This window comes from Hemitrygon akajei, chromosome 3, assembly GCF_048418815.1.
Source record: "Hemitrygon akajei chromosome 3, sHemAka1.3, whole genome shotgun sequence".
In the NCBI taxonomy this organism is placed as follows: Eukaryota; Metazoa; Chordata; class Chondrichthyes; order Myliobatiformes; family Dasyatidae; genus Hemitrygon; species Hemitrygon akajei.
The window spans coordinates 1,937,718-2,081,896 of NC_133126.1; the positions used below are offsets into that span (position 1 = coordinate 1,937,718).

Consider the following 144,179-nt stretch of genomic DNA (forward strand, 5'->3'; position numbering starts at 1 on the left):
CCAACAACATTCTAATGTCACCGGACACAGAAAAGCCCCTAGCCCAACAACATTCTAATGTCACCGGACACAGAAAAGCCCCTAGCCCAACAACATTCTAATGTCACCGGACACAGAAAAGCCCCTAGCCCAACAACATTCTAATGTCACCGGACACAGAAAAGCCCCTAGCCCAACAACATTCTAATGTCACCGGACACAGAAAAGCCCCTAGCCCAACAACATTCTAATGTCACCGGACACAGAAAAGCCCCTAGCCCAACAACATTCTAATGTCACCGGACACAGAAAAGCCCCTAGCCCAACAACATTCTAATGTCACCGGACACAGAAAAGCCCCTAGCCCAACAACATTCTAATGTCACCGGACACAGAAAAGCCCCTAGCCCAACAACATTCTAATGTCACCGGACACAGAAAAGCCCCTAGCCCAACAACATTCTAATGCCATTGGACACAGAAAAGCCCCTAGCCCAACAACATTCTAATGTCACCGGACACAGAAAAGCCCCTAGCCCAACAACATTCTAATGTCACCGGACACAGAAAAGCCCCTAGCCCAACAACATTCTAATGTCACCGGACACAGAAAAGCCCCTAGCCCAACAACATTCTAATGTCACCGGACACAGAAAAGCCCCTAGCCCAACAACATTCTAATGTCACCGGACACAGAAAAGCCCCTAGCCCAACAACATTCTAATGCCATTGGACACAGAAAAGCCCCTAGCCCAACAACATTCTAATGCCATTGGACACAGAAAAGGCCCTAGCCCAACAACATTCTAATGCCATTGGACACAGAAAAGCCCCTAGCCCAACAACATTCTAATGTCACCGGACACAGAAAAGCCCCTAGCCCAACAACATTCTAATGTCACCGGACACAGAAAAGCCCCTAGCCCAACAACATTCTAATGCCATTGGACACAGAAAAGCCCCTAGCCCAACAACATTCTAATGCCATTGGACACAGAAAAGCCCCTAGCCCAACAACATTCTAATGCCATTGGACACAGAAAAGCCCCTAGCCCAACAACATTCTAATGTCACCGGACACAGAAAAGCCCCTAGCCCAACAACATTCTAATGTCATCGGACACAGAAAAGCCCCTAGCCCAACAACATTCTAATGTCACCGGACACAGAAAAGCCCCTAGCCCAACAACATTCTAATGTCACCGGACACGGTAAAGGCCCTAGCCCAACAACATTCTAATGTCACCGGACACGGTAAAGGCCCTAGCCCAACAACATTCTAATGTCACCGGACACGGTAAAGGCCCTAGCCCAACAACATTCTAATGTCACCGGACACGGTAAAGGCCCTAGCCCAACAACATTCTAATGTCACCGGACACGGTAAAGGCCCTAGCCCAACAACATTCTAATGTCATCAGTCAGGGCCAAGACCATGGTCCTAACAACATTGCAACTGATTTGTGCCCCTGTACTTGCCACACTATTTCTAAGCTTTTCTAGGGCAGGTGCAACCCTGGCGGTGTCTTGATGGTGTAGATCATTGTCCAGGTTTGTCCTGTCCACAAGATGCAGGGCAAATGCAATCCAGCCACTTACCTCCCACTCCATCACTGTGGTGATGCTGGAGAGCAACAGACAATAGACAGTAGGTGCAGGAGTAGGCCATTCGGCCCTTCTACCCAGCATCACCATTCACTGTGATCATGGCTGATCATACACAATCAGTACCCCGTTCCTGCCCTCTCCCCATATCCCTTGACCCCGCTATCTATAAGAGCTCTATCTAACTCTCTCTTGAATGCATCCAGAGACTTGGCCTCCACTGCCTTCTGGGGCAGAGCATTCCACATATCCACCACTCTCTGGGTGAAAAAGTTTTTCCGCATCTCTGTTCTAAATGGCCTACCCCTTATTCTTAAACTGTAGCCTCTAGTTCTGGACTCACCCATCAGCGGGAATATGCTTCCTGCCTCCAGTGTGTGTCCAATCCCTTAATAATCTTATATGTTTCAATCAGATCCCCTCTCATCCTTCTAAATTCCAGCGTATACAAGCCCAGTCACTCCAATCTTTCAACATATGACAGTCCCGCCATTTCAGGAATTAACCTTGTGAACCTACACTGCACTCGCTCAATAGCAAGAATGTCCTTCCTCAAATTTGGAGACCAAAACTGCACACAATACTCCAGGTGGGGTCTCACCAGGGCCCTGTACAGCTGCAGAAGGACCTCATTACTCCTATACTCAATTCCTCTTGTTATAAAAGCCAGTATGCCATTAGCTTTCTTCACTGCCTGCTGTACCTGCATGCTTGCTTTCATTGACTGATGTACAAGAACACCTAGATCTCGTTGTACTTCCCCTTTTCCTAATTTGACTCCATTTAGATAGTAATCTGCCTTCCTGTTCTTGCCACCAAAGTGGATAACCTCACATTTATCCACATTAAACTGCATCTGCCATACATTTGCCCACTCACCCAACCTGTCCAAGTCACCCTGCATTCTCATAACATCCTCCTGACATTTCACACTGCCACCCAGCTTTGTGTCATCGGCAGAGTGACAGAGTATCAATCTGCTCTCCACCATTAGCACAGTGATGGAAGGGATAACCAAAGGCACTGCCAGAAAGCTCTTGTTTATAACAAACTGCTCACGGAAGATCAGTCTGGGTTTGACAGTCACTTAGCTCCTGACCTCACCACTGCCTTGGTTCAAACATGGGCAATATTGCTGAAGTTCAGAGTTGAAATGCGAATCACTGTCCTCAACATCATGGCAGTGTTTGATCATCTGACCTCAGGAAGCGCTGCTTAAACTGGAGTCAATGAGGAATCAGGGCAAACCCTTCACTGACTGGAATCATACCCATTACAGAGGCTGTGGTGGCTGTAGCCACTGGACATTTCTGCAGCAGTCCCCCGACCAGTGTCTTCAGCCCAACCATCTTCGTCTATGACCTTCCTTCAGTTGTAAGGTCCGAGGTGGGGACAGTCTCTGGTGACTGCACCACGTACAGCATCTTTTACCACTCCTCAGATAATGAAGCAGTCCACAGCAGGACCTGGATAACATCCCGGCTGGTTGATGGGTGACAAGTATCATTCACACCTCACCAGCGGCAGGCAATGACAATATTGAACAACAGGAAGTCCCGCTCTCACCCCTGACTTTCAATGGCATTACCGTCACTGAATCTCCTACCATCAATAGCCTGGGAGTCACCACTAACCAGAAACTGATCTAGAGAGCCCATAGAACACTAAGCCAGGTACAAATCCTTCCACCCACTCCATGAGCTGTCTGACCCTTCCCCTACATAGCCACCCAGTTTTCTCTCATCCTTGTGCCTAAGTGTCCCTCATGTACCCAGAGGCTGGAAATCCTGTAGTGAATAACTCCCCAAAGCCTGTCCACTCTCTACAAGGGTTGAAACAGGAGTGTGAATGAACAATCTGCACTTGTCTGGACCAGCACAGCTTCAACAACAGTCAAGAAGCTCGATAACATGCAGGACGCAGCAGTTTGCTCAGTACTCACCCCGTCCACAACCACTCAGTCTCTCCACCGTGATAGGGTAGCAGCAGTTTTTACCACATACAGGACACATTGCAGCAATGCACCGCGATTCCTTAAATAGCATCTTCCATACCCACCACCTCTACCAGCTACATGGGCAAGGACACGGGCAACAAATACCACACCCTGGAAAGTTGCCTCCTACCCACACACCATCAGCTGTTGAAGTGTCAACTGTTTATTCCCCCAATAGATGCTGTCTGACCTGTTGTGTTCCTCCAGTATTTGTGTGTGCTTTAAATATATCACTTTCCCTTCGCCATTGCTGGGTCCAATCCTGGAGCTCTATCCCACACCTCAAGTTCAAGGAGGCTGCTCAAGAGCAGCTGAGGCTGGGCTCCATCTCTGTGGCCCATGTCCCTTGAATATTAAAATGTTTATACCTCCCTTCCCCACCCATACTCTGTACTAGTCCTATTTGCCCTATATCCCCTCGACTCTTCCTTTTCTCTGTCTGTCTACATTTCTACAAACAGTTATCATATCTGACTCCACCACCTCCTCTGGGAGCGAGATCCAGGTATCACCCCCTCTAAAAACTTTCCACTCACATACCCTTTAAACCTTCCACTTCTCACTTAAACTTCTGTCTGTCACCTAAACTTTCAAACTACCTTACAGGTTGTCTACCTGCATTTCACTTCCTCTGTAACCGTACCGATAGTCTGCATGGTTACTGTTGTCCCCTCTACACTTTGATGTCCCTATGTATACAGTGGTTTGTCTGGATGGCCCATGAAGAAAACTTTTCATTGTATCTTGGTACATGTGACAATAATCAATAGCCCTCTTCAAGTCCAAGCTTATTGTGAACTGACTGTACATTTCTACGTTCCTGTTTTTATGCTGGCATGATTGATGTCAGCAGCAACAATGAGGACACCATTGAGGTGAGTGGCTTTGAGGTTGAGACTGTGCCATTGAGCTCCCGCAGCACAGGGGAGGGGGATGATCACCATGACAATGAACTCCCCGCACTTCACCATTAAAACCTCTACCTGCAGTGAGCAGTGAGTCGAGGCGTTCATACGCCATTTCCTATTGATGTAGACACACAAGACCTCCTCCACAGGTCTTACCGGAGGTTGTAGTGTTTCTGTCCAGTTGAAAGGAGATTAGGCCTTCTAGCTGGCTGGCCGAGCCTCACTTCAGTCAGATCAAATGAGCAACAGTCCCTCATCTCCTACTGGCTCAGATGCAGGTAATCCATTTTAGTCTGTGGTGACTGGACATTAGCGAATAGAATCGATGGGAGTGTGAGCATGCAGGAATCGAGACTAACAGGTCAAGAAATTTCACCATTGGTTGGAGACAGTGATGGCTGCATTCATATGCATCACCATCTTCTAAGTCACACAAGATGCTGGAGGAACTCAGCAGGCCAGGCAGCATCTCTGGAAAACAGTACAGTCGACGTTTTGGACCGAGACCCTGCTGATACGTCGACTGTATTTATTGCATAGACGCTGCCTGGCCTGCTGAGTTCCTCCAGCATTTTGTGTGTGTTGCTTGGATCTCCGGTATCTGCAGATTCTCTCGTTTGTGAACATTTTCTAAATGTAGTTTTGTTACGGATACCGCAAACCTGGGGAAAAGATTTGACCATCTACCCTATCTATGTCTCTACTAATCTCCCTCACCTCTCAGCTCAGCCCTCCAGGGAGAAAAGTCCAGTTTATCAAAATTCTCCACATAGGAAAGGGGGGGGAAGGAGGGGCACCTTGGGGTGGAAAAGGGGAGGAGGGTAGATGAAGGGGTGGGGTAAGTGGGGATGGGACAATGGTGAGGGGGAGATGAGGGGAAAGGGTAGGGAGGGGGGAAGGGATGGGGAAAAGAGCGAGTGAGCATCAGGGTGAATAGGGAAGGGGTAAGGGGATGGTTGAAGGGGTACAGGGTAAGTAGCAGGAGAGTGTAGGGAGGGGAAGGTAAAGTAGGACAGCTAAAGGGCCTTCCCAGCCAACCCGGAGCCGGTCGCGGTGCACCGCCGGTGGAGGAAATGCGGCCAGCAGCAGCCAAGCCCGTGCGGGAGGCGATCCCCTTGCGTGGAGGTGAGATCCGCCGGGTTGAATCCTCCAGGCGGTAGGGGTCAGGTAAAGGGTACAGGCTGGAGTAGAGTGTCGGGTGTAGAGAGGGGAGTGGGTAGGCAAGGGGAAGGGTGAGGGGACAGGGAAAGGGGAGGGAGTAGGGAGGAAAAGAGGGGAGGAGGTGGGGAGAGGGGAGGAGGCAGGGAGAGGGGCGGTGGTAGGGAGTGGGAAGGGGCTAGTGTGAGAAGAGGGGAAGGGAAGGTTGGCAGAGGGGGAGGGGAAGAGGAGGAGGGTCAGGAGGGACACAAGCGAAATGGGAGCGGTTAATGAGTACAGGGATGGAAGAGAGGGTATGTAGTGTTGGGGAGAGGAGAGTAAAGGGGAGGGGGAGGGGAGATGAGAAGGGGAGGGAGAACAGGAGTGCGAAGGGGAGGGGTAAGGGGCGGGTGAAAGGGGAGTGGAAAGGGGGCTTAGAGGGGAGGAGGAGGAAGGGAGCGGAGATGGGATGGGGAATGGGGCGGCGTAGGGAAGGGGAGGGGGAAGGGTGAGGGAGTGAGTGAGGAAGGGGAACGATGGCAAAGGGTAGGGTGAGAGTGAAGGGAAAGGGGTGGGGGACGGGGATTGGGGATGGGGTGGGGTTGGGAGGGGATGGGAATGGGGACGGGTTGGGGTTGGGAGGGGATAGGGTTTGGGGATGAGGGTTAGGGACGGGGTGGGGTTGGGAGGGGATGGGGACGTGGTTGGGGGATGGGGACAGGTTTGAGATGGGGATGGGGGTTGGGGAGGGGACAGGGTTGGGGACAGGGATGGGGGTTGGAGTTGGGGACGGGGACAGGGTTGGGGACAGGGATGGGGGTTGGGGATGGGGACAGGGATGGGGGTTGGGGTTGGGATTGGGATGGGGACGGGGTTGGGGTTGGGATAGGGATGGGGACGGGGATGGGATGGGACGGGGATGGGGCTGGGGACAGTGATGGGGGTTGGGGTTGGGGACGGGGATGGGGTTGGGGAACGGGGACAGGGATGGGGACGGGGTTGGGGTTGGGGACGGGGATGGGGTTGGGGACAGTGATGGGGGACGGGGTTGGGGACGGGGATGGGGTTGGGGAGGAAGTTTGGGGACGGGGACGGGATTGGGACGGGGATGGGGGTTGGGGTGGGGACGGGGATGGGATGGGGTAGGGGGATGGGGACGGGATGGGGGTTGGGATGGGAATGGGGAACGGGGACGGGGTTGGGGACAGGGATGGGGGATGGGGTTGGGGACGGGGATGGGATGGGACGGGGATGGGGATGGGGTTGGGGACAGGGATGGGGGTTGGGGTTGGGATGGGGACGGGATTGGGACGGGGACGGGGTTGGTGTTGGGATGGGGACGGGGATGGGATGGGATGGGGTTGGGGGTTGGGGACAGTGATGTGGGTTGGGGTTGGGATGGGGACGGGGATGGGGTTGGGGTTGGGACGGGGATGGAACGGGGACGGGGAACGGTGACAGGGATGGGGATGGGATGGGACGGGGATGGGGCTGGGGACAGTGATGGGGGTTGGGGTTGGGGACGGGGTTGGTGTTGGGATGGGGATGGGGACGGGATTGGGACGGGGACAGTGATGGGGGACGGGGACGGGATTGGGACGGGGATGGGGGTTGGGGTGGGGACGGGGATGGGATGGGGTAGGGGATGGGGACGGGATGGGGGGTTGGGATGGGAATGGGGAACGGGGACGGGGTTGGGGACAGGGATGGGGGATGGGGTTGGGGACGGGGTTGGGATGGGGACGGGGATGGGATGGGACGGGGATGGGGATGGGGTTGGGGACAGGGATGGGGGTTGGGATGGGGACGGGATTGGGACGGGGACGGGGTTGGGGTTGGGATGGGGATGGGGACGGGGATGGGATGGGATGGGGTTGGGGTTGGGGACAGTGATGTGGGTTGGGGTTGGGATGGGGATGGGGTTGGGACGGGGACGGGGAACGGTGACAGGGATGGGGATGGGATGGGACGGGGATGGGGCTGGGGACAGTGATGGGGGTTGGGGTTGGGGACGGGGTTGGTGTTGGGATGGGGACGGGGTTGGTGTTGGGATGGGGATGGGGATGGGATTGGGACGGGGACGGGGTTGGGATGGGGACGGGGTTGGTGTTGGGGACAGTGATGTGGGTTGGGGTTGGGATGGGGATGGGGACGGGGATGGGGTTGGGACGGGGACGGGGATGGGATGGGGAACGGGGACAGGGATGGGGGTTGGGGTTGGGGACGGGGATGGGGTTGGGGAGGAAGTTTGAGGACGGGATTGGGACGGGGATGGGGGTTGGGGTTGGGATGGGGACGGGGGATGGGGAGCAGGTAGGGGGTAGGAAGAGGGGGAAGATGATGGGGATGGGGCAGGTGAAAGAGAGATGAAGGGGTGAAGAGGGAAGTGGGAGGTGGGGGAAGGGAGCAGAGAGGGGATGGGAAATGAGTTGTGGGTAGGGAGAGGAGGAAGGGTGAGAGGGAAGGGGGGGGTAGGATGAGGGAAGGGGAGGGTGAGCGTGAAGCTGATGGTGAGGGGAAGGGTTTGGGGATGGGGAGGCAGTCAGGTAGTGGGTATATTCGCAGAAGAGAGGGTGTGTGGGGTAGAGGGTGGGGAGTCAGTAAGCGGGGAAGGGCCTAGGGAGATGTGAGGGGGAAACAAGAGGGGAGGTGGTAGAGAGAGGGTAGGGGAGGGGGAGGGGTGAGGCAGGGGTGAAGGGAGGGGAGGCGAGGGGTAAGGGGAGGGGATGGAGGGGTAGGGGGAAGGTGAGGGAGGAGGGGAGTAGGAAGGGGAGGGAGTAGGTGTGGGGGAAGTGTAGGGAGGAGAGGGGAAGGGAGGAGGGAAGGATGAGGGCAAGTGGAGGGTAAGGGTGGGAGTAAGGGAGAGGGGAGGGGGAAGGGAAAAGGGAAGGTTAGGGAGGATAGGAGTGGAGGGAGGAGGCAGGGGAGGGGAATGGAGAGGGGAAGGGTGATGGCGATGGGGAAAGCGAGGAGGACGAAGTCTGATATCTTTCCAATAGGACAAAGTAGCAGCTGATGGTGAGGTTTTATCCCTGTTCCTCTCCCACCCAGACACGTCACGTTCCCTTCCCCAATTCCCACCGTTACTGCACACAGACTCAGAAACCTTTTGCCCTACTATCCGGAATTCCCAATCTTGGCTCCTGGCTCACCAGGTCACATTGCTCCCACCACCTCCGGGAGCAGATGTCATTCCCAGCCTGATCTGTTCCCACCTTCACCTACCCCCGCTCCCATTCACAGCCTCACCGGAGAACCTTGTTGCTGACAGCCAGCAGTTTACCAGCAGAGACAGAACTCCTCGCCCCCAGCACCCAGATTTAATGAGCTTCCTTTGTTCCCTCCTATGCATGAACAGTGTCCGACAGAACGCTGGCCGTTTGCATACTGCTCCACCTGCTGGCTGTTACAGTCATTACTGTTTATATTATCATTTAGTTATCATGATTCAGTTATTACCATTCACCCTTTTACCAGCTCTACAGCCACTCACTTCCCTGACCTGCATCCCTCTGTAGCCTCGTCATCAGCTGTCACAACTCCCCGGAAAATATTTAAAATATTGGGGTTTGACACAGAACATTACAGCACAATACACGATGTGCCGACCTTTAAACCTAGTCCAAGTTCAACATAAACCTTTCCCTCCCACATAACCCTTAATTTTTCTGTCATCCATGTGTTAATCAAAGAGTCACTTAAAAGTCCCTCATGTACCTGCCCTGGTATCGTGTTCCATACACCCACCACTCTCTGTGTAAAAAAACTTACCTCTGACATTCCCCCCCCCCCAATCACCGTAAAGTTCTACCCCATCGAATCTTAGCTGTTTCATGAAATGCAATTTTGAGGTTTGCTGTTTTCCAATCGATGGGACTTTCCGTGACTATGTGAGACAGCAGAGGAGGAGTCCGTGAGGGGTGGCGTGGTTGTATATCACCCTGATGTTGGGATCCATCTGCTCTGTTTGGAATAAGGTGCGCACGTCACAGACACACCATTTCAACCTTTACTGATATTAATGTCAGTTCAAGAGTATAATAAAGTGATAAATGCAGATGTTGTGCCAGCTTGCAGGCTGGCCAGATGTGTGTGGCGGTTCAGGGCTCAGTAGCTGCTCACACATCTGGTATATGTGGCTCATACAACAGCCTGTCACGTGTGAAGCTGCACACTGCTCTGTCCTCTCCCACCTCTCCATATCCAATCCCAACCAGTTCCTCCACCAGGGGACCAGCATCACATCCGGCCTCCACCGCCAGGGGACCAGCGTCACACCCGGGCTCCTCCGCCAGGGGACCAGCGTCACACCCGGCCTCCTCCGCCAGGGGACCAGCGTCACACCCCGGCCCTCCTCCGCCCAGGGGACCAGCGTCACACCCGGCCTCCTCCGCCAGGGGACCAGCGTCACACCCGGCCTCCTCCGCCAGGGGGACCCAGCGTCACACCCCCGGGCCTCCTCCGCCAGGGGACCAGCGTCACACCCCGGCCTCCTCCGCCAGGGGACCAGCGTCACACCCGGGCTCCTCCCGCCAGGGGGACCAGCGTCACACCCGGCCCTCCGCCTCCTCCGCCAGGGGACAAGCGTCACACCCCGGCCTCCTCCGCCAGGGGACCAGCGTCACACCCGGCCTCCTCCGCCAGGGGACCAGCGACACACCTGGCTGCCTCCGCCAGGGGACAAGCGTCACACCCGGCCTCCTCCGCCAGGGGACCAGCGTCACACCCGGGCTCCTCCGCCAGGGGGACCAGCGTCACACCCGGGCTCCTCCGTCAGGGGACCAGCGTCACACACCGGGCTCCTCCGTCAGGGGACCAGCGTCACACCCGGGCTCCTCCGTCAGGGGACCAGCGTCCACACCTGGCTGCCCTCCGCCAGGGGACCAGCGTCACACCAGGCCTCCTCCGCCAGGGGACCAGGTTCACAGCCCGGCTCCTCCACCAGGGGACCAGGGTTCGCAGCCCGGCTCCTCCACCAGGGGACCAGGTTCGCAGCCCGGCTCCTCCACCAGGGGACCAGGTTCGCAGCCCGACTCCTCCACCAGGGGACCAGGTTCACAACCCGGCTCCTCCACCAGGGGACCAGGTTCACAACCCGGCTCCTCCCCAGGGGGACCAGGTTCACACAACCCGGCTCCTTCACCAGGGGACCAGCGACACTACACGGCTCCTCCACCAGGGGACCAGGTTCACAACCCGGCTCCTCCACCAGGGGACCAGGTTCACAACCCGGCTCCTCCACCAGGGGACCAGGATCACAACCTGGCTCCTCCACCAGGGGGACCAGGTTCACAACCCGGCTCCTCCACCAGGGGACCAACGACACTACACGGCTCCTCCACCAGGGGACCAGCTACACAACCCAGCTCCTCCACCAGGGGACCAGCAACACAACCCGGCTCCTCCACCGGGGACCAGCGACACAACCCGGCCCCTCCACCAGGGGACCAGGTTGACTACCCGGCTCCTCCACCAGGGGACCAGTGACACTACCCCCGGCTCCTCCACCAGGGGACCAGTGACACTACCCGGCTCCTCCACCAGGGGACCAGGTTCACAAACCCGGCTCCTCCACCAGGGGGACCTGGTTCACAACCCGGCTCCTCCACCAGGGGACCAGGTTCACTACACGGCTCCTCCACCAGGGGACCAGCGACACTACCCCAGCTCCTCCGCCAGGGGGGCCAGCAACACAACCCGGCTCCTCCACCAGGGGACCAGCGACACTACCCAGCTCCTCCACCAGGGGACCAGCAACACAACCCGGCTCCTCCACCAGGGGACCAGGTTCACTACCCAGAGGGACAAGCATTTCTCACTGGATCCTCCGCCAGGGGTCACTACCCAGGCCTAGTATCTCTCTGTGGATCGGAGATGCTGTTGCGTTGAGTGTACGGCCTATCCTGGCCTCTGCAGTCGGGGTCTCAGGGAGCAGGGGTCAGCGTGGCCAGCATCTCTCACAGAGCAGCTCATTAACCCAGCGGCCAGCGCTAGGCAGCAGTAGGGAGCCGGTGGGTAGGCTGTTGCCACTACAGGTTAGTCACTGTGTGAGGAGTGTGTCGTGGCTCCGGACACTGTCCGTCCTGACGATACATGTGGGCCGGTGCAGGTTCAGCAGATGAATCAGTTCTTGTCGCTCCCCGTTTTAGCTCCTCAATCTGTGTTTTCAGCTGCCCATTCATCAGCTCGAGCCGCTCGGACTCCTGCGGACAACCAGACCAGAGGGGCAGTGAGTGACCGGTGGGGAGGGGTGGTGAGGGGAGAGGGGGAAAAGAAACCAGTGGGGGAGGGACGGTGACTGACTGGTGGGGGAGGGGGTAAGTGACCGGTGGGGGGGAGGGAGTTGAAGTGAGCGGTGAGGGGAGGGGCAGTGAGTGACTGGTGGGAGGAGGGGCAGTGAGTGACCGGTGGTGGGAGGCTCAGCACTGGACAGGGGATAGTGTGGTGAGTGACAGGGTAGCCTGTGGTGGGTGGGGGGCAGGGTTCTGAATGGGGGTGTCCCAGAGGGGCACCGAAGCCCTGGCGCAAGAGAACGTGTGGGTTCAGGAGAAGAGCCCAGTGTCAGTCACAGACCCCTCACCTTCTGCAGGAACTCGGTTCGCTCCCGCTTCTTGTTGCGACACCGAGCTGCCGCCACCTTGTTCTTCTCGCGCCGCCGTCTCCGTCGCTCGTCCTCCTCCCGGTCGTCCTGAGGGTTGGGGGTAGAAAGTGCCGTCGGTGAGATGGTCAGCCAGGTTAGAGGCCATTCACAGGGCAGGAAGGACCAGGCCAGCAGCACCACTTCCCCATCCCCAACAAAGTGCAGGGACAGCGTGCAAACCCAGGGACTGGCTCCGGGAGGCCACATCCACTCTATCATACACCCAGGGACTGGCTCAGGGAGGCCACATCCACTCTATCATACACCCAGGGACTGGCTCAGGGAAGCCACATCCGCTCTATCATACACCCAGGGATTGGCTCAGGGAGGCCACATCCACTCTATCATACACCCAGGGATTGGCGCCGGGAGGCCACATCCGCTCTATCATACACCCAGGGACTGGATCAGGGAGGCCACATCCACTCTATCATACACCCAGGGACTGGCTCCGGGAGGCCACATTCGCTCTATCATACACCCAGGGATTGGCTCAGGGAAGCCACATCCGCTCTATCATACACCCAGGGATTGGATCAGGGAGGCCACATCCACTCTATCATACACCCAGGGACTGGATCAGGGAGGCCACATCCACTCTATCATACACCCAGGGACTGGATCAGGGAGGCCACATCCACTCTATCATACACCCAGGGACTGGCTCCGGGAGGCCACATCCACTCTATCATACACCCAGGGATTGGCTCAGGGAAGCCACATCCACTCTATCATACACCCAGGGACTGGATCAGGGAGGCCACATCCACTCTATCATACACCCAGGAACTGGCTCAGGGAGGCCACATCCACTCTATCATACACCCAGGGATGGCTCAGGGAAGCCACATCCACTCTATCATACACCCAGGGGACTGGCTCAGGGAAGCCACATCCACTCTATCATACACCCAGGGATTGGCTCAGGGAGGCCACATCCACTCTATCATACACCCAGGGACTGGATCAGGGAGGCCACATCCACTCTATCATACACCCAGGGACTGGCTCCGGGAGGCCACATCCACTCTATCATACACCCAGGGACTGGCTCAGGGAGGCCACATCCACTCTATCATACACCCAGGGACTGGCTCAGGGAGGCCACATCCACTCTATCATACACCCAGGGACTGGCTCAGGAAGGCCACATCCACTCTATCATACACCCAGGGACTGGCTCAGGGAGGCCACATCCACTCTATCATACACCCAGAGACTGGCTCCGGGAGGCCACATCCACTCTATCATACACCCAGGGACTGGATCAGGGAGGCCACATCCGCTCTATCATACACCCAGGGACTGGCTCAGGGAGGGCCACATCCGCTCTATCATACATCCAGGGACTGGATCAGGGAGGCCACATCCGCTCTATCATACACCCAGGGATTCGCTCCGGGAGGCCACATCCACTCTATCATACACCCAGGGACCGGCTCAGGGAGGCCACATCCACTCTATCATACACCCAGGGACTGGATCAGGGAAGCCACATTCGCTCTATCATACACCCAGGGACTGGATCAGGGAAGCCACATCCGCTCTATCATACACCCAGGGATTGGCTCAGGGAAGCCACATCCGCTCTATCATACACCCAGGGATTGGCTCAGGGAAGCCACATCCGCTCTATCATACACCCAGGGATTCGTTCCGGGAGGCCACATCCACTCTATCATACACCCAGGGGACCGGCTCAGGGAGGCCACATCCACTCTATCATACACCCAGGGACTGCTCAGGGAGGCCACATCCACTCTATCATACACCCAGGGACTGGCTCAGGGAGGCCACATCCACTCTATCATACACCCAGAGACTGGATCAGGGAGGCCACATCCACTCTATCATACACCCAGGGACTGGATCAGGGAGGCCACATCCACTCTATCATACACCCAGGGACTGGATCAGGGAGGCCACATCCGCTCTATCATACACCCAGGGACTGGCTCAGGGAGGCCACATCCGCTCTATCATACACCCAGGGACTGGATCAGGGAGGCCACATCCACTCTATCATACACCCAGGGACTGGATCAGGGAGGGCCACATCCCCTCTATCATACACCCAGGGACTGGATCAGGGAGGGCCACATCCGCTCTATCATACACCCAGGGACTGGCTCCGGGAGGCCACATCCGCTCTATCATACACCCAGGGATTGGCTCAGGGAGGCCACATCCACTCTATCATACACCCAGGGGATTGGCTCCGGGAGGCCACATCCGCTCTATCATACACCCAGTGATTGGCTCCGGGAGGCCACATCCGCTCTATCATACACCCAGGGACTGGATCAGGGAGACCACATCCACTCTATCATACACCCAGGGACTGGCTCCGGGAGGCCACATCCACTCTATCATACACCCAGGGATTGGCTCAGGGAGGCCACATCCACTCTATCATACACCCAGAGACTGGCTCCGGGAGGCCACATCCAGTCTATCATACACCCAGGGACTGGCTCCGGGAGGCCACATCCACTCTATCATACACCCAGGGACTGGCTCAGGGCGGCCACATCCGCTCTATCATACACCCAGAGACTGGCTCCGGGAGGCCACATCCACTCTATCATACACCCAGGGACCGGATCAGGGAGGCCACATCCGCTCTATCATACACCCAGGGACTGGCTCAGGGAGGCCACATCCGCTCTATCATACATCCAGGGACTGGATCAGGGAGGCCACATCCGCTCTATCATACACCCAGGGATTCGCTCCGGGAGGCCACATCCACTCTATCATACACCCAGGGACTGGCTCAGGGAGGCCACATCCACTCTATCATACACCCAGGGACTGGATCAGGGAAGCCACATCCGCTCTATCATACACCCAGGGATTGGCTCAGGGAAGCCACATCCGCTCTATCATACACCCAGGGACTGGCTCCGGGAGGCCACATCCACTCTATCATACACCCAGGGACTGGCTCAGGGAGGCCACATCCACTCTATCATACACCCAGGGACTGGCTCAGGGAAGCCACATCCGCTCTATCATACACCCAGGGATTGGCTCAGGGAGGCCACATCCACTCTATCATACACCCAGGGATTGGCGCCGGGAGGCCACATCCGCTCTATCATACACCCAGGGACTGGATCAGGGAGGCCACATCCACTCTATCATACACCCAGGGACTGGCTCCGGGAGGCCACATTCGCTCTATCATACACCCAGGGATTGGCTCAGGGAAGCCACATCCACTCTATCATACACCCAGGGATTGGCTCAGGGAGGCCACATCCACTCTATCATACACCCAGGGACTGGATCAGGGAGGCCACATCCACTCTATCATACACCCAGGGACTGGCTCCGGGAGGCCACATCCACTCTATCATACACCCAGGGACTGGCTCAGGGAGGCCACATCCACTCTATCATACACCCAGGGACTGGCTCAGGGAGGCCACATCCACTCTATCATACACCCAGGGACTGGCTCAGGGAGGCCACATCCACTCTATCATACACCCAGGGACTGGCTCAGGGAGGCCACATCCCCTCTATCATACACCCAGAGACTGGCTCCGGGAGGCAAAAATCCACTCTATCATACACCCAGGGACTGGATCAGGGAGGCCACATCCGCTCTATCATACACCCAGGGACTGGCTCAGGGAGGCCACATCCGCTCTATCATACATCCAGGGACTGGATCAGGGAGGCCACATCCGCTCTATCATACACCCAGGGATTCGCTCCGGGAGGCCACATCCACTCTATCATACACCCAGGGACCGGCTCAGGGAGGCCACATCCACTCTATCATACACCCAGGGACTGGATCAGGGAAGCCCACATTCGCTCTATCATACACCAGGGACTGGATCAGGGAAGCCACATCCGCTCTATCATACACCCAGGGATTGGCTCAGGGAAGCCACATCCGCTCTATCATACACCCAGGGATTGGCTCAGGGAAGCCACATCCGCTCTATCATACACCCAGGGATTCGTTCCGGGAGGCCACATCCACTCTATCATACACCCAGGGACCGGCTCAGGGAGGCCACATCCACTCTATCATACACCCAGGGACTGGCTCAGGGAGGCCACATCCACTCTATCATACACCCAGGGACTGGCTCAGGGAGGCCACATCCACTCTATCATACACCCAGAGACTGGATCAGGGAGGCCACATCCACTCTATCATACACCCAGGGACTGGATCAGGGAGGCCACATCCACTCTATCATACACCCAGGGACTGGATCAGGGAGGCCACATCCGCTCTATCATACACCCAGGGACTGGCTCAGGGAGGCCACATCCGCTCTATCATACACCCAGGGACTGGATCAGGGAGGCCACATCCACTCTATCATACACCCAGGGGACTGGATCAGGGAGGCCACATCCCCTCTATCATACACCCAGGGACTGGATCAGGGGAGGCCACATCCGCTCTATCATACACCCAGGGACTGGCTCCGGGAGGCCACATCCGCTCTATCATACACCCAGGGATTGGCTCAGGGAGGCCACATCCACTCTATCATACACCCAGGGATTGGCTCCGGGAGGCCACATCCGCTCTATCATACACCCAGTGATTGGCTCCGGGAGGCCACATCCGCTCTATCATACACCCAGGGACTGGATCAGGGAGACCACATCCACTCTATCATACACCCAGGGACTGGCTCCGGGAGGCCACATCCACTCTATCATACACCCAGGGATTGGCTCAGGGAGGCCACATCCACTCTATCATACACCCAGAGACTGGCTCCGGGAGGCCACATCCAGTCTATCATACACCCAGGGACTGGCTCCGGGAGGCCACATCCACTCTATCATACACCCAGGGACTGGCTCAGGGCGGCCACATCCGCTCTATCATACACCCAGAGACTGGCTCCGGGAGGCCACATCCACTCTATCATACACCCAGGGACCGGATCAGGGAGGCCACATCCGCTCTATCATACACCCAGGGACTGGCTCAGGGAGGCCACATCCGCTCTATCATACATCCAGGGACTGGATCAGGGAGGCCACATCCGCTCTATCATACACCCAGGGATTCGCTCCGGGAGGCCACATCCACTCTATCATACACCCAGGGACTGGCTCAGGGAGGCCACATCCACTCTATCATACACCCAGGGACTGGATCAGGGAAGCCACATCCGCTCTATCATACACCCAGGGATTGGCTCAGGGAAGCCACATCCGCTCTATCATACACCCAGGGACTGGCTCCGGGAGGCCACATCCACTCTATCATACACCCAGGGACTGGCTCAGGGAGGCCACATCCACTCTATCATACACCCAGGGACTGGCTCAGGGAAGCCACATCCGCTCTATCATACACCCAGGGATTGGCTCAGGGAGGCCACATCCACTCTATCATACACCCAGGGATTGGCGCCGGGAGGCCACATCCGCTCTATCATACACCCAGGGACTGGATCAGGGAGGCCACATCCACTCTATCATACACCCAGGGACTGGCTCCGGGAGGCCACATTCGCTCTATCATACACCCAGGGATTGGCTCAGGGAAGCCACATCCACTCTATCATACACCCAGGGATTGGCTCAGGGAGGCCACATCCACTCTATCATACACCCAGGGACTGGATCAGGGAGGCCACATCCACTCTATCATACACCCAGGGACTGGCTCCGGGAGGCCACATCCACTCTATCATACACCCAGGGACTGGCTCAGGGAGGCCACATCCACTCTATCATACACCCAGGGACTGGCTCAGGGAGGCCACATCCACTCTATCATACACCCAGGGACTGGCTCAGGGAGGCCACATCCACTCTATCATACACCCAGGGACTGGCTCAGGGAGGCCACATCCCCTCTATCATACACCCAGAGACTGGCTCCGGGAGGCAAAAATCAACTCTATCATACACCCAGGGACTGGATCAGGGAGGCCACATCCGCTCTATCATACACCCAGGGACTGGCTCAGGGAGGCCACATCCGCTCTATCATACATCCAGGGACTGGATCAGGGAGGCCACATCCGCTCTATCATACACCCAGGGATTCGCTCCGGGAGGCCACATCCACTCTATCATACACCCAGGGACCGGCTCAGGGAGGCCACATCCACTCTATCATACACCCAGGGACTGGATCAGGGAAGCCACATCCGCTCTATCATACACCCAGGGACTGGATCAGGGAAGCCACATCCGCTCTATCATACACCCAGGGATTGGCTCAGGGAAGCCACATCCGCTCTATCATACACCCAGGGATTGGCTCAGGGAAGCCACATCCGCTCTATCATACACCCAGGGATTCGTTCCGGGAGGCCACATCCACTCTATCATACACCCAGGGACCGGCTCAGGGAGGCCACATCCACTCTATCATACACCCAGGGACTGGATCAGGGAGGCCACATCCACTCTATCATACACCCAGGGACTGGATCAGGGAGGCCACATCCACTCTATCATACACCCAGGGATTGGCTCAGGGAAGCCACATCCGCTCTATCATACACCCAGGGATTGGCTCAGGGAGGCCACATCCACTCTATCATACACCCAGGGACTGGATCAGGGAGGCCACATCCACTCTATCATACACCCAGGGACTGGCTCCGGGAGGCCACATCCACTCTATCATACACCCAGGGACTGGCTCAGGGAGGCCACATCCACTCTATCATACACCCAGGGACTGGCTCAGGGAGGCCACATCCACTCTATCATACACCCAGGGACTGGCTCAGGAAGGCCACATCCACTCTATCATACACCCAGGGACTGGCTCAGGGAGGCCACATCCACTCTATCATACACCCAGAGACTGGCTCCGGGAGGCCACATCCACTCTATCATACACCCAGGGACTGGATCAGGGAGGCCACATCCGCTCTATCATACACCCAGGGACTGGCTCAGGGAGGCCACATCCCCTCTATCATACATCCAGGGACTGGATCAGGGAGGCCACATCCGCTCTATCATACACCCAGGGATTCGCTCCGGGAGGCCACATCCACTCTATCATACACCCAGGGACCGGCTCAGGGAGGCCACATCCACTCTATCATACACCCAGGGACTGGATCAGGGAAGCCACATTCGCTCTATCATACACCCAGGGACTGGATCAGGGAAGCCACATCCGCTCTATCATACACCCAGGGATTGGCTCAGGGAAGCCACATCCGCTCTATCATACACCCAGGGATTGGCTCAGGGAAGCCACATCCGCTCTATCATACACCCAGGGATTCGTTCCGGGAGGCCACATCCACTCTATCATACACCCAGGGACCGGCTCAGGGAGGCCACATCCACTCTATCATACACCCAGGGACTGGATCAGGGAGGCCACATCCACTCTATCATACACCCAGGGACTGGATCAGGGAGGCCACATCCACTCTATCATACACCCAGGGATTGGCTCAGGGAAGCCACATCCGCTCTATCATACACCCAGGGACTGGATCAGGGAGGCCACATCCACTCTATCATACACCCAGGGACTGGATCAGGGAGGCCACATCCACTCTATCATACACCCAGGGACTGGCTCAGGGAGGCCACATCCACTCTATCATACACCCAGGGACTGGCTCAGGGAGGCCACATCCACTCTATCATACACCCAGGGACTGGCTCAGGGAGGCCACATCCACTCTATCATACACCCAGAGACTGGATCAGGGAGGCCACATCCACTCTATCATACACCCAGGGACTGGATCAGGGAGGCCACATCCACTCTATCATACACCCAGGGACTGGATCAGGGAGGCCACATCCGCTCTATCATACACCCAGGGACTGGCTCAGGGAGGCCACATCCGCTCTATCATACACCCAGGGACTGGATCAGGGAGGCCACATCCACTCTATCATACACCCAGGGACTGGATCAGGGAGGCCACATCCCCTCTATCATACACCCAGGGACTGGATCAGGGAGGCCACATCCGCTCTATCATACACCCAGGGACTGGCTCCGGGAGGCCACATCCGCTCTATCATACACCCAGGGATTGGCTCAGGGAGGCCACATCCACTCTATCATACACCCAGGGATTGGCTCCGGGAGGCCACATCCGCTCTATCATACACCCAGTGATTGGCTCCGGGAGGCCACATCCGCTCTATCATACACCCAGGGACTGGATCAGGGAGACCACATCCACTCTATCATACACCCAGGGACTGGCTCCGGGAGGCCACATCCACTCTATCATACACCCAGGGATTGGCTCAGGGAGGCCACATCCACTCTATCATACACCCAGAGACTGGCTCCGGGAGGCCACATTCAGTCTATCATACACCCAGGGACTGGCTCCGGGAGGCCACATCCACTCTATCATACACCCAGGGACTGGCTCAGGGCGGCCACATCCGCTCTATCATACACCCAGAGACTGGCTCCGGGAGGCCACATCCACTCTATCATACACCCAGGGACCGGATCAGGGAGGCCACATCCGCTCTATCATACACCCAGGGACTGGCTCAGGGAGGCCACATCCGCTCTATCATACATCCAGGGACTGGATCAGGGAGGCCACATCCGCTCTATCATACACCCAGGGATTCGCTCCGGGAGGCCACATCCACTCTATCATACACCCAGGGACTGGCTCAGGGAGGCCACATCCACTCTATCATACACCCAGGGACTGGATCAGGGAAGCCACATCCGCTCTATCATACACCCAGGGATTGGCTCAGGGAAGCCACATCCGCTCTATCATACACCCAGGGACTGGCTCCGGGAGGCCACATCCACTCTATCATACACCCAGGGACTGGCTCAGGGAGGCCACATCCACTCTATCATACACCCAGGGACTGGCTCAGGGAAGCCACATCCGCTCTATCATACACCCAGGGATTGGCTCAGGGAGGCCACATCCACTCTATCATACACCCAGGGATTGGCGCCGGGAGGCCACATCCGCTCTATCATACACCCAGGGACTGGATCAGGGAGGCCACATCCACTCTATCATACACCCAGGGACTGGCTCCGGGAGGCCACATTCGCTCTATCATACACCCAGGGATTGGCTCAGGGAAGCCACATCCACTCTATCATACACCCAGGGATTGGCTCAGGGAGGCCACATCCACTCTATCATACACCCAGGGACTGGATCAGGGAGGCCACATCCACTCTATCATACACCCAGGGACTGGCTCCGGGAGGCCACATCCACTCTATCATACACCCAGGGACTGGCTCAGGGAGGCCACATCCACTCTATCATACACCCAGGGACTGGCTCAGGGAGGCCACATCCACTCTATCATACACCCAGGGACTGGCTCAGGGAGGCCACATCCACTCTATCATACACCCAGGGACTGGCTCAGGGAGGCCACATCCACTCTATCATACACCCAGAGACTGGCTCCGGGAGGCCACATCCACTCTATCATACACCCAGGGACCGGCTCAGGGAGGCCACATCCACTCTATCATACACCCAGGGACTGGATCAGGGAAGCCACATCCGCTCTATCATACACCCAGGGACTGGATCAGGGAAGCCACATCCGCTCTATCATACACCCAGGGATTGGCTCAGGGAAGCCACATCCGCTCTATCATACACCCAGGGATTGGCTCAGGGAAGCCACATCCGCTCTATCATACACCCAGGGATTCGTTCCGGGAGGCCACATCCACTCTATCATACACCCAGGGACCGGCTCAGGGAGGCCACATCCACTCTATCATACACCCAGGGACTGGATCAGGGAGGCCACATCCACTCTATCATACACCCAGGGACTGGATCAGGGAGGCCACATCCACTCTATCATACACCCAGGGATTGGCTCAGGGAAGCCACATCCGCTCTATCATACACCCAGGGACTGGATCAGGGAGGCCACATCCACTCTATCATACACCCAGGGACTGGATCAGGGAGGCCACATCCACTCTATCATACACCCAGGGACTGGCTCAGGGAGGCCACATCCACTCTATCATACACCCAGGGATTGGCTCAGGGAAGCCACATCCACTCTATCATACACCCAGGGACTGGATCAGGGAGGCCACATCCACTCTATTATACACCCAAGGACTGGCTCAGGGAGGCAACATCCACTCTATCATACACCCAGGGATTGGCTCAGGGAGGCCACATCCACTCTATCATACACCCAGGGACTGGATCAGGGAGGCCACATCCACTCTATCATACACCCAGGGACTGGCTCAGGGAGGCCACATCCACTCTATCATACACCCAGGGACTGGCTCCGGGAGGCCACATCCCCTCTATCATACACCCAGGGACTGGCTCAGGGAGGCCACATCCACTCTATCATACACCCAGGGACTGGCTCAGGGAGGCCACATCCACTCTATCATACACCCAGGGACTGGCTCAGGGAGGCCACATCCACTCTATCATACACCCAGAGACTGGATCAGGGAGGCCACATCCACTCTATCATACACCCAGGGACTGGATCAGGGAGGCCACATCCACTCTATCATACACCCAGGGACTGGATCAGGGAGGCCACATCCGCTCTATCATACACCCAGGGACTGGCTCAGGGAGGCCACATCCGCTCTATCATACACCCAGGGACTGGATCAGGGAGGCCACATCCACTCTATCATACACCCAGGGACTGGATCAGGGAGGCCACATCCCCTCTATCATACACCCAGGGACTGGATCAGGGAGGCCACATCCGCTCTATCATACACCCAGGGACTGGCTCCGGGAGGCCACATCCGCTCTATCATACACCCAGGGATTGGCTCAGGGAGGCCACATCCACTCTATCATACACCCAGGGATTGGCTCCGGGAGGCCACATCCGCTCTATCATACACCCAGTGATTGGCTCCGGGTGGCCACATCCGCTCTATCATACACCCAGGGACTGGATCAGGGAGACCACATCCACTCTATCATACACCCAGGGACTGGCTCCGGGAGGCCACATCCACTCTATCATACACCCAGGGATTGGCTCAGGGAGGCCACATCCACTCTATCATACACCCAGAGACTGGCTCCGGGAGGCCACATCCAGTCTATCATACACCCAGGGACTGGCTCCGGGAGGCCACATCCACTCTATCATACACCCAGGGACTGGATCAGGGAGGCCACATCCGCTCTATCATACACCCAGGGACTGGCTCAGGGAGGCCACATCCGCTCTATCATACATCCAGGGACTGGATCAGGGAGGCCACATCCGCTCTATCATACACCCAGGGATTCGCTCCGGGAGGCCACATCCACTCTATCATACACCCAGGGACCGGCTCAGGGAGGCCACATCCACTCTATCATACACCCAGGGACTGGATCAGGGAAGCCACATCCGCTCTATCATACACCCAGGGACTGGATCAGGGAAGCCACATCCGCTCTATCATACACCCAGGGATTGGCTCAGGGAAGCCACATCCGCTCTATCATACACCCAGGGATTGGCTCAGGGAAGCCACATCCGCTCTATCATACACCCAGGGATTCGTTCCGGGAGGCCACATCCACTCTATCATACACCCAGGGACCGGCTCAGGGAGGTCACATCCACTCTATCATACACCCAGGGACTGGATCAGGGAGGCCACATCCACTCTATCATACACCCAGGGACTGGATCAGGGAGGCCACATCCACTCTATCATACAACCAGGGATTGGCTCAGGGAAGCCACATCCGCTCTATCATACACCCAGGGACTGGATCAGGGAGGCCACATCCACTCTATCATACACCCAGGGACTGGATCAGGGAGGCCACATCCACTCTATCATACACCCAGGGACTGGCTCAGGGAGGCCACATCCACTCTATCATACACCCAGGGATTGGCTCAGGGAGGCCACATCCACTCTATTATACACCCAAGGACTGGCTCAGGGAGGCCACATCCACTCTATCATACACCCAGGGATTGGCTCAGGGAGGCCACATCCACTCTATCATACACCCAGGGACTGGATCAGGGAGGCCACATCCACTCTATCATACACCCAGGGACTGGCTCAGGGAGGCCACATCCACTCTATCATACACCCAGGGACTGGCTCCGGGAGGCCACATCCCCTCTATCATACACCCAGGGACTGGCTCAGGGAGGCCACATCCACTCTATCATACACCCAGGGACTGGCTCAGGGAGGCCACATCCACTCTATCATACACCCAGGGACTGGCTCAGGGAGGCCACATCCACTCTATCATTCACCCAGAGACTGGATCAGGGAGGCCACATCCACTCTATCATACACCCAGGGACTGGATCAGGGAGGCCACATCCACTCTATCATACACCCAGGGACTGGATCAGGGAGGCCACATCCGCTCTATCATACACCCAGGGACTGGCTCAGGGAGGCCACATCCGCTCTATCATACACCCAGGGACTGGATCAGGGAGGCCACATCCACTCTATCATACACCCAGGGACTGGATCAGGGAGGCCACATCCCCTCTATCATACACCCAGGGACTGGATCAGGGAGGCCACATCCGCTCTATCATACACCCAGGGACTGGCTCCGGGAGGCCACATCCGCTCTATCATACACCCAGGGATTGGCTCAGGGAGGCCACATCCACTCTATCATACACCCAGGGATTGGCTCCGGGAGGCCACATCCGCTCTATCATACACCCAGTGATTGGCTCCGGGAGGCCACATCCGCTCTATCATACACCCAGGGACTGGATCAGGGAGACCACATCCACTCTATCATACACCCAGGGACTGGCTCCGGGAGGCCACATCCACTCTATCATACACCCAGGGATTGGCTCAGGGAGGCCACATCCACTCTATCATACACCCAGAGACTGGCTCCGGGAGGCCACATCCAGTCTATCATACACCCAGGGACTGGCTCCGGGAGGCCACATCCACTCTATCATACACCCAGGGACTGGCTCAGGGCGGCCACATCCGCTCTATCATACACCCAGAGACTGGCTCCGGGAGGCCACATCCACTCTATCATACACCCAGGGACCGGATCAGGGAGGCCACATCCGCTCTATCATACACCCAGGGACTGGCTCAGGGAGGCCACATCCGCTCTATCATACATCCAGGGACTGGATCAGGGAGGCCACATCCGCTCTATCATACACCCAGGGACTGGATCAGGGAGGCCACATCCACTCTATCATACACCCAGGGACTGGATCAGGGAGGCCACATCCACTCTATCATACACCCAGGGACTGGATCAGGGAGGCCACATCCGCTCTATCATACACCTAGGGACTGGCTCCGGGAGGCCACATCCGCTCTATCATACACCCAGGGACTGGATCAGGGAAGCCACATCCGCTCTATCATACACCCAGGGATTGGCTCAGGGAAGCCACATCCGCTCTATCATACACCCAGGGACTGGATCAGGGAGGCCACATCCACTCTATCATACACCCAGGGACTGGATCAGGGAGGCCACATCCACTCTATCATACACCCAGGGACTGGATCAGGGAGGCCACATCCACTCTATCATACACCCAGGGACTGGCTCAGGGAGGCCACATCCACTCTATCATACACCCAGGGACTGGATCAGGGAGGCCACATCCACTCTATCATACACCCAGGGACTGGCTCAGGGAGGCCACATCCACTCTATCATACACCCAGGGACTGGCTCCGGGAGGCCACATCCACTCTATCATACACCCAGGGATTGGCTCAGGGAGGCCACATCCACTCTATCATACACCCAGGGACTGGCTCAGGGAGGCCACATCCACTCTATCATACACCCAGGGACTGGCTCCGGGAGGCCACATCCACTCTATCATACACCCAGGGACTGGCTCAGGGAGGCCACATCCACTCTATCATACACCCAGAGACTGGATCAGGGAGGCCACATCCACTCTATCATACACCCAGGGACTGGATCAGGGAGGCCACATCCGCTCTATCATACACCCAGGGACTGTATTTGGGAGGCCACATCCGCTCTATCATACACCCAGGGACTGGATCAGGGAGGCCACATCCACTCTATCATACCCCCAGGGACTGGATCAGGGAGGCCACATCCACTCTATCATACACCCAGGGACTGGATCAGGGAGGCCACATCCGCTCTATCATACACCTAGGGACTGGCTCCGGGAGGCCACATCCGCTCTATCATACACCCAGGGATTGGCTCCGGGAGGCCACATCCACTCTATCATACACCCAGGGATTGGCTCCGGGAGGCCACATCCGCTCTATCATACACCCAGTGATTGGCTCCGGGAGGCCACATCCGCTCTATCATACACCCAGGGACTGGATCAGGGAGACCACATCTACTCTATCATACACCCAGGGACTGGCTCCGGGAGGCCACATCCACTCTATCATACACCCAGGGATTGGCTCAGGGAGGCCACATCCACTCTATCATACACCCAGAGACTGGCTCCAGGAGGCCACATCCAGTCTATCATACACCCAGGGACTGGATCAGGGTGGCCACATCCACTCTATCATACACCCAGGGACTGGATCAGGGAAGCCACATCCACTCTATCATACACCCAGGGACTGGCTCAGGGAGGCCACATCCACTCTATCATACACCCAGGGACTGGATCAGGGAGGCCACATCCACTCTATCATACACCCAGTGACTGGCTCAGGGAGGCCACATCCGCTCTATCATACACCCAGGGACTGGATCAGAGAGGCCACATCCACTCTATCATACACCCAGGGACTGGATCAGGGAGGCCACATCCACTCTATCATACACCCAGGGACTGGATCAGGGAGGCCACATCCACTCTATCATACACCCAGTGACTGGCTCAGGGAGGCCACATCCGCTCTATCATACACCCAGGGACTGGATCAGAGAGGCCACATCCACTCTATCATACACCCAGGGACTGGATCAGGGAGGCCACATCCACTCTATCATACACCCAGGGACTGGATCAGGGAGGCCACATCCACTCTATCATACACCCAGGGACTGGATCAGGGAGGCCACATCCACTCTATCATACACCCAGGGACTGGCTCCGGGAGGCCACATCCACTCTATCATACACCCAGGGACTGGCTCAGGGAAGCCACATCCACTCTATCATACACCCAGTGACTGGCTCAGGGAGGCCACATCCGCTCTATCATACACCCAGGAACTGGATCAGAGAGGCCACATCCACTCTATCATACACCCAGGGACTGGATCAGGGAGGCCACATCCACTCTATCATACACCCAGGGACTGGATCAGGGAGGCCACATCCACTCTATCATACACCCAGGGACTGGATCAGGGAGGCCACATCCACTCTATCATACACCCAGGGACTGGCTCCGGGAGGCCACATCCACTCTATCATACACCCAGGGATTGGCTCAGGGAAGCCACATCCACTCTATCATACACCCAGGGACTGGATCAGGGAGGCCACATCCACTCTATCATACACCCAGGGACTGGCTCAGGGAGGCCACATCCACTCTATCATACACCCAGGGATTGGCTCAGGGAGGCCACATCCACTCTATCATACACCCAGGGATTGGCTCAGGGAAGCCACATCCACTCTATCATACACCCAGGGACTGGCTCAGGGAAGCCACATCCACTCTATCATACACCCAGGGATTGGCTCAGGGAAGCCACATCCGCTCTATCATACACCCAGGGACTGGATCAGGGAGGCCACATCCACTCTATCATACACCCAGGGACTGGATCAGGGAGGCCACATCCACTCTATCATACACCCAGGGACTGGATCAGTGAGGCCACATCCACTCTATCATACACCCAGGGACTGGCTCAGGGAGGCCACATCCACTCTATCATACACCCAGAGACTGGATCAGGGAGGCCACATCCACTCTATCATACACCCAGGGACTGGATCAGGGAGGCCACATCCACTCTATCATACACCCAGGGACTGGATCAGGGAGGCCACATCCGCTCTATCATACACCCAGGGACTGTATCAGGGAGGCCACATCCGCTCTATCATACACCCAGGGACTGGATCAGGGAGGCCACATCCACTCTATCATACCCCCAGGGACTGGATCAGGGAGGGCACATCCACTCTATCATACACCCAGGGACTGGATCAGGGAGGCCACATCCGCTCTATCATACACCTAGGGACTGGCTCCGGGAGGCCACATCCGCTCTATCATACACCCAGGGATTGGCTCCGGGAGGCCACATCCACTGTATCATACACCCAGGGATTGGCTCAGGGAGGCCACATCCGGTCTATCATACACCCAGTGATTGGCTCCGGGAGGCCACATCCGCTCTATCATACACCCAGGGACTGGATCAGGAAGACCACATCAACTCTATCATACACCCAGGGACTGGCTCCGGGAGGCCACATCCACTCTATCATACACCCAGGGATTGGCTCAGGGAGGCCACATCCACTCTATCATACACCCAGAGACTGGATCAGGGAGGCCACATCCACTCTATCATACACCCAGGGACTGGATCAGGGAGGCCACATCCACTCTATCATACACCCAGTGACTGGCTCAGGGAGGCCACATCCGCTCTATCATACACCCAGGAACTGGATCAGAGAGGCCACATCCACTCTATCATACACCCAGGGACTGGATCAGGGAGGCCACATCCACTCTATCATACACCCAGGGACTGGATCAGGGAGGCCACATCCACTCTATCATACACCCAGGGACTGGATCAGGGAGGCCACATCCACTCTATCATACACCCAGGGACTGGCTCCGGGAGGCCACATCCACTCTATCATACACCCAGGGATTGGCTCAGGGAAGCCACATCCACTCTATCATACACCCAGGGACTGGATCAGGGAGGCCACATCCACTCTATCATACACCCAGGGACTGGCTCAGGGAGGCCACATCCACTCTATCATACACCCAGGGATTGGCTCAGGGAGGCCACATCCACTCTATCATACACCCAGGGATTGGCTCAGGGAAGCCACATCCACTCTATCATACACCCAGGGACTGGCTCAGGGAAGCCACATCCACTCTATCATACACCCAGGGATTGGCTCAGGGAAGCCACATCCGCTCTATCATACACCCAGGGACTGGATCAGGGAGGCCACATCCACTCTATCATACACCCAGGGACTGGATCAGGGAGGCCACATCCACTCTATCATACACCCAGGGACTGGCTCAGGGAGGCCACATCCACTCTATCATACACCCAGGGACTGGCTCAGGGAGGCCACATCCACTCTATCATACACCCAGAGACTGGATCAGGGAGGCCACATCCACTCTATCATACACCCAGGGACTGGATCAGGGAGGCCACATCCACTCTATCATACACCCAGGGACTGGATCAGGGAGGCCACATCCGCTCTATCATACACCCAGGGACTGTATCAGGGAGGCCACATCCGCTCTATCATACACCCAGGGACTGGTTCAGGGAGGCCACATCCACTCTATCATACCCCCAGGGACTGGATCAGGGAGGGCACATCCACTCTATCATACACCCAGGGACTGGATCAGGGAGGCCACATCCGCTCTATCATACACCTAGGGACTGGCTCCGGGAGGCCACATCCGCTCTATCATACACCCAGGGATTGGCTCCGGGAGGCCACATCCACTCTATCATACACCCAGGGATTGGCTCAGGGAGGCCACATCCGGTCTATCATACACCCAGTGATTGGCTCCGGGAGGCCACATCCGCTCTATCATACACCCAGGGACTGGATCAGGAAGACCACATCAACTCTATCATACACCCAGGGACTGGCTCCGGGAGGCCACATCCACTCTATCATACACCCAGGGATTGGCTCAGGGAGGCCACATCCACTCTATCATACACCCAGAGACTGGATCAGGGAGGCCACATCCACTCTATCATACACCCAGGGACTGGATCAGGGAGGCCACATCCACTCTATCATACACCCAGTGACTGGATCAGGGAGGCCACATCCGCTCTATCATACACCCAGGAACTGGATCAGAGAGGCCACATCCACTCTATCATACACCCAGGGACTGGATCAGGGAGGCCACATCCACTCTATCATACACCCAGGGACTGGATCAGGGAGGCCACATCCACTCTATCATACACCCAGGGACTGGATCAGGGAGGCCACATCCACTCTATCATACACCCAGGGACTGGCTCCGGGAGGCCACATCCACTCTATCATACACCCAGGGATTGGCTCAGGGAAGCCACATCCACTCTATCATACACCCAGGGACTGGATCAGGGAGGCCACATCCACTCTATCATACACCCAGGGACTGGCTCAGGGAGGCCACATCCACTCTATCATACACCCAGGGATTGGCTCAGGGAGGCCACATCCACTCTATCATACACCCAGGGATTGGCTCAGGGAAGCCACATCCACTCTATCATACACCCAGGGACTGGCTCAGGGAAGCCACATCCACTCTATCATACACCCAGGGATTGGCTCAGGGAGGCCACATCCACTCTATCATACACCCAGGGACTGGATCAGGGAGGCCACATCCACTCTATCATACACCCAGGGACTGGCTCCGGGAGGCCACATCCACTCTATCATACACCCAGGGACTGGCTCAGGGAGGCCACATCCACTCTATCATACACCCAGGGACTGGCTCAGGGAGGCCACATCCACTCTATCATACACCCAGGGACTGGCTCAGGGAGGCCACATCCACTCTATCATACACCCAGGGACTGGCTCAGGGAGGCCACATCTACTCTATCATACACCCAGAGACTGGCTCCGGGAGGCCACATCCACTCTATCATACACCCAGGGACTGGATCAGGGAGGCCACATCCGCTCTATCATACACCCAGGGACTGGCTCAGGGAGGCCACATCCGCTCTATCATACATCCAGGGACTGGATCAGGGAGGCCACATCCGCTCTATCATACACCCAGGGATTCGCTCCGGGAGGCCACATCCACTCTATCATACACCCAGGGACCGGCTCAGGGAGGCCACATCCACTCTATCATACACCCAGGGACTGGATCAGGGAAGCCACATCCGCTCTATCATACACCCAGGGATTGGCTCAGGGAAGCCACATCCGCTCTATCATACACCCAGGGACTGGATCAGGGAGGCCACATCCACTCTATCATACACCCAGGGACTGGATCAGGGAGGCCACATCCACTCTATCATACACCCAGGGACTGGATCAGGGAGGCCACATCCACTCTATCATACACCCAGGGACTGGCTCAGGGAGGCCACATCCACTCTATCATACACCCAGGGATTGGCTCAGGGAAGCCACATCCACTCTATCATACACCCAGGGACTGGATCAGGTAGGCCACATCCACTCTATTATACACCCAAGGACTGGCTCAGGGAGGCCACATCCACTCTATCATACACCCAGGGATTGGCTCAGGGAGGCCACATCCACTCTATCATACACCCAGGGACTGGATCAGGGAGGCCACATCCACTCTATCATACACCCAGGGACTGGCTCCGGGAGGCCACATCCACTCTATCATACACCCAGGGATTGGCTCAGGGAGGCCACATCCACTCTATCATACACCCAGGGACTGGCTCAGGGAGGCCACATCCACTCTATCATACACCCAGGGACTGGCTCCGGGAGGCCACATCCACTCTATCATACACCCAGGGACTGGCTCAGGGAGGCCACATCCACTCTATCATACACCCAGAGTCTGGATCAGGGAGGCCACATCCACTCTATCATATACCCAGGGACTGGATCAGGGAGGCCACATCCACTCTATCATACACCCAGGGACTGGCTCAGGGAGGCCACATCCGCTCTATCATACACCCAGGGACTGGATCAGGGAGGCCACATCCACTCTATCATACACCCAGGGACTGGATCAGGGAGGCCACATCCACTCTATCATACACCCAGGGACTGGATCAGGGAGGCCACATCCGCTCTATCATACACCCAGGGACTGGCTCCGGGAGGCCACATCCGCTCTATCATACACCCAGGGATTGGCTCAGGGAGGCCACATCCACTCTATCATACACCCAGGGATTGGCTCCGGGAGGCCACATCCGCTCTATCATACACCCAGTGATTGGCTCCGGGAGGCCACATCCGCTCTATCATACACCCAGGGACTGGATCAGGGAGACCACATCCGCTCTATCATACACCCAGGGACTGGCTCCGGGAGGCCACATCCACTCTATCATACACCCAGGGACTGGCTCAGGGAGGCCACATCCACTCTATCATACACCCAGGGACTGGCTCAGGGAGGCCACATCCACTCTATCATACACCCAGGGACTGGCTCAGGGAGGCCACATCCACTCTATCATACACCCAGGGACTGGCTCAGGGAGGCCACATCCATTCTATCATACACCCAGAGACTGGATCAGGGAGGCCACATCCACTCTATCATACACCCAGGGACTGGATCAGGGAGGCCACATCCACTCTATCATACACCCAGGGATTGGCTCAGGGAGGCCACATCCACTCTATCCTACACCCAGGGATTGGCTCAGGGAGGCCACATCCACTCTATCATACACCCAGAGACTGGCTCCGGGAGGCCACATCCACTCTATCATACACCCAGAGACTGGCTCCGGGAGGCCACATCCACTCTATCATACACCCAGCGACTGGATCAGGGAGGCCACATCCGCTCTATCATACACCCAGGGACTGGATCAGGGTGACCACATCCACTCTATCATACACCCAGAGACTGGATCAGGGAGGCCACATCCACTCTATCATACACCCAGGGACTGGATCAGGGAGGCCACATCCGCTCTATCATACACCCAGGGACTGGATCAGGGAGGCCACATCCACTCTATCATACACCCAGGGATTGGCTCCGGGAGGCCACATCCACTCTATCATACACCCAGGGATTGGCTCCGGGAGGCCACATCCACTCTATAATACACCCAGGGACTGGATCAGGGAGGCCACATCCACTCTATCATACACCCAGGGACTGGATCAGGGAGGCCACATCCACTCTATCATACACCCAGGGACTGGCTCCGGGAGGCCACATCCACTCTATCATACACCCAGGGATTGGCTCCCGGAGGCCACATCCACTCTATCATACACCCAGGGACTGGATCAGGGAGGCCACATCCACTCTATCATACACCCAGGGACTGGCTCAGGGAGGCCACATCCACTCTATCATACACCCAGGGACTGGCTCAGGGAGGCCACATCCACTCATTCATACACCCAGGGACTGGATCAGTGAGGCCACATCTGCTCTATCATACACCCAGGGACTGGCTCCGGGAGGCCACATCCACTCTATCATACACCCAGGGATTGGCTCAGGGTGGCCACATCCACTCTATCATACACCCAGGGACTGGATCAGGGAGGCCACATTCGCTCTATCATACACCCAGGGATTGGCTCAGGGAAGCCACATCCGCTCTATCATACACCAGGGGATTGGCTCAGGGAGGCCACATCCGCTCTATCATACACCCAGGGACTGGATCAGGGAGGCCACATCCGCTCTATCATACACCCAGGGATTGGATCAGGGAGGCCACATCCGCTCTATCATACACCCAGGGACTGGATCAGGGAGGCCACATCCACTCTATCATACACCCAGAGACTGGATCAGGGAGGCCACATCCACTCTATCATACACCCAGGGACTGGATTAGGGAGGCCACATCCACTCTATCATACACCCAGGGACTGGATCAGGGAGGCCACATCCACTCTATCATACACCCAGGGATTGGCTCAGGGTGGCCACATCCACTCTATCATACACCCAGGGACTGGATCAGGGAGGCCACATTCGCTCTATCATACACCCAGGGATTGGCTCAGGGAAGCCACATCCGCTCTATCATACACCCAGGGATTGGCTCAGGGAGGCCACATCCGCTCTATCATACACCCAGGGACTGGATCAGGGAGGCCACATCCGCTCTATCATACACCCAGGGATTGGATCAGGGAGGCCACATCCGCTCTATCATACACCCAGGGACTGGATCAGGGAGGCCACATCCGCTCTATCATACACCAAGAGACTGGATCAGGGAGGCCACATCCACTCTATCATACACCCAGGGACTGGATCAGGGAGGCCACATCCACTCTATCATACACCCAGGGACAGGATCAGGGAGGCCACATCCGCTCTATCATACACCCAGGGACTGGCTCCGGGAGGCCACATCCGCTCTATCATACACCCAGGGATTGGCTCCGGGAGGCCACATCCGCTCTATCATACACCCAGGGACTGGCTCCGGGAGGCCACATCCACTCTATCATACACCCAGGGACTGGATCTGGGAGGCCACATCCACTCTATCATACACCCAGGGATTGGCCTCCGGGAGGCCCCATCCACTCTATCATACACCCAGGGACTGGATCAGGGAGGCCACATCCACTCTATCATACACCCAGGGACTGGCTCAGGGAGGCCACATCCACTCTATCATACACCCAGGGATTGGATCAGGGAAGCCACATCCACTCTATCATACACCCAGGGATTGGCTCAGGGCGGCCACATCCGCTCTATCATACACCCAGAGACTGGCTCAGGGAGGCCACATCCGCTCTATCATACACCCAGGGACTGGATCAGGGAGGCCACATCCACTCTATCATACACCCAGGGATTGGCTCCGGGAGGCCACATCCATTCTATCATACACCCAGGGACTGGATCAGGGAGGCCACATCCACTCTATCATACACCCAGTGACTGGATCAGGGAGGCTACATCCACTCTATCATACACCCAGGGACTGGATCAGGGAGGCCACATCCGCTCTATCATACACCTAGGGATTGGCTCCGGGAGGCCACATCCGCTCTATCATACACCCAGGGATTGGCTCCGGAAGGCCACATCCACTCTATCATACACCCAGGGATTGGCTCCGGGAGGCCACATCCACTCTATCATACACCCAGGGACTGGCTCCTGGAGGCCACATCCACTCTATCATACACCCAGGGATTGGCTCCGGGAGGCCACATCCACTCTATCATACACCCAGGGATTGGCTCCGGGAGGCCACATCCATTCTATCATACACCCAGGGACTGGATCAGGGAGGCCACATCCACTCTATCATACACCCAGTGACTGGATCAGGGAGGCTACATCCACTCTATCATACACCCAGGGACTGGATCAGGGAGGCCACATCCGCTCTATCATACACCCAGGGATTGGCTCAGGGAAGCCACATCCGCTCTATCATACACCAAGGGATTGGCTCAGGGAGGCCACATCCGCTCTATCATACACCCAGGGACTGGATCAGGGAGGCCACATCCGCTCTATCATACACCCAGGGATTGGATCAGGGAGGCCACATCCGCTCTATCATACACCCAGGGACTGGATCAGGGAGGCCACATCCACTCTATCATACACCCAGAGACTGGATCAGGGAGGCCACATCCACTCTATCATACACCCAGGGACTGGATTAGGGAGGCCACATCCACTCTATCATACACCCAGGGACTGGATCAGGGAGGCCACATCCACTCTATCATACACCCAGGGATTGGCTCAGGGTGGCCACATCCACTCTATCATACACCCAGGGACTGGATCAGGGAGGCCACATTCGCTCTATCATACACCCAGGGATTGGCTCAGGGAAGCCACATCCGCTCTATCATACACCCAGGGATTGGCTCAGGGAGGCCACATCCGCTCTATCATACACCCAGGGACTGGATCAGGGAGGCCACATCCGCTCTATCATACACCCAGGGATTGGATCAGGGAGGCCACATCCGCTCTATCATACACCCAGGGACTGGATCAGGGAGGCCACATCCGCTCTATCATACACCAAGAGACTGGATCAGGGAGGCCACATCCACTCTATCATACACCCAGGGACTGGATCAGGGAGGCCACATCCACTCTATCATACACCCAGGGACAGGATCAGGGAGGCCACATCCGCTCTATCATACACCCAGGGACTGGCTCCGGGAGGCCACATCCGCTCTATCATACACCCAGGGATTGGCTCCGGGAGGCCACATCCGCTCTATCATACACCCAGGGACTGGCTCCGGGAGGCCACATCCACTCTATCATACACCCAGGGACTGGATCTGGGAGGCCACATCCACTCTATCATACACCCAGGGATTGGCCTCCGGGAGGCCCCATCCACTCTATCATACACCCAGGGACTGGATCAGGGAGGCCACATCCACTCTATCATACACCCAGGGACTGGCTCAGGGAGGCCACATCCACTCTATCATACACCCAGGGATTGGATCAGGGAAGCCACATCCACTCTATCATACACCCAGGGATTGGCTCAGGGCGGCCACATCCGCTCTATCATACACCCAGAGACTGGCTCAGGGAGGCCACATCCGCTCTATCATACACCCAGGGACTGGATCAGGGAGGCCACATCCACTCTATCATACACCCAGGGATTGGCTCCGGGAGGCCACATCCATTCTATCATACACCCAGGGACTGGATCAGGGAGGCCACATCCACTCTATCATACACCCAGTGACTGGATCAGGGAGGCTACATCCACTCTATCATACACCCAGGGACTGGATCAGGGAGGCCACATCCGCTCTATCATACACCTAGGGATTGGCTCCGGGAGGCCACATCCGCTCTATCATACACCCAGGGATTGGCTCCGGAAGGCCACATCCACTCTATCATACACCCAGGGATTGGCTCCGGGAGGCCACATCCACTCTATCATACACCCAGGGACTGGCTCCGGGAGGCCACATCCACTCTATCATACACCCAGGGATTGGCTCCGGGAGGCCACATCCACTCTATCATACACCCAGGGATTGGCTCCGGGAGGCCACATCCACTCTATAATACACCCAGGGACTGGATCAGGGAGGCCACATCCACTCTATCATACACCCAGGGACTGGATCAGGGAGGCCACATCCACTCTATCATACACCCAGGGACTGGCTCAGGGAGGCCACATCCGCTCTATCATACACCCAGGGACTGGATCAGGGAGGCCACATCCGCTCTATCATACACCCAGGGATTGGATCAGGGAGGCCACATCCGCTCTATCATACACCCAGGGACTGGATCAGGGAGGCCACATCCGCTCTATCATACACCAAGAGACTGGATCAGGGAGGCCACATCCACTCTATCATACACCCAGGGACTGGATCAGGGAGGCCACATCCACTCTATCATACACCCAGGGACAGGATCAGGGAGGCCACATCCGCTCTATCATACACCCAGGGACTGGCTCCGGGAGGCCACATCCGCTCTATCATACACCCAGGGATTGGCTCCGGGAGGCCACATCCGCTCTATCATACACCCAGGGACTGGCTCCGGGAGGCCACATCCACTCTATCATACACCCAGGGACTGGATCTGGGAGGCCACATCCACTCTATCATACACCCAGGGATTGGCCTCCGGGAGGCCCCATCCACTCTATCATACACCCAGGGACTGGATCAGGGAGGCCACATCCACTCTATCATACACCCAGGGACTGGCTCAGGGAGGCCACATCCACTCTATCATACACCCAGGGATTGGATCAGGGAAGCCACATCCACTCTATCATACACCCAGGGATTGGCTCAGGGCGGCCACATCCGCTCTATCATACACCCAGAGACTGGCTCAGGGAGGCCACATCCGCTCTATCATACACCCAGGGACTGGATCAGGGAGGCCACATCCACTCTATCATACACCCAGGGATTGGCTCCGGGAGGCCACATCCATTCTATCATACACCCAGGGACTGGATCAGGGAGGCCACATCCACTCTATCATACACCCAGTGACTGGATCAGGGAGGCTACATCCACTCTATCATACACCCAGGGACTGGATCAGGGAGGCCACATCCGCTCTATCATACACCTAGGGATTGGCTCCGGGAGGCCACATCCGCTCTATCATACACCCAGGGATTGGCTCCGGAAGGCCACATCCACTCTATCATACACCCAGGGATTGGCTCCGGGAGGCCACATCCACTCTATCATACACCCAGGGACTGGCTCCGGGAGGCCACATCCACTCTATCATACACCCAGGGATTGGCTCCGGGAGGCCACATCCACTCTATCATACACCCAGGGACTGGATCAGGGAGGCCACATCCACTCTATCATACACCCAGGGATTGGCTCCGGGAGGCCACATCCACTCTATCATACACCCAGGGACTGGATCAGGGAGGCCACATCCACTCTATCATACACCCAGGGACTGGATCAGGGAGGCCACATCCACTCTATCATACACCCAGGGATTGGCTCCGGGAGGCCACATCCGCTCTATCATACACCCAGTGATTGGCTCCGGGAGGCCACATCCGCTCTATCATACACCCAGGGACTGGCTCCGGGAGGCCACATCCACTCTATCATACACCCAGGGACTGGCTCAGGGAGGCCACATCCACTCTATCATACACCCAGGGACTGGCTCAGGGAGGCCACATCCACTCTATCATACACCCAGGGACTGGCTCAGGGAGGCCACATCCACTCTATCATACACCCAGGGACTGGCTCAGGGAGGCCACATCCATTCTATCATACACCCAGAGACTGGATCAGGGAGGCCACATCCACTCTATCATACACCCAGGGATTGGCTCAGGGAGGCCACATCCACTCTATCCTACACCCAGGGATTGGCTCAGGGAGGCCACATCCACTCTATCATACACCCAGAGACTGGCTCCGGGAGGCCACATCCACTCTATCATACACCCAGAGACTGGCTCCGGGAGGCCACATCCACTCTATCATACACCCAGCGACTGGATCAGGGAGGCCACATCCGCTCTATCATACACCCAGGGACTGGATCAGGGTGACCACATCCACTCTATCATACACCCAGAGACTGGATCAGGGAGGCCACATCCACTCTATCATACACCCAGGGACTGGATCAGGGAGGCCACATCCGCTCTATCATACACCCAGGGACTGGATCAGGGAGGCCACATCCACTCTATCATACACCCAGGGATTGGCTCCGGGAGGCCACATCCACTCTATCATACACCCAGGGATTGGCTCCGGGAGGCCACATCCACTCTATAATACACCCAGGGACTGGATCAGGGAGGCCACATCCACTCTATCATACACCCAGGGACTGGATCAGGGAGGCCACATCCACTCTATCATACACCCAGGGACTGGCTCCGGGAGGCCACATCCACTCTATCATACACCCAGGGATTGGCTCCCGGAGGCCACATCCACTCTATCATACACCCAGGGACTGGATCAGGGAGGCCACATCCACTCTATCATACACCCAGGGACTGGCTCAGGGAGGCCACATCCACTCTATCATACACCCAGGGACTGGCTCAGGGAGGCCACATCCACTCATTCATACACCCAGGGACTGGATCAGTGAGGCCACATCTGCTCTATCATACACCCAGGGACTGGCTCCGGGAGGCCACATCCACTCTATCATACACCCAGGGATTGGCTCAGGGTGGCCACATCCACTCTATCATACACCCAGGGACTGGATCAGGGAGGCCACATTCGCTCTATCATACACCCAGGGATTGGCTCAGGGAAGCCACATCCGCTCTATCATACACCCAGGGATTGGCTCAGGGAGGCCACATCCGCTCTATCATACACCCAGGGACTGGATCAGGGAGGCCACATCCGCTCTATCATACACCCAGGGATTGGATCAGGGAGGCCACATCCGCTCTATCATACACCCAGGGACTGGATCAGGGAGGCCACATCCACTCTATCATACACCCAGAGACTGGATCAGGGAGGCCACATCCACTCTATCATACACCCAGGGACTGGATTAGGGAGGCCACATCCACTCTATCATACACCCAGGGACTGGATCAGGGAGGCCACATCCACTCTATCATACACCCAGGGATTGGCTCAGGGTGGCCACATCCACTCTATCATACACCCAGGGACTGGATCAGGGAGGCCACATTCGCTCTATCATACACCCAGGGATTGGCTCAGGGAAGCCACATCCGCTCTATCATACACCCAGGGATTGGCTCAGGGAGGCCACATCCGCTCTATCATACACCCAGGGACTGGATCAGGGAGGCCACATCCGCTCTATCATACACCCAGGGATTGGATCAGGGAGGCCACATCCGCTCTATCATACACCCAGGGACTGGATCAGGGAGGCCACATCCGCTCTATCATACACCAAGAGACTGGATCAGGGAGGCCACATCCACTCTATCATACACCCAGGGACTGGATCAGGGAGGCCACATCCACTCTATCATACACCCAGGGACAGGATCAGGGAGGCCACATCCGCTCTATCATACACCCAGGGACTGGCTCCGGGAGGCCACATCCGCTCTATCATACACCCAGGGATTGGCTCCGGGAGGCCACATCCGCTCTATCATACACCCAGGGACTGGCTCCGGGAGGCCACATCCACTCTATCATACACCCAGGGACTGGATCTGGGAGGCCACATCCACTCTATCATACACCCAGGGATTGGCCTCCGGGAGGCCCCATCCACTCTATCATACACCCAGGGACTGGATCAGGGAGGCCACATCCACTCTATCATACACCCAGGGACTGGCTCAGGGAGGCCACATCCACTCTATCATACACCCAGGGATTGGATCAGGGAAGCCACATCCACTCTATCATACACCCAGGGATTGGCTCAGGGCGGCCACATCCGCTCTATCATACACCCAGAGACTGGCTCAGGGAGGCCACATCCGCTCTATCATACACCCAGGGACTGGATCAGGGAGGCCACATCCACTCTATCATACACCCAGGGATTGGCTCCGGGAGGCCACATCCATTCTATCATACACCCAGGGACTGGATCAGGGAGGCCACATCCACTCTATCATACACCCAGTGACTGGATCAGGGAGGCTACATCCACTCTATCATACACCCAGGGACTGGATCAGGGAGGCCACATCCGCTCTATCATACACCTAGGGATTGGCTCCGGGAGGCCACATCCGCTCTATCATACACCCAGGGATTGGCTCCGGAAGGCCACATCCACTCTATCATACACCCAGGGATTGGCTCCGGGAGGCCACATCCACTCTATCATACACCCAGGGACTGGATCAGGGAGGCCACATCCACTCTATCATACACCCAGGGATTGGCTCCGGGAGGCCACATCCACTCTATCATACACCCAGGGACTGGATCAGGGAGGCCACATCCACTCTATCATACACCCAGGGACTGGATCAGGGAGGCCACATCCACTCTATCATACACCCAGGGATTGGCTCCGGGAGGCCACATCCACTCTATCATACACCCAGGGAGTGGATCAGGGAGGCCACATCCACTCTATCATACACCCAGGGACTGGCTCCGGGAGGCCACATCCACTCTATCATACACCCAGAGACTGGATCAGGGAGGCCACATCCACTCTATCATACACCCAGGGACTGGATCAGGGAGGCCACATCCACTCTATCATACACCCAGGGATTGACTCCGGGAGGCCACATCCGCTCTATCATACACCCAGGGATTGGCTCAGGGAGGCCACATCCACTCTATCATACACCCAGGGACTGGATCAGGGAGACAACATCCACTCTATCATACACCCAGAGACTGGCTCAGGAAGGCCACATCCACTCTATCATACACCCAGGGATTGGCTCAGGGAGGCCACATCGGCTCTATCATGGACTTGGGTCTTCTGGCCTCTGGCCCTTCCCTTCCAGTCCTGATGAAGGGTCTTGGCCCAAAACATCTGCTCTTTATTCTCCTCCATAGATGCTGCCTGATCTGCTGTCCCTGCAGCGTGATACTTTGGATTTCCAGCAGCTTGTGTCTGAGCTGTTCACTCCGTATGAAGCAGCTCAGCTCTTTGGTCAGTCCAATCTGCAGTGAGGCCCTTTTACAGAGCAACTGTGTGCGGGGTGACTGTGCAGGGGCAGTGCAAGGGGCAACTGCGCGCGTGTACAACTGTACGTGAACTGCACTCACCTCTGACTTGAGCACGTGCGGCTGCCTGTTGTAGTGGAGGGCGAGGCATTGCAGGGGCGAGATCACCGCTGGGACCTGACACAGGTCACCCAACTTCAGCCCCTTACTGCCCGGCGTGTCTATGGGTAAGCCAGTTAACGTGCCCAGCGTGTCGATGGGTAAGCCAGTTAACGTGCCCAGCGTGTCGATGGGTAAGCCAGTTAACGTGCCCAGCGTGGGAAGTGTTCCAGTCACCAGCGAACGTCCTGATTCCACGGGCAGCATCTGCAGTAAACAACAGGTTTCGGGTAGGGTCGGGGAGGCTGGGGCAGGGGCAGGGGCAGGGCAGGAGAAAACGATAGAGGAAAAAATGTCCAAACAGAGAGATTGGAGAGAGTGGGGAGAGTAGGAGAGAGAATGGAGAAGGTGGAGGGGAGAGAGGGGAGTGGGGAAGGGGAGGGGTGGAGGGGTTAGAGGGGTAGAAGGTAGTGGAGGGGTTAGTGGGGTAGAAGATAGTGGAGGAGAGTGGAGGGTAGAGGAGGGATATTGGTGGAAGGAGAGAGAGAGAGAAGACAGCTTGAGAGGACAGAGGAGGATGGATGTAAGGTTGAGGGAGACACGAGTGAGTGAGGAGGGAAAGAGGAGGGAAGGAGAGAGAAGAGAGAGAGGAGGGTGGGGGAGGGAGAGAGGAGGAAGGTTGGAGGGAGAGATTTGGGTGAAAGAGAGAAAATTACAGACTCAGGAAGACAGGCCCCGATCCACTCCACTGGTACCGATCAGACCCAAAGGAAAGAGCTCCCTCCCCAACTGTGACCGAGGGAGCTCCCTCACTGGCAGTGACCTTGTGACTTCACATAACCAGCATTACCCAAGTGACCTGACTAACGAGCATTAACCAAGAAATCTGCCATTGCGATCCTTAACAATTAACAAGGGAGAATGACAACACAAACTAGTGATGTGTGAATGATCTTTGAGCCCTAACTAGTGAGACATAGTGTACCACCTGAAACAGAAGGAGCTAGCTGAGGTGAGTGAAGGGACCACACGAGTGAAGTTTGCTACACAGTGGCCCCTTACATCTGTGCGTTTAGAAAGTTTCCCTCAAACCCAGCATTTAACAAGGTGCCTCCTGAATCTGATGAACTGTGGATGTAGTCGATATGGATTTTAGGAAGGCCTTTGACAAGGTCCCTCTCTAACTTGATTGAGTTTTTTGGTGAGGTGACAAGGGTGATTGATGAAGGTAGACCTGTAGATGTTGTCTACAAGGATTTTCATAAGCAGTTTGATGTTCCCTCTTGAGAGGCTCATCCAGATTAAGGTGCATGGGAGTCATGGTGGATTCATAGAATCATAGAAATCTATAGCACATTACAGGCCCTTCGGCCCACAATGTTGTGCCAACCATGTAACCTATTCTAGAACTGCTCTACTGCACAGCCCTCTATTTTTCTAAGCTCCATGTACCTTTCTCAGTCTCTTAAAACACCCTATTCTATCCACCTCAACCACCATTGGTGGCAGCCCATTCCACACACCCACCACTCTGTGTGAAAAACTTACATCTGACATCCCTCTTGAACCTGCTTCCAAGCACTGTGCCCTCTGGTGTTAGTCATTTCAGCCCTGGGAAAACACCATGAACACCAGCAATGCCTCTCATCATCTTATACACCTCTATCAAGTCAGCTCTCATCCTCCGTCACTCCAAGGAGGAAAACCTATTCTCATGTGGTATACTCTCCAATCCTTGTAAATCTCCTCTGCACCCTCTCTATAGTATCCACATCCTTCCTGTAGTGAGGTGACCAGAACTGAACACAGTACTCCAAGTGGGGTCTGACCAAGGTTTTATATAGCTATAACATTACCTCACAGCTCTTGAACTCAATCCCACGGGTGAAAAAGGCCATCACGCCATAGGCCTTCTTAACAACACTGTCAACCTGCACAGCAGGTTTCAGTGTCCCATCGACATGGACCCCAAGATCCCTCTGATCCTCCATACTGCCAAGAGTCTTACCATTAATACTATATTCTGACTTCATATTTGACCTACCAAAATGAACCACTTCACACTTATCTGGGTTGAACTCCATCTGCCACTTCTCAGCCCAGTTTTGCATCCTATCAATGTCCTGCTGTAACCTCTGACAGCCCTCCACACTATCCACAACACCTCCAACCTTTGTGTCATCAGCAAACTTACTAACCCATCCCTCCACTTCCTCATCCAGGTCATTTATAAAACTCACAAAGAGGAGGGGTCTCAAAACAGATCCCTGAGGCACAGCACTGGTCACCGACCTTCATGCGGAATATGACCCATCTACAACCACCCTTTGCCTTCTGTGGGCAAGCCAGTTCTGGATCCATAAAGCTAGGTGCTCTTGGATCCCAAGCCTCACTACTTTCTGAATGAGCCTTGCAAGGGGAACCTTATCAAATGCCTTACTGAAATCCATATACACTACATCCATTGCTCTACCTTCATGTGTCTTGTTACCTCCTCAAAGAATTGAATTAAGCTCGTAAGACATGACCTGTCCTTGACAAAGCCATGCTGACTATCCCTAATCAGATTGTTTTTCTCCAAATGCTCATAAATCCTGCCTCTCAGGATCTTCTCCAACCACTTGCCCACCACTGAAGTAAGACTCACTGGTCTATAATTTTCTGGGCTATCTCTACTCCCTTTCTTGAAAAAGGGAACAACATTTGCAACCCTCCAATCATCCAGTACATCTCCCGTCCCGGTTGATGATGCAAAGATCATCACCAGGGGCTCAACAATCCCCCCCCTCACTTCCCACAGCTGCCTGGAGTATATCTCATCTGGTCCTGGTTAACTAACTTAATACCTTTGAAGAGCTCCAGCACATCCTCTTTCTTAATGTCTGAACACTCAAGCGTTTCAGTCTGCTGTAAGTCGTCCCCACAATTGTCAAAGTCCTTTTCACTGGTGAATTCTGAAGCAAAGTATTAATTAAGAAACCTCCACTACCTCCTCCAGGTCCATGCACATTTCCACTATCACACCTGGTTGGTCCCATTCCCACACAGCTTATCCTCTTGTTCTTCACATACTTGTAGAATGCTTTGGTGTTTTCCTTAATTCTGCTTGCCAAGGCTTTCTCATGGCCCCTCCTAGCTCTCCTAATTTCATTCTTAAGAACCTTCCTGACAACCTTGTAATTTTCTAGAGCTCTAACCGTATTTGATTTCTTGAACCTTTCATAAGCTTTTCTTAACTAGATTTTCTACATCCTTGGCTGGCGGTTCTTTAATCCTACCACATTTCCCTGCCTCGATGGAACATACCCATGCTGAAAACTCCATGCCACACTTCTGCCATGCATTTCCCTGAGAACATCTGCTCCCAATTTATGTTCCCAAGTTCCTGCCCAATAGCATCATATTTCCCCATACCTCAGTTGAATGTTTTCTCAAATTGACATAGTATTAATGGTAAGCCTCTTGACAGTGTGGAGGATCAGAGGGATCTTGGGGTCCGAGTCCATAGGACACTCAAAGCAGCTGCTCAGGTTGACTCTGTGGTTAAGAAGGCGTACGGTGTATTAGCCTTCATCAACCGTGGAATTGAGTTTAGGAGCCAAGAGGTAATGTTGCAGCTATATAGGACCCTGGTCAGACCCCACTTGGAGTACTGTGCTCAGTTCTGGTCACCTCACGATAGGAAGGATGTGGAAGCCATAGAAAGGGTGCAGAGATTTACAAGGATGTTGCCTGGATTGGGGAGCATGCCTTATGAAAACAGGTTGAGTGAACTCGGCCTTTTCTCCTTGGAGCGAAGGAGGATGAGATGTGACTTGATAGAGGTGTACAAGATAATGAGAGACTTTGATCGTATGGTTAGCCAGAGGCTTTTTTTCAGGGCTGAAATGGTTGCCACAAGAGGACACAGGTTTAAGGTGCTGGAGAGTAGGTACAGAGGAGATGTCAGGGGTAAGTTTTTTACGATAGGGTCTTTTAAGAGACTTTTGGATAGGTACATGGAGCTTAGTAAGATAGAGGGCTATAGGTAAGCCTAGTAATTTCTAAGGTAGGGACATGCTCAGCACAACTTTGTGGGCCGAAGGACCTGTATTGGGCTGTAGGTTTTCTATGTTTCTATTAACCAGGCCACTCTGAAAAAATCACTAAGCAATTACCATCAACAGGTCACTTGCAATACCAAAGGTAACAACACACTGGACCATTGCTACACCACCATCAAGAATACCTACCGTGCTATCCACACACTCACTTTGGGAAGCCTGATCACCTGGCTGTACTTCTACTCCCTGAGTATAGGCAGAGGCTGAAGTCTAATCACCTAGCTGTACTCTACTCCCTGAGTATAGGCAGAGATTGAAGTCTAATCACCTAGCTGTACTCTACTCCCTGAGTATAGGCAGAGGCTGAAGTCTAATCACCTAGCTGTACTCTACTCCCTGAGTATAGGCAGAGACTGAAGTCTAATCACCTAGCTGTACTTCTACTCCCTGAGTATAGGCAGAGGCTGAAGTCTAATCACCTAGCTGTACTCTACTCCCTGAGTATAGGCAGAGGCTGAAGTCTAATCACCTAGCTGTACTCTACTCCCTGAGTATAGGCAGAGACTGAAGTCTAATCACCTAGCTGTACTTCTACTCCCTGAGTATAGGCAGAGACTGAAGTCTAATCACCTAGCTGTACTCTACTCCCTGAGTATAGGCAGAGACTGAAGTCTAATCACCTAGCTGTACTCTACTCCCTGAGTATAGGCAGAGGCTGAAGTCTAATCACCTAGCTGTACTCTACTCCCTGAGTATAGGCAGAGGCTGAAGTCTAATCACCTAGCTGTACTCTACTCCCTGAGTATAGGCAGAGGCTGAAGTCTAATCACCTAGCTGTACTCTACTCCCTGAGTATAGGCAGAGACTGAAGTCTAATCACCTAGCTGTACTCTACTCCCTGAGTATAGGCAGAGGCTGAAGTCTAATCACCTAGCTGTACTCTACTCCCTGAGTATAGGAAGAGACTGAAGTCTAATCACCTAGCTGTACTCTACTCCCTGAGTATAGGCAGAGACTGAAGTCTAATCACCTAGCTGTACTCTACTCCCTGAGTATAGGCAGAGGCTGAAGTCTAATCACCTAGCTGTACTCTACTCCCTGAGTATAGGCAGAGACTGAAGTCTAATCACCTAGCTGTACTCTACTCCCTGAGTATAGGCAGAGGCTGAAGTCTAATCACCTAGCTGTACTCTACTCCCTGAGTATAGGCAGAGACTGAAGTCTAATCACCTAGCTGTACTCTACTCCCTGAGTATAGGCAGAGACTGAAGTCTAATCACCTGGCTGTACTCTACTCCCTGAGTATAGGCAGAGACTGAAGTCTAATCACCTAGCTGTACTCTACTCCCTGAGTATAGGCAGAGACTGAAGTCTAATCACCTGGCTGTACTCTACTCCCTGAGTATAGGCAGAGACTGAAGTCTAATCACCTAGCTGTACTCTACTCCCTGAGTATAGGCAGAGACTGAAGTCTAATCACCTAGCTGTACTCTACTCCCTGAGTATAGGCAGAGACTGAAGTCTAATCACCTAGCTGTACTCTACTCCCTGAGTATAGGCAGAGACTGAAGTCTAATCACCTAGCTGTACTCTACTCCCTGAGTATAGGCAGAGACTGAAGTCTAATCACCTAGCTGTACTCTACTCCCTGAGTATAGGCAGAGACTGAAGTCTAATCACCTAGCTGTACTCTACTCCCTGAGTATAGGCAGAGACTGAAGTCTAATCACCTAGCTGTACTCTACTCCCTGAGTATAGGCAGAGACTGAAGTCTAATCACCTAGCTGTACTCTACTCCCTGAGTATAGGCAGAGACTGAAGTCTAATCACCTGGCTGTACTCTACTCCCTGAGTATAGGCAGAGGCTGAAGTCTAATCACCTAGCTGTACTCTACTCCCTGAGTATAGGCAGAGACTGAAGTCTAATCACCTGGCTGTACTCTACTCCCTGAGTATAGGCAGAGACTGAAGTCTAATCACCTGGCTGTACTCTACTCCCTGAGTATAGGCAGAGACTGAAGTCTAATCACCTAGCTGTACTTCTACTCCCTGAGTATAGGCAGAGACTGAAGTCTAATCACCTGGCTGTACTCTACTCCCTGAGTATAGGCAGAGACTGAAGTCTAATCACCTAGCTGTACTTCTACTCCCTGAGTATAGGCAGAGACTGAAGTCTAATCACCTAGCTGTACTTCTACTCCCTGAGTATAGGCAGAGACTGAAGTCTAATCACCTGGCTGTACTCTACTCCCTGAGTATAGGCAGAGGCTGAAGTCTAATCACCTAGCTGTACTCTACTCCCTGAGTATAGGCAGAGGCTGAAGTCTAATCACCTAGCTGTACTCTACTCCCTGAGTATAGGCAGAGACTGAAGTCTAATCACCTAGCTGTACTCTACTCCCTGAGTATAGGCAGAGATTGAAGTCTAATCACCTAGCTGTACTCTACTCCCTGAGTATAGGCAGAGACTGAAGTCTAATCACCTAGCTGTACTCTACTCCCTGAGTATAGGCAGAGACTGAAGTCTAATCACCTAGCTGTACTCTACTCCCTGAGTATAGGCAGAGACTGAAGTCTAATCACCTAGCTGTACTCTACTCCCTGAGTATAGGCAGAGACTGAAGTCTAATCACCTAGCTGTACTCTACTCCCTGAGTATAGGCAGAGACTGAAGTCTAATCACCTAGCTGTACTCTACTCCCTGAGTATAGGCAGAGACTGAAGTCTAATCACCTAGCTGTACTCTACTCCCTGAGCATAGGGAGAGACTGAAGACTGCAGCACCAGTAGTGAGGATGAAGAAGGTCTGGACAAGTGAAGCACTGGAGTGCTTACAGGACTGCTTTGAATCGGTGGACTGGACTGTATTCAGGGACTCATCTTCAAATCTGGATGAGTATGCTGCGGTTGTTACCGACTTCATTACAATCTGTGTGAATGAGTGTGTGCCTACAAAGACTCACTGTACATTCCCAAACCAAAAGCTGTGGATGAACCATGTCGTCTGTTGAAGGCTAGATCTGTGGCATTCAAGTCTGGTGACCCAGGTCTGTACCAGAAAATCAGGCATGATTTGTGAAGGGCTATTTGAAGGGCGAAGAGACAATTTCAAATGAGGTTGGACGCGACATTGGATGTACGACAACACAGGCAGGGTTTACAAGACATTACTTCCTACAAAATGAAACCCAATAACATGAATGTTTCACTACCTGATGAACTCAATGTCTTCTATGCCCGTTTTGAAAGGGAGAACACAACTACAGCTGTAAAGATCCCTGCTGCACCTGATGACCTTGTGATTTTCGTCTCAGAGGCCAATGTTAGATTGTTTTTAAAGAAAGTAAACCCTCACAAGGCAAAAGGTCCCAAAGGAGTACCTGGTAAGGCTCTGAAAACTTGTGCCAACCAACTGGTGGGAGTATTGAAGGACATTTTCAACCTCTCACTGCTAGGGGCGGAAGTTCCCACTTGCTTCAAAAAGGCAACAATTTTACCAGTTCCTCTGTGGGTTAGGAATAGGAAAGGGTCAATAACTCTACTGGGTGTTGTTTTTAGACCACCCAACAGTAACAGGAACATCGAGGAGCAGATAGGGAGACAGATTCTGGAAAGGATAATAATTACAGGGTTGTTGTGGTGGGAGGTTTTAATTTCCCAAATATTGATTGGCATCTCCCTAGAGTGAGGGGTTTAGATGGGGTAGAGTTTGTTAGGTGTGTTCAGGAAGGTTTCTTGACACAATATGTAGATAAGCCTACAAGAGGAGAGGCTGTACTTGATCTGGTATTGGAAAATGAACCTGGTCAGGTGTCAGGTCTCTCAGTGGAAGAGCATTTTGGAGATAGTGATCACAATTCTAGCTCCTTTACCATAGCATTGGAGAGTGATAGGAACAGACAAGTTTGGGAAACGTTTAATTGCAATAAGGGGAACCATGAGGCTATCAGGCAGGAACTTGGAAGCATAAATTGGAAACATGTTCTCAGGGAAACATACCAAAGAAATGTGGCAAATATTCAGGGGCTATTTGCATGGGGTTCTGAGTAGGTATGTTCCAATGAGACAGGGAAAGGATGGTAGGGTACAAAACCCGTGGTGCACAAAGGCTGTTGTAAATCTAGTCAAGAAGAAAAGAAGAGCTTATGAAAGGTTCAAAAAAACTAGGTAATGGTGTGAATCTAGAAGATTATAAGGCTAGCAGGAAGGAGTATTTAAGAATGAAATTAGGAGAGCCAGAAGGGGCCATGAGAAAGCCTTGGTGGGCAGGATTAAGGAAAACCCCAAGGCATTCTACAAGTATGTGAAGAGCAAGAGGATAAGATGTGAGAGAATAGGATCAATCAAGTGAGACAATGGAAAAGGGTGTATGGAACCGGAGGAAATAGCAGAGGTATTTAATGAATACTTTGCTTCAGTATTCACTACGGAAAAGGATCTTGACGATTGTAGTGATGTCTTGCAGCGGACTGAAAAGCTTCAGAATGTAGATATTAAGAAAGGATGTGCTGGAGCTTTTGGAAAGCATCAAGTTGGATAAGTCACCAGGACCGGATGAAATGTATCCCAGGTTATTGTGGGAGGTGAGGGGGGAGATTGCTGAGCCTCTGGCAATGATCTTTGCATCATTAATGAGGACAGGAGAGGTTCTGGAGGATTGGAGGGTTGCAGATGTTGTTCCCTTATTCAAGAAAGGGAGTAGAGATAGCCCAGGAAATTATAGACCAGTGAGTCTTACTTCAGTGGTTGGTAAGTTGATGGAGAAGATCCTGAGAGGCAGGGTTTATGAACATTTGGAGAGGCATAATATGATTAGGAATAGTCAGCACGGCTTTGTCAAAGACAGGTCGTGCCTTAAGAAACATGATTGAATTTTTTGAGGATGTGACTAAACACATTGATGAAGGTAGAGCAATAGATGTAGTGTATATGGATTTCAGCAAGGCATTTGATAAGGTACCCCATGCAAGACATTGAGAAAGTAAGGAGGCATGGGATCCAAGGGGACCTTGCTTTGTGGATCCAGAACTGGCTTGCCCACAGAAGACAAAGAGTGGTTGTAGACGGGTCATATTCTGCATGGAGGTCGGTGGCTAGTGGTGTGTCTCAGGGATCTATTCTGGGACCCCTTCTCTTTGTGATTTTTATAAATGACCTGGATGACGAAGTGGAGGAATGGGTTAGTAAGTTTGCTGATGACACAAAGGTGGTGGGTGTTGTGGATAGTGTGGAGGGCTGTCAGAGGTTACAGCGGGACATTGATAGGATGCAAAACTGGGCTGAGAAGTGGCAGTTAGAATTCAACCCAGATAAGCTTGAGGTAGTTAATTTTGGTAGGTCAAATATGATGGCAGAATATAGTATTAATGGTAAGACTCTTGGCAGTGTGGAAGATCAGAGGGATCTTGGGATCCGAGTCCATAGGACACTCAAAGCTGCTACGCAGGTTGACTCTGTGGTTAAGAAGGCATACAGTGTATTGGCCTTCATCAATTGTGGGATTGAGTTTAGGAGCTGAGAGGTAATGTTGCAGCTATATTGGACCCTAGTCAGACCCCACTTGGAGTACTGTACTCAATTCTGGTTGCCTCACTACAGGAAGGACATGGAAACCATAGAAAGGGTGCAGAAGAGATCTACAAGGATGTTCCCTGGATTGGGGAGCATGCCTTATGGGAATAGGTTGAGTGAACACGGCCTTTTCTCCTTGGAGCGATGGAGAATGAGAGGTTTTGTTTACAAAAAAAAAGATTTACAGAGTGCAACACATAGAACTCAACATAACTTGTGTACATTCATATATTGTAATAAAATTGATCAAAATGTTATAGCATAACACATAAAGGTATACCACTCTGTAATCAAAAATTTAAAGATAGGTCATACATTATAAAAGAAATTTTTTATATATAAAAAAAGTCAACCCCCTACCAACTACCAAAGTAAAAAGCTGATGGATGACAATGGATAATTAGAAAAAAAAACATATTCACTTAAGAAGAGAAGATAAAAATATACATAAAAGTCTGTGCACTGTTAAACTTTATAAATTGGAAAAGTAATTTAGGAAAGGTCCCCAGATATCATAAAAAGATTGTTTCGAATTTAAGACTGAGCAGCGGATCTTTTCTAAATTTAAATAAGACACAATATCACGTAGCCATTGAAGATGTGTAGGAGGGGTAGACTCCTTCCATTTAAGCAAGATTGCTCTCCTTGCTAAAAGAGAGGTAAAAACTAAAACCTGTAGGTTAGGAGTATTTAAAGTTATATCTTCATTTGCAATAATACCAAACAAGGCAGTAAGGGGATTTGGGTCAAATTGGACCCTAAAAAGTTGAGAGAAGGTATGAAATACTTCCCGCCAAAACTTTTCAATTGTAGGGCAAAACCAAAACATATGAATTAAAGAGGCATCAGCAGAGTTGCATTTATTACAAAGTGGAGAAACATTCGGGTAAAAACTGGAGAGCTTCTGTTTAGAAATGTAAGCTCTATGAACCACTTTAAATTGTAGAAGAGAATGACGAGCACAGAAAGATGATTTATTAACCCGTTTAAGAATTTTATTCCATCTATCATCAGAAATCTGACAATTTAGGTCATACCGCCAGGACTTAAGAACTTTTTAAAAGCTATTATTAGTGCTTTTTGAGATAGTGATTTGGATGCATATCATATTTTTTACTGAGTTAAGTATTGTATGTAATTAGTTTTGCTACAACAAGTGTATGGGACATTGGAAAAAAAGTTGAATTTCCCCATGGGGATGAATAAAGTATCTATCTATCTATCTATCTATCCTCCCAAGCTTTTTTTTATTTTATCTAAAAAGTCTTGTCTAGGATCAATCAACAAGTTATAGATACCGGTAATAGAACCATTAACAAAAGGTTTTAAATTTAAAAGATCGTCCAGTAAATTTTTATCAGGACCTATAGGAAAAGTAGCTAATTGGAAATGTAGAAAATCTCTAATTTGAAGGTATCTGTAAAAATGTGATTTTGGGAGTGCAAATTTATTTGACAATTGGTCAAATGAAGCAAGAGATCCTGAGATAAACAGGTCCCAAAAACACTTAATACCTAATTCATCCCAATCTTTAAAGACTTTATCAGTCACGGAAGAAATAAAAAAAATAATTAAGGAGAATGGGAGATGATAATGAAAAATTCGCTAAACCAAAAAATTTTCTAAATTGAGACCAGATCCTTAAAGTTTGCTTAACAATTATGTTATCTGTTGTTTTATTTGCTGAAAAAGAAGAGTATGATCCAAGAAGAGAGACAATAGAGGAATTTTTTTACAGAATTAACTTCTAAGGAGACCCACGATGGGCAATCTTTACGATAAATATAATAGGACCAGAAAGTAATATTCCTTATATTGGCAGCCCAATAGTAAAACCTAAAATTGGGTAGGGCTAGTCCACCCATCTCTTTATTTCTTTGTAAGTAAACTTTACTTAAACGAGCTTGTTTATTATTCCAGATATAAGAGGTTAAAATTGAATCTAAAGAATCAAGGTACGTCTTAGGAATAAAAATAGGTAAGGCCTGAAAAAGATATAAAAATTTAGGAAGAATCTTCATTTTAATCGAATTAATTCGGCCAATTAGGGATAAAGAAAGAGGGGACCATTTAGAAAGCGTCTTTTTCACATAATTCAATAAGGGGTTTAAGTTTTCTTTGAATAAATTCTTGAAGTTTTTAGTAATTGTTACACCTAAATATGTAAACTGACTTATAACAACCTTGAACGGAAATTTGGCATTTGATGACATTAGGTCATTTAAAGGAAATAGCTCACTTTTATGTAGGTTCAGCTTATATCCTGAAAAAGAACTAAACTGGGAGATTAAAGAAAGAACCAAAGGTAAAGAAGTTTCAGTGTTAGAGATAAAAAGTAAAATATCATCAGCGTATAATGAAATTTTATGAGACATACCTTCCCTTAGTATACCAGAAATGTCCTTAGCTTCTCGAAGTGCTATTGCTAAGGGTTCTATAGCTAAAGCAAAAAGTAAAGGACTAAGAGGACATCCTTGTCTAGTTCCCCGCTGTAATTTAAAGGGCTTAGAAATTTGGGAGTTAGTAATAACCTGAGCGGTAGGAGACAAGTAGATTAATTTAACCCAACAAATAAAATTAGGCCCAAAATTAAACTTTTCTAAGGTCTTAAAAAGATAAATCCACTCAATCCTATCAAAGGCATTTTCTGCATCTAAGGATAATATACTGTTATGATCCCAGCCTCCTTTGTGAGAATCGCCAGAGCCCTAGTGAAGGGGGGGTCAATGACCCAGGAGAAGAGAGAGATACGTGTGGTGTCCCTCATTTCACAGCGAGGCAAAAGCTGGCGACTGTGGTAATTGTCTCGTGGAGACACCTTTGTGAATTGGGAACTGTACTACGTGTATACCCTCAGGACAATGTGGGTGGAGAGATGGAGAGAGATTGCATCATCCCAACCTGATTGACATCTGAGACCCCGTGAGCTCAGATAAGAGAGGGGTTGTAAAGACGGCCCCTCAGACGCACCAGAAGACACGCTAGAAATCCTGTGACAGCGTTTAATAGCGACAGCCGGTGGGGGGGTTCGTGTGCGTCTTTTCCTTGCCTGGGATTGGCGACCTCACCACGAAAGAACGGCTTTAGCTACAGGAGAGGCCACAAGTGAACGGCCACCCCCCAACGAGACTCCGACGGATCGAACTCCTAAAGGTTGGAAAAAACCCGCCGGGTAACTGTTTCATTCAATCTCTATCTCTCTCTCTCTAACAAAAGTGCACCACCGCGACACCCCAAAAGACGGCAGCTGGTGGAACTGCAGTGACGGCAAGAGACTTTTAGATATACAGCGGACAATATATACCTTACCCCTAGACAACGATAGAGCTTATTTCTTATTGATTATTACTATACCTGCGCTTTAGATTGAGTATTGACGACGTATGTTATCTGAATGTTTGTATTAACCTTACTTTTGTGCCCCTTTATAAATAAAAACGTTTAAAAATGGTACCATCAGACTTCAGCGGACCTCTCTATGTTTGCTGGTAAGTGATCCAGTTACGGGATATGTAACAATACACTCTGATATTTTTTTGGATGGTGAATATATCACATTCAATAACCGACATATATTAAAATGTGAGTAACGATTTTTAATAAATCCTGTCTGGTCATGTGATATAATAGATGGTAGAATATTTTCAAGTCTTCGAGCTAAGATTTTGGCTAAAATTTTTGCATCAACATTTAATAAAGAAATCGGTCTGTATGAAGAACATTCAGCTGGATTTTTTTTTAAGAATAAGAGAAATAAAAGCTTCATAAAAAGATTGAGGGAGTTTACCTGATTTAAAGGATTCTGATAAAACAGAGGATAAATAAGGTGTAAGAAACGTAGTGAAAGTTTTATAAAACTCCCCAGGAAAGCCATCAGGTCCTGGGGTCTTACCAGAATGTAAAGCACGTATAGCCTCAGCCACTTCTTCATTGGAAATAGGCTGATCTAACTGTGTTAGGCTATCAGCAGACAATGTAGGAATGTTGATATTACTGAAAAAAGTATACATATAGGTATCATCTGAAGAAGAGTCAGACTGATACAACTTAAGGTAAAAGTCTTTAAATACGTTGTTAATTTTAGAATGGTCGGATGTCTTAGTTCCATTATCTTTAAAAATGTATGTGATTTGACGATTAACTGTAAAAGATTTTAAGCGATTAGCTAATAAACTACCAGTTCTATCCCTGCGAATGTAAAATTGAGTTTTATCTCTCAACAGCTGTCGTTCAATTGGGTAAGTCGGAGAATGAGAGTTGACCTGATTGGGGTGTATAAGATGATGAGAGGCATTGATCGTGTGAATAGTCAGAGGCTTTTCCCCAGGGCTGAATTGGCTAGCATGAGAGGGCACAGTTTTATGGTGCTTGGAAGTAGGTACAGAGGAGATGTCAGGGGTAAGTTTTTTACGCAGAGTGGTGAGTGTGTGGAATGGGCTGTCAGCGACAGTGGTGGAGGCTAATAAAATAGGGTCTTTTAAGTGATCCTGGATGGCTACATGGAGCTTAGAAAAATAGAGGGCTATTTTTATTAAGGTTCGGCATAGGAGATTAGTTAGGAAGATTCAGTCGCTAGGTATACATAGTGAGGTAGTAAATTGGATTAGACATTGGCTCAATGGGAGAAGTCAGAGAGTGGTAGTGGAGGATTGCTACTCTGAGTGGAGGCCTGTGACTAGTGGTGTGCCACAGGGATCAGTGCTGGGTCCATTGTTATTTGTCATCTATATCAATGATCTGGATGATAATGTGGCAAACTGGATCAGCAAATTTGCTGATGATACAAAGATTGGAGGTGTAGTGGACAGTGAGGAGCTTTCAAACCTTGCAGAGGGATTTGGACCAGCTGGAAAAATGGGCTGAAAAATGGCAGATGGAGTTTAATACAGACAAGTGTGAGGTATTGCACTTTGGAAGGTCAAACCAAGGTAGAACATACAAGGTAAATGGTAGGACACTGAGGAGGGCAGTAGAACAGAGGGATCTGGGAATACAGATACATAATTCCCTAAAAGTGGCATCACAAGTAAATAGGGTCATAAAGAGAGCTTTTGGTACATTGGCCTTTATAAATCAAAGTATTGAGTATAAGAGTTGGAATGTTATGGTGAGGTTGTATAAGGTATTGGTGAGGCCGAATGTCACCAAGTTACAGGAAGGATATTAATAAGGTTGAAAGAGTGCAGAGAAGGTTTACAAGGATGTTGCCGGGACTTGAGAAACTGAGTTACAGAGAAAGGTTGAATAGGTTAGGACTTTATTCCCTGGAGCATAGAAGAATGAGGGGAGATTTGATAGAGGTGTATAAAATTATGATGGGTATAGATAGAGTGAATGCAAGCAGGCTTTTTCCATTGAGGTTAGGGGAGAAAAAAACCAGAGGAAATGGGTTAAGGGTGAAGGGGGAAAAGTTTAAAGGGAACATTATGGGGGGCTGCTTCACACAGACAGTAGTGGGAGTGTGGAATGAGTTGCCAGATGAAGTGGTGAATGCGGGCTCACTTTTGACATTTAAGAAAAACTTGGACAGGTACATGGATGAGAGGGGTATGGGGGGGATATGATCTAGGTGCAGGTCAGTGGGACTAGGCAGAAAAATGGTTCGGCACAGTCAAGAAGGGCCAAAAGGCCTGTTTCTGTGCTGTAGTGTTCTATGGTTCTATGGCTATGGGTAAAGTTTAGGTAATTCTAAGGTAGGGACATGTTCAGCACAGCTTTGTGGGCCAAAGGGCCTGTATTGTGCTGTATGTTTTCTATGTTTCTAAGAATAATAGGATCTGCCTTAATGTCTTTCGCCCAGTAGCACTCACATATATAGTGATGAAATGCTTTGAGAGGTTGGTCATGACTAGACTGAACTCCTGCCTCAGCAAGGACATGGACCCATTGCAATTTGCCCATCACCACAATAGGTCAATGGCAGATATAATCTCAATGGCTCTCCACACAGCTTTAGACCACCTGGACAACACAAACACCTACATCAGGATGCTGTTCATCAGCTATAGCTCAGCCTTTAACACCATCATTCCCACAATCCTGATAGAGAAGTTACAGAACCTGGGCCTCTGTACCTCCCTCTGCAATTGGATTGTTGATGATACAACCATTGTTGCTAAAATCTCAGATGGAGACAAGAGGGCATACAGGAGTGAGATATGCCAACACTTGGAGTGGTATCACAGCAACAACCTGGCACTCAACATCAGTCAGATGAGAGCTGATTGTGGACTTCAGGAAGGGTAAGACGAAGGAACACATACCAGTCCTCAAAGAGGGATCAGAAGTGGAGAGAGTGAGCAGCTTCAAGTTCCTGAGTGTCAAGATCTCTGAGAAACTAATGTGGTCCCAACATGTCGATGTAGTCATAAAGAAGGCAAGACAGCAACTATACTTCATTAGCAGTTTGAAGAGATTTGCTATGTCAACAAAAAAAACACTCAAAAACTTCTATAGATGTACCGTGGAGAACATTCTGACAGGTTTCCTCACACTCTGGTATGGGGGTGCGGGGGTGGGGGGGGGCTACTGCACAGGACCGAAGAAGTCTGCAGAGGGTTGTAAATCTAGTCAGCTCCATCTTGGGCACTAGATTACAAAGTACCCAGGACATCTTCAGGAAGCGGTGTCTCAGAAAGGTAGCGTCCATTACTAAAGACTTCCAGCACCCAGGGCATGACCTTTTCTCACTGTTACCATCAGGTAGGAGATACAGAAGCCTGAAAACACACACTCAGTGATTCAGGGACAGCTTCTTCCCCTCTGCCATCCAATTCCTAAATGGACATTGAACCCTTGGACACTACCTCATTTTTTAAATATATATTATTTCTTTGCATGATTTTTAATCTATTCAGTATACATATACTGTAATTGATTTACTTATTTATTTATTATTATTATTCCTCTACTATATTATGTATTGCATTGAACTGCTGCTGCTAAGTTAACAAATTTCACCACACATGCCGGTGATAATAAACCTGATTCTGATTCTGAAATGGCAGAGCAGGCTCATGGGCCAAATGGCCTATTTCTACTAGTGTATTTTGTGGTCTTATGGCATCCACCACTTTTTGAGCATTGGTGTTTCCATCCCAGGCCGTGGTGCGACCAGCCAGTGCACTCTCCACTGTGCTACTGTAGAAGCTTGTCAGTTTTAGATGGCGTGCAGAAACTTCTAAGAAAGTAGAGGCACTGCTGTGCCTTTTTTGAAATGGCAGTTAGATGCTGTTCCCACGACAGGTCGTCTAAAATGAATGCACCAAAATGATAATAAATTTTCTTTGACTTTACAGATGCTTGCAGATGATAAATGGTATTGTGGACAAGGGAAAAGGTTATCAAATTAAAGAGAGATATTGTTCAGTTGGGTAAGTGGGCAAAGGAATGGCAAATCAATTTTAATCCAGATAAATACAGGGTGAAGACAGTTGAGGCTGGGACTTTGGCAGTGAATGGCTGGGCCCTGGGAAATGTTATCAAACAGGGAGACTTTGGGGAGATTACACGGATCCCTGAAAGTGGGTTCAGGGTTCACAGGGGGTAAAGGCAGCTTTGGCCAGTCTGAGTGCAAGTGTTGGAGGTCACGATGCAGTTTTCAGGAAGCTGCTGAAGCCACACACGCCCGTTTAGAAGATAGTCCACACCTTTATTCTCTCTGCCAAAGTGTATGATCATACACTTCCCAACATTGTATTCCATCTGCCATGTCTTTGTCCATTCTCCAGATCTGTGTAAGACCTTCTGCAGCCTCTCTGCTTCCTCAACACTACCTTCTCCTCCACCTTACTTGGTATCGTCTGCAAACTTGGTCCAAAGCTATCAATTCCATCATCCAAATCATTGACATATAACATAAAAAGAACCAGTCCCAACACAGACCCCTGTGGAACACAATGAGTCATCAGCAGCCAGCCAGAAAAGGCTCCCTTCATTCCCACATCCTTTGCCTCTTGCTAGTCAGTCAGTCCTACCTATGCGAGTAACTTTCCTGTAATACCTCAGGTTCTTATCTTCTTAAACAGTTTCATGTGTGGCACCTTCTCCACAAGACCATAAGACATGGGAGCAGAAGAAGACCATTCAGCCCATCAAGTCTGCTCTGCCATTTTGTCATGGCTGATCTATAATTCCTCTCAGCCCCAATTTTCTGCTTCCCTCCCCACCCCTGTAGCCCTCATTCCCTTCATGCCCTGATCAATCAAGAATCTATCAACCTCTGCCTTAAATACACCCTATGACTTGACCTCCACAGCCACCTGTGGCAACAAATTCCACGGATCTACCACCCTCTGGTTAAAGAAATTCCTTATCTCCGTTCTAAAATAACGTCCCTCTATTCTAGACTCTCCCTCCACAGGAAACATCCTCTCTACATCCACTCTACCAAGGCCTTTCACCATTCAATAGGTTTCAATGAGGTCACCCCTCATTCTTCTGAATTCCAGTGAATACAGGCCCAGAGTCATCAGACTTACTTCATGTGACAAGCCATTCAACCTTGGAATCATTTTCATGAACCTCCTTTGAACCCTCTTCAGCTCCATCACATCCTTTCTAAGACAAGGGGCCCAAACCTGCTCACAATACTCCAAGTGAGGCCTCACCTTTGCTTTATACAGTTTCAACATCACATCCTTGCTTTTATATTCTAGTCCTCTTGAAATTAATGCTGACATTGCATTTTCTTTCCACACCAGAGACTCAGCCTGCAAATTAACCTTTGGGGAATCCTGCACAAGGACCCCCAAGTCCCTTTGCATTTCAATTTTTTGTATTTTCTCTCCATTTAGAAAACAGTCAGCCCTTTCATTTCTTCAACCAAAGTGCATGACCAGACACTTCCCAACAGACATTCCATCTGCCAATTCTTTGCCCATTCTCCTAATCTGTCTGTAGCCTCCCTACTTCCTCAAAACTAACTGCCTCTCCACAAATCTTCATATCGTCTGCAAACATTGCAAAAAAGCCATCAATTTCATCATCCAAATCATTGACATATAACTTTTTAAAAAAGCGACCCAACACAGACCCCTGTGGAACACCACAAGTTGCCAGGTAACCAGCCAGAAAACAGTGAGTATAGGAAGAGAGTGAGGTAGAGGATAAATGCGTGGCTGAGGGATTGGAGCAAGGGGCAGGATTCAGATTTCTGGATCATTGGGACCTCTTTTGGGGCACAAGTGACCTGTACAAAAAGGACGGGTTGCACTTGAACCCAGGGGGACCAATATCCTGGCGGGGTGGTTTGCTAAGGCCACTGGGGAGAATTTAAACTAGGATTGTTGGGGGATGGGAACCGAACTGAAGAGACGGAGGAAGGGATGGTTGGCTCACAAATAGAGAAAGCTTGTAGACAGTGTGAGAGGGAGGATAGGCAGGTGATAGAGAAGGGATATGCTCAAACTGATGGTTTGAGATGTGTCTATTTTAATGCAAGGAGAGTTGTGAACAAAGCAGATGAGCTTAGAGCATGGATCAGTACCTGGAGCTATGATGTTTTGGCCGTTACAGAGACTTGAATGGCTCAGGGGCAGGAATGGCTACTTAAGAGGGCCAGGCTTTAGATGTTTCAGAAAGGACAGGGAGGGAGGCAAAAGAGGTAGGGGTGTGGCACTGCTGATCAGAGATAGTGTCACAGCTGCAGAAAAGAAGGAAATCACGGAGGGATTGTCTACAGAGTCTCTGTGGGTGGAAGTTAGGAACAGGAAGGGGTCAATAACTTTACTGGGTGTTTTTTATAGACCACCCAATAGTAAGGGGAAATATGAAATCATCAGGCAGGAACTTGGAAACATATAATGGGAATAAATGTTCTCAGGGAAATGTACGGCAGAAATGTGGCAAATGTTCAGGGTATATAGAACATAGAATAGTACAGCACATTACAGGCCCTTCAGCCCACAATGTTGTGCCGACCCTCAAACCCTGCCTCCCATATAACCCCCCACCTTAAATTCCTCCATATACCTGTCTAGTAGTCTCTTAAAATTCACTAGTGTATCTGTCTCCACCACTGACTCAGGCAGTGCATTCCATGCACCAACCACTCTCTGAGTGAAAAACCTTCCTCTAATATCCCCCTTGAACTTCCCTCTCCTTACCTTAAAGCCATGTTAAGGTAAAACTGAGCAGAGTTGTCCTGGGGAAGAGTTTTAAGGTAAAACTTACCTTAAAACTGAGCAGAGTTGTCCTGGGGAAGAGGTGCTGGCTGACCATTCTGTCTATTCTTCTTAATATCTTGTACACCTCTATCATGTCTCCTCTCATCCTCCTTCTCTCCAAAGAGTAAAGCCCTAGCTCCCTTAATCTCTGATCATAATCCATACTCTCTAAACCAGGCAGCATCCTGGTAAATCTCCTCTGTACCCTTTCCAATGCTTCCACATCCTTCCTATAGTGAGGCGACCAGAACTGGACACAGTACTCCAAGTGTGGCCTAACTAGAGTTTTATAGAGCTGCATCATTACATTGCGTCTCTTAAACTCTATCCCTCGACTTATGAAAGCTAACACCCCATAAGCTTTCTTAACTACCCAATCTACCTGTATGGTGTTCTGCATAGGTATGTTCCAATGAGACAGGGAAAGGATGCCTTATGAGAATAGGTTGAGTGAACTTGGCCTTTTCTCCTTGGAGTGACGGAGGATGAGAGGTGACTTGACAGAGGTGTACAAGATAATGAGAGGTATTGATCGTGTGGATAGTCAGATGCTTTTTCCCAGGTCTGAAATGGCTAGCACGGGAGGACACAGTTTTAAGCAGGTGCTTGGAAGTAGGTACACAGGGGATGTCAGGGGTAAGTTTTTTTACAGAGAGTGGTGAGTGCATGGAATGGGCTGCCGGCAGCTGTGATGGAAGCGGATACAATACGGTCTTTTAAGAGACTCCTGGATAGGTACATGGAGCTTAGAAAAATAGAGGGCTGTGGGTAACCCTAGGTAATTTGTGAAGTAAGTACATATTCGGCACAGCATTGCTGGCCAAAAGGCCTGTATTGTGCTGTAGGTTTTCTAAGTTTATCTGTTTCTAAAAGGCTCCCTTTATTCCCACTCTTTGTCTCTTGTTAATCAACCAAAGCTTTATCCATGCTAGAATTGTTCCTATAATACCATGGGCTCGTAGCTTGTTAAGTAGCCTCATGTGTGGCCCCTCATGAAAGACCTACTGAACATCCAAGTACACCACATCAACGGATTCTCCGTTGTCTATCCTGCTTGTTATTTCTACAAAGAATTTCAACAGATTGATCTGGCAAGATTTTTCCCTGAGCGAGCCATACTGACCATGGCCTATTTTATCATGTATCTCCAAGTACCATGGGACCACATCCTTAATAATCAACGCTAACATCTTCCCAAACAGTGCAATCACACTAATTAGCCTGATGTTTCCTTTCTCCTGCAGCTCTCCTTTCTTGAAGAGTGGAGTGACATTTGTAATTTTTCAGTCTTCCGGAACCATTACAGAATCTAGTGATTCTTGAAAGGTCACTGCTAATGCGTCCACTACCTCTTCAGCCACCTCCTTCAGACCCCTGGGGATTTCTTAAGGTTATTATAACCGGGGGTGGTAATGGGAATAAGCTCCCAATTCCAATTAAATGCTCCCAATGGTGTGTGCCTAAAAGAGCCTCTGACAACCAAGCCCATCTCCTGGTCTTCACGTGTGGTTTAGCTACTAATCTCTACAGAACTGTTTTTACTGACAGGAGAAGAGGCAAAGGCAGGTTACTGGCACTTCAGCAGATGAAACCTGTCAGCTGTGGTTGGTAGCTCATCCAGGAGAAGGAAAACTCTGATCTCAAACTTCCATTGCCTTGTGGCTACACCCACTCATGGAAAAGGCTTCGGGAGTAAACCACGAGGGAAAAATCCGGAGTTGGAGTCCCTCAGGCAGCCCTACATTGAGTTCAACACTGACTGGCAACTACAGCAATGCTGCTGGTTCCAAACTGTATTGGTCTCTGCCGTTCCTTTAGGTTCATCAAATGTGCAGAGAGAGCTTGCTACATGGACAACAGCTTGCCCTTCATATCATCCTGCCCAGACTTGCGTTACTAGACAGGACACAATATCACAGTCAACTCTGACCAATGGAGGCCTCAACTCAACACCATCTGGTTCAGGTGACTTATCGTCCTTCAGACCTTTCAGTTTCTGCAAGAACCTTCTCTCTAGCAATCGTAGTCACATACTTCATCACTCTTGACACCTGAAACCTTCACCACACTGCTAGTGTCTTCCACCACGAAGACTGATGCAAAATACTTATTTAGTTTGTCTGCTATTTCTTTGTCCCCCATTACTACCTCTCCAGTGTCATTTTCCAGTGGTCTGATATCCATCCTCGCCTCTTTTGTACATTTTATGTATCTGAAGAAACATTTGGTGTCCTCTTTAATATTATTGGCTAGCTTACTTTCATTTCCATCTTTCCCTTTTTAATGACTTTTTTAAACTGCCTTCTGTTAGTTTTTAAAAGCTTCCCAATCCTCTAACTTTCCACTAATTTTTGCTCTATTATATGCCATTTCTTTGGCTTTAATGTTGGCTTTGACTTCTCGTTAGTCATGGTTGTGTCATCTTGCCTTGATAATACTTCTTCCTCTTCAGGATGTGTATATCCTGAGCCTTCCGAATTGCTTCCAGAAATTCCAGCCATTGCTGCTCTGTCATCATCCCTGCCAGTGTTCTTTTCCAATCAATTGTGGCCAGCTCCTCTCTCATGCCTCTGTAATTCCCTTTACTCCACTGTAATACTGATACATCTGACTTTAGCTTCTCCTTCTCAAATTTGAGGGTGAATTCGATCACATAGAACCATAGAACATTACAGCACAGAAACAGGCCTTTTGGCCCTTCTTGGCTGTGCCGAACTATTTTTCTGCCTAGTCCCACTGACCTGCACCTGGACCATATCCCTCCAAACCCCTCTCATTCATGTACCTGTCCAAGTTTTTCTTAAATGTTAAAAGTGAGCCCTCATTTACCACTTCATCTGGCAGATCATTCCACACTCCCACCACTCTCTGTGTGAAGAAGCCCCCCCCCATGTTCCCTTTAAACTTTTCCCCCTTCACCCTTAACCCATGTCCTCTGATTTTTTTCTCCCCTAGCCTCAGTGGAAAAAGCCTGCTTGCATTCACTTTATCTATACCCATCATAATTCTATACACCTCTATCAAATCTCCCCTCATTCTCCTACGCTCCAGGAAATAAAGTCCTAACCTATTCAACATTATGATCACTTTCCCCTTAAGTTCTGTAATCAATTCTGGTTCATTGCACAACACCCATTCCAGAATAGCTGATCCCCCAGTGGGTTCAACCATGAGCTGTTCTAAAACCATCTAGTAGGCATTTCGGAAATTCCCCCTCCTGGAACCCAGCACCACCCTGAGCCACCCCAGTCCATCACAGGAAAAGCCCTTCCTACCACTGAGTGATGCCACACTCAGGTTCTCTGTGTTATTTATTTACTATTTTTAATTTTTCTGTATTTGAACTTTGTCTTAACCATATAACAATTACAGCACGCAAACAGGCCATCTCGGCCCTTCTAGTCCGTGCCGAACACTTACTCTCACCTAGTCCCACTGGCCCGCACTCAGCCCATAACCCTCCATTCCTTTCCTGTCTATATACCTATCCAATTTTACTTTAAATGACAATACCAAACCTGCCTCTACCACTTCTACAGGAAGCTCGTTCCACACAGCTACCACTCTCTGAGTAAAGAAATTCCCCCTCATGTTACCCTTAAACTTTTGCCCCCTAACTCTCAACTCATGTCCTCTGAGTGGAAAAAGCTTATCCAGGTCAACTCGATCTATCCCCCTCAGGTCTTATTTTGCACAATGGTTATTTGTCAGTCTTGTATGTAGTTTTTCATTGACTCTGTTGTTCTACTGTGAATACCCACAAAACAGCTACCTCAGGTGACAGACACATAAGCACTTTGATGATAAATTTACTGGGAACTTTTATCAAGCAGCTACATATCACCATATACAACTTTCAGATTCATTTTCTTGTAGGCATTTAGAGGGAAATATAGCAATGCATTTGGAATATTGAATTAATTTTGGTCTTTTTGCAAAAGTACATCTATCACTTAGTCACCCTTCAAAATCGTATATGGATGACAAACCACAAGGGTCCCAGGACCAACGCCACTAGACACGGCCTGTTTTCCGAGGAACACCCTCCGGTTGCAGGAGAGAGCTAACGCCGGGCATCAGGGGAGATTGTACATGTTCTGGTCCCAGCACAGGCTTGTCTTCGCCCTGCAAGATTTCTCCAGTAGGTTCTGCAGACGGTGGGTGTCAGGAGAGACTGCAATGGTCAGATCAACGGTCACCAGGGTTTAAGGGATCTCGCCCCCCCCCCTCCCCACCACCGGCTGGGACAGTCGTGCGACTGCGGATGACACCACCTCGACCACCAGTGGGTCTCCAGGTTACTAACCAGCAGCGAGATGGGGAGAGATCCCCTATTCCCGAGGGAGGGTTCCTGAATTCTCTGCCCAGTAATGTGTTCGAGGCGCCCTGCGGGGAGGGGAAAAGGAAGGAGATAGGGAGAAAATGGGTAGGGGGCGGAGGGTCCGAGTCTGGATCGAACCCACCTCCCGCTCCCCGGCCCACCCCGCTCCGGCTCGGGGCCCGGACACCTTGATCTGCGGCTTAAGCTTATGCAGCGGAAAAGTTTGGAAAAAGTTTGTTCCATACCTGCCAGACCGCTCCCCACCACCGTCCGCCGCCCACGGACTCCCAGCCGGTCCCGGTCCCGGTCCCGGCTCCCGCTTGGCCGCCGCTCCCGCGGACCCACTCCCTCCATCGTCCGGCCTGGGCCGACAGCGGGGGGAATGCGGAACCCGTCCGCCCCCAAACACGTCACTCCGTCTCCATAACTCGGCCGGAGAGGAAACAACACGTCCGGACAGTAGGAACGAGGGAGATGGAGCGGGCAGAGAGAGGGAGAGGGAAGGGGTAAGAGAGAGTGGAGGGAAGGAAAAATGAGGTGAGGGGGAATAGAGAGAGGGGAGGGGTGAAGGAGGGGGAGTGGGGACGGGAAGGGGGAGGAGGGTAAGGTTTCAGGGGTGGAGGGGGAGTGTTTGAGGGGTGGGGTGGAGGGGAGGGGTTGAGGGTCGGGGTGAAGGAGGGGGTGGGGTTGAGCGGTGAGGTGAAGGGGGAGGGTTTGAGGGGTGGGGGTGAGGAGGGGAGGGACTGTGGGGTGGGGGTGAAGGAGGGGAGGGATTGTGGGGGTGAAGGAGGTGGAAGGGTTGAGGTGGTGAGGAGTGGGAGAAGGAGACGGGTTGAGGGGAATGAGGAGGGGTGGGATGAAGGAGGGGGGAAGAGGATGGAGAGGGAGAGGGCATAAGAGGAGGGGAATAGACAGGTGAGAGGGAGGGAGGGAAGGGGGTGAGAGGAAGTGGGAATAGAGGGGAGAGGAAGGAGGGATAGAGGGGGAGGGAGAGCTGGGGAAGAGAATGGGAGAGAGGGAATGGGGTGAAGAGAGAGGGGTGAGAGGGAGGGGAAAAGGGGTGGGGGTAAAGAGTGGTGAGGGGAAGGGGAAAGAGAGGGGGAGAGGGAAGGTGGGAAGGATAAAGGAAGAAAATGGTGAAAGGGAGGGGGAAAGAGAGGGAGAGGGAGGCAGAGAGGGGCAGAGGGAAGATGTCCCGGAGCCTGTTGGTCCAGGATTTTATGCTGCAGTACCACTTCCTGGATGGTAGTAGCTGGAAAAGATTGTGGTTGGTCAGTGGTGGACAGTCCCAGGACAGTGGTCAGTGACGGAGAGAGCCAGGACAGCACTGATGGTCAGAACCAAACTCTGGACAGTGACAGACCCCCAGGACGATGGTCAGTGACGGACAGGGTCAGGACGGTGGTCAGTGACGGTCAGAGTCAAGACGGTGGTCAGTGACAGACAGTGGGAGGACTCTGGTCAGAAACGGACAGAGCCAGTCAGCGGACAGTGATGGATAGGGGTCGGGATGGTGGTCAGTGACGGATGGAGTCAGGACAGTGGCCAGTGACAGACAGCCAGGACAGTGGTCAGTGACGGTCGGAGTCAAGACGGTGGTCAGTGACAGACAGTGGGAGGACTCTGGTCAGAAACGGACAGAGCCAGTCGGCGGACAGTGATGGATAGGGGTCGGGATGGTGGTCAGTGACGGATGGAGTCAGGACAGTGGCCAGTGACAGACAGCCAGGACAGTGGTCAGTGACGGTCGGAGTCAAGACGGTGGTCAGTGACGGACAGGGCCAGGACGGTGGTGATGGACAGAGCTAAGATGGTGGTTACTGATGGACATTGGTAGGACAGTGGTGACAGTCAGAGCCAGTTCAGTGGCCAGTGACAGACAGAACCAGGCTGGTGGTCCCAGAACAAATCCCTGAGGCACTCCACTGGTCACCAACCTCCATGCAGAATGTGACATGCCTACAACCATTCTTTGCCTTCTGCGGGCAAGCCAGTTCTGGATCCACAAAGCAATGTTCCCTTGGATCCCATACCTCCTTATTTTCTTGCATGGGGTACCTTACCAAATGCCTTGCTGAAATCCATATACACTACATCTACTGCTCTACCTTCATCAATAAGATAGAAGTAGGAAAGTTGTTTCCATCGGTAGGTGAGACCAGAACTACGGGACATTGCCTCAAAATTCAGGGGAGAAGATTTAGAATGGAGATGAGAAGAAACTGTTTTTCCCAGAGAGTGGTGAATCTGGAATTCTCTGCCCAGGGAAGCAGTTGAGGCTTCTTCACTAAATATATTTAAGAAACAGTTAGATAGGTTTTTACACAGTAAAGGGAATTAAGGGTTATGGGGAAAAGGCAGGTAGATGGAGCTGAGTTTATGGACAGATCAGCCATGATCTTATTGAATGACAGGGCAGGCTCGATGGGCCAGATGGCCTGCTTCTGCCCCTGTTTCTTATGTTATGTCCTTATGTTCCTATCCCATCTGGTCTCGGAGACTTATCCAACTTGAAGCTTTCCAAAAGTTCCAGCCCATCCTCCTTATTGTCTATATGCTCAATCTTTTCAATCCACTGTAAGTCATCCCTACAATCGCCAAGATCCTTTTCCGTAGTGAATAATGAAGCAAAGTATTCATTAAATACCTCTGCTATCTCCTCAGGATCCATACACACTTTTCCACTGTCACATTTGTTTTGATTGGTCCTATTCTCTCACGTCTTATCCTCTTGCTCTTCACATACTTGTAGAAAATCTCCTATCCTCCCTACCAGAGGCATCTTTAAGATGTGTTCCAAACCTACATGACCATGCAGAGGTGCATCAGCTCCACCCCAATACAATTCCACAATCACAATTTCCAAGTAGAGTCAAATTTTAGTTATCTGAAGTATTCATACAAAAGTACCGAAAATGTGTTACCAACCTCTGCCAAAGCATTGGTCACAATGAGTATACAAGGGAAAAGGTTTTGAAATAGTTGAAAGCTCTTACTAATTAGCACCTTTTATAACAACAAATATAAAGCAGTCTGGTTGGGGCCAGAAATGCACTTCTACAACAAAACTTGCCTATTGATTTACTTCCTACAAGCACTAAGTACAAGAGATGAAGTGGCTTATTACAGATGGACAAGATATTGGTAGAACTGCACCTGTATCACTATGCGCAGTTATGGTCACAATACCATCAGTCTATAAGGTATAGGAGCAGAATGAGGCCATTTGGCCCATCCAGTCTGCTCCACCACCAAAGTCAAGGACAGTTTCTACCCTGCTGTTACAAGACTATTAAATAGTTCCATAGCACTATAAGATTGACTCTTGGACTTGTAGTCTATTTCAATGTAATTTCACCTTATTGTCTACCCACAGAGGACTTTCTCTGCAACTGCTGCTCATTGTCATTGTTTGACCTTGCTCTATCTCAATGCGCTGTGTAAGCTTTTCACTCCTTAGTGATAATAAACCAATTACTTTTCATTGTAACCTGTTTCATGATCAACAACAAATCACAAACATGAGAAAATCTGCAGATGCTGGAAACGATCACGTTGTCACGATGTGTTGTCACGGTCAACAAGAGCTTTTAATTTAGTATCATCAGCAAACTTATCCATTATGCCGTGTGCTTTCACATCCAAATCATTTCCGTGACAAAGGTTCCAACATACCTCACTAGTCACAGACCTCCAGTTGGAGAATCAACCTTCAATCATCACCTTCCTATCATCCACCTTTTTAGCTTCTCCTGAATCCCATCAATCTAATCTAAATCAGCAGGCCATCTTGCCATGTGGGACCTGGTCAAATATGATGGCAGAATATAGTATTAATGGTAAGACTCTTGGCAGTGTGAAGGATCAGAGGGATCTTGGGGGCCTGAGTCCATAGGACATTAAAAGCAGCTGTACAGGTTGACTCTGTGGTTAAGAAAACGTACGGTGTATTGGTCTTCATCAATCGTGGAATTGAATTTAGGAGCCGAGAGGTAATGTTGCAGCTATATAGGACCCTGGTCAGACCCCACTTGGAGTACTGTGCTCAGTTCTGGATGCCTCACTATAGGAAGGTTGTGGAAACCATAGAAAGGGTGCAGAGGAGATTTACAAGGATGTTGCCTGGATTGGGGAACATGCCTTATGAGAATAGGTTGAGTGAACACGGCCTTTTCTCCTTGGAGCGACAGAGGATAAGAGGTGACTTTTAAGCTTTAGCTTTATTCTTTGGGAAAACAAATCTCCTAAGTTGCAGTTCTCTTGCAGACTACATAAGGAATAAAATGGATGATCTCTTTTAAATCATTAGAAATAAATGACATAGGATTGGAAGGTGTAGCGTCTCTATGGGTTGAGCTAAGAAATGTAGAAAAGATGTTGAAGCTGGAAGGTGTCTTTTCTACTGACGAGTTTGATGTGGGTTGTTCCAAGAGCACGGTTCGCACTAACTGGGTGACTGAGGATACCCCGTTCAGAGAAAGGTCGCGGCGACGGGCCCCTGCAGAGGTGGAGGATGTTCGGCAGCATTTGTGTAAGTTGAAGGAAGCTGGGATCACCACTGAGTCCCAAAGCCTCTATGCATCCCCTGTAGTGGTGGCCCTAAAGAAGAATGGGAAGTGTTACATACCCTGTGGGTATCTTGTGACTGTCTCATGACCATGATGTAATTGGGTATCTGGTGAGCATGATGTAATGGTCTTGTGATGGTGGGGTGATGTAATTTCCTGCCAGTGTGAGGTCACATGATGTAATTTTCCTGCCAGTGGGAGATCATGTGATGGCCTGTTCCAACAGGTATAAAACGGGAAAGCCGTGCTGTGACGCAGGTCAGCTCGTGGTTTAATTCATCCGTTACTCCGTTATGCTGCGTATCCATCTCATGATGCAGTTTTGTTTTAAAGTGGGGTTTTACTTTCTACTGTATGTTGTGCTGGGAGTTTTTAAAATCACTGCCAGTTATGTTTGATTTATCTTCGATTTGATTTTAAAGCCTAATTATTGGAGAGTGAAGATTTACTGAAGTACAGGAACCCAAAGGATTGAGTAAAATTGGTGTTGTCGGTGGTAATACAGGATTAACCTTATTGAATCTTTATTCAAGGAAATAGTAACCTGCATCCGAGATAATCCCTGCTGTAAGAGCAGAAAGGGTTGGGCGCAGTGTTAATCGCCAAGGAAAAGGTCAGTTCCTTTAAGCCATTTTTACTTCCTTCGTCGTGAATCCTTCGGGCAAGGCATATTTCGGCAGGGACCAGCAGTAATGTCAGGTCATCGAGGAATTTGTTACTTCAGGAAAGTTTCTCCTAATTGACTGTATAAATCACTTGGACTTTTGCATTTACCACTTTAAGAACTGTGTTTGCATTTATCGCTTTAAGAACTGTTCGAGTTGCCATATAGCAGTTAACTTCTGGTTAAGTTAGTCATTTGTTTACTTTTCATTTTTATTGAGCAGTGTTTAATAAATGTTTATTTGTTTATAAAACTGGACTCAATTCTATATTCATTGTTGCTGTATCGTAACAGAAGGTATGGATGTGTGTGGACTATAGGACTCTGAACAGGCACACCATCCCTGACCAGTACACTGTCCCGAGGATTAAAGACACGATGGCCCGTTTGAGTGGTGCAAAGTGGTTCAGTGTGCTGGACTTGAGGAGTGGATATCATCAGATCCCGATGAGTGAGACCGACAAAGAAAATGGCATTTATGTGTCCCCTGGGATTCTTGCAGTTCGAAAGGATGCCCCAGCTCCTGAAACCTTCCAGCGGGTCATGGAGAAGACGGTGGGGGATATGAACTTGCTTGAGGTATTGGTGTATTTGGATGATCTCATAGTGTTTGGAACCACCTTGGAAGAACATGAAGCAAGGCTGCTGAAGGTTTTGGGCCGCCTGAAAGCTGAAGGGTTAAAACTTTCCCTGGACAAGTGCCAGTTCTGCCAAACGTCTGTTAGCTATGTTGGGCACATGGTCTCGTGGGTGAGGTAGCTACCGACCCAGCTAAGATCAAGGCAGTTACCACTTGGCCAAGACCCCAGACTGTGAGCACTCTGCACTCATTCCTTGGGTTCTGTGGTTACTATCGGAGGTTTGAGAAAGGCTACGTGAAAGTGAGTCACCTGTTGAATCAGCTTCTGTGCAGTTACCCTCCCTTGGGGAAGAAAGGGAGGGTGGAAAGGACAGGAGGGTGGAGAGTATCTTAGCCCGTCGGAGCCCTTTGGACCGAGGTGGGATGCAAAATGTGAGGAGGCCTTTCAGTCGCTGAAGGAGCTGCTGACCCAGGCGCTGGTGCTGGCTTTTGTGGACCCCTGATTACCGTATGTACTGCACACGGATGCCAGCTGAGAGGGTTTAGGGGGCATCCTGTATCAGGATCAGGGCTCCAGGTTTAGGCCTGTTGCATTTGTCAGCTGGAGTCTGTTGCCCTCCGAGAAAAACTATCCCACGCACAAGTTGGAATTTCTGGCGTTGAAATGGGCTGTGGTGGATAAGCTGAGTGACTACCTCTATGGGGCTAAGTTTGAGGTGTTTGTAAAATGTGTGCAGGGTAGTTTTTTGCAGCAATTCATAGAGGTACCAACTAGAGAAGTGGCAGTGTTGGTTCTTCTGTTAGGGAATGAAATAGGTCAGGTGATGGAGGTATGTGTTGGGGAGCACTTCGGGTCCAGTGATCACAATGCCATTAGTTTCAATATAATTATGGAGAAGGATAGGACTGGCCCCAGGGATGAGATTTTTGATTGGAGAAAGGCTAACTTTGAGGAGATGCAAAAGGATTTAGGAGTGGATTGGGACAATTTGTTTTATGGGAAGGATGTAATAGAGAAATGGAGGTCATTTAAAGGTGAAATTTTGAGGGTACAGAATCCTTATGTTCCTTTTAGGTTGAAAGGAAAGGTTAAAAGTTTGAGAGAGCCATGGTTTTCAAGGGATATTGGAAACTTGGTTCGGAAAAAGAGGGATACCTACAATAAATATAGGCAGCATGGAGTAAATAAGGTGCTTGAGGAATATAAAGAATGTAAAAAGAATCTTAAGAAAGAAATTAGAAAAGCTAAAAGAAGATATGAGGTTGCTTTGGCAAGTAAGGTGAAAATAAATCCAAAGGGTTTCTACAGTTATATTAATAGCAAAAGGATAGTGAGGGATAAAATTGGTCCCTTAGAGAATCAGAGTGGACAGCTATGTGCGGAGCCAAAAGCGATGGGGGAGATTTTGAACAATTTCTTTTCTTCGGTATTCACTGAGGAGATGGATATTGAATTGTGTAAGGTAAGGGAAACAAGTAGGGTAGTTATGGAAACTGTGATGGTTAAAGAAGAGGAAGTACTGGTGCTTTTAAAGAATATAAAAGTGGATAAGTCTCCGGGTCCTGACAGGATCTTCCCTAGGACCTTGAGGGAAGTTAGCGTAGAAATAGCAGGGGCTCTGACAGAAATATTTCAAAATGTCATTAGAGACAAGGATGGTGCCGGAGGATTGGCATATTGCTCATGTGGTTCCATTGTTTAAAAAGGGTTCTAAGAGTAAACCTAGCAATTATCGGCCTGACAGTTTGACATCAGTGGTGGGTAAATTAATGGAACGTATTCTTAGAGGTGGTATATATAATTATCTGGATAGATGGTCTGATTAGGAACAGTCAACATGGATTTTGTGCGTGGAAGGTCATGTTTGACAAATCTTATTGAATTTTTTGAAGAGGTTACTAGGAAAGTTGACAAGGGTAAAGCAGTAGATGTTGTCTATATAGACTTCAGTAAGGCCTTTCACAAGGTTCCACACGGAAGATTACTTAAGAAGGTTCAATTGTTAGGTATTAATATTGAAGTAGTAAAATAGATTCGACAGTGGCTGGATGGGAGATGTTAGAGAGTAGTGGTGGATAACTGTTTGTCAGGTTGGAGACCGGTGACTAGTGGTGTGCCTCAGGGATCTGTACTGGGTCCAGTGTCATATACATTAATGATCTGGATGATGGGGTGATAAATTGGATTAGTAAGTATGCAGATGATACTAAGATAGGTGGCATTGTGGATAATGAGGTAGGTTTTCAAAGCTTGCAGAGAGATTTAGGCCAGTCAGAGGAGTGGGCTGAAAGATGGCAGATGGAGTTTAATGCTGATAAGTGTGAGGTGCTACATTTTGGTAGGACTAATCAAAATAGGACATACATGGTAAATGGTAGGGCATTGAGAAATGCAGTAGAACAGAGTGATCTAGGAATAATGGTGCATAGTTCCCTGAAGGTGGAATCTCATGTGGATAGGGTGGTGAAGAAAGCTTTTGGTATGCTGGCATAAATCAGAGCATTGACTATAGGAGTTGGGATGTAGTGTTAAAATTGTACAAGGCATTGGTGAGGCCAAATTTGGAGTATTGTGTACAGTTCTGGTCACCGAATTATAGGAAAGATGTCAACAAAATAGAGAGAGTACAGAGAAGATTTACTAGGATGTTACCTGGGTTTCAGCACCTAAGTTACAGAGAAAGGTTGAACAAGTTAGGTCTTTATTCTTTGGAGCGTAGAAGGTTGAGCGGGGACTTGATAGAGGTATTTAAAATTATGAGGGGGATAGATAGAATTGGCGTGGATAGGCTTTTTCCATTGAGAGTAGGGGAGATTCAAACAAGAGGACATGAGTTGAGAGTTAAGGGGCAAAAGTTTAGGGGTAACATGAGAGGGAACTTCTTTACTCAGAGAGTGGTAGCTGTGTGGAATGAGCTTCCAGTAGAAGTGGTAGAGGCAGGTTCAATTTTGTCATTAAAAAAAAAATTGGATAGGTATATGGACAGGAAAGGAATGGAGGTTTGTGGGTTGAGTGCAGGTAGTTGGGACTAGGTGAGAGTAAGCGTTCGGCACGGACTAGAAGGGCCGAGATGGCCTGTTTCCGTGCTGTGATTGTTATATGGACAATAACCCTCTAACTTATATCCTGACCTCGGTGAAACTGGATGCCACAGGCCATTGGTGGTTGGCGGTGTTGTCGGCCTATGATTTCAGCTGGAAGTACCGGCTGGGGAGCCGGAAAATTGATGTGGATGCTTTGTCCAGGCAGGCATGAGGGACTGGTCAGGGATGAGGAATGGGAGAGCAAAGGCCCTGTGTCAGTTTGCCATCACCGTGAAGGCAGAGGAAAAGGAGGGGCAGGAGCAAGCGGTGGACAAATTGGGGGCCTCTGATGAACCTGACTGCTCTGACGTTGAGACAGGTTGAGCTCTGGGGAAGTGACTGCTGCTCAGCGAAATGATCCAGGCATTAGCACTATTTGGTCTGCGGTCAAAAAGGGAGACATGGCTCGGGCGGAGAGGATGAAACACACGTCTACAAGAATGGCCTCGGTTGGAGTTGAAAAACCAGATCTTATACCGGGTCACGTCACCCCCAGACCAACCTCGGCGTTGCCAGCTGGTTCTGCCTGAGAAACATAGAAAACCTACAGCACAATACAGGCCCTTCAGCCCACAATGCTGTGCTGAACCTGTCCCTACCTTAGAAACACCTAGACTTACTCATAGCCCTCTATTTTTCTAAGCTCCATGTAGCCATCCAGGAGTCTCATAAAAGACCCTATTGTTTCCGCCTCCACCAGCGTTACCGGCATCCCATTCCACACACTCACCACTCTCTGAGTAAAAAAACCTACCCTGACATCTCCTCTGTACCTACTTCCAAACAGCTTAAAACTATACCCTCTCACGCTAGCCATTTCAGCCCTGGGTAAAAGCCTCTGACTATCTACACAATCCATGCCTCTCAATGTCTTGTACACCTCTGTCAGGTCACCTCTCATCCTCCGTCACTCCAAGGGAAAAAGGCCGAGTTCACTCAACCTATTCTCATAAGGCATGCTCCCCAATCCAGGCAACATCCCTGTAAATCTAAATGAGAAGTATCGGGGGATGGCGTTGAAGTCACTTCATGATGACTCTGGACATTTGGGGGTGGAAAAGACCTATGGATTGCTCAGAGACCGGTTTTACTGGCCCCAGATGAAGTCAGAGGTTGAAGAATACTGAAAGTTGCACGTTCAATGCATATGGCGGAAGACGCTGCCTACGCAGGCAGCTCCCTTGTCCCACTTGCAGAATGTGGGGCTCTGGACCTGGTGTGTATGGATTCCCTGTCAATAGAACCCAATGCCAGCAACATGGCGAATGTCTTAGTCATCACAGATCACTACACCAGATATGCTCGGGCTTTTCCTACCAAGGACCAGAGGGTGTCCACGGTGGCCAAAGTGTAATGGGAGATGTATTTCATTTATTATGGCCTTTTCAGATGGACACACAGTAATCAGGGATGGGATTTCAAGAGCAGACTCATCCATGAGTTACTGGGCATGCTTGGAGTCAAGAAGTCGAGGACCAGACCCTATCCGCAGGGTTTTCCCCAGCCCAAGAGGTTTAATTGGACCTTGCTAAACATGCTTAGGACCCTGGAGACCAGCAAGAAGAGCAGGTGGAGTCAACATATTGGACATCTGGTTCACAGTTACAACTGTACCCGAAATGAACCTATTGGGTACTCGCCATACTATCTGATGTCTGGGCGCGAGGCAAGGTTGCCCATTGACCTTGGTTTTGAGATTGACGAGGGTGACTTACCACCGAAGACTTACATGAAGTATGTGTCTTATATGAGAAGAGAGCTGAAAATGGCTTATGAATTAGTTGGGGTCGTGGTTGCCAAATAGAATCAAGGGAGTAAGAGGAGGTATGATCAAAAGATGAGGTTCTTCCAAATGCTGGAAGACAGAGTCCTCATAAGGAATTTGAGGCTACCTGGGAAGCATAAGTTGGCTGACCGCTGGGCGGCTACACCCTATATGGTGGAGAGACAGATGCCAAACCTACCAGTTTTCTGGGTGAAATCAGAGGATGGGAATGGGCCTGTCAAGATTCTCCATCAGAATTACCTGCTGCCCCTGGGACAAGAGGTGCAGGTGGACCCAGAGCCTGCACACACAACACACTGGAGGAACTCAGCAGGTCGGGCAGCATCTGTGGAAACGAGCAGTCAATGTTTCGGGCCGAGACCCTTCGTCAGAGTTGACCAGGTAGACTGGAAGTCCCGACGAAGGGTCTCGGCCCGAAACATTGACTGCTCGTTTCCACAGATGCTGCCCGACCTGCTGAGTTCCTCCAGTGTGTTGTGCATGTTGCTTTGACCCCAGCATTTGCAGTGTATCTTGTGTTTAAGACCCAGAGCCTGACCTGGAGCCTACACCTAGTAAGAGGACTCTGCGGAAACGTGGGGCAACTGCAGGGCCCAAGCAGGAGAGTTTAAGCCGGCCCCCACCCCTGAGAGGGCTACTGATTCGAAGGATGAGGACTTGGATGTGTGGTATATGCTGGCTTTTGCTAACTCCCCAGACTTCCAGCTTTCTCTTGCTGAATCAGGTGAAGTTGGGTGGGGGCCTATCTGTGGGCAGCCCGGGTTGCAGTGGGACTCTGCAAATGATGAAGTGGAGCTTGGCCACGGGACGGAGGGGTCTGAGTTGCAGGTGGGCTCGAGTGATAGGTCAGGGGAGGTCTCACCAGGTAGACTGGAAGTAGCCCCAGCAGTGTCTGAACCTGAAGAGTTATGTTATATTAAGCCACTAGCCAAAGCGAGAGTTACAGGTAAAAGGACCCAAATGGCAAGAGTAAAAGGACACTAATGGCAGTTGTATACAGGTCTCCAAACAGCAGCCGGTATGTGGATTACAAATTACAGCAGGAGATAGAAAAGATGTGTCAGAAAGGCAATGTCATGATAATCACTGGGGATTTTAACATGAAAGTGGATTGGGAAAACCAGGTCAGTACTGGACCTCAAGAGAGAATTTGTAGAATGTCTATGGGATGGCTTTTTGGAATAGGTTGTTGAGCCCAGTAGGGGATTGGCTGTGCTGGATTGGGTGTTGTGCAATGATCTGGAGGTGATAAGAGAGCTTAAGGTTAAAGAACCCTGAGGGAACAATGATTACAATATTATCAAGTTCACATTGAAATCTAAGAGGGAAAAAATAAAATCCAATGTGTCGGTATTTCAGTGGAATAAAGGAAATTACAATGGCATGAGGGGGAACTGGCCAAAATTGACTGGAAAGTGACACTCACATGAAAGACAGCAGAGTAGCAATGGCTGGAGTTTCTGCAAAAAATGAGATGTGCAAGACAGATATATTCCATATATGAAGAAATTTTCAAAGGGAAGGACACTGCTGTGGCTGACAAGTGAAGTCAGAGCCAAAGTAAAAGCAAAAGAGAGGGCATACAAGGAAGCCAGAGCTAGTTGGAAGATGGAGGATTGGGAAGCTTTTAAGAACTTGCAGAAGGAAACTAAGAAGTTCATTAGGAAGGAAAAGATGAATTATGAAAGGAAGCTGGTGACTAATATCAAAGAAGATACTAAAAGTTTTTTTACTTAAAGGGTAAAACTTTTAGGGTAAAAGAGAGTCGAGGGTAGATATAGGACCAATATAAAATAATGCTGGAGGTATTGTAATGAGAGATGCAGAGATGGCAGATGAGCTGAGTGCTTATTTTGCATCAGTCTTCAGTATACTGGATGTTAAAGTGTGTCAGGGAAGTGAAGTTTGTGCAGTGGAATTATAAATGAGAAGGTGCTCAGGAAGCTTAATGGTCTGAGCGTGGATAAATCTTCTGGACCTGATGGAATGCACCCTCAGGTTCTGAAGGAAGTAGCTGAAGAGATTGCAGAGGCATTAACGATGATTTCTCAAGAATCGATAGATTCTGGCATTGTACCGGATGACTGGAAAATTGCAAGTCTTACTCCACTGTTTAAGAAGGGTGAGAGGCAGCAGAAAGGAATCTATAGACCTGTTAGCCTGACATCAGTGGTTGGGAAGTTGTTGGAATCAATTGTTAGGGATGAGATTACGGAATACCTGGAGGCACATGATAAGATAGGCCATGGTTTTCCAAAAGGAAAATCCTGTCTGAGAAACCCACTGCAATTCTTTGAGGAAATTACAAGGTGCAGTAGACGTGGTGTACTTGAATTTTCAGAAGGCCTTTGACAAGGTGCTGCACATGAGGCTGCTTAGCAAGAGAAGAGCCCATGGAATTACAGTGGAGTTACTAGCATGGGTGGAGCATTGGTTGATCAGCAGAAAGCAGAGAGTGGGGACTTCCAGTAAGATGGCGATTGTTTAGCTGCTCTGAACTTCTGTTCCGTTACTGTCGCTATCTTTGCACTAAATGTCTCAATTTTTTAAACCTTAGTTAGGAATTTTTTCGGTATCTCTTACTTGCCTGTGAACATATCTAACTTACAATGTCTAGCAAGAGTTCTAAATCCGGGAGAAAGGAAGCTATGGCTCCCTCAGACGAGACCCTGGTTGCGCTCGGAAAGCTCCGAGATGAAATTTTAAAGGAATTTAAAACCGCTTTCAAACAGTTGGAAGACAAACTGGATCGGATCAACGATAAAGTGGACAAGCATGCTGAACACTTATCTCGCATCGATTCGACTTCTGAAGATTTAGAAAGTCATGTTCGATACTTGGAGACTCTCTGTTCCAGCTTAGAGAAAAAATCTAACAAACTCCTTTCCAAAATGGTGGATCTCGAAAATCGCAGCAGACGCTGCAATCTTAGAATTCTTGGATTGCCAGAGGCGGCTGAACAGGAATCAACCGTGAAGTTTTTCGCTGAGTTTCTCTGTGAGATATTCGAGAAAGATTTGCTTCCAAACCCGCCTGAGCTCGAACAGGCACACAGAGTCTACGTTCCCCCCGGAATTCTGGGCTCCCGTCCGCGACCAGTAATCTTGTGTTTCCATCAATACCAGGTAAAACACAGTCTGATTGTGGAGGCACGTCGCAGGGGGTCTTTTCCTTTCCAGGATACAACCATTCGCTTTGTGGAAGATTTTGCACCCCAGACCTTAAAGATGCACACTGAGTTTAAAGGCGTAATGAAAGTACTGTTTGATCATGGTTTTAAACCCTCCCTTCGCAACCGTGCTGATCTACAAATCAAGCTTAATACTGGAAAATACAAATGGCTCAGGTCGGTGAAGGAAGCTGAAGCATTTGTGGCAAGTCTTCCGGCTATCCAGTCATCTTCGGAATCTGATCGGACCTCCTAAAATGGTGGATAAGTACTCCTTGTAGTAAAATCACTTTTTCTGGACTCAGACTTCACTTGAATCACTCAGACATTATTCACTGAAACTCTAAGGGCTGTTGACAATCTCTCCCAGGATTTGATGTGTGTGTAATCTATTTTTACTCTTGTATAACCTTATCTACAGAGTTTTACAACTGACTCTAACTTGTTTTGGAGGTTCGAAGTCTTTAGTGAAGGCCTCCCTGTTTGTTGGTTCACAGTTTAATTGCTGATTTATTTTTCCCCTTTTTTAAATATTTATTTATTTTATCTTTTTTTTCCCTTTCTTCACCCCTTTTTTTCTAATCACTGAATTTTTTCTCTCCTCTCTGTAAATGGTTGATAAATACTCATCTTGAATTTATAATTTTCCCCTTCCTCTCCTTTTTTTTTACTTTTTTTCCCTTTCTCTTACTTTATTCTTCTATAATTTTTCGCGGGTAGGTTAGTTTTGGTTTTCTTCCGATTTTCTCTGTATTAAGTTTTATATTTCTGCAGAAGGTGTTCTAATCTGTCATTATGTTTTCCAGTGCATAAACTAGTTACTATTTGCTATAGTATTTATACGGAACTGTTGTCAATGACACAGATCTGGAAGTTGTATTTGGGTTAACTTTTTTGGTAGAGCTAGCTACTTGTTTTGGTAGCCGTCTAGTTTTGGGTTGTGTGAATGGGGTGGGTTTTCCAGTTCCAACATCACTCACTGTATTTATTGTTTCTCTTTATTGCTCAGGACATGTATATGTCTTGATTTTACGAATCTATGTTTACATCTCTGCTCCCAGACTGCTGTTGTACTGCTTGACTTTTTATATGCCTGCTGCCTTTTATGCATTAGTAATTGATAATGGCTAGTGCACTTAAATTCGTGAGCTGGAATGTAAAGGGATTGAATCACCCTGTTAAAAGGAGGAAGGTATTCTCACATATCAAACAACTCAAAGCTGACATTGCTTTCCTTCAAGAAACTCATATTCGTTGTTTTGATAACTCGCGGCTTCTGTCAAAGTGGGCGGGTCAGCATTTTCATTCATCCTTTGCCGCTAAAGCTAGGGGAGTCTCCATTGTTATTAACTCAAATATTCCTTTTGAACTCCATAATAAAATATCTGATACAAATGGCCGTTTTATTATTGTTTCTGGTAAACTATATAACACTAAAGTTGCACTAGCAAACCTGTATGCTCCCAACTTTGATGATGTTAACTTTTTTGAATGGTTTTTTTCCTCACTACCAGACTTAAACTCATACTCTCTTTTACTGGGTGGTGACTTCAACTGTTGGTTGGATCCTAAACTGGATTGATCGTCCTCTGTTACCAGATCACCTACTAAATCTGCCTTAGCTATCCAGTCATTTCTCTCTAATTTTTGTATCTCTGATATATGGTGTTTCCTCCATCCTACGGAGAGAGATTATTCTTTTTTCTCACATGTTCACCATACCTTCACTAGAATTGACTATTTCTTACTCGATAACCAACTTATCCCATTTGCCCACTCTTGTGACTATCAGAGTATACTGATTTCTGACCATGCCCCAATTACCCTCTCTCTGAACTTTCCTGGTCTCCCTCAGAGGAATAAACACTGGCGGTTTGATTCAACTTTATTATCGGATGATGATTTTGTAAAATTTATTAAGGATCAGATAACCTTTTATTTTAACACTAATACATCACCTGAAGTGCCATCCCAGATTGTCTGGGATGCCATGAAAGCATATCTGAGGGGTCAAATAATCTCTTACACAGCAAATCTCAACAGAAGATCCCGTGCAGATCGATCAGACCTCATTAACCAGATTAAAGATTTGGATCAAATATATGCCCAAACTAAGAACCCTGAATTATACAAGAAGCACGTTGAACTCCAAACTAAATTTAACCTTCTGTCCACTCAACCTGTCGAACGCCAACTTCTCGAAAGCAAGAGTCGCTTTTACATTCATGGGGATAAGTCTGGTAAATTCCTAGCCAATCAGCTGAGGCGCTCCAAAGCCAAACAACATATTACAAAGATCCGGAAGGAGAACGGAGACTTTACATCGGATCATTTAGAAATTAATGACGCATTTAAAAATTTTTATTCTCGGCTTTATTCCTCTGAATCTCTGAATGACAATATCTCTGTTGATCAATTTTTACAGAATCTGAATATCCCCTCACTCTCATCTGATTTCAAAGCCAAACTCAATGCGCCTATATCTTCAGAAGAAATATCTTTTGCAATTTCTGCACTGTCCTCAGGGAAATCTCCTGGACCTGATGGGTTCCCTGTAGAATTTTATAAATCATTTTCCTCACTTCTTTCTCCTCAGTTACTTTCAGTATTATCTGACTCGTTTAATTACGGCAAATTGCCACCCTCTTTCAATGAGGCATCTATTATTCTTCTTTTAAAAAAGGGCAAAGACCCAACAGAGTGTTCCTCGTACAGGCCGATCTCTCTGCTCAATGTTGATGTAAAGATCTTAGCTAAAGTGTTGGCTCATAGATTAGAAACCGTTATTCCCTCCATTATCTCTGATGCCCAAACAGGCTTTATTAAAAACCGTCTCCCTTTTTTTAACATTCGGCGTCTATTTAATATTTTATACTTAGCTCCAACTGGGACTCCTGAATGTGTTATTTCCCTCGATGCGGAGAAAGCATTTGATCGTATAGAGTGGAACTACCTTTTTGCAGTCTTAGAAAAATTTGACCTCGGCCAAAGTTTCATCTCTTGGATCCAATTGCTGTACCTGTGTCCTACTGCTTCTGTTTTAACTAATTTTCAGAAATCCCAAGTATTCAATCTCAAACGTGGCACCCGTCAGGGATGCCCCTTAAGTCCCTTTCTCTTTGATTTGGCTATAGAACCTCTGGCGATAGCATTTCGAAACTGTCCTGAATTGACCGGGATTTGGTGAGGGGGTGTTGAGCATAAAGTTTCTCTCTATGCTGATGACTTATTACTCTTTCTCTCAAATCCGTCTACATCCTTACCTCTAATGTTTTCACTTCTTGACCAGTTTAGCCAGATCTCTGGCTATAAACTTAATTTACATAAGAGTGAACTTTTCCCAATAAATAAAGAAGCACAAGAACTAATATTTCGTGATCTCCCTTTTAAAGTAGTCCATAATCAATTTACTTATCTTGGAATTACAGTCACAAGGAAGTTTAAAGATCTCTTTCATGAAAACTTTGTCAACCTTTCATATGCTATAAAACAGAGTCTGGTACAATGGTCACCTCTATCTATGTCTTTGGTAGGTCGTATTAATGTTGTTAAAATGTATGTTCTCCCCAAATTTTTATACTTATTTCAATCTATCCCAATTTTTATTCCTAAATCTTTTTTTGATTCCTTAGACTCTATTATTTTGTCATATCTGTGGCAGAATAAGTGCTCTAGAATTAATAAAATCCACCTCCAAAAATCTAAAAAAAGAGGGTGGCATGGCTTTACCTAACTTTCGCTTATATTACTGGGCAGCTAATATATGCTGTGCTACCTTCTGGTCTTTCTTCCACGGCCAACCCGAGTGCCCTAACTGGGTGGCAATGGAGTTGAGCTCCACTAAAGAATTATCTATATCTGCACTTCTTGCCTCTGCACTCCCTAGCAGTCTGCCCAGATCAATAGCTAATCCTCTTATTAGACACACTTTGCGTATATGGGCTCAGTTTAGGAAGTGCTATGGTTTCCAGGGGTTTTCCGTTTCCAGCCCTGTCGCACACAATCACCTTTTTTTACCTACTACGTACGATTCAGCATTCCATGTTTGGTATAGGAAGGGCATTAGACATTTTGAAGATCTTTTCATTGATAATCACTTCGCTTCTTTTCAGCAGCTCTCTGTTAAGTTCAACCTGCCTAACGCTCACTTTTTCAGATATCTCCAAATCCGACACTTTATTGCTCCTTTAATTCCTAACTTTCCTGAAATGCCTGCGAAAAATGCTATGGACCTATTTCTTTCCATTAATCCACTAGGTAAAGGTTTAATATCAATTATCCGAGATAAACTAGCAGCCTTACGACGGGCCCCTGTGGATAAAATTAAAATGGCCTGGGAACAGGATTTAAATATCTCCTTATCCGAGGAGAGCTGGGACTCAGTTCTCAAATCGGTTAACTCAACCTCTCTTTGTGCTCGCCATTGTCTCTTACAGTTTAAGATTGTTCATAGAGCCCATATGTCTAAATCTAAACTATCTCGATTCTACCCTGGCATTAGCCCGCTCTGTGATAAATGCAAGAGGGGCATGTCCTCTCTCATCCATATGTACTGGCTCTGTCCTAGCTTGGAGAAATTCTGGAAAGATGTCTTCACTACATTATCGGGTATTCTGAATCAGCACCTAGAACCAAACCCCTTAATTGCTCTGTTCGGTTTTTGGGGCGAGACAGATTTATATCTGGGTCCGACCAAATGCCGAATACTATCCTTTGCCTCTCTCCTGGCGAGACGCTTGATCCTCCTTAGATGGAGAGATGTTGCCCCGCCCACTCATGCGCAATGGCTTAACGACATTATGGCCTGCTTGGACCTCGAAAAAATTCATTATTCAGTTCTTAATTCGGATCTAAAGTTCCATAAGGTCTGGGGACCTTTTATCAAGTACTTTCATAACCTTCCTCCTGACTAGGGTTTTTTTTTTTCTTTTTTTTTCTTCTTTTCGGTCCCTTGCTTTCAGCTCCCTTTTTTTTCTGGTAGTAGGCATTATTATCCTCTGTTGCTAAGTGTATTCACAGTCTGGGAGTTTGACTGTCCGGACTTACACTCTTTATACTGTGTGGTGGTCGGTCTGGAGTTGTTGTTTTTTTTCTTGTGTTGTGGGGTTTGGGGAGGACACTAAGCTCACTTGTCTTTAATTTAGGTGCTTTTTTGTTAAATTCTCTTCCTTTGTAGCATATTGTTATTGTATGCTTAACCTTGCTCTGTATTAATGCTCCTCATTGGGATTTGGGGTTTTTAATTTGTAAAATGTTTTGAAAAACTAATAAAAAAATGTTTTTAAAAAAATAAAAAAATAAAAAAGAAAGCAGAGAGTGGGAATAAAGGGATCCTATTCTGGCTGGCTGCTGGTTACCAGTGGAGTTTGCCAGGAGTCGGTATTGAGACCGCTGCTTTTTATGATGTATGTCAATGATTTGGACGATGGGATTAATGGATTTGTGGCTAAATTTGCCGATGATACAAAGGTAGGTGGAGGAGCGGGTAGTGTTGAGGAAATAGAGACCCTGTAGAGAGACTTAGATAGTTTAGGGGAATGGGCAAAGAAATGGCAAATGAAATACAATGTTGGAAAGTGGATGGCTATGCTTTTTGGTGGAAGAAATAAATGGGCAGACTATTATTTAGATGGGGAGAGAATTCAAAATGCAGAGATGCAAAGGGACTTGGGAGTCCTTGTGCAAGATATCCCAAAGGTTAACGCCCAGGTTGAGTTGGTTGTGAAGAAGGTGAATGCAATGTTGGCATTCATTTCTAGAGGTATAGAATATAAGAGCAGGGATGTAATGTTGAGGCTCTATAAGGCACTCATGAGACCACACGGAGTATTGTGTGCAGTTTTGGGCTACTTATTTTAGAAAGGATATACTGACATTGGAGAGGGTTCAGAGAAGATTCATGAGAATGATTCCAGGAATGAAAGGGTTACTGTATGAGGAACATCTGGCAGCTCTTGGGCTGTATTCCATGGAGTTCAGGAGAATGAGGGGTGATTTCACATAAACATTCCAAATGTTAAAAGGCCTGAACAGATTAGATATGGCAAAGGTGTTTCCCATGGTAGGGGATTCAAGAACAACAGTGTGTGACTTAAGGATTGAAGGGCATCCATTTAGAACTGAGATGTGGAGAAATTACTTTAGTCAGAGGGTGGTAAATCTGTGGAATTTGTTGCCATGAGTGGCTGTGGAGACCAAGCCATTCAGTGTATTTAAGGCAGAGATAGATAGGTTTTTGATTTGCCAGGGCATCAAAGGGTATGGGGTGAAGGCAGGGGAGTGGGGATGACCGGAAGAATTGGATTAGCCCATGATTGAATGGCGAAACAGACCGTTGGACCGAATGGCCTACTTCTGCTCTAATATCTTATGGTCTTACATCAGGTGTTCCTTCAGGATTTCCCTGTATTTTGCTGCATTCATTTTACCCTCTACCTTCACAAGCCTCCCAAACCCTGGTGCAGTAAAGCATCCCCACAGCATGATGCAGCCAACACCAGTAGGAATGGTTTGCTTTTGATTAAGTATGATATTTGACTTATGCCAAACATAGTGTTTTGTCTGATGGCCTAAAATCTCAATTTTGGATTTATTAGTCCATATAACCTTCTCCCAGTTGACTTCAGAGTCTCCCACATGCCTTCTGGCAAACTCTAGCCAAGATTTCATGTGAGCTTTTCTCAACAGTGGCTTTCTCTTTGCCACTCCTCCATAAAGCTGCGACTGGTGAAGCACCCGGGCAACAGTTGTTGTATGCACAGTCTCACCCATCTCAACCACTGAAGCTTGTAACTCCTCCTCCTTTACTCCCTGTACACCCATGACTGTATCACCACCCACAGCTCCAATCTACTAATTAAATTTGCTGACAACAGTAGATTGATTGGCATTTTCTCAAACAATAACGAGGTGGCCTACAGAGAAGAAGTCATCACCCTGACACAGTGGTGTTAAGAAAACAAACTCTCCCTCATTGTTGCAAAAACAAAGGAGCTGGTTGTGGATTACAGGAGGAATGGAGACGGGCTAACCCCTGTTGACATCAATGGATCTGGGGTTGAGAGGGTGAACAGCTTTAAGTTCCTCGGCATCCACATCACCGAGGACCTCACGTGGTCTGTACACACCAGTCGTGTGGAGAAAAAGGCACAACAGCGTTTCTTTCACCTCACACAGTTGAGGAAATTTCCTATGGGCCCCCAAATCATAAGAACTTTCTACAGGGGCACAATTGAGAGCATCCTGACCGGCTGCATCACTGCCTGGTATGGGAACTGTACCTCCCTTAATCGCAGGACTCTGCAGAGAGTGGTGCGGACAGCCCAGCACATCAGTAGTTGTGAACTTCCCATGATTCAGGACATTTATAAAAACAGGTGTGTAAAAAGGGCCTGTAGGATCACTGGGGACCCGAGTCACCCCAACCACAATCTATTCCAGCTGCGACCATCCGGGAAATGGTACCACAGTATAAAAGCCAGGACCAACAGGTCTGGGACAGCTTCTTCCACCAGGCCATCAGAATGATGAGCTCATGTTGATTTGAGTGTACTCTATATTACATTGACTGTTCTATTTAGTATAAATTATTATAATTGCACATTTAGACAGAGATGTAATGTAGGGGAATTAAGGGTTATGGCAAAAAGGCAGGTAGATGGAGCTGAGTTTATGGACAGATCAGCCATGAATGGTGGGGCAGGCTCGATGGGCCGAATGGCCTACTCCTGCTCCTACTTCTTATGTTCTTTAGAAACATAGAAAACCTACAGGACAATACAGGCCCTTTGGCCCACAAAGTTGTGCTGAACATGTTCCTACCTTAGAAATTACTAGGCTTACCTATAGCCCTCTATTTTTCTAAGCTCCATGTACCTATCCAGAAGTCTCTTAAAAGACCCTATCATTTCCGCCTCCACCACTGTCGCCGGCAGCCCATTCCATGCACTCACCACTCTCTGAGTAAAAAAAAATTACCCCTGACATCTCCCCTGTACCTACTCCCCAGCACCTTAAACCTGTGTCCTCTTGTGGCAACCATTTCTGCCCTGGGAAAAAACCTCTGACTATCCACATGATCAATGCCTCTCATCATCTTATACACCTCTATCAGCTCACATCCGATCCTTCATCGCTCCAAGGAGAAAAGGCCGAGTTCACTCAACCTATTCTCATAAGGCATGCTCCCCAATCCAAGCAACATCCTTGTAAATCTCCTCTGCACCCTTTCTATGGTTTCCACATCCTTCCTGTAGTGAGGCAACCAGAAATGAGCACAGTACTCCAAGTGGGGTCTGACCAGGGTCCTATATAGCTGCAACAATGCCACTCGGCTCCTAAATTCAATTCCACAATTGATGAAGGCCAATACACCATGTGCCTTCTTAACCACAAAGTCAACCTGTACAACTGCTTTGAGCATCCTATGGACTCGGACCCCAAGATCCCTCTGATCCTCCACACTGCCAAGAGTCTTACCATTAACACTATATTCTGCCATCATACTTGACCTACCAAAATGAACCACTTCACACTTACCTGGGTTGAACTCCATCTGCCACTTCTCAGCCCAGTTTTGCATCCTATCAATGTCCCGCTGTAACCTCTGACAGCCCTCCACACTATCCACAACACCTCCAACCTTTGTGTCATCAGCAAACTTACTAACCCATCCCTCCATTTCCTCATCCAGCTCATTTATAAAAATCACGGAGAGTAGGGGTCCCAGAACAGATTCCTGAGGCACACCACTGGTCACCGGCCTCCATACAGAATGTCCCATCTACAACCACTCTTTGTCTTCTGTGGGCAAGCCAGTTCTGGGTCCACAAAGCAGTGTCCCCTTGGATCCCATGCCTCCTTACTTTCTCCGTAAGCCTTGTATAGGGTACCTTATCAAATGCCTTGCTGAAATCCATATACACTACATCTACTGCTCTTCCTTCATCAATGTGTTTAGTCACATCCTCAAAAAGTTCAATCAGGCTTGTAAGGCACGACCTGCCCTTTACAAAGCCATGCTGACTATTCCTAATCATATTATACCTCTCCAAATGTTCATAAATCCTGCCTCTCAAGATCTTCTCCATCAACTTACCAACCACTGAGGTAAGACTCACTGGTCTATAATTTCCTGGGCTATCTCTACTCCCTTTCTTGAATAAAGGAACAACATCCGCAACCCTCCAATCCTCGGGAACCTCTCCTGTCTCCATTGATGATTCAAAGATCATTGCCAGAGGCTCTGCAATCTCCTCCCTCATCTCCCACAGTAGCCTGGGGTACATTTCGTGTGGTCCCGGCGACTTATCCAACTTGATGCTTTCCAAAAGCTCCAGCACATCCTTTTTCTCAATATCTTTTCAGTCCGCTGCAAGTCATCACTACAATCACCAAGATTCTTTTCCACAGTGAATACTGAAGTAAAGTATTCATTAAGTACCTCTGCTATTTCCTCCGGTTCCATACACACTTTCCCACTGTCACACTTCATAGGTCCTATTCTTTCACGTCTTATCCTCGTGCTCCACATACTTGTAGAATGCCTTGGGGTTTTCCTTAATTCTGTCCGCCAAGGCCTTCTCATGGCCCCTTCTGGCTCTCCTAATTTCCTTCTTAAGCTCCTTCCTATTAGCCTTATAATCTTCTAGATCTCTAACATTACCTAGCTCTCTGAACCTTTAGTAAGCTTTTTTTTTCTTCTTGACTAGATTTATTAGAGCCCTTGCACACCACGGTTCCTGTACCCTACCATAACTTCCCTGTCTCATTGGAACGTACCTATACAGAACTCTACACAAATATCCCCTGAATATTTGCCACATTTCTTCCCTACTTTTCCCTGAGAACATCTGTTTCCAATTTAAGCCTCTAATTTCCTGCCTGATAGCCTCATAATTCCCCTTACTCCAATTTAACGCTTTTCTAATTTGTCTGTTCCTATCTCTCTCTAATGCTACTGTAAAGGGGATAGAATTATGATCACTATCTCCAAAATTCTCTCCCACTGAGAGATCTGACACCTGACCAGATTCATTTCCCAATACCAAATCAAGTTCAGCCCCTCCTCTTGTAGGCTTATCTACATACTGTGTCAAGAAACCTTCCTGAACACACCTAACAAACTCCACCCCATCTAAACCCTTTGCTCTCGGCAGATGCCAATCAATATTTAGGAAATTAAAAACTCCCATCATGACAACTCTTATTATTACACCTTTCCAGGATCTGTTTCCCTATCAATATCCCTGTTAATATTAGGCGGCCCATAAAAAGCACCCAGTAAAGTTATTGACCCCTTCCTGTTCCTAACCTCCACCCACAGAGACTCCGTAGACAATCCCTCATGGCGTCCACCTTTTCTGTAGCCCTGACACTATCTCTGATCAATAGTGCCACGTCCCCGCCTCTTTTGCCTCCCTCCCTGTCCTTTCTGAAACATCTAAAACCCGGCACTTGAAGTAACCAATCCTGTTACTGAGCCATCCAAGTCTCTGTAATGGCCACCACATCATATCTCCAAGTACCGATCCACGCTGTAAGCTCATCCGCTTTGTTCACAACACTCTTTGCCTTAAAATAAACACATCTTGAACCTTTGGTCTGAGCGTGTCCCTTCTCTATCACCTGCCTATCCTCCATCTCACACTGTCTACAGTCTTTCTCTATTTGTGAGCCAACCTCCTCTTCCCCAGTCTCTTCTGTTTGGTTCCCAACTCCCAACAATTCTAGTTTAAACTCTCCCCAGTAGCCTGAGCAAACCTCTCCACCAGGATATTGGTCCCTCTGGGATTCAAGTGCAACCCGTCCTTTTTGTACAGGTCACACCTGCCCCAAAAGAGGTCGCAATGATCCAGAAATTGGAATCCCTGCCCCCAGCTCCAATCCCTCAGCCATGCATTTGTCCTCCACCTCGTTCTATTCTCACTGTTGCGTGGCACAGGCAGTAATCCTGAGATTACTACCTTTGCGGTCCTGCTTCTCAACTTCCTTCCTAATTCCCTGTAGTTTGTTTTCAGGACCTCTTCCCTTTTCCTACCTATGTCATTGGTACCAATGTGTACCACAACCTCTGGCTGTTCTCCCTCCCACCACAAGATATCTTGGATGCGATCTGAAACATCCTGGACCCTGGCACCTGGGAGGTAAACTACCATCTGAGTTTCTTTCCTGCGTCCACAGAATCACCTGTCTGATCCCCTGACTATAGAGTCCCCTATCACTACTGCCTTCCTCGTCCCTTCCCTACCCTTCTGAGCCACAGGGCCAGACTCTATGCCAGAGGCACAGCCAGTGCCGCTTCCCCTCAGGTAGGCTGGTAGAACAGGTAGGCTGTTCCCCTCAACAGTACTCAAACAATAGTACTTATTCTCAAGCGGTACAGCCACAGGGGTACTCTCTAGTACCTGACTCTTCCCCTTCCCCCTTCTGACTGTGACCCACCTGTCTGTCCCCCTTGGCCCCGGTGTGACTACCTGCCTATAACTCCTTTCTATCAATTCCTCGCTCCCCCTGACTAGGTGAAGGTCATCGAGCTGCATCTCCATTTCCCTAACTCAGTCCCTCAGGAGCTGCAGCTCATCACACTAGGTGCAGATATGCCTGTCCAGGAGGCTGGGAGACTCTAGGACCTCCTACATCTGACACCGAGCGCAGAAAACTGGCCTCACATACATACATACTTCCTACCTCGCCTCGTCCTGTCACTGCCTAAGCCTGTTGAGCCAAAGCCCTGTCACTCTGTTGCCTCTCACTCCGCTGCCCGTTCCGACGCTGCCCGCTGGATATGGCTGCCTTCTTTTTAAACCTTTCACACTGTACTGGCTGACGTCACGTGCCTGCGCAGTCTCGCCTCTCTTTAACCCGAGTAGTAAAAAACTCCCCTCACTTCGAAAAATCAGCCGTTCACTCACAGCCTTCTTGCTCCGAAGATTTTTACTCATGTTTGTGAAGGATGTAGGAAATAAAGTCAATTCAATTCAGAGTTGTCATAGGTCACCTTCAAATACAGGTGTATTTTTACTACAATCATTTGAAACACCTTGACTGCACATGGATCTCCAACGATAGGTCTCCATTTAACTAATTATGTGACTTCTGAAACCTATTGGCTGCACAAGTGATGATTGGGTGTGTCATATTAAAATGGGGTGAATACTTATGCAATCAATTATTTTGTGTCTTATATCTGTAATTCATTTAGATCGCTTTGTAGAGATCTGTTTTCACTATGACATGAAAGAGTCTTTTTCTGTTGATTAGTGTCAATAAAGCCAAATTAAATCCACTGTGATTCAATGTTGTAAACTTAAACGTGAGGAGGGGGGTGGTTGGTGAATACTTTTTCTAGGTACTGTACCTCCTTGCTCATAACACGCATGCATTCCAAGACCTCACGACATATAACTTGCATTTCTTTGGCATCTATGATATTCTCCTTAGTAACAGCGAGGAGAAATACATTAAAAATCTCCTGTGGCTCCACACATAGGCAGCCCTGATGGACTTTAATAAACCTGGTCGCCCTTTTACTGTTAATATACTGTTAAAAATCTTTTAGAATTATCTTTTACAGAGCATGCCAAATTTATCTCATACCCTGTGTTTGCCCTTCTGACTTCCCTCTTTAGCTTGCTCTTCAAACTTCTATATTCATTGAGCAATTTGTTTGCATCCAACTGCCTAAATGTGATGTATTTTGTTCTTTTCCTGACCAGAGCCTTGATCGCTCTCATTGGCTAGGGTTTCCTGATCGTGGTATGCCTACCTTCACCATAACAGGAACAGGCTGTCCCTGGACTCCAAAAGCCTCCCTCATCAAAGGCCTTACTGATGTCTGTAAATATCACCTTGCCCTCATCAACCTTCCTGACTACTTCTTCAAAAGACTTCTTCAAAAGATTCATAAGACATGATCTCCCAGTGATCTAGTTAACCCATCTTTCCACATTTATGTGCTGCTTATCCCTCAGGATCCACTCCAGTAACTTATCTACCACAGATGTGAGACTTACTGATCTATAGCTCATGGGTTTTTCTCTGCCATCTTTCTTCAATAAAGGCACAACATTCACCACCCTTCAGTCTTTGGAGCAGACTTGATGGGCCAAATGGCCTATCAAATCGATTCAGGAACAGTTCCTGCTGATTGGAGGGTGGCTAATGTTGTCCCACTTTTCAAGAAAAGAGGGAGAGAGAAAACAGGGAATTATAGACCGGTTAGCCTGACGTCAGTGGTGGGAAAGATGCTGGAGTCAATTATAAAAGAGGAAATTACGACACATTTGGATAGCAGTAGAAGGATCAGTCCGAGTCAGTGTGAATTTATGAAGGGAAAATCATGCTTGACTAATCTTCTGGAGCTTTTTGAGGATGTAACTATGAAAATGGACAAGGGAGAGCCAGTGGATGTAGTGTACCTGGACTTCCAGAAAGCTTTTGATAAAGTCCCACATAGGAGATTAGTGGGCAAAATTAGGGCACATGGTATTGGGGGCGGAGTACTGACATGGACTGAAAATTGGCTGGCTGACAGGAAACAAAGAGTAGCAATTAACGGGTCCCTTTCAGAATGGCAGGCTGTGACCAGTGGGGTACCGCAAGGTTCGGTGCTGGGACCGCAGCTGTTTACAATATACATTAATGATTTAGATGAAGGGATTAAAAGTAACATTAGCAAATTTGCTGATGACACAAAGCTGGGTGGCAGTGTGAAATGTCAGGAGGATGTTATGAGAATGCAGGGTGACTTGGACAGGTTGGGTGAGTGGACAAATGTATGGCAGATGCAGTTTAATGTGGATAAATGTGAGGTTATCCACTTTGGTGGCAAGAACAGGAAGGCAGATTACTATTTAACGGGGTACTGATTGTGTATGATCAGCCATGTTCACAGTGAATGGCGGTGCTGGCTAGAAGGGCCAAATGGCCTACTCCTGCACCTACTGTCTATTGTCTAATTTTGCTCTTACATTTTATGGTCTTATGGACACTTCATCCATCTCTAATGATGATGCAAATATCTCAGCCAGGGCTCCTGTAATGTCTTCTCTAGCTTCCCACATATACCAAATCAGGTCCTGGAAATGTTTACACACAAAGCCCTCTACACCACTCAGCACAGCTACAAGGAGTGCTGCCACAAGGAAGTATTATCCATCATCAAAGACCCCCACCATCTCTTCTTGCTGCTACCATTGTGAAGGAGGCACAGAAGCCCAAGGTCCCACACCACTAGGTTCAGGAACAGTTATCACTGTACAAACATCAGTCTCCTGAACCGGTGTGGATAACAGCACTCACCACAACAGTAAACTGATTCCACAACCTACAGGTTCACTGTCAAGGGCTCAACAGCTTATGTCCTCAGTATTAGTTATTTAGTTTTTTTTAATTTGCAGATTATCTTCTTTTGCACGTTGCTTGTCTGTCTTTGTAGTTTTTCACTGATTTGATTATGAATACCCGCAAGAAAATGAATGTGTATGACATATATGTACTTCGGTAAGTATATTCACTTTGAGCTTTACTATGAACTTTTGATTTAAGTACCTTCATACTTTTTAAGATATCCAGTACGTCCTCTACTGTAACACATCCTCTACTATCCCCAAGACCGCCCATTAGCCATCTGAAATTCTGAAATCTTCATATCCTTCTCATAGTAAAAGCAGAGGAGAAATATTCATTGCAAACCTTACCGACCTCCTGCGTCTCCGTACAAAGATGTCCTTTTTGGTCTTTGAGGGGAGGGATCCTTTACACTGTTGTGTTACCTTTATGCATTCAAGTCAAGTCAAGACACTTTTTATTGTCATTTCAACCATAACTGCTGGTACAGTACATAGTAAAAATGAGACAACGTTTTTTCAAGACCATGGTGTTACATCACACAGTACAAAAACTAGACTGAACTATGTAAAAAACAACACAGAGAAAGCTACACTAGACTGCAGACCTACACAGGACTGCATAAAGTGTACAAAACAGTGCAGGCATTAATAAATAATAAACAAGACAATAGGGCAGTAAGGTGTCAGTCCAGGCTCTGGGTATTGAGGAGTCTGATAGCTTGGGGGAAGAAACTGTTACATAGTCTGGTTGCGAGAGCCCGAAAGCTTCGGTGCCTTTTCCCAGATGGCAGGAGGGAGAAGAGTTTGTATGAGGGGTGCGTGGGGTCCTTCAGAATAATGTTTGCTTTGCAGATGCAGCATGTAGTGTAAATGTCCGTGATGGCGGGAAGAGAGACCCCAATGATCTTCTCAGCTGACCTCCTAGGATTGTCCTTAATCTACTTTGTCACAGCTTTTTCATGCTCTCTTTTTGCCTTCTCAAGTTCACTACAGTAACCCCTGTATTCCCCCAGGGGTTCGCTTGATCTCAGCTGCCCGTACATGAAACACTCATTTTTTTCTAGGCCAAAGCCTCAATATTCTTCATCACCCAGGTTCCCTACTCCTACCAGCCTTGCCCTTCATCCTAACACCAATACGTGGGCTTTGAACTCTCAAAAGCTTCCCACTTTCCCGATGCCTACAAATAACCTCATCTAACCTACTCAAAGTTCTTGTCTAATACTGTCAAGATGTGCCTTGCTCCAGTGGACCAGATTGATCAGAACACACTTGGAGTTCTGTGGGCAGTTTTGGACCTTTATCTAAGAAAGAATATGCTGACATTGAAAGGGTCCAGAGGAAGTTCGCAAGGATGAAAGGGTTAATATATGAGGAGCATTTGATGTCACTGGGACTGTACTTGCTGGAGTTTAGAAGAATGAAGGGGGATCTCATTGAAACCCATTGTATATTGATAGAGTGGATGTAGAGAGGATGTTTCCTCTAGTGGGCAAGTCTAGGACCAGAGGGCACAGCAACTAAATAGAGGGGACATCCAGTTCGAACAGAGATGTGGAATTTCTTCAGCCAGACTGTAGTGGGTCTGTGGAATTCATTGCCATGGACTGCTGTGGCAGTGTGTTGAGTAGGATAAAAAATCAGCCATGGTGGAATGGCGGAGCAGACTCGAAGAGCCCAATGGCCTAATTCTGCTGCTATTACATATAGACTTACAGATTTAGATCTATCTAAGGTCTTGGTCTTGGGGCTGTCTTGTTTACCCCATCCTGGAATATCTAACAATTAAGTACAGACAGTTCTACTTCCCAAGTGTTTATCTCTGTGATCCTTACTGTAGTTTACATTTCAGGAACTTGATACAATGAATGCTACCATCACCAAACAAGAAACAAACCACCCTGACACATTTCAAATAATATTCAGGGACTTCAGACAGGCATGATGAAGAAATCCCTGCACAATTATCAACAGCATGTAACCTGCAGCACCAGGGGTTCCAACACACTGGACCACTGTGTATTACAGTACAGGAATCCAAACACACTAGACAACTGTGTACTACAGTACAGGAATTCAAACACACTAGACCACTGTGTACTACAGTACAGGAATCCAAACACACTAGACAACTGTGTACTACAGTACAGGAATCCAAACACACTAGACCACTGTGTACTACAGTACAGGAATCCAAACACACTAGACCACTGTGTACTACAGTACAGGAATCCAAAAACAGACTGGACCACTGTGTATTACAGTACAGGAATCCAAACACACTAGACAGCTGTGTACTACAGTACAGGAATCCAAACACACTAGACAACTGTGTACTACAGTACAGGAATCCAAACACACTAGACCACTGTGTACTACAGTACAGGAATCCAAAAACACACTAGACCACTGTGTACTACAGTACAGGAATCCAAAAACAGACTGGACCACTGTGTACTACAGTACAGGAGTCCCAACACACTAGAAAACTGTGTACTACAGTACAGGAATCCAAACACACTAGACCACTGTGTACTACAGTACAGGAATCCAAACACACTAGACCACTGTGTACTACAGTACAGGAATCCAAACACACTAGACCACTGTGTACTACAGTACAGGAATCCAAACACACTAGACCACTGTGTACTACAGTACAGGAATCCAAACACACTAGACCACTGTGTACTACAGTACAGGAATCCAAACTCTCTAGACCACTGTGTACTACAGTACAGGAATCCAAACACACTAGACCACTGTGTACTACAGTACAGGAATCCAAACACACTAGACCACTGTGTACTACAGTACAGGAATCCAAACTCACTAGACCACTGTGTACTACAGTACAGGAATCCAAACACACTAGACCACTGTGTACTACAGTACAGGAATCCAAACACACTAGACCACTGTGTACTACAGTACAGGAATCCAAACACACTAGACAACTGTGTACTACAGTACAGGAATCCAAACACACTAGACCACTGTGTACTACAGTACAGGAATCCAAAAACACACTAGACCACTGTGTACTACAGTATAGGGGTCCCAACACACTAGACAACTGTGTACTATAGTACAGGAATCCAAACACACTAGACAACTGTGTACTACAGTACAGGAATCCAAACACACTAGACCACTGTGTACTACAGTACAGGAATCCAAACACACTAGACGACTGTGTATTACAGTACAGGGGTCCCAACACACTAGACAACTGTGTACTACAGTACAGGAATCCAAACTCACTAGACCACTGTGTACTACAGTACAGGGGTCCCAACACACTAGACAACTGTGTACTACAGTACAGGAATCCAAACTCACTAGAACACTGTGTACTACAGTACAGGGGTCCCAACACACTAGACAACTGTGTACTACAGTACAGGAATCCAAACACATTAGACCACTGTGTACTACAGTACAGGGGTCCCAACACACTAGACCACTGTGTACTACAGTACAGGAATCCAAACTCACTAGACCACTGTGTACTACAGTACAGGAATCCAAACACACTAGACCACTGTGTACTACAGTACAGGAATCCAAACACACTAGACCACTGTGTACTACAGTACAGGGGTCCCAACACACTAGACCACTGTGTACTACAGTACAGGAATCCAAACACACTAGACCACTGTGTACTACAGTACAGGAATCCAAACACACTAGACCACTGTGTACTACAGTACAGGAATCCAAAAACAGACTGGACCACTGTGTACTACAGTACAGGAATCCAAACTCACTAGACCACTGTGTACTACAGTACAGGAATCCAAACACACTAGACCACTGTGTACTACAGTACAGGAATCCAAAAACAGACTGGACCACTGTGTACTACAGTACAGGAATCCAAACACACTAGACCACTGTGTACTACAGTACAGGGGTCCCAACACACTAGACCACTGTGTACTACAGTACAGGAATCCAAACACACTAGACCACTGTGTACTACAGTACAGGAATCCAAACACACTAGACCACTGTGTACTACAGTACAGGAATCCAAACACACTAGACCACTGTGTACTACAGTACAGGAATCCAAAAACAGACTGGACCACTGTGTACTACAGTACAGGAATCCAAACACACTAGACCACTGTGTACTACAGTACAGGAATCCAAAAACACACTAGACCACTGTGTACTACAGTACAGGAATCCAAACACACTAGACCACTGTGTACTACAGTACAGGAATCCAAACACACTAGACCACTGTGTACTACAGTACAGGAATCCAAACACACTAGACCACTGTGTACTACAGTACAGGAATCCAAAAACACACTAGACCACTGTGTACTACAGTACAGGAATCCAAAAACAGACTGGACCACTGTGTACTACAGTACAGGAATCCAAACACACTAGACCACTGTGTACTACAGTACAGGAATCCAAAAACACACTAGACCACTGTGTACTACAGTACAGGAATCCAAACACACTAGACCACTGTGTACTACAGTACAGGAATCCAAACACACTAGATCACTGTGTACTACAGTACAGGAATCCAAAAACACACTAGACCACTGTGTACTACAGTACAGGAATCCAAAAACAGACTGGACCACTGTGTACTACAGTACAGGAATCCAAACACACTAGACCACTGTGTACTACAGTACAGGAATCCAAAAACACACTAGACCACTGTGTACTACAGTACAGGAATCCAAAAACAGACTGGACCACTGTGTATTACAGTACAGGAATCCAAACATACTAGAAAACTGTGTACTACAGTACAGGAATCCAAAAACAGACTGGACCACTGTGTACTACAGTACAGGAATCCAAACACACTAGACCACTGTGTACTACAGTACAGGAATCCAAACACACTAGACCACTGTGTACTACAGTACAGGAATCCAAACACACTAGACCACTGTGTACTACAGTACAGGAATCCAAACACACTAGACCACTGTGTACTACAGTACAGGAATCCAAACACACTAGACCACTGTGTACTACAGTACAGGAATCCAAACACACTAGACCACTGAGTACTACAGTACAGGAATCCAAACTCTCTAGACCACTGTGTACTACAGTACAGGAATCCAAACACACTAGACCACTGTGTACTACAGTACAGGAATCCAAACACACTAGACCACTGTGTACTACAGTACAGGAATCCAAACACACTAGACCACTGTGTACTACAGTACAGGAATCCAAAAACAGACTGGACCACTGTGTATTACAGTACAGGAATCCAAACACACTAGACAACTGTGTACTACAGTACAGGAATCCAAACACACTAGACCACTGTGTACTACAGTACAGGAATCCAAAAACACACTAGACCACTGTGTACTACAGTACAGGAATCCAAAAACAGACTGGACCACTGTATACTACAGTACAGGAATCCAAACTCTCTAGACCACTGTGTACTACAGTACAGGAATCCAAACACACTAGACCACTGTGTACTACAGTACAGGAATCCAAACACACTAGACCACTGTGTACTACAGTACAGGAATCCAAACACACTAGACCACTGTGTACTACAGTACAGGAATCCAAACACACTAGACCACTGTGTACTACAGTACAGGAATCCAAAAACACACTAGACCACTGTGTACTACAGTACAGGAATCCAAAAACAGACTGGACCACTGTGTACTACAGTACAGGAATCCAAACACACTAGACCACTGTGTACTACAGTACAGGAATCCAAAAACACACTAGACCACTGTGTACTACAGTACAGGAATCCAAACACACTAGACCACTGTGTACTACAGTACAGGAATCCAAACACACTAGATCACTGTGTACTACAGTACAGGAATCCAAAAACACACTAGACCACTGTGTACTACAGTACAGGAATCCAAAAACAGACTGGACCACTGTGTACTACAGTACAGGAATCCAAACACACTAGACCACTGTGTACTACAGTACAGGAATCCAAAAACACACTAGACCACTGTGTACTACAGTACAGGAATCCAAAAACAGACTGGACCACTGTGTATTACAGTACAGGAATCCAAACACACTAGAAAACTGTGTACTACAGTACAGGAATCCAAAAACAGACTGGACCACTGTGTACTACAGTACAGGAATCCAAACACACTAGACCACTGTGTACTACAGTACAGGAATCCAAACACACTAGACCACTGTGTACTACAGTACAGGAATCCAAACACACTAGACCACTGTGTACTACAGTACAGGAATCCAAACACACTAGACCACTGTGTACTACAGTACAGGAATCCAAACACACTAGACCACTGTGTACTACAGTACAGGAATCCAAACACACTAGACCACTGAGTACTACAGTACAGGAATCCAAACTCTCTAGACCACTGTGTACTACAGTACAGGAATCCAAACACACTAGACCACTGTGTACTACAGTACAGGAATCCAAACACACTAGACCACTGTGTACTACAGTACAGGAATCCAAACACACTAGACCACTGTGTACTACAGTACAGGAATCCAAAAACAGACTGGACCACTGTGTATTACAGTACAGGAATCCAAACACACTAGACAACTGTGTACTACAGTACAGGAATCCAAACACACTAGACCACTGTGTACTACAGTACAGGAATCCAAAAACACACTAGACCACTGTGTACTACAGTACAGGAATCCAAAAACAGACTGGACCACTGTATACTACAGTACAGGAATCCAAACTCTCTAGACCACTGTGTACTACAGTACAGGAATCCAAACACACTAGACCACTGTGTACTACAGTACAGGAATCCAAACACACTAGACCACTGTGTACTACAGTACAGGAATCCAAACACACTAGACCACTGTGTACTACAGTACAGGAATCCAAAAACAGATTGGACCACTGTGTATTACAGTACAGGAATCCAAACACACTAGACCACTGTGTACTACAGTACAGGAATCCAAACACACTAGACCACTGTGTACTACAGTACAGGAATCCAAAAACACACTAGACCACTGTGTACTACAGTACAGGAATCCAAAAACAGACTGGACCACTGTGTACTACAGTACAGGAATCCAAACACACTAGACCACTGTGTACTACAGTACAGGAATCCAAAAACACACTAGACCACTGTGTACTACAGTACAGGAATCCAAAAACAGACTGGACCACTGTGTACTACAGTACAGGAGTCCCAACACACTAGAAAACTGTGTACTACAGTACAGGAATCCAAACACACTAGACCACTGTGTACTACAGTACAGGAATCCAAACACACTAGACCACTGTGTACTACAGTACAGGAATCCAAACACACTAGACCACTGTGTACTACAGTACAGGAATCCAAACACACTAGACCACTGTGTACTACAGTACAGGAATCCAAACACACTAGACCACTGTGTACTACAGTACAGGAATCCAAACTCTCTAGACCACTGTGTACTACAGTACAGGAATCCAAACACACTAGACCACTGTGTACTACAGTACAGGAATCCAAACACACTAGACCACTGTGTACTACAGTACAGGAATCCAAACACACTAGACCACTGTGTACTACAGTACAGGAATCCAAAAACAGACTGGACCACTGTGTATTTCAGTACAGGAATCCAAACACACTAGACAACTGTGTACTACAGTACAGGAATCCAAACACACTAGACAACTGTGTACTACAGTACAGGAATCCAAACACACTAGACAACTGTGTACTACAGTACAGGAATCCAAACACACTAGACCACTGTGTACTACAGTACAGGAATCCAAAAACACACTAGACCACTGTGTACTACAGTACAGGAATCCAAAAACAGACTGGACCACTGTGTACTACAGTACAGGAGTCCCAACACACTAGAAAACTGTGTACTACAGTACAGGAATCCAAACACACTAGACCACTGTGTACTACAGTACAGGAATCCAAACACACTAGACCACTGTGTACTACAGTACAGGAATCCAAACACACTAGACCACTGTGTACTACAGTACAGGAATCCAAACACACTAGACCACTGTGTACTACAGTACAGGAATCCAAAAACAGACTGGACCACTGTGTATTACAGTACAGGAATCAAAACACACTAGACAACTGTGTACTACAGTACAGGAATCCAAACACACTAGACAACTGTGTACTACAGTACAGGAATCCAAAAACAGACTGGACCACTGTGTACTACAGTACAGGAATCCAAACTCTCTAGACCACTGTGTACTACAGTACAGGAATCCAAACACACTAGACCACTGTGTACTACAGTACAGGAATCCAAACACACTAGACCACTGTGTACTACAGTACAGGAAACCAAACACACTAGACCACTGTGTACTACAGTACAGGAATCCAAACTCACTAGACCACTGTGTACTACAGTACAGGAATCCAAACACACTAGACCACTGTGTACTACAGTACAGGAATCCAAACACACCAGACCACTGTGTACTACAGTACAGGAATCCAAACACACTAGACCACTGTGTACTACAGTACAGGAATCCAAACACACTAGACCACTGTGTACTACAGTACAGGAATCCAAAAACACACTAGACCACTGTGTACTACAGTATAGGGGTCCCAACACACTAGACAACTGTGTACTATAGTACAGGAATCCAAACACACTAGACAACTGTGTACTACAGTACAGGAATCCAAACACACTAGACCACTGTGTACTACAGTACAGGAATCCAAACACACTAGACCACTGTGTATTACAGTACAGGGGTCCCAACACACTAGACAACTGAGTACTACAGTACAGGAATCCAAACTCACTAGACCACTGTGTACTACAGTACAGGGGTCCCAACACACTAGACAACTGTGTACTACAGTACAGGAATCCAAACTCACTGGACCACTGTGTACTACAGTACAGGGGTCCCAACACACTAGACAACTGTGTACTACAGTACAGGAATCCAAACACATTAGACCACTGTGTACTACAGTACAGGGGTCCCAACACACTAGACCACTGTATACTACAGTACAGGAATCCAAACTCACTAGACCACTGTGTACTACAGTACAGGAATCCAAACACACTAGACCACTGTGTACTACAGTACAGGAATCCAAACACACTAGACCACTGTGTACTACAGTACAGGAATCCAAACACACTAGACCACTGTGTACTACAGTACAGGGGTACCAACACACTAGACCACTGTGTACTACAGTACAGGAATCCAAACACACTAGACCACTGTGTACTACAGTACAGGAATCCAAAAACAGACTGGACCACTGTGTACTACAGTACAGGAATCCAAACTCACTAGACCACTGTGTACTACAGTACAGGAATCCAAACACACTAGACCACTGTGTACTACAGTACAGGAATCCAAAAACAGACTGGACCACTGTGTACTACAGTACAGGAATCCAAACACACTAGACCACTGTGTACTACAGTACAGGAATCCAAACACACTAGACAACTGTGTACTACAGTACAGGAATCCAAACACACTAGACCACTGTGTACTACAGTACAGGAATCCAAAAACACACTAGACCACTGTGTACTACAGTACAGGAATCCAAAAACAGACTGGACCACTGTGTACTACAGTACAGGAGTCCCAACACACTAGACCACTGTGTACTACAGTACAGGAATCCAAACACACTAGACCACTGTGTACTACAGTACAGGTATCCAAACACACTAGACAACTGTGTACTACAGTATAGGGGTCCCAACACACTAGACAACTGTGTACTATAGTACAGGAATCCAAACACACTAGACCACTGTGTACTACAGTACAGGAATCCAAACACACTAGACCACTGTGTATTACAGTACAGGGGTCCCAACACACTAGACAACTGTGTACTACAGTACAGGAATCCAAACTCACTAGACCACTGTGTACTACAGTACAGGAATCCAAACACACTAGACCACTGTGTACTACAGTACAGGAATCCAAACACACTAGACCACTGTGTACTACAGTACAGGAATCCAAACACACTAGACCACTGTGTACTACAGTACAGGAATCCAAAAACAGACTGGACCACTGTGTACTACAGTACAGGAATCCAAACACACTAGACCACTGTGTACTACAGTACAGTAATCCAAACACACTAGACCACTGTGTACTACAGTACAGGAATCCAAAAACAGACTGGACCACTGTGTACTACAGTACAGGAATCCAAACACACTAGACCACTGTGTACTACAGTACAGGAATCCAAAAACACACTAGACCACTGTGTACTACAGTACAGGAATCCAAACACACTAGACCACTGTGTACTACAGTACAGGAATCCAAACACACTAGACCACTGTGTACTACAATACAGGAATCCAAAAACAGACTGGACCACTGTGTACTACAGTACAGGAATCCAAACACACTAGACCACTGTGTACTACAGTACAGGAATCCAAAAACACACTAGACCACTGTGTACTACAGTACAGGAATCCAAAAACAGACTGGACCACTGTGTACTACAGTACAGGAATCCAAACACACTAGACCACTGTGTACTACAGTACAGGAAACCAAACACACTAGACCACTGTGTACTACAGTACAGGAATCCAAACTCACTAGACCACTGTGTACTACAGTACAGGAATCCAAACACACTAGACCACTGTGTACTACAGTACAGGAATCCAAACACACTAGACCACTGTGTACTACAGTACAGGAATCCAAACACACTAGACAACTGTGTACTACAGTACAGGAATCCAAACACACTAGACAACTGTGTACTACAGTACAGGAATCCAAAAACACTAGACAACTGTGTACTACAGTACAGGAATCCAAAAACACACTAGACCACTGTGTACTACAGTATAGGGGTCCCAACACACTAGACAACTGTGTACTACAGTACAGGAATCCAAACTCACTGGACCACTGTGTACTACAGTACAGGAATCCAAACACACTAGACCACTGTGTACTACAGTACAGGGGTCCCAACACACTAGACCACTGTGTACTACAGTACAGGAATCCAAACACACTAGACCACTGTGTACTACAGTACAGGAATCCAAACTCACTAGACCACTGTGTACTACAGTACAGGAACCCAAACACACTAGACCACTGTGTACTACAGTACAGGAATCCAAACACACTAGACCACTGTGTACTACAGTACAGGAATCCAAACACACTAGACAACTGTGTACTACAGTACAGGAATCCAAACACACTAGACCACTGTGTACTACAGTACAGGAATCCAAACACACTAGACAACTGTGTACTACAGTACAGGAATCCAAACACACTAGACCACTGTGTACTACAGTACAGGAATCCAAACACACTAGACCACTGTGTATTACAGTACAGGGGTCCCAACACACTAGACAACTGTGTACTACAGTACAGGAATCCAAACTCACTAGACCACTGTGTACTACAGTACAGGGGTCCCAACACACTAGACAACTGTGTACTACAGTACAGGAATCCAAACTCACTGGACCACTGTGTACTACAGTACAGGGGTCCCAACACACTAGACAACTGTGTACTACAGTACAGGAATCCAAACTCACTAGACCACTGTGTACTACAGTACAGGAATCCAAACACACTAGACCACTGTGTACTACAGTACAGGAATCCAAACACACTAGACCACTGTGTACTACAGTACAGGAATCCAAAAACAGACTGGACCACTGTGTACTACAGTACAGGAATCCAAACACACTAGACCACTGTGTACTACAGTACAGTAATCCAAACACACTAGACCACTGTGTACTACAGTACAGGAATCCAAAAACAGACTGGAGCTCTGTGTACTACAGTACAGGAATCCAAACACACTAGACCACTGTGTACTACAGTACAGGAATCCAAAAACACACTAGACCACTGTGTACTACAGTACAGGAATCCAAACACACTAGACCACTGTGTACTACAGTACAGGAATCCAAACGCACTAGACCACTGTGTACTACAGTACAGGAATCCAAACACACTAGACCACTGTGTACTACAGTACAGGAATCCAAACACACTAGACCACTGTGTACTACAGTACAGGAATCTAAACACACTAGACCACTGTGTACTACAGTACAGGAATCCAAAAACAGACTGGACCACTGTGTATTACAGTACAGGAATCCAAACACACTAGACCACTGTGTACTACAGTACAGGAATCCAAAAACAGACTGGACCACTGTGTACTACAGTACAGGAATCCAAACACACTAGACCACTGTGTACTACAGTACAGGAATCCAAAAACAGACTGGACCACTGTGTACTACAGTACAGGAATCCAAACACACTAGACCACTGTGTACTACAGTACAGGAATCCAAAAACAGACTGGACCACTGTGTATTACAGTACAGGAATCCAAACACACTAGACCACTGTGTACTACAGTACAGGAATCCAAAAACAGACTGGACCACTGTGTACTACAGTACAGGAATCCAAACACACTAGACCACTGTGTACTACAGTACAGGAATCCAAAAACAGACTGGACCACTGTGTATTACAGTACAGGAATCCAAACACACTAGACCACTGTGTACTACAGTACAGGAATCCAAAAACAGACTGGACCACTGTGTACTACAGTACAGGAATCCAAAAACACACTAGACCACTGTGTACTACAGTACAGGAATCCAAAAACAGACTGGACCACTGTGTACTACAGTACAGGAATCCAAACACACTAGACCACTGTGTACTACAGTACAGGAAACCAAACACACTAGACCACTGTGTACTACAGTACAGGAATCCAAACTCACTAGACCACTGTGTACTACAGTACAGGAATCCAAACACACTAGACCACTGTGTACTACAGTACAGGAATCCAAACACACTAGACCACTGTGTACTACAGTACAGGAATCCAAACACACTAGACAACTGTGTACTACAGTACAGGAATCCAAACTCACTAGACCACTGTGTACTACAGTACAGGGGTCCCAACACACTAGACAACTGTGTACTACAGTACAGGAATCCAAACTCAATGGACCACTGTGTACTACAGTACAGGGGTCCCAACACACTAGACAACTGTGTACTACAGTACAGGAATCCAAACTCACTAGACCACTGTGTACTACAGTACAGGAATCCAAACACACTAGACCACTGTGTACTACAGTACAGGAATCCAAACACACTAGACCACTGTGTACTACAGTACAGGAATCCAAAAACAGACTGGACCACTGTGTACTACAGTACAGGAATCCAAACACACTAGACCACTGTGTACTACAGTACAGGAATCCAAACACACTAGACCACTGTGTACTACAGTACAGGAATCCAAAAACAGACTGGAGCTCTGTGTACTACAGTACAGGAATCCAAACACACTAGACCACTGTGTACTACAGTACAGGAATCCAAAAACACACTAGACCACTGTGTACTACAGTACAGGAATCCAAACACACTAGACCACTGTGTACTACAGTACAGGAATCCAAACACACTAGACCACTGTGTACTACAATACAGGAATCCAAAAACAGACTGGACCACTGTGTACTACAGTACAGGAATCCAAACACACTAGACCACTGTGTACTACAGTACAGGAATCCAAAAACACACTAGACCACTGTGTACTACAGTACAGGAATCCAAAAACAGACTGGACCACTGTGTACTACAGTACAGGAATCCAAACACACTAGACCACTGTGTACTACAGTACAGGAAACCAAACACACTAGACCACTGTGTTCTACAGTACAGGAATCCAAACTCACTAGACCACTGTGTACTACAGTACAGGAATCCAAACACACTAGACCACTGTGTACTACAGTACAGGAATCCAAACACACTAGATCACTGTGTACTACAGTACAGGAATCCAAAAACACACTAGACCACTGTGTACTACAGTACAGGAATCCAAAAACAGACTGGACCACTGTGTACTACAGTACAGGAATCCAAACACACTAGACCACTGTGTACTACAGTACAGGAATCCAAAAACACACTAGACCACTGTGTACTACAGTACAGGAATCCAAAAACAGACTGGACCACTGTGTATTACAGTACAGGAATCCAAACATACTAGAAAACTGTGTACTACAGTACAGGAATCCAAAAACAGACTGGACCACTGTGTACTACAGTACAGGAATCCAAACACACTAGACCACTGTGTACTACAGTACAGGAATCCAAACACACTAGACCACTGTGTACTACAGTACAGGAATCCAAACACACTAGACCACTGTGTACTACAGTACAGGAATCCAAACACACTAGACCACTGTGTACTACAGTACAGGAATCCAAACACACTAGACCACTGTGTACTACAGTACAGGAATCCAAACACACTAGACCACTGAGTACTACAGTACAGGAATCCAAACTCTCTAGACCACTGTGTACTACAGTACAGGAATCCAAACACACTAGACCACTGTGTACTACAGTACAGGAATCCAAACACACTAGACCACTGTGTACTACAGTACAGGAATCCAAACACACTAGACCACTGTGTACTACAGTACAGGAATCCAAAAACAGACTGGACCACTGTGTATTACAGTACAGGAATCCAAACACACTAGACAACTGTGTACTACAGTACAGGAATCCAAACACACTAGACCACTGTGTACTACAGTACAGGAATCCAAAAACACACTAGACCACTGTGTACTACAGTACAGGAATCCAAAAACAGACTGGACCACTGTATACTACAGTACAGGAATCCAAACTCTCTAGACCACTGTGTACTACAGTACAGGAATCCAAACACACTAGACCACTGTGTACTACAGTACAGGAATCCAAACACACTAGACCACTGTGTACTACAGTACAGGAATCCAAACACACTAGACCACTGTGTACTACAGTACAGGAATCCAAACACACTAGACCACTGTGTACTACAGTACAGGAATCCAAAAACACACTAGACCACTGTGTACTACAGTACAGGAATCCAAAAACAGACTGGACCACTGTGTACTACAGTACAGGAATCCAAACACACTAGACCACTGTGTACTACAGTACAGGAATCCAAAAACACACTAGACCACTGTGTACTACAGTACAGGAATCCAAACACACTAGACCACTGTGTACTACAGTACAGGAATCCAAACACACTAGATCACTGTGTACTACAGTACAGGAATCCAAAAACACACTAGACCACTGTGTACTACAGTACAGGAATCCAAAAACAGACTGGACCACTGTGTACTACAGTACAGGAATCCAAACACACTAGACCACTGTGTACTACAGTACAGGAATCCAAAAACACACTAGACCACTGTGTACTACAGTACAGGAATCCAAAAACAGACTGGACCACTGTGTATTACAGTACAGGAATCCAAACACACTAGAAAACTGTGTACTACAGTACAGGAATCCAAAAACAGACTGGACCACTGTGTACTACAGTACAGGAATCCAAACACACTAGACCACTGTGTACTACAGTACAGGAATCCAAACACACTAGACCACTGTGTACTACAGTACAGGAATCCAAACACACTAGACCACTGTGTACTACAGTACAGGAATCCAAACACACTAGACCACTGTGTACTACAGTACAGGAATCCAAACACACTAGACCACTGTGTACTACAGTACAGGAATCCAAACACACTAGACCACTGAGTACTACAGTACAGGAATCCAAACTCTCTAGACCACTGTGTACTACAGTACAGGAATCCAAACACACTAGACCACTGTGTACTACAGTACAGGAATCCAAACACACTAGACCACTGTGTACTACAGTACAGGAATCCAAACACACTAGACCACTGTGTACTACAGTACAGGAATCCAAAAACAGACTGGACCACTGTGTATTACAGTACAGGAATCCAAACACACTAGACAACTGTGTACTACAGTACAGGAATCCAAACACACTAGACCACTGTGTACTACAGTACAGGAATCCAAAAACACACTAGACCACTGTGTACTACAGTACAGGAATCCAAAAACAGACTGGACCACTGTATACTACAGTACAGGAATCCAAACTCTCTAGACCACTGTGTACTACAGTACAGGAATCCAAACACACTAGACCACTGTGTACTACAGTACAGGAATCCAAACACACTAGACCACTGTGTACTACAGTACAGGAATCCAAACACACTAGACCACTGTGTACTACAGTACAGGAATCCAAAAACAGATTGGACCACTGTGTATTACAGTACAGGAATCCAAACACACTAGACCACTGTGTACTACAGTACAGGAATCCAAACACACTAGACCACTGTGTACTACAGTACAGGAATCCAAAAACACACTAGACCACTGTGTACTACAGTACAGGAATCCAAAAACAGACTGGACCACTGTGTACTACAGTACAGGAATCCAAACACACTAGACCACTGTGTACTACAGTACAGGAATCCAAAAACACACTAGACCACTGTGTACTACAGTACAGGAATCCAAAAACAGACTGGACCACTGTGTACTACAGTACAGGAGTCCCAACACACTAGAAAACTGTGTACTACAGTACAGGAATCCAAACACACTAGACCACTGTGTACTACAGTACAGGAATCCAAACACACTAGACCACTGTGTACTACAGTACAGGAATCCAAACACACTAGACCACTGTGTACTACAGTACAGGAATCCAAACACACTAGACCACTGTGTACTACAGTACAGGAATCCAAACACACTAGACCACTGTGTACTACAGTACAGGAATCCAAACTCTCTAGACCACTGTGTACTACAGTACAGGAATCCAAACACACTAGACCACTGTGTACTACAGTACAGGAATCCAAACACACTAGACCACTGTGTACTACAGTACAGGAATCCAAACACACTAGACCACTGTGTACTACAGTACAGGAATCCAAAAACAGACTGGACCACTGTGTATTTCAGTACAGGAATCCAAACACACTAGACAACTGTGTACTACAGTACAGGAATCCAAACACACTAGACAACTGTGTACTACAGTACAGGAATCCAAACACACTAGACAACTGTGTACTACAGTACAGGAATCCAAACACACTAGACCACTGTGTACTACAGTACAGGAATCCAAAAACACACTAGACCACTGTGTACTACAGTACAGGAATCCAAAAACAGACTGGACCACTGTGTACTACAGTACAGGAGTCCCAACACACTAGAAAACTGTGTACTACAGTACAGGAATCCAAACACACTAGACCACTGTGTACTACAGTACAGGAATCCAAACACACTAGACCACTGTGTACTACAGTACAGGAATCCAAACACACTAGACCACTGTGTACTACAGTACAGGAATCCAAACACACTAGACCACTGTGTACTACAGTACAGGAATCCAAAAACAGACTGGACCACTGTGTATTACAGTACAGGAATCAAAACACACTAGACAACTGTGTACTACAGTACAGGAATCCAAACACACTAGACAACTGTGTACTACAGTACAGGAATCCAAAAACAGACTGGACCACTGTGTACTACAGTACAGGAATCCAAACTCTCTAGACCACTGTGTACTACAGTACAGGAATCCAAACACACTAGACCACTGTGTACTACAGTACAGGAATCCAAACACACTAGACCACTGTGTACTACAGTACAGGAAACCAAACACACTAGACCACTGTGTACTACAGTACAGGAATCCAAACTCACTAGACCACTGTGTACTACAGTACAGGAATCCAAACACACTAGACCACTGTGTACTACAGTACAGGAATCCAAACACACCAGACCACTGTGTACTACAGTACAGGAATCCAAACACACTAGACCACTGTGTACTACAGTACAGGAATCCAAACACACTAGACCACTGTGTACTACAGTACAGGAATCCAAAAACACACTAGACCACTGTGTACTACAGTATAGGGGTCCCAACACACTAGACAACTGTGTACTATAGTACAGGAATCCAAACACACTAGACAACTGTGTACTACAGTACAGGAATCCAAACACACTAGACCACTGTGTACTACAGTACAGGAATCCAAACACACTAGACCACTGTGTATTACAGTACAGGGGTCCCAACACACTAGACAACTGAGTACTACAGTACAGGAATCCAAACTCACTAGACCACTGTGTACTACAGTACAGGGGTCCCAACACACTAGACAACTGTGTACTACAGTACAGGAATCCAAACTCACTGGACCACTGTGTACTACAGTACAGGGGTCCCAACACACTAGACAACTGTGTACTACAGTACAGGAATCCAAACACATTAGACCACTGTGTACTACAGTACAGGGGTCCCAACACACTAGACCACTGTATACTACAGTACAGGAATCCAAACTCACTAGACCACTGTGTACTACAGTACAGGAATCCAAACACACTAGACCACTGTGTACTACAGTACAGGAATCCAAACACACTAGACCACTGTGTACTACAGTACAGGAATCCAAACACACTAGACCACTGTGTACTACAGTACAGGGGTACCAACACACTAGACCACTGTGTACTACAGTACAGGAATCCAAACACACTAGACCACTGTGTACTACAGTACAGGAATCCAAAAACAGACTGGACCACTGTGTACTACAGTACAGGAATCCAAACTCACTAGACCACTGTGTACTACAGTACAGGAATCCAAACACACTAGACCACTGTGTACTACAGTACAGGAATCCAAAAACAGACTGGACCACTGTGTACTACAGTACAGGAATCCAAACACACTAGACCACTGTGTACTACAGTACAGGAATCCAAACACACTAGACAACTGTGTACTACAGTACAGGAATCCAAACACACTAGACCACTGTGTACTACAGTACAGGAATCCAAAAACACACTAGACCACTGTGTACTACAGTACAGGAATCCAAAAACAGACTGGACCACTGTGTACTACAGTACAGGAGTCCCAACACACTAGACCACTGTGTACTACAGTACAGGAATCCAAACACACTAGACCACTGTGTACTACAGTACAGGAATCCAAACACACTAGACAACTGTGTACTACAGTATAGGGGTCCCAACACACTAGACAACTGTGTACTATAGTACAGGAATCCAAACACACTAGACCACTGTGTACTACAGTACAGGAATCCAAACACACTAGACCACTGTGTATTACAGTACAGGGGTCCCAACACACTAGACAACTGTGTACTACAGTACAGGAATCCAAACTCACTAGACCACTGTGTACTACAGTACAGGAATCCAAACACACTAGACCACTGTGTACTACAGTACAGGAATCCAAACACACTAGACCACTGTGTACTACAGTACAGGAATCCAAACACACTAGACCACTGTGTACTACAGTACAGGAATCCAAAAACAGACTGGACCACTGTGTACTACAGTACAGGAATCCAAACACACTAGACCACTGTGTACTACAGTACAGTAATCCAAACACACTAGACCACTGTGTACTACAGTACAGGAATCCAAAAACAGACTGGACCACTGTGTACTACAGTACAGGAATCCAAACACACTAGACCACTGTGTACTACAGTACAGGAATCCAAAAACACACTAGACCACTGTGTACTACAGTACAGGAATCCAAACACACTAGACCACTGTGTACTACAGTACAGGAATCCAAACACACTAGACCACTGTGTACTACAATACAGGAATCCAAAAACAGACTGGACCACTGTGTACTACAGTACAGGAATCCAAACACACTAGACCACTGTGTACTACAGTACAGGAATCCAAAAACACACTAGACCACTGTGTACTACAGTACAGGAATCCAAAAACAGACTGGACCACTGTGTACTACAGTACAGGAATCCAAACACACTAGACCACTGTGTACTACAGTACAGGAAACCAAACACACTAGACCACTGTGTACTACAGTACAGGAATCCAAACTCACTAGACCACTGTGTACTACAGTACAGGAATCCAAACACACTAGACCACTGTGTACTACAGTACAGGAATCCAAACACACTAGACCACTGTGTACTACAGTACAGGAATCCAAACACACTAGACAACTGTGTACTACAGTACAGGAATCCAAACACACTAGACAACTGTGTACTACAGTACAGGAATCCAAAAACACTAGACAACTGTGTACTACAGTACAGGAATCCAAAAACACACTAGACCACTGTGTACTACAGTATAGGGGTCCCAACACACTAGACAACTGTGTACTACAGTACAGGAATCCAAACTCACTGGACCACTGTGTACTACAGTACAGGAATCCAAACACACTAGACCACTGTGTACTACAGTACAGGGGTCCCAACACACTAGACCACTGTGTACTACAGTACAGGAATCCAAACACACTAGACCACTGTGTACTACAGTACAGGAATCCAAACTCACTAGACCACTGTGTACTACAGTACAGGAACCCAAACACACTAGACCACTGTGTACTACAGTACAGGAATCCAAACACACTAGACCACTGTGTACTACAGTACAGGAATCCAAACACACTAGACAACTGTGTACTACAGTACAGGAATCCAAACACACTAGACCACTGTGTACTACAGTACAGGAATCCAAACACACTAGACAACTGTGTACTACAGTACAGGAATCCAAACACACTAGACCACTGTGTACTACAGTACAGGAATCCAAACACACTAGACCACTGTGTATTACAGTACAGGGGTCCCAACACACTAGACAACTGTGTACTACAGTACAGGAATCCAAACTCACTAGACCACTGTGTACTACAGTACAGGGGTCCCAACACACTAGACAACTGTGTACTACAGTACAGGAATCCAAACTCACTGGACCACTGTGTACTACAGTACAGGGGTCCCAACACACTAGACAACTGTGTACTACAGTACAGGAATCCAAACTCACTAGACCACTGTGTACTACAGTACAGGAATCCAAACACACTAGACCACTGTGTACTACAGTACAGGAATCCAAACACACTAGACCACTGTGTACTACAGTACAGGAATCCAAAAACAGACTGGACCACTGTGTACTACAGTACAGGAATCCAAACACACTAGACCACTGTGTACTACAGTACAGTAATCCAAACACACTAGACCACTGTGTACTACAGTACAGGAATCCAAAAACAGACTGGAGCTCTGTGTACTACAGTACAGGAATCCAAACACACTAGACCACTGTGTACTACAGTACAGGAATCCAAAAACACACTAGACCACTGTGTACTACAGTACAGGAATCCAAACACACTAGACCACTGTGTACTACAGTACAGGAATCCAAACGCACTAGACCACTGTGTACTACAGTACAGGAATCCAAACACACTAGACCACTGTGTACTACAGTACAGGAATCCAAACACACTAGACCACTGTGTACTACAGTACAGGAATCTAAACACACTAGACCACTGTGTACTACAGTACAGGAATCCAAAAACAGACTGGACCACTGTGTATTACAGTACAGGAATCCAAACACACTAGACCACTGTGTACTACAGTACAGGAATCCAAAAACAGACTGGACCACTGTGTACTACAGTACAGGAATCCAAACACACTAGACCACTGTGTACTACAGTACAGGAATCCAAAAACAGACTGGACCACTGTGTACTACAGTACAGGAATCCAAACACACTAGACCACTGTGTACTACAGTACAGGAATCCAAAAACAGACTGGACCACTGTGTATTACAGTACAGGAATCCAAACACACTAGACCACTGTGTACTACAGTACAGGAATCCAAAAACAGACTGGACCACTGTGTACTACAGTACAGGAATCCAAACACACTAGACCACTGTGTACTACAGTACAGGAATCCAAAAACAGACTGGACCACTGTGTATTACAGTACAGGAATCCAAACACACTAGACCACTGTGTACTACAGTACAGGAATCCAAAAACAGACTGGACCACTGTGTACTACAGTACAGGAATCCAAAAACACACTAGACCACTGTGTACTACAGTACAGGAATCCAAAAACAGACTGGACCACTGTGTACTACAGTACAGGAATCCAAACACACTAGACCACTGTGTACTACAGTACAGGAAACCAAACACACTAGACCACTGTGTACTACAGTACAGGAATCCAAACTCACTAGACCACTGTGTACTACAGTACAGGAATCCAAACACACTAGACCACTGTGTACTACAGTACAGGAATCCAAACACACTAGACCACTGTGTACTACAGTACAGGAATCCAAACACACTAGACAACTGTGTACTACAGTACAGGAATCCAAACTCACTAGACCACTGTGTACTACAGTACAGGGGTCCCAACACACTAGACAACTGTGTACTACAGTACAGGAATCCAAACTCAATGGACCACTGTGTACTACAGTACAGGGGTCCCAACACACTAGACAACTGTGTACTACAGTACAGGAATCCAAACTCACTAGACCACTGTGTACTACAGTACAGGAATCCAAACACACTAGACCACTGTGTACTACAGTACAGGAATCCAAACACACTAGACCACTGTGTACTACAGTACAGGAATCCAAAAACAGACTGGACCACTGTGTACTACAGTACAGGAATCCAAACACACTAGACCACTGTGTACTACAGTACAGGAATCCAAACACACTAGACCACTGTGTACTACAGTACAGGAATCCAAAAACAGACTGGAGCTCTGTGTACTACAGTACAGGAATCCAAACACACTAGACCACTGTGTACTACAGTACAGGAATCCAAAAACACACTAGACCACTGTGTACTACAGTACAGGAATCCAAACACACTAGACCACTGTGTACTACAGTACAGGAATCCAAACACACTAGACCACTGTGTACTACAATACAGGAATCCAAAAACAGACTGGACCACTGTGTACTACAGTACAGGAATCCAAACACACTAGACCACTGTGTACTACAGTACAGGAATCCAAAAACACACTAGACCACTGTGTACTACAGTACAGGAATCCAAAAACAGACTGGACCACTGTGTACTACAGTACAGGAATCCAAACACACTAGACCACTGTGTACTACAGTACAGGAAACCAAACACACTAGACCACTGTGTTCTACAGTACAGGAATCCAAACTCACTAGACCACTGTGTACTACAGTACAGGAATCCAAACACACTAGACCACTGTGTACTACAGTACAGGAATCCAAACACACTAGACCACTGTGTACTACAGTACAGGAATCCAAACACACTAGACAACTGTGTACTACAGTACAGGAATCCGAACACACTAGACCACTGTGTACTACAGTACAGGAATCCAAAAACACACTAGACCACTGTGTACTACAGTATAGGGGTCCCAACACACTAGACAACTGTGTACTACAGTACAGGAATCCAAACTCACTGGACCACTGTGTACTACAGTACAGGAATCCAAACACACTAGACCACTGTGTACTACAGTACAGGGGTCCCAACACACTAGACCACTGTGTACTACAGTACAGGAATCCAAACACACTAGACCACTGTGTACTACAGTACAGGAATCCAAACTCACTAGACCACTGTGTACTACAGTACAGGAATCCAAACACACTAGACCACTGTGTACTACAGTACAGGAATCCAAACACACTAGACCACTGTGTACTACAGTACAGGAATCCAAACACACTAGACCACTGTGTACTACAGTACAGGAATCCAAACACACTAGACAACTGTGTACTACAGTATAGGGGTCCCAACACACTAGACAACTGTGTACTATAGTACAGGAATCCAAACACACTAGACCACTGTGTACTACAGTACAGGAATCCAAACACACTAGACCACTGTGTATTACAGTACAGGGGTCCCAACACACTAGACAACTGTGTACTACAGTACAGGAATCCAAACTCACTAGACCACTGTGTACTACAGTACAGGAATCCAAACACACTAGACCACTGTGTACTACAGTACAGGAATCCAAACACACTAGACCACTGTGTACTACAGTACAGGAATCCAAACACACTAGACCACTGTGTACTACAGTACAGGAATCCAAAAACAGACTGGACCACTGTGTACTACAGTACAGGAATCCAAACACACTAGACCACTGTGTACTACAGTACAGTAATCCAAACACACTAGACCACTGTGTACTACAGTACAGGAATCCAAAAACAGACTGGACCACTGTGTACTACAGTACAGGAATCCAAACACACTAGACCACTGTGTACTACAGTACAGGAATCCAAAAACACACTAGACCACTGTGTACTACAGTACAGGAATCCAAACACACTAGACCACTGTGTACTACAGTACAGGAATCCAAACACACTAGACCACTGTGTACTACAATACAGGAATCCAAAAACAGACTGGACCACTGTGTACTACAGTACAGGAATCCAAACACACTAGACCACTGTGTACTACAGTACAGGAATCCAAAAACACACTAGACCACTGTGTACTACAGTACAGGAATCCAAAAACAGACTGGACCACTGTGTACTACAGTACAGGAATCCAAACACACTAGACCACTGTGTACTACAGTACAGGAAACCAAACACACTAGACCACTGTGTACTACAGTACAGGAATCCAAACTCACTAGACCACTGTGTACTACAGTACAGGAATCCAAACACACTAGACCACTGTGTACTACAGTACAGGAATCCAAACACACTAGACCACTGTGTACTACAGTACAGGAATCCAAACACACTAGACAACTGTGTACTACAGTACAGGAATCCAAACACACTAGACAACTGTGTACTACAGTACAGGAATCCAAAAACACTAGACAACTGTGTACTACAGTACAGGAATCCAAAAACACACTAGACCACTGTGTACTACAGTATAGGGGTCCCAACACACTAGACAACTGTGTACTACAGTACAGGAATCCAAACTCACTGGACCACTGTGTACTACAGTACAGGAATCCAAACACACTAGACCACTGTGTACTACAGTACAGGGGTCCCAACACACTAGACCACTGTGTACTACAGTACAGGAATCCAAACACACTAGACCACTGTGTACTACAGTACAGGAATCCAAACTCACTAGACCACTGTGTACTACAGTACAGGAACCCAAACACACTAGACCACTGTGTACTACAGTACAGGAATCCAAACACACTAGACCACTGTGTACTACAGTACAGGAATCCAAACACACTAGACAACTGTGTACTACAGTACAGGAATCCAAACACACTAGACCACTGTGTACTACAGTACAGGAATCCAAACACACTAGACAACTGTGTACTACAGTACAGGAATCCAAACACACTAGACCACTGTGTACTACAGTACAGGAATCCAAACACACTAGACCACTGTGTATTACAGTACAGGGGTCCCAACACACTAGACAACTGTGTACTACAGTACAGGAATCCAAACTCACTAGACCACTGTGTACTACAGTACAGGGGTCCCAACACACTAGACAACTGTGTACTACAGTACAGGAATCCAAACTCACTGGACCACTGTGTACTACAGTACAGGGGTCCCAACACACTAGACAACTGTGTACTACAGTACAGGAATCCAAACTCACTAGACCACTGTGTACTACAGTACAGGAATCCAAACACACTAGACCACTGTGTACTACAGTACAGGAATCCAAAAACAGACTGGACCACTGTGTACTACAGTACAGGAATCCAAACACACTAGACCACTGTGTACTACAGTACAGTAATCCAAACACACTAGACCACTGTGTACTACAGTACAGGAATCCAAAAACAGACTGGAGCTCTGTGTACTACAGTACAGGAATCCAAACACACTAGACCACTGTGTACTACAGTACAGGAATCCAAAAACACACTAGACCACTGTGTACTACAGTACAGGAATCCAAACACACTAGACCACTGTGTACTACAGTACAGGAATCCAAACGCACTAGACCACTGTGTACTACAGTACAGGAATCCAAACACACTAGACCACTGTGTACTACAGTACAGGAATCCAAACACACTAGACCACTGTGTACTACAGTACAGGAATCTAAACACACTAGACCACTGTGTACTACAGTACAGGAATCCAAAAACAGACTGGACCACTGTGTATTACAGTACAGGAATCCAAACACACTAGACCACTGTGTACTACAGTACAGGAATCCAAAAACAGACTGGACCACTGTGTACTACAGTACAGGAATCCAAACACACTAGACCACTGTGTACTACAGTACAGGAATCCAAAAACAGACTGGACCACTGTGTACTACAGTACAGGAATCCAAACACACTAGACCACTGTGTACTACAGTACAGGAATCCAAAAACAGACTGGACCACTGTGTATTACAGTACAGGAATCCAAACACACTAGACCACTGTGTACTACAGTACAGGAATCCAAAAACAGACTGGACCACTGTGTACTACAGTACAGGAATCCAAACACACTAGACCACTGTGTACTACAGTACAGGAATCCAAAAACAGACTGGACCACTGTGTATTACAGTACAGGAATCCAAACACACTAGACCACTGTGTACTACAGTACAGGAATCCAAAAACAGACTGGACCACTGTGTACTACAGTACAGGAATCCAAAAACACACTAGACCACTGTGTACTACAGTACAGGAATCCAAAAACAGACTGGACCACTGTGTACTACAGTACAGGAATCCAAACACACTAGACCACTGTGTACTACAGTACAGGAAACCAAACACACTAGACCACTGTGTACTACAGTACAGGAATCCAAACTCACTAGACCACTGTGTACTACAGTACAGGAATCCAAACACACTAGACCACTGTGTACTACAGTACAGGAATCCAAACACACTAGACCACTGTGTACTACAGTACAGGAATCCAAACACACTAGACAACTGTGTACTACAGTACAGGAATCCAAACTCACTAGACCACTGTGTACTACAGTACAGGGGTCCCAACACACTAGACAACTGTGTACTACAGTACAGGAATCCAAACTCAATGGACCACTGTGTACTACAGTACAGGGGTCCCAACACACTAGACAACTGTGTACTACAGTACAGGAATCCAAACTCACTAGACCACTGTGTACTACAGTACAGGAATCCAAACACACTAGACCACTGTGTACTACAGTACAGGAATCCAAACACACTAGACCACTGTGTACTACAGTACAGGAATCCAAAAACAGACTGGACCACTGTGTACTACAGTACAGGAATCCAAACACACTAGACCACTGTGTACTACAGTACAGGAATCCAAACACACTAGACCACTGTGTACTACAGTACAGGAATCCAAAAACAGACTGGAGCTCTGTGTACTACAGTACAGGAATCCAAACACACTAGACCACTGTGTACTACAGTACAGGAATCCAAAAACACACTAGACCACTGTGTACTACAGTACAGGAATCCAAACACACTAGACCACTGTGTACTACAGTACAGGAATCCAAACACACTAGACCACTGTGTACTACAATACAGGAATCCAAAAACAGACTGGACCACTGTGTACTACAGTACAGGAATCCAAACACACTAGACCACTGTGTACTACAGTACAGGAATCCAAAAACACACTAGACCACTGTGTACTACAGTACAGGAATCCAAAAACAGACTGGACCACTGTGTACTACAGTACAGGAATCCAAACACACTAGACCACTGTGTACTACAGTACAGGAAACCAAACACACTAGACCACTGTGTTCTACAGTACAGGAATCCAAACTCACTAGACCACTGTGTACTACAGTACAGGAATCCAAACACACTAGACCACTGTGTACTACAGTACAGGAATCCAAACACACTAGACCACTGTGTACTACAGTACAGGAATCCAAACACACTAGACAACTGTGTACTACAGTACAGGAATCCGAACACACTAGACCACTGTGTACTACAGTACAGGAATCCAAAAACACACTAGACCACTGTGTACTACAGTATAGGGGTCCCAACACACTAGACAACTGTGTACTACAGTACAGGAATCCAAACTCACTGGACCACTGTGTACTACAGTACAGGAATCCAAACACACTAGACCACTGTGTACTACAGTACAGGGGTCCCAACACACTAGACCACTGTGTACTACAGTACAGGAATCCAAACACACTAGACCACTGTGTACTACAGTACAGGAATCCAAACTCACTAGACCACTGTGTACTACAGTACAGGAATCCAAACACACTAGACCACTGTGTACTACAGTACAGGAATCCAAACACACTAGACCACTGTGTACTACAGTACAGGAATCCAAACACACTAGACAACTGTGTACTACAGTACAGGAATCCGAACACACTAGACCACTGTGTACTACAGTACAGGAATCCAAAAACACACTAGACCACTGTGTACTACAGTATAGGGGTCCCAACACACTAGACAACTGTGTACTACAGTACAGGAATCCAAACTCACTGGACCACTGTGTACTACAGTACAGGAATCCAAACACACTAGACCACTGTGTACTACAGTACAGGGGTCCCAACACACTAGACCACTGTGTACTACAGTACAGGAATCCAAACACACTAGACCACTGTGTACTACAGTACAGGAATCCAAACTCACTAGACCACTGTGTACTACAGTACAGGAATCCAAACACACTAGACCACTGTGTACTACAGTACAGGAATCCAAACACACTAGACCACTGTGTACTACAGTACAGGAATCCAAACACACTAGACAACTGTGTACTACAGTACAGGAATCCAAACACACTAGACCACTGTGTACTACAGTACAGGAATCCAAAAACACACTAGACCACTGTGTACTACAGTATAGGGGTCCCAACACACTAGACAACTGTGTACTATAGTACAGGAATCCAAACACACTAGACAACTGTGTACTACAGTACAGGAATCCAAACACACTAGACAACTGTGTACTACAGTACAGGAATCCAAACACACTAGACCACTGTGTACTACAGTACAGGAATCCAAACACACTAGACCACTGTGTATTACAGTACAGGGGTCCCAACACACTAGACAACTGTGTACTACAGTACAGGAATCCAAACTCACTAGACCACTGTGTACTACAGTACAGGGGTCCCAACACACTAGACAACTGTGTACTACAGTACAGGAATCCAAACACACTAGACAACTGTGTACTACAGTACAGGAATCCAAACACACTAGACCACTGTGTATTACAGTACAGTGGTCCCAACACACTAGACAACTGTGTACTACAGTACAGGAATCCAAACACACTAGACCACTGTGTATTACAGTACAGGGGTCCCAACACACTAGACAACTGTGTACTACAGTACAGGAATCCAAACTCACTAGACCACTGTGTACTACAGTACAGGGGTCCCAACACACTAGACAACTGTGTACTACAGTACAGGAATCCAAACACACTAGACAACTGTGTACTACAGTACAGGAATCCAAACTCACTGGACCACTGTGTACTACAGTACAGGGGTCCCAACACACTAGACAACTGTGTACTACAGTACAGGAATCCAAACACACTAGACCACTGTGTATTACAGTACAGGGGTCCCAACACACTAGACAACTGTGTACTACAGTACAGGAATCCAAACTCACTAGACCACTGTGTACTACAGTACAGGGGTCCCAACACACTAGACAACTGTGTACTACAGTACAGGAATCCAAACACACTAGACAACTGTGTACTACAGTACAGGAATCCAAACTCACTGGACCACTGTGTACTACAGTACAGGGATCCCAACACACTAGACAACTGTGTACTACAGTACAGGAATCCAAACACACTAGACCACTGTGTATTACAGTACAGGGGTCCCAACACACTAGACCACTGTGTACTACAGTACAGGAATCCAAAAACAGACTGGACCACTGTGTACTACAGTACAGGAATCCAAACACACTAGACCACTGTGTACTACAGTACAGGAATCCAAACACACTAGACCACTGTGTACTACAGTACAGGAATCCAAAAACAGACTGGACCACTGTGTACTACAGTACAGGAATCCAAAAACACACTAGACCACTGTGTACTACAGTACAGGAATCCAAACTCTCTAGACCACTGTGTACTACAGTACAGGAGTCCCAACACACTAGACCACTGTGTACTACAGTACAGGAATCCAAAAACAGACTGGACCACTGTGTACTACAGTACAGGAATCCAAAAACACACTAGACCACTGTGTACTACAGTACAGGAATCCAAACTCTCTAGACCACTGTGTACTACAGTACAGGAGTCCCAACACACTAGACCACTGTGTACTACAGTACAGGAGTCCCAACACACTAGACCACTGTGTACTACAGTACAGGAATCCAAACACACTAGACCACTGTGTATTACAGTACAGGGGTCCCAACACACTAGACCACTGTGTACTACAGTACAGGAATCCAAAAACAGACTGGACCACTGTGTACTACAGTACAGGAATCCAAACACACTAGACCACTGTGTACTACAGTACAGGAATCCAAACACACTAGACCACTGTGTACTACAGTACAGGAATCCAAAAACAGACTGGACCACTGTGTACTACAGTACAGGAATCCAAAAACACACTAGACCACTGTGTACTACAGTACAGGAATCCAAACACACTAGACCACTGTGTACTACAGTACAGGAATCCCAACACACTAGACAACTGTGTACTACAGTACAGGAATCCAAACACACTAGACCACTGTGTACTACAGTACAGGAATCCAAACACACTAGACCACTGTGTACTACAGTACAGGAATCCAAACACACTAGACCACTGTGTACTACAGTACAGGAATCCAAACACACTAGACCACTGTGTACTACAGTACAGGAATCCAAACACACTAGACCACTGTGTACTACAGTACAGGAATCCAAACACATTAGACCACTGTGTACTACAGTACAGGAAACCAAACACACTAGACCATTGTGTACTACAGTACAGGAATCCAAAAACACACTAGACCACTGTGTACTACAGTACAGGAATCCAAACACACTAGACCACTGTGTACTACAGTACAGGAATCCAAACACACTAGACCACTGTGTACTACAGTACAGCGGTCCCAACACACTAGACAACTGTGTACTACAGTACAGGAATCCAAACTCACTGGACCACTGTGTACTACAGTACAGGGGTCCCAACACACTAGACAACTGTGTACTACAGTACAGGAATCCAAACACACTAGACCACTGTGTATTACAGTACAGGGGTCCCAACACACTAGACCACTGTGTACTACAGTACAGGAATCCAAACACATTAGACCACTGTGTACTACAGTACAGGAATCCAAACACACTAGACCACTGTGTACTACAGTACAGCGGTCCCAACACACTAGACCACTGTGTACTACAGTACAGGAATCCAAACTCACTAGACCACTGTGTACTACAGTACAGGAATCCAAACACACTAGACCACTGTGTACTACAGTACAGGAATCCAAACACACTAGACCACTGTGTACTACAGTACAGGAATCCAAACACACTAGACAACTGTGTACTACAGTACAGGGGTCCCAACACACTAGACCACTGTGTACTACAGTACAGGAATCCAAACACACTAGACCACTGTGTACTACAGTACAGGAATCCAAACACACTAGACCACTGTGTACTACAGTACAGGAATCCAAAAACAGACTGGACCACTGTGTACTACAGTACAGGAATCCAAACTCACTAGACCACTGTGTACTACAGTACAGGAATCCAAACACACTAGACCACTGTGTACTACAGTACAGGAATCCAAAAACAGACTGGACCACTGTGTACTACAGTACAGGAATCCAAACACACTAGACCACTGTGTACTACAGTACAGGAATCCAAACACACTAGACAACTGTGTACTACAGTACAGGAATCCAAACACACTAGACCACTGTGTACTACAGTACAGGAATCCAAAAACACACTAGACCACTGTGTACTACAGTACAGGAATCCAAAAACAGACTGGACCACTGTGTACTACAGTACAGGAGTCCCAACACACTAGACCACTGTGTACTACAGTACAGGAATCCAAACACACTAGACCACTGTGTACTACAGTACAGGAATCCAAACACACTAGACAACTGTGTACTACAGTATAGGGGTCCCAACACACTAGACAACTGTGTACTATAGTACAGGAATCCAAACACACTAGACAACTGTGTACTACAGTACAGGAATCCAAACACACTAGACCACTGTGTACTACAGTACAGGAATCCAAACACACTAGACCACTGTGTATTACAGTACAGAGGTCCCAACACACTAGACAACTGTGTACTACAGTACAGGAATCCAAACTCACTAGACCACTGTGTACTACAGTACAGGAATCCAAACACACTAGACCACTGTGTACTACAGTACAGGAATCCAAACACACTAGACCACTGTGTACTACAGTACAGGAATCCAAACTCACTAGACCACTGTGTACTACAGTACAGGGGTCCCAACACACTAGACAACTGTGTACTACAGTACAGGAATCCAAACTCAATGGACCACTGTGTACTACAGTACAGGGGTCCCAACACACTAGACAACTGTGTACTACAGTACAGGAATCCAAACTCACTAGACCACTGTGTACTACAGTACAGGAATCCAAACACACTAGACCACTGTGTACTACAGTACAGGAATCCAAACACACTAGACCACTGTGTACTACAGTACAGGAATCCAAAAACAGACTGGACCACTGTGTACTACAGTACAGGAATCCAAACACACTAGACCACTGTGTACTACAGTACAGGAATCCAAACACACTAGACCACTGTGTACTACAGTACAGGAATCCAAAAACAGACTGGAGCTCTGTGTACTACAGTACAGGAATCCAAACACACTAGACCACTGTGTACTACAGTACAGGAATCCAAAAACACACTAGACCACTGTGTACTACAGTACAGGAATCCAAACACACTAGACCACTGTGTACTACAGTACAGGAATCCAAACACACTAGACCACTGTGTACTACAATACAGGAATCCAAAAACAGACTGGACCACTGTGTACTACAGTACAGGAATCCAAACACACTAGACCACTGTGTACTACAGTACAGGAATCCAAAAACACACTAGACCACTGTGTACTACAGTACAGGAATCCAAAAACAGACTGGACCACTGTGTACTACAGTACAGGAATCCAAACACACTAGACCACTGTGTACTACAGTACAGGAAACCAAACACACTAGACCACTGTGTTCTACAGTACAGGAATCCAAACTCACTAGACCACTGTGTACTACAGTACAGGAATCCAAACACACTAGACCACTGTGTACTACAGTACAGGAATCCAAACACACTAGACCACTGTGTACTACAGTACAGGAATCCAAACACACTAGACAACTGTGTACTACAGTACAGGAATCCGAACACACTAGACCACTGTGTACTACAGTACAGGAATCCAAAAACACACTAGACCACTGTGTACTACAGTATAGGGGTCCCAACACACTAGACAACTGTGTACTACAGTACAGGAATCCAAACTCACTGGACCACTGTGTACTACAGTACAGGAATCCAAACACACTAGACCACTGTGTACTACAGTACAGGGGTCCCAACACACTAGACCACTGTGTACTACAGTACAGGAATCCAAACACACTAGACCACTGTGTACTACAGTACAGGAATCCAAACTCACTAGACCACTGTGTACTACAGTACAGGAATCCAAACACACTAGACCACTGTGTACTACAGTACAGGAATCCAAACACACTAGACCACTGTGTACTACAGTACAGGAATCCAAACACACTAGACAACTGTGTACTACAGTACAGGAATCCGAACACACTAGACCACTGTGTACTACAGTACAGGAATCCAAAAACACACTAGACCACTGTGTACTACAGTATAGGGGTCCCAACACACTAGACAACTGTGTACTACAGTACAGGAATCCAAACTCACTGGACCACTGTGTACTACAGTACAGGAATCCAAACACACTAGACCACTGTGTACTACAGTACAGGGGTCCCAACACACTAGACCACTGTGTACTACAGTACAGGAATCCAAACACACTAGACCACTGTGTACTACAGTACAGGAATCCAAACTCACTAGTCCACTGTGTACTACAGTACAGGAATCCAAACACACTAGACCACTGTGTACTACAGTACAGGAATCCAAACACACTAGACCACTGTGTACTACAGTACAGGAATCCAAACACACTAGACAACTGTGTACTACAGTACAGGAATCCAAACACACTAGACCACTGTGTACTACAGTACAGGAATCCAAAAACACACTAGACCACTGTGTACTACAGTATAGGGGTCCCAACACACTAGACAACTGTGTACTATAGTACAGGAATCCAAACACACTAGACAACTGTGTACTACAGTACAGGAATCCAAACACACTAGACAACTGTGTACTACAGTACAGGAATCCAAACACACTAGACCACTGTGTACTACAGTACAGGAATCCAAACACACTAGACCACTGTGTATTACAGTACAGGGGTCCCAACACACTAGACAACTGTGTACTACAGTACAGGAATCCAAACTCACTAGACCACTGTGTACTACAGTACAGGGGTCCCAACACACTAGACAACTGTGTACTACAGTACAGGAATCCAAACACACTAGACAACTGTGTACTACAGTACAGGAATCCAAACACACTAGACCACTGTGTATTACAGTACAGTGGTCCCAACACACTAGACAACTGTGTACTACAGTACAGGAATCCAAACACACTAGACCACTGTGTATTACAGTACAGGGGTCCCAACACACTAGACAACTGTGTACTACAGTACAGGAATCCAAACTCACTAGACCACTGTGTACTACAGTACAGGGGTCCCAACACACTAGACAACTGTGTACTACAGTACAGGAATCCAAACACACTAGACAACTGTGTACTACAGTACAGGAATCCAAACTCACTGGACCACTGTGTACTACAGTACAGGGGTCCCAACACACTAGACAACTGTGTACTACAGTACAGGAATCCAAACACACTAGACCACTGTGTATTACAGTACAGGGGTCCCAACACACTAGACAACTGTGTACTACAGTACAGGAATCCAAACTCACTAGACCACTGTGTACTACAGTACAGGGGTCCCAACACACTAGACAACTGTGTACTACAGTACAGGAATCCAAACACACTAGACAACTGTGTACTACAGTACAGGAATCCAAACTCACTGGACCACTGTGTACTACAGTACAGGGATCCCAACACACTAGACAACTGTGTACTACAGTACAGGAATCCAAACACACTAGACCACTGTGTATTACAGTACAGGGGTCCCAACACACTAGACCACTGTGTACTACAGTACAGGAATCCAAAAACAGACTGGACCACTGTGTACTACAGTACAGGAATCCAAAAACACACTAGACCACTGTGTACTACAGTACAGGAATCCAAACTCTCTAGACCACTGTGTACTACAGTACAGGAGTCCCAACACACTAGACCACTGTGTACTACAGTACAGGAATCCAAAAACAGACTGGACCACTGTGTACTACAGTACAGGAATCCAAAAACACACTAGACCACTGTGTACTACAGTACAGGAATCCAAACTCTCTAGACCACTGTGTACTACAGTACAGGAGTCCCAACACACTAGACCACTGTGTACTACAGTACAGGAGTCCCAACACACTAGACCACTGTGTACTACAGTACAGGAATCCAAACACACTAGACCACTGTGTATTACAGTACAGGGGTCCCAACACACTAGACCACTGTGTACTACAGTACAGGAATCCAAAAACAGACTGGACCACTGTGTACTACAGTACAGGAATCCAAACACACTAGACCACTGTGTACTACAGTACAGGAATCCAAACACACTAGACCACTGTGTACTACAGTACAGGAATCCAAAAACAGACTGGACCACTGTGTACTACAGTACAGGAATCCAAAAACACACTAGACCACTGTGTACTACAGTACAGGAATCCAAACACACTAGACCACTGTGTACTACAGTACAGGAATCCCAACACACTAGACAACTGTGTACTACAGTACAGGAATCCAAACACACTAGACCACTGTGTACTACAGTACAGGAATCCAAACACACTAGACCACTGTGTACTACAGTACAGGAATCCAAACACACTAGACCACTGTGTACTACAGTACAGGAATCCAAACACACTAGACCACTGTGTACTACAGTACAGGAATCCAAACACACTAGACCACTGTGTACTACAGTACAGGAATCCAAACACATTAGACCACTGTGTACTACAGTACAGGAAACCAAACACACTAGACCATTGTGTACTACAGTACAGGAATCCAAAAACACACTAGACCACTGTGTACTACAGTACAGGAATCCAAACACACTAGACCACTGTGTACTACAGTACAGGAATCCAAACACACTAGACCACTGTGTACTACAGTACAGCGGTCCCAACACACTAGACAACTGTGTACTACAGTACAGGAATCCAAACTCACTGGACCACTGTGTACTACAGTACAGGGGTCCCAACACACTAGACAACTGTGTACTACAGTACAGGAATCCAAACACACTAGACCACTGTGTATTACAGTACAGGGGTCCCAACACACTAGACCACTGTGTACTACAGTACAGGAATCCAAACACATTAGACCACTGTGTACTACAGTACAGGAATCCAAACACACTAGACCACTGTGTACTACAGTACAGCGGTCCCAACACACTAGACCACTGTGTACTACAGTACAGGAATCCAAACTCACTAGACCACTGTGTACTACAGTACAGGAATCCAAACACACTAGACCACTGTGTACTACAGTACAGGAATCCAAACACACTAGACCACTGTGTACTACAGTACAGGAATCCAAACACACTAGACCACTGTGTACTACAGTACAGGGGTCCCAACACACTAGACCACTGTGTACTACAGTACAGGAATCCAAACACACTAGACCACTGTGTACTACAGTACAGGAATCCAAACACACTAGACCACTGTGTACTACAGTACAGGAATCCAAAAACAGACTGGACCACTGTGTACTACTGTACAGGAATCCAAACTCACTAGACCACTGTGTACTACAGTACAGGAATCCAAACACACTAGACCACTGTGTACTACAGTACAGGAATCCAAAAACAGACTGGACCACTGTGTACTACAGTACAGGAATCCAAACACACTAGACCACTGTGTACTACAGTACAGGAATCCAAACACACTAGACAACTGTGTACTACAGTACAGGAATCCAAACACACTAGACCACTGTGTACTACAGTACAGGAATCCAAAAACACACTAGACCACTGTGTACTACAGTACAGGAATCCAAAAACAGACTGGACCACTGTGTACTACAGTACAGGAGTCCCAACACACTAGACCACTGTGTACTACAGTACAGGAATCCAAACACACTAGACCACTGTGTACTACAGTACAGGAATCCAAACACACTAGACAACTGTGTACTACAGTATAGGGGTCCCAACACACTAGACAACTGTGTACTATAGTACAGGAATCCAAACACACTAGACAACTGTGTACTACAGTACAGGAATCCAAACACACTAGACCACTGTGTACTACAGTACAGGAATCCAAACACACTAGACCACTGTGTATTACAGTACAGAGGTCCCAACACACTAGACAACTGTGTACTACAGTACAGGAATCCAAACTCACTAGACCACTGTGTACTACAGTACAGGAATCCAAACACACTAGACCACTGTGTACTACAGTACAGGAATCCAAACACACTAGACCACTGTGTACTACAGTACAGGAATCCAAACACACTAGACCACTGTGTACTACAGTACAGGAATCCAAAAACAGACTGGACCACTGTGTACTACAGTACAGGAATCCAAACACACTAGACCACTGTGTACTACAGTACAGGAATCCAAAAACACACTAGACCACTGTGTACTACAGTACAGGAATCCAAACACACTAGACCACTGTGTACTACAGTACAGGAATCCAAACACACTAGACCACTGTGTACTACAATACAGGAATCCAAAAACAGACTGGACCACTGTGTACTACAGTACAGGAATCCAAACACACTAGACCACTGTGTACTACAGTACAGGAATCCAAAAACACACTAGACCACTGTGTACTACAGTACAGGAATCCAAAAACAGACTGGACCACTGTGTACTACAGTACAGGAATCCAAACACACTAGACCACTGTGTACTGCAGTACAGGAATCCAAAAACACACTAGACCACTGTGTACTATAGTACAGGAATCCAAAAACACACTAGACCACTGTGTACTATAGTACAGGAATCCAAAAACAGACTGGACCACTGTGTACTACAGTACAGGAATCCAAACACACTAGACCACTGTGTACTACAGTACAGGAATCCAAAAACACACTAGACCACTGTGTACTACAGTACAGGAATCCAAAAACAGACTGGACCACTGTGTACTACAGTACAGGAATCCAAACACACTAGACCACTGTGTACTACAGTACAGGAATCCAAAAACACACTAGACCACTGTGTACTACAGTACAGGAATCCAAAAACAGACTGGACCACTGTGTACTACAGTACAGGAATCCAAACACACTAGACCACTGTGTACTACAGTACAGGAATCCAAAAACACACTAGACCACTGTGTACTACAGTACAGGAATCCAAAAACAGACTGGACCACTGTGTACTACAGTACAGGAATCCAAACACACTAGACCACTGTGTACTACAGTACAGGAATCCAAAAACACACTAGACCACTGTGTACTACAGTACAGGAATCCAAAAACAGACTGGACCACTGTGTATTACAGTACAGGAATCCAAACACACTAGACAACTGTGTACTACAGTACAGGAATCCAAACACACTAGACCACTGTGTACTACAATACAGGAATCCAAAAACAGACTGGACCACTGTGTACTACAGTACAGGAATCCAAACACACTAGACCACTGTGTATTACAGTACAGGAATCCAAACACACTAGACAACTGTGTACTACAGTACAGGAATCCAAACACACTAGACCACTGTGTATTACAGTACAGGAATCCAAACATGGCCCAGTTGAGATACCTGGCTGATTCCTAAAGACCTGTGGGGTTCAACTGGCTGGCGTGTTCACGGATATCTTTAACCTCTCACTTCAGCAGTCTGAGCTGCCCATCTGCTTCAGGCTTATATCAGTGCCCAAGAAGAACATGGTACTGTGCCTCAGTGTCTCAATCTGGTATAACTTGCTTTCATGTAATCAACTACTTTCATAGATTGCTGATGGAACTTATCAACTCCTGCCCGAGAAGTGACTTATGCCTGTTTCACTGGAGTAACCCGTCCACAGCAGATGTGATTTCAGGCTCTTCACTCAACCCTGGAACATCTGGACAGCAAAGGTGCATACATCAGGATGCTCTTTATTGACTACAGCCTCACACTCAACACTATCATTCCCTCAAAACTAATCAATAAGCTCCAAGACCTTGGCCTCAATACATCTTTGTGGAATTGGATCCTCAATTTCCTCATGGGCTACCTCAGTCAGTTTACGTTGGTGACATCTACCCCACAATCTGCATCAGCACAGGTACCTCACAGGCTGTGTGCTTAGCCCCCTGTTCTACTCACTTTATACTTATTACTGTGAGGCTAAGCACAGCTCCAAAGCCAGATTGAGTTTATTGGTGTCATCGGCTGTATCAAAGGTGGTGACGTATCAGCATACAGGACAGAGACTGAAAATCTGGCTGATTGGTGCCACAACAACAACTTCTCAATGTGAGCAGGACTAATGTGCCGATCATTGACTTCAGGAGGGGGAAACCAGAGGTCCATGAGCCAGTAATCGTCAGAGGATCAGAGGTGGAGGGGGTCAGCCACTTTAAATTCCTGAGTGTTATTATTTTGGAAGACTTGTTCTGGGCCCAGCATGTAAGTACAATTACATAGTAGGCATGCAGTGCCTTTACTTCTTTAGGAGTTTGTGAAGATTCAACATGATGTTTAAAACTTTGACAAACTTCTATAGATGTGTATTGACTGGCTGCGTCACAGCCTGGTGTAGCTACACCAATGCCCTTGAATGGAAAATCTTACAGAGTAGTGGATATGGCCCAGTCCATCATGGGTAAAGCCCATCAGTATCAACTGCTATCTCAGGGAAGCAGTATTCATCAGCACTATTCACCCTGGTCAGAACCCACTTGGAGTACTGTGCTCAGTTCTGGTCGCCTCACCACAGGAAGGATGTGGAAGCCATAGAAAGGGTGCAGAGGAGATTTTCAAGGATGTTGCCTGGATTGGGGAGCATGCTTTATGAGAATAAGTTGAGTGAACTCGGTGGAGTGACGGAGGATGAGAGATGAGCTGACAGAGGTGTATAAGATGATGAAAGGCATTGATCGTATGGATAGTCAGAGGCTTTTTCCCAGGGCTGAAATGGTTGCCGCAAGAGGACACAGGTTTAAGGTGCTGGGGAGTAGGTACAGAGGAGATGTCAGGGTTAACTTTTTTACTCAGAGAGTGGTGAGTGTGTGGAATGGGCTGCCGGCGACAGTGGTGGAGGCAGATACGATATGGTCTTTAAAGAGACTTTTGGATAGGTACATGGAGCTTAGAAAAATAGAGGGCTATGGATAAGCCTAGTAATTTCTAAGGTAGGGACATGTTTGGCACAGCATTGTGGGCCGAAGGGCCTGTATTGTGCTGTAGGTTTTCTATGTTTTGCAGGGACCCGCAACATCCAGAACATGCTCACTGCTGCCAACAGGAAGGAGGTACAGGAACCTCAGGACTCATACCACCAGATTCAGGAACATTTATTACTCCTCAACATCAGGTTCTTGAACCAAAGAGGATGAGTTCACTATGGTGAATTACATATACCTGTCTGGACACGCCCCCCCACTGACTGCTCCTGTGGCTCCTCCCACGGACCCCGGTATAAAGGCGATTGGGGACTCTGCCCCGGCCTCAGTCTCCAGGATGTAGTATGGTGGTCAATTGCTGCTTGTTCTTTCTTCCAGCCAATAAAAGCCTATATCTTGTCTCGCGTCTCCGAGAGTTATTGATGGTGCATCATTCACTCAAATTCACTTGCACCATCATCGAAATGTTCCCACAACCTATGGACTCACTTTCAAAGACTCTTCATCTGATATTCTCAGTATTGATTTCTTATTTACTTGTTATTATTTCTTTCTTTTTGTAGTTTTTTTATTAAACAAAATATACTTTATACAAAAATAAAATTATATACAATAAACCATTCAATGACTTTCAATCCTTTACAACTGTTTCCATTGCTGTCTTTCCATTTTCATGCTTTTCGCCACCCACGTGACACTCTGTTATTCCATATTAATATACACTTGTTTAGGGGTATACACCCCACCCCCCCTACCCCTCAACTCCTGCGGGAGAAGAACCCTAGACTGTGGTCCTTCCCCACCGGGCCCTTGCGGTGGCTGCACCGAGTTTGAGTGTGTCCCTCAGCACGTACTCCTGCAGCCGAGAATGTGCCAGTCGGCAGCATTCCCTCATGGACATCTCCGTGTGCTGGTAGACCATCAAGTTTCGGGCCGACCAAAGAGCGTCTTTCACCGAGTTGATGATCTACCAGCAGCACCGGATGTTGGTCTCCATGTGCGTCCCCGGGAACAGCCCGTAGATCAGAGAGTCCTCTGTTACGCAGCTGCTGGGGATGAACCTCGACACTATCCCTTCCATCCTCCTCCACACCTTCTCCGCGAACCCACAGTGTGCAAAGAGGTGACTGCAGTTGCACAGTTTTTTTGTCTTCTGCACACTGGCTGCTTGCCTAAAATGGTGTGGTCTTTCACTGACTCTGTTATGGTTATTATTCTTTAGATTTATTGTGAAATCCCACAAGAAAATGAATCTCAGGATTGTACGCGGTGACATATATGTACTTCGATAATAAACTTACTTTGAACTATTTAAGGGTTAAACTTTCTAATTGTGGGCTAATCCCAATTATTCTAGAATGTTAATAACTCTCATTGGGAGTTAATTTCAAATGCCAGATCCATTAGGGACATTTTTTAAAAACTCTTAGATAAATGATGATAGAAAAAAGTAGGGCTAGGACAGAGGGGAAAGTTAGATTGTAGGTTAAAATGTTAACAGAATGTGGTGGACCAAAAATGTACTGTAGGTTAAAATCTCCAATAAACCCTACTATACTGCATTAAATTCCACTACCTCTTGGTTAACCCTGATAACTCTGTGATAATCCCAATAACCCTGGGTAAACCCTCCTGATTCTGTGATAATCCCACTAACCCTGGGTTAACCCTGCTAATTCTGTGATGATCCCACTAACTCTGGGTTAACCCTGCTAACTATGTGATGATCCCACTAATCGTGGGTTAACTCTGCTAACTTGATAACACTAATTTCTAACGTATTCTATCCTGGGCCCAACATATTGAAACAATTACGAAGAAGGCACGACAACAGCTGTATTTCCTTAGGAGTTTAATGAGAATCGGTTGGTCACCAAAGACACTTGCAAATTTATACAGATATACCGTAGAGATTATTCTAACTGGTTGTAACACTATCTGGTATGGAGGGGAGAGGCCACTGCACAGGATCAGAAAAGGCTGCAGAAAGTTGCAAACTCAGCCAGCTCCGTCACGGGCACCAGCCTCCCAGCATCGAGGTCACCTTCAAAAGGTGGCATCCCTCATTCAGGACCCCCTTCACCCAGGACAAGCCCACTGCTCATTGCCACCATCAAGGAGAAGGTACAGGAGCCTGACGAGACACTCTCAAACTTTCTGACTTTCCTCTCCGTCATCGGATTTCTGAATGGACACTATGAACACTGCCTCATTAATTTTTTTCTTTGCTTTTGCTCTCTTTTTGTGCTAATATATATTATATTCTCATTGTAATTTATAGTATTTGAATTATTCATTGCCTCAAAACAGCAAATTTCACATCATATGCTAGAGATATTAAATTTGATCCTATGATAACCCCACTGACTGTTAATCGCACTAACTCACCAACTGGGTCAATCGCACTGACTCTGGGTTAACTCACTAACTGTGTTAATCTCACTAGTTAACCCCTCCGTTTCCATTTCTGACCCGGGCGGGTTCCCGTTGATTACGTGTGTGCAGTGAATTCGGGGGAAGCGTGTGCACAGTCACAGAAGCTCGCGCGCCACCTAGCACGTACGCGCTTTTCCGGGAATCGGCAGCGTCACACGTTGTTGTCTCGATGCCTTGGTAACGGCGGACGTGTTTGCACCAAATATGGGCAGAGCTGCCTCACAGCGCTGATTGGACGGAGTGCTGACGTCACGGGGAGGCAACGGCGTCAATGCGGCCCCACCCGCGAAGGGAAAGAGGGGGAGGATCGAGAAGGGGGGGGGGGGGAAGAGAGAGAGAGAGAGCGAGAGAGAGAGAGAGAGAGAGAGAGAGAGAGAGGAGAGAGAGAGAGAGAGAGAGAGAGAGAGAGAGAGAGAGAGAGAGAGAGAGAGAGAGAGAGAGAGAGAGAGAGAGAGAGAGAGAGAGAGAGAGAGAGAGAAAGTGAATCTGAGTGTGGGAATGCATGAAGTTGAGAGAGATGAGGGGTGAGAGAGGGGAATGGGTGAGAGAGGGAGAGTGGAGTGAAAGACCAGAAGGGAGAGAGTATGAAGTGAAAAAGGAGGAGGGAGAGAAAGAAATGAAGAGAGGGAAGAGTGAGGAAATAATGAGGTCGGGGAGGAGGAACTACAGGGAGAGGTTACAGAGAGCCACTATCAGATGAAGCAGATTGTATAGAGAAAGTGTGAGGGACAGCAGAGAATGCAACATGAGGGAGATACAGTATTTGGTAGCCATTTTCCCTCATGCCTTTACACATTTACTCAGATCATTGTAAATCTTTCCCCTTGACACCATTTCCCTCCACAATCCTCACACTTAAAGATACCACTACTGTCCAAGACTCAATCCATCTGACATGGAGAGGCAGAGGTAGGGTAGGCCTTCATCTTAGGGTGGAGGAAAGAGAGACCAACATGTAAATGTAATCACGAATAAGGCAGGACAATGCCTCTACTTCTCTTAGAATTTTGTATGATTTGGCATGTCATCTAAAACTCTGACAAACTTCTGGAGGTACATAGTGGTGACTGGTTGCATCACAGCCCGAGAGAAAAACACCAATGCCCAGGAACAGAAAAGCCTACAAAAAGTAATAGGTGAGGCCTAGTCCATCACAGCCAAAGACTTTCCCATCACTGAGCTGCTCTACAAGGAGTCACTCAACAAGAAAGTGTCATCCATCATCAAGGGCCCCCACCATCTCGGTCATGCTTTCTTCTCACTACTACAGGAGCCTCAGGACCCACACCACCAGACTCAGGAACAGGAACCCCTCAACCATCAGGCTCCTGAACCACTATGGACAACTTAGTCACCATAACTGAACTGATACCACATTGTATGGATTCATTTTCAAGGATTAATTACAAATCATGTTCTTGGTATTAATTCATTAATGAATTACAATTTGTTTTCTTTTGCACCCTGGTTTCTTTCTTTATCAATAGTTTTTCATAAATTCTGTTGAGTTTATTTTCGTGTAAATACCTGCAAGATGAATCTCAAGGTGGGACATGGTAACATGTATGTAATGTGATAATCACTTTGACATAGCAGGCCCACAATTTACTATTCCGAACCCTTATGTCTTTGGAATGTGGGAGGAAAGTGGAGAACTCGGAGGAAGCCCATGTGGTCACAGGGAGAACGTAGAAGCTGCTTACAGACAGTGCCAGGAATTGAATCTCAATCAGTTAACACTGGCGCTGTAAAAATGCCAAACTCTAGAGGGCATAGTTAGCATTCATTTTAAAAGGACTACAGTATAAAGGCAAGGATGTAAGGCATTGGTCAAATAGCACTTCAAAGTTTGAAGTAAATACATTAATAAAGTGCATATATGTCTCCATATACAACACTGACATTTATTTCTGCAGGCATACTCAACAAATTGATAATAGAACACCATCATAGAATCCATGAAAACTACACCAACCTGGGTGTTCAACCAGTGTGCAGAAGACAACAAACAGTGTAAATACAAAAAGAAATAATTAATAAATAAATAAACAAATAAACAAACAAGCAAGCAAACAAACAAACAGTGAAGAATCCTTGAAAGTGAGTCCATAGTTTGCGGAACAGTTCAGTGATGGGGCAAGTGAGTTTGGTTCAGGAGCCTGATGGTTGAGGAGTAATAGATAGATAGATAGATAGATATTTTATTCATCCCCATGGGGAAATTCAATTTTTTTCCAATGTCCCATACACTTGTTGTAGCAAAACTAATTACATACAATACTTAACTCAGTAAAAAAAAATATGATATGCATCTAAATCACCATCTCAAAAAGCATTAATAATAGCTTTAAAAAGTTCTTAAGTCCTGGCGGTAGAATTGTAAAGCCTAATGGCATTGGGGAGTATTGACCTCTTCATCCTGTCTGAGGAGCATTGCATCGATAGTAACCTGTCGCTGAAACTGCTTCTCTGTCTCTGGATGGTGCTATGTAGAGGATGTTCAGAGTTATCCATAATTGACCGTAGCCTACTCAGCGCCCTTCGCTCAGCTACCGATGTTAAACTCTCCAGTACTTTGCCCACGACAGAGCCCGCCTTCCTTACCAGCTTATTAAGACGTGAGACGTCCCTCTTCTTAATGCTTCCTCCCCAACACGCCACCACAAAGAAGAGGGCGCTCTCCACAACTGACCTATAGAACATCTTCAGCATCTCACTACAGACATTGAATGACGCCAACCTTCTGTTCCTGAACCTGGTGGCGTGAGTCCCGAGGCCCCTGTACCTCCCTCCTGATGGCAGCAGTCAGGAGAATGGCCTGGGTGTGGATGTTCATCAGGTTCTTGGATCATTGGGATCTCTTCTGGGGGAGGTATGACCTTTTCAAAAGGGACGGGTTGCACCTGAACCCGAGGGAGAGCAATATTCTCCTGGGCAGGTTTGTTTGAGTTGTTGGGGAGGGTTTAAACTAATTTGGCAGGGGGGTGGGAACCAAAATGAATGGACTCAGGATAGTATGGATGGTAATAAAGCAAAGATAGCGTGCAGTCAGACTGTCAGAAAAGGCAGGCTAATGATAGAACAAAACTGTAGCCAGCAGGGTGAGTATCAGTGCGTTCAGGATGCAGAACCAAAAAGTACTCTAAGTGTTATATCTCAATGCACAGAGTATAAGAAATAAGGTGGATGATCTTGTTGCTCGATTACAGATTGTCAGGTATGATGTTGTGGCCATCACTGAATCGTGGCTGAAGGATGGTTATATTGGGAGTTGAATGTCCAAGGTTACACGTTGTATCGGGGAGGATAGGAAGATAGGCAGAGGGGTGGCGTGGCTCTGTTCCCTAGAGTGTAGGAGAATGCGAAGAGATTTGATAGAGATATACAAAATTATGAGGGATATAGATGGGGTAAAGGCAAGGAGGCTTTTTCCACTGAGGTTGGGTGAGATTAGAACTGGATGTCATGAGTTCAGAATGAAAGATTTAAATGGTACGTGAGAGGAAACTTCATCACTCAGAGGATGGTGAGAGTGTGGAGCGAGCTGCCAGTGCACGTGGTGAATGTGATTTTGGTTTCAAGGTTTAAGAGAAGATTGGATGGGTAGATGGATTGGAGGGGTGTGGTGGGTTATGGTCCCAGTGCAGGTTGAAGGGAGTAGGCAGTTTAAATGGGCCATTGATTAGATGGGCCGAAGGGCCTGTTTCTATGATGTAATTTTCTATGACTGTGACCTTACTTTTTGTAAAATTTTCCATTCAAGGGCATTGGTATTCCCACACCGGGCTGTGATGCAGCCAGTCAATATACTTTCCAATACATATCTATAGAATTTTTTTTGAGGTTTTAGATGTCATGCTGAATCTTCACAAACTCCTAAGGAAGTAAAGGCACTGCATGCCTACTACGTAATTGCACTTACGTTCTGGGCCCAGAACAAGTCTTCCAAAATAATAACACTCAGGAATTTGAAATTGCTGACCCCCTCCACCTCTGATTCTCCATTGAGGACCGGCTCATGGACATCTGGTTTCCTTCTCCTGAAATCAATAATCATCTCCTTGGTCTTGCTGACATTGAGTGAGAGGTTGTTGTGGCACCACTCAGCCAGATTTTCAGTCTCTCTCCAACATGCTGATTCATCACCACCTTTACTTTGACTTATGACAGTGGTGTCATTAGCAAACTTAAATGTCATATTGGAGCTGTGGTTAGCCACACAATCACAAGTGTAAAGCAAGTAGTGCAAGGGGCTAAACACACAGCCTTGTGATCTACTTGGAGTTTTCTGAACAGTGTTGGGCCTTATGTAAGACCATATATATGGAGCAGAATTAGGCCAGATGGCCCACTTCATCATGGCTGATCTATTTTTCCTCAGCCCCAATCTCCTGCCTCCTCCCCGTATCGCTTCGTGTCCTGACTAATCAAGAATCTATCAGCCTCTGACTTAAACATACCCATTGACTTTGCCTCCTCAGCCATCTGAGTTAACCAGTTCCATAGATTCACCACCCTATGGCTAAAGAAATTGCTCATCTCCATTCTAAAAGGGTGCCTCTCTATTCTGAGGCTGTGCCCTCTGATCTTAGACTCACCTGCCATAGGAAACATCCTCTCCACATCCACTCTATCACCATTCGATAAGGTCACCCCTCATTCTTCTGATTTCCACTGAGTAGAGGCCCAGAGCTATCAAATACTCTTCCTACGACAAGACATTCAATCCCAGATTCATTTTATGAACCTCCTTTGAGCCGTCTCCAATGTCAGTCCTTTCTTAGATAAGGGTCACAAAACTGTTCACTATACTCCAAGTGAGGCCTCACTTCTAGTACATCCTCACTTTTATATTCTAATCCTCTTGAAATGAATGCCAAAATTGCATTTGCCTTATACTTCCCAATACTGTATTCCATCTGCCACTTCTTTGCCCATTCTCCTAATATGTCCAAGGCTTTCTGTAGCTCCTCTGCTTCCTCAAAACTACTTGCTCCTCCACCTATGTTCATCTTGTCTGCAAATTTGGCCACAAAATCATCAATTGAGTCATCCAAATCATTGACATATATAGTAAAAAAAAAGCATTCCAACACAGACGTCTGCAGAACAGCACTAGTTACAGGCACAACCAGAGAAGCTCCCTTTATTCCCACTCTTTGCTTCCTGCCAATCAGCCAATCCTCATTCCATACCAGTGACTTTTCTGTAATACCACGGGCTCATAACTTATTAAGCAGCCTCATGTGTGGCACCTTGTCAAAGGCCTTCTGAAAGTCCGAGTGCACAATATCAACAGATTCTCTTTTGTCCGTACTGCTTACTGAGGCTCCTGTACCTTCTTCCTGATGACAGCAGCAAGAAGAGAGCATGTCCTGGGTGGTGGGGGTTCCTGATGATGCATTCCTATGGCAGCATTTCAGGTAGGTGTTGTCACTGATTGTGAGGGCTTTACCTCTGATCAACTGGGCAAAATCCTCAGTGAAATAAACACTTATTAAGTATTTATGCTCCATTGTAGCCCACAATCTGGCTTGTATATATCTCCCATTCTCCAGTTCTGGTAACATCCTTGTAAATTTTCTCTACACTCTTTCAACCTTATTTACATCTTTCCTGCAGGAAACTGCACACAAAACTGCAGGACCAAAACTGCACACAATACTCCAAATTAGACCTCATCAACGGCTCACACAACTTCAACATGACATTCCATCTCCTATACTTAATACTTTGATCCTTGAAGGCCAATGTACCAAAAGCTTTAGTTACCACCCTATCTACCTGTAATGCCACTTTCTATTAATTATGGAACTGTATTTTTCCAGATCCCTCTGTTCTACCACACTCCTCAGTAACCTACCGTTCACTGTGTAAGACCTACCCTGGTTGGTCCCACCCAAGTGCAAAATCTTGCACTTATCTCATTAAATTCCGTCTGCCATTTTTCACCCATTTTCCAGTCTGGAACAGATCCCACTGCAGATCATGATAGCCTTCCTCTCTCTTCGGTACCTGCCAAGCTTGCAAATTTGCAGATCCATTTAACCATATTATCATCCAGACCATTGATATTGATGACAAACAACAACACCAGTCCCTGTGGCAGTCCGCTAGTCACAG

General features: G+C 47.7%; 1 protein-coding gene across 1 annotated transcript; it reads right to left on the reverse strand.

The window, feature by feature from the left end:
* Nucleotides 1-11,190: 11,190 nt before the first annotated feature.
* Nucleotides 11,191-66,971, reverse strand: jdp2b (Jun dimerization protein 2b). Its single transcript, XM_073039137.1, is given in 5 exon segments — nucleotides 11,191-11,764; nucleotides 11,766-11,828; nucleotides 12,206-12,313; nucleotides 42,341-42,642; nucleotides 66,684-66,971. Coding segments are annotated over 5 exon segments (681 nt in total). The 5' UTR covers nucleotides 66,793-66,971; the 3' UTR covers nucleotides 11,191-11,665.
* Between the last annotated feature and the right edge of the window lie 77,208 nt (nucleotides 66,972-144,179).